Below are 144,179 nucleotides of genomic sequence, written 5' to 3'. Positions count from 1 at the left end.
TAACTCTCAGAAAAAAAATGTTTGAAATTTAATGTGGAAAAAAATAGTTATGTTAGATCCTGTTTACAAAAAGGTGATGTTGAAAGTGTGAAAAGTGGCCTGAAAAGACTACCCTCTAATTACAAGCCCTCAGAATGTATAAATAATATTACCAACATATCACTTTCATTTACTGCCATCTTAACATGGCACCGAATTATAACTCAATGCTATTTTCTTTAGAAACAGAAATCGTGTGTATGTAGATGTGCATATGAAGTGACGTATACATAATGTGCAATGTTTTATTTTTTTATTTCTCAATTGGTCTTAATAAATTGACAAACCAAACTGATTAGGCACATTTTAAATTGAATCAGGGTTGCAAGCCAGGATTTCACACTAGATAAAAATACAAAATTATTATTAATATTTCCACACTGTTAAAAGATCAGCTTGTGCTGTTATTTTCTACCCCTTTCTGACATTAAAGTGCCTGTCAACACAGGCATCACTGTGTTTTCTGTTAATTACATGTAACTTGATGTTCGTACTACTTGGTTCTAGCATTACTAAAGTCCTATACATTTTCACACACACTATTTTTGTTTCACAGTTCGAAAACACATCAGAATCAGAATACATTACATGTTACTGGTTAGACGCTTTTATCCAAAGCGACTTACATACTCAATACTGTGGACAAGGAGCAATTTGGGGTGAAGTGTCTTGCCTAGACACAACGACATGCAGTGGGGTTTGAACCTCTGACCATCTGATCCCCATAACAAGGCTCTATCCACTGCGCCACACGCCTCACCCAATGAATACCTTTATTAGTCCAACAGAGGGGACATTTACATTGTTACAGCAGAAAAGAGCCAAAGACAGCTTAATGTTACCTAAGAAGCATGCATAAAAAAGTATTAAAGATAAAAAAATTATAATTTAAACAAAGTTAGACAATTTACAAAATACACATCCTGTAAAAGTTTATAGGTATATATTGCACAGTTATTAACGGCATATATATATTGCACATGGTTGGTATTTAACAACAGGGGGTGTTATAGTCTGTGTTATTGTGTGTGTGGGGGGGGGGGGGGTCTACTAGGGGCTGTACTGGTTATATAGTCTGACCGCTGCTCCCTCTCTCTGAGACAGCGGGGGTGCAGCAGCCTGTCACTGAAGGAGCTGCACAGTGAGGACAGGGTCATGCCATCACATGTATATAAAAGGGGGGAGTGATGTTGACAAGGCAGTATTTTAGTCATCTTACAGTTCATAACACCTTAACAGGACTGGTGTCTACAGAATCTAAAATATTCAACAGCTTAGACTTTACTGACATATTCTAAATTCTTAGTCAACTTAAAGATAGGATTTCAAATTAATTATATGAGCTATACACACACATGACCTAAGTTCATCAAGCAAATGCAGTGAGTAGCATTACTACTTTGTGAAAGAAACTACAGGCATAAGAGCTATATACTCCCAGAAACAAACAAGCAGTGCGGTGACGGTGAGTTCCAATGTCACGGTATATGATTTAGAGAGATGCACTGATGGCCTCTCTTAGGTGCATATACAAGTTCACAGCCTGATATGGGTCTGTTTGTAGAGTCAGATGGGACTCGCCCATAAAGATGTGGCATAGTTCGTACACATCTGGATCACATGGTATGGCCAGCCGAAAGACACATTCATTTTTGCACAGTTGAACGTGTTCGTCTTCAACAGGGGAAAGGTAGTCTCTTGTCCGGTAAAGGTCAGGCACAGCATACATCACATTTGGCCGACCGCTGGGGACGTTCAGGTTTCTCGACGGCCTGATGGTGTGCGCGTTCCAAACCTGTGCAGTGTCATCCAACTCATCCTGTTAAAAAAAATGTAATACATTTAGTAAGAACTGTACATACGCATCAACTTAAATAGAGAACAACATTATGGCATTCACTAGGGATGTAACGATATACCGAATACCGCGGTATCGCGGTAATGAAACGGCTCAATACCGTCGTGAGACTGAAAAGATCTACCGCGATATTACCGTTCATTCATTTATATCTCGCCCTGTAAATAAAAACTGTAATGTTTTTGTTTGAACAGCAGAGGACGCCATAATACGAATCAAGAATACTCCCATCATCCTTTGCGTGCAAGCCCGCCCTCACACTCAGACCCAACGAGAAAATGGCGAATGGAGTAGACGAACGTGCTGACCAACTAAATAGAAATTGTGAAATTGAGGATGCTCCATCGACTTTTAAAGCTGTTGTGTGGCAGCATTTTGGTTTTCCCGTTTCAAGAAATGACAAAGGTGAAAAGCAAACTAACAAACGCCAAACTATTTGCAAATCCTGCCGGGCGACGGTCGCCTACAATTCGGGAAACACATCGAACATGAGAAGTCATTTGTCACATCACCACCCAGAAAAGCTCCGAACACAACAACCTACTGTGAGGAAAATGCCTAAGCCAGGCCAACTGACTCTGACAGAAATATTTGGAGCGCCACTTCCCCCTAACAGTCCAAGAGCTCAGGAAATAACAAGGTGCATCGGCGAGTACATGGCCAAAGACTTAAGGCCGTTTTCTGTGGTCGACAACAGTGGATTTCGGAGGTTAGTAAACACGCTGGAGCCCAAGTATGCCATTCCATCACGGCCATACTTTAGTCGAACAGTGCTACCCGCTCTGTACCAAGAGACAAAAGCTAAAGTGACACAGAGCCTCAAAGAAGCAGAGTGCATCTCAATAACAACAGATGGGTGGACTTCACGAGCTACGCAGAGCTATATTACAGTCACGGCTCATGTTATGACCAGCGAATGGGAAATTAAAAGTTTTGTTTTACAGACGCGGCCTCTTTTCACATCACACACTGGACTAAACATTGCTAAGGTGTTAAAATCTGCTGTTTTGGAGTGGGGACTCGACAATAATCAAGGCATTGCTGTCGTAACAGACAACGCAAGGAATATGGATGTAGCGGTGAGAGAGGCCGGTCTTTCCCCACACATAAAGCGTTTTGCACACACTTTAAACCTCGCTTCAAAAGCGGGTTTGAACGTAAACCGGGCAAGTCGTCTGCTTGGTAGAGTGAGGCGTGTAGCTGCGTTTTTTCACCGCAGTTCAACTGCCACAGCTGTGCTGGCCACCAAACAGGGAATGTTAAACCTGCCTGCGCATAAACTCATCATGGATGTGGTCACAAGATGGAACAGCTCGCTTGACATGCTCGAGCGCTACCTGGAGCAACAACAAGCTATCGCTGCAACGCTACTCAGTGCTGAAGTCAGGCGCAACGCACGCGAGATAGACACTCTTGAACCAGCTGACATCACGGACGCCGAGGACATGGTTCGGCTTCTCTCACCGCTGAAAAAAGCAACCACCGTGCTGTGCGATGAGTCTCGACCTACAGTCTCTCTCATTGTGCCCCTCAAGCACATGATAGAGCAAAGCATGGCACAGTGCGATGAGGACTCCTCCACCATCGCCCAAATGAAGAGAGCCATACTGAAGGACTTTACAGACAGATACCAAGGGGAGCAAAACAAGTTTCTGCAAGAGAGCACTGCGTTGGACCCCCGGTTCCGGAGCTTGCACCAGCTAAATGACAGTCAGAGGGAGGACGTTTTCGACAGGCTGAAGTTGAAAGCCACACAGATGCAGAACCAGGTACATATTTAAATATTCTTTTTGTGTCTGTGTAACTTTTTCAGATAACGTAAGGTGGGTTTGCCTCTGTTGTTTTTGTGAAAAGAAAGATAAGACGTTTTTTTTCTACCTCTGCTTGCTTGCATAGAACCCTAGTGAAACAGAAGGGGAAAGAGCACATGACGCTGAGGAACAATCTCCTCCTTCCAAAAAGACAGCACTCGAAGATCTCCTTGGGGAGTCTTTCAGTGAAGAAGTGCACGTCGCACAGCACAACACTGGTATCCAGGCTGAAATTGACTTGTACCGCAAAGCGACCTCTATTTTACTCTCTGACTGTCCTCTCAAGTGGTGGAGAGACAATGCAAAGTGTTACCCACTGCTGTCCCCCATGGCCAAAGCATATCTCTCTGTCCCAGCCACATCAGTGCCGAGTGAGAGAGTTTTTTCCACAGCAGGGGATATTGTAAACGCCCAAAGATCCCAGCTTCTACCTGGAAATGTTGACATGCTCATCTTCCTGAAAAGAAACCTGTCTGATGAGTGAGTGAGAGAGAGTTTGAGTTGAGTTACTTCAAATCTATTTTATTGCAGGGTCTGATTATTGAATGTTCTTGTTTATTTGCACAAAGAAAATGCATACTTTTGTTTGGTAGTACTTGTTCTTGTTCCAGTCTGTTACTGTTTTGACAATTTAAATGTACTACTATACTAAATGCTGTACAAATCAGATTTATTATTTAATAAAGAAAACATTTTGGAGTAAAAAAATGTTTTCCTTCAATATATCTCGATAAATATCGTACCGTGGACTTGTTATCGCGGTATTACCGTACCGTGAGTTTTTGGTATCGTTACATCCCTAGCATTCACACATAACCACCAACCCCGCCCTCTGTCTGTGTCCTTCACTCTCTCCTCTCTTTCTTTTTCTCTCCTCTAACTCACACGCACAGCACATACACACAATGTATTAACTCACCTGGATGAGTCCCATGCAACAAAATTGAAGGAGGCTTTTGTCCAGAAATCCACCATCAAAATGCCTGTTGTCTCTGAGGTCTCCAAATAAGCACATCCAAAACTCCGCGCACTCTCTGCGAAGAAAACCCCACCAATACTCGATTCGTTGATTGGCGGTGCTGGCTCCCTCCAAGTAGCTTTCATGGGTGCCGTCTGGGCTAGTAGGTACGAGGAAACGCTGAATGCCTCGAACATAGCCATTTTCTGTTCCAAGATCGCCCCTCACCAGTCTAGGGCAGCCCCCTAAACGCTGCACTGCTTCCATGTAATATCCCCCAATCAACTTTGGGTCACTACTTGTTGTGTAGGCATTAAGCCAGATAATTTTTCTTGAATACCCATCGATACATCCATTTATACAAATGCCATATGGCTTCAGTTTATCATACGAATCCAGGTGCCAGATGAAGTTTGGCCCTTTGGAGAAGTAACGCCTTCGTCTGAGTCGTCCTGCTTGCCTTAATGCCACTCCTCTGGGATCCAGCTCCTTCAGTACCAAGCGCACATCCTCCTTCCTCACACGCAGTCCATGCACTCTGCATTTTGCATACATCCAGCGGTACCCATGAAGCTGCCCAGAGTACTGCAACTGGTTGCGAATGAAATCCACCAGGACCGCAAGCTCAGAGTATACCTGTCGACGTGCATGTCCCCTCGCTCGGAGTTTCCTCTTGAGGTGTCTTTCACTTATGATAAACCTGTGCCTATTGCCAAGCACTGATGTTATGTCTTTATATTTTAAGCCAAGCTCAAAGTAAAAATCGATTAACTGCTCCATTGTTGTGGTTTCTGTGTCGCTGAACTGACCCGGAAGTACATTGAGCGAAATGAAAACCTTTGCGAGATCTCGCAAAAGTATTGCGAGATCTCGCAAAGGGGTTTTGCGAGATCTCGTAAAGGTTTTGCGAGATATCGCAAAACTTTTTTTTTTTTTTTCTTCTCCATGTCCCCTTGGGGGCTCCGTAGCAAACAAATCATTTGTGTAATCATGTAAACTATAAGTATTTTTTCTTTGTTTTAACATAGGTTTTTGTTTGCAGTATTTGTTTCTTCTTTCTCAATAATCGGACTTTGAAAAAAACAATGAAAGACCGCTTTAATTTAACAAATTCTGCAATATAAAAGTGGCAGATTTGCTTTATTAAACAGACCAGACCTAGGCTGCATACCAACACAATTAGGAACATGCTCACATCTTACTATGTTGGTCTGAAGAGCTGAAGCATTCATACACAATGGATAAAAACTGTGTTGTTCCATTCTATATCCTGTGAGAAAATGATATACATTTAGCATTAAAAATTCGACATACTATTCCTAGCCTAAGGAAGATATGAATAATCAACAGATTTTAATGGAATCTCTAACATTTTCATGTAGAATAAAGACAAAAGAGTGATTGTACAAATTACATTTAGTGAAATTTGAACCAGAACATGAAGTCTCAAAGAATGTTTTAAATAAAAGGACATAAAACAAAAAGTTGGATGATAATAAAATCTATTAAATGTATATGTAAAGACATTTGGTCAAATGAAATGACACTGAGCAAGTGCTAACAGTAACGCCAGCGTGGATGAAGCTGTTGCAGTTCTTTCTTCATGCCCCCCTCCTTGCTGTCCCCTCAGAGGAAGTGGGAAAACGGGATAAGACCTCTGGACGCCACGCGGTCTCAATGATCCACACTGTTATTATGAGAGGAAAATAAATGTTTTAGAAAATGAAAAATATGAAGTTAACAAATAAAACACAGCTCAGGGGCAGTCATGGACGGTAGGTTTTCCTACAGATGTAGCACTTCATTTCAGACTCCAGCTTACAGCTTCCTGCCTACGACCTGCCTAAGACCAGTATAGAGGAATGTTAAGCCCTCCCACTATTTTCCAAGAGGGCGTTGCCAGATTTTCAATTTCAGGTTTTAACCAGGAGATGGCGCTTCATTCACAAATACAGAAAGACAAGTTTCATGGACTTTCAGTTGTGTTTTGAAGAGCATTTGAACACATCAATATTTTAGATCAACTAAAGTATATCTAATCTTTTAATTCAATAATATATAGTCTTTATATATTAAATAATCATAATTATAATGTAAATGTTTACATTACACTTCTTTATTTGTTATGCTCATACTTTTACCTTTACAATCGTTTGCTTTAATATGCAGTATATTTTTTGTATATTTTTGTGTTTGCTTCCTCCTGCTCCCTTTCGGACACATACTGTATGATTTATTATTATTATTCATATGAAGATATTATTAAGATAAGATAAGATGTTACTTTATTGATTGAACATTTTAGTTTAGAATGTGCTGTCCCACGGTAATTCAGAAGGCTCACAGGTCACATTCCGACCATTATTTAAAACAATAGGTGCTTTCATACCGTCTACAGTTTGATTTGTATAGAGGGAGCTCCCCCTGGCTCCCCCCCATTTCGAACAGTGTCTGTGGCTGAATGGCCAGCGATTAGGTGTGGCACATTTATCATAGGTGATCAGAGCTAACTGCCTGCCGTCAGATTTCATTTAAAAAACAGATCTGATTTTAAGACTATTTCTCCGCTCATAAAGAATGATAAGAATAAGAATAATGCGTATTGAACTGGTCTCATTAATTAGTGAGTTTATTTAACACTAGAACCGCCAATCGGGTCAATTTGTGTGATGTGTGTTGTGTGTGTGCAATGTAACTTTTTTCAATAAAATATTAAAGTCTCCCAGTCCGTGACTTTTCCTGAAAGTGTGTTATGTAGCACCCTATGTTGTTAAAAATTGCATTCTAATAGCGGGATTTGACGGGTTTAGGTAGGCCCTATACAAAAACCTCTGGCGGTTCTAGTGTTAAGGTAATTAGGTACAGTAGAAGCCCTTTTTTTTCAGTAACGAATTTAGCAGTTGAACATAAAAGTCAACTAACTGAGGGTCACTTGCAATGACAGTGTTGTGTCTAATTGTAAGCTTGACACTCAGAGTAACCTACAGTTAATTTAGCTGCTCGAGAAGAAAGATAAAGGGGGGAGGGGGGGAGAGAGCTGTGGTTGATGGGCCATTAGTTGTGTAAATACACTGAGAGCTGCCGTTTCATTCAGACTGTTTAAAAAACGGGAACAACGGACTATTTTTCTTAGCGGATGCATGTCAATTTAAATCAATACATACAACTATTTTTTAAATCAATACAACTATTTTTTAAATCAATAAAAACATTTTCTAAATCCATAAAAGCATTTAAATTAATATTGGGAGTCATGTCGTTACTTTGTTGAGAATGTGGCCGTGTAATAAGCGGGATAATTTGCAGCGACTTGTTCCTTATGGGGAAAATAACACCCGTCATGTGTGTGTAGAGGTGTGTGTGGTTAAAACACTTTCATGAAGTGAAGGAGGTTTTCCTTCTATAAAACAGCTGTGGGCAGCAGTGAGTGTCACGGACATGAATTCATAGATCAAGGCAGACTGATGCACACACTCTCCTGTCCTGCCAGGCGACACGCCCGTTCTAAGCCGTGTCCCTCACTCCTCACATCCCAAGCATCCCCAAAAAGTGTATTATGTTGTTACATCTCAGATGTTATGTTTCAGTTGTGCTCTGTCTATGTTCAGTGATGCAAACTTGTCACCTTTCTGCGAAATTCGCCGTTTTGAACCCAAAATAAGTCGTTTGTGTGATTCATGTAGATCTGCAATAAAAATATTTTTGGGGTATGGGGGGGTCTGGGACCCGGAGTAATCTGCGGCCGTGAGCTGTTATGCGCCATCATGACACGCATGGTGTTCTTTTTTTATATATTATAATGAAGTGCGAGCTGTGTGCTCGAGTCTTCCTGCCTGTCGGCTCTGCTCATGGATGTATAATAAGGCTCTGCTGCTCCGAGATGATGGTCTAGCTCAGGGGTCGGCAACCTTTATGATATGAAGTGCCATTTTAAAAAACAATTGTTATCAGCGTGCCAATGATCGAGAATCATCAACGGGGGGGGGGGGTTGAGGAGCTTGATGCTCGTCAACTATCAGCAGGAGGGCGGGGGAGCCTCGCTGCGGGGAAGCAGCGGGGAAGCAGCGTGTCAGCGCAACTCACATGATGCCAAATTTAACAAACACATTTAAATAATTGGTTTAAACGGCATAATAATAAGGACGATCGTCCGTTCTGTGATTCTCCAGAGCACACATGCTATGATATTAGGGTCATGCAGAGTGAGATGAGATCGCTGTCCCTTTAAGAGAGAGAAAGAGAGAGGGGTGTGGCTTGTGCATGTGTGTTTGTGGATGGTAGAGCGACAGTGAGAGAACCTATGGAGAGAACGTGTGTATGTTTCTGGAAGTGAAACGAGGAAGCAGAAAAACAGAGGTCTGTGATGTATTTTGTGAAACAGAAGAACAGCTAAATAAATGCAACGGCCTCCCAAGAAGAGCTCGCCTCTCTCTAAAGTGGGTTATTGAACCTGAAGCTTGTTGCTTCTGCCCTCCTCGACTACGGTCTGGGAGCCGACAGGAAATTTCAACACACAGTCCGCCCCTTTGTAGCATGTTATGTCGATGAGAGATGAGCAGATCGCCACTGGGCTTTCAACTAAATACACAGCCACGCAAAAACTGCGGCATTTGTACAGCTCCTTATGAGTACTGCAATTAGTGAAGTGCTTTCCTCCGTGGTGAAACGATCAGCACTACACCACGGAGGAAAGCGGCAGAATGTCACCTGGAGATAAAGAGAGCGGGGCTGCGTTGCGTGCATGCCTTCCTTCTGCAGGTAACGGGGAGACGCGCTCTGTCGGCGGTCTCGTTCAGGATCCGAAAATACAATTTAAATATTTATGCACACTTATTCCACTTATTCCTAGTGTGCCACTGGTTACGGTGCCGCGTGCCAATGCTGGCACGCGTGCCAGGGGTTGCCGACCCCTGGTCTAGCTTCAGCAGCTACATTATGAAAGCAATTCTAGAACCCTGAAGGCAGGAGAGACTGAAAAGAGTCAAGGGAAGCTTATAAAAGTTAACAGCATTTAATTACACAAAAGATGCGGCGGTGTACAAAATGAAATGTTCGAGTGGAGGCGCTCTCCACATCCAACGACCGGTCAGTACAGGTCAGGGGGTAGAAGAGATCAATTCTTGGCTTGCTCTTCCTGTTGTCATCTGAGGTCTTCTCCTATTGGCCGGCGTCGTCGGGGGGTGGGTCCAATGCAATTCCTGCCTTTTTCTGTAGCTAAATTGTATCATTCTGGCGTCTGTGGTTATTTAAACATTCCCTGCTACACATTATTCAGCGTCAATAAATGAGTGTTAATCCCAGTGTGCTCAGTGTACAACATCACATGTCATTTCACCTTGGTTCAAGGTTTGAAATCGTATGATTCCGCCAGATGCTAAATGCTAACCGGAAGTGACGAATTTTCAGAATAAAAGTGTTAAGCTAATAGTGAGAACTTCTGGTTTTTCAGAATAAAACTGATTTAAATCAAATAGTGTATTTAATTCAATTACACCATATCAACATTGATTTTAATTTCTAACAATCCCTCCTTACATACCATTTAAGGTATGTAAATAATATTGAAATCAATGGGTTCTTCATCTGAACATTGCATGGTACATAACTCATAAAAGTAAAAAATACAAATAAGAATAAATATTCATCATAAATATAAAGTTTTTCATTTGTGCATAACTTCTATCTTAAACCTTTAATGTCACTTCGCAAAATAGCAGCAATTAGCCTGGTATGGAAAATGTCTAACGCCCTCCTTTCACATCATAAATCATCTTCATACTGTATCTGGTGTAAAGGCACTTGTTCCTTTACAAAGTATAAGAAGGATTAAACCAACTAAAAATAGCTAAATATTACTCTTTATTTAAACAAGTCTAGCGCCATTCTATCGGTCTGTTTTTATCTAACTGTTTGTGTCATCCTTTTACTGTGTCTCTGGTGCAATTTACGAATCTCTGCTGGCTCCAGTAGATATAGTTCTCTCCATCCACATTCTTGTTGGTTCTGGGACAGAGGAATAATAATTCGGAACCTGCTGATATTTGAATCTTACTACTTGGCATATGTTACAAACAAAAAACATCTTCTTGGTGAACTAAATAAAATCCTTGTAATCTTTCTCAAATCTAATATAACAATTAACTATTCCTGTTTGTGGTAAAAACACACTAACGTTATGTAATACAATTTCATTATGATTCAAAAACAACTAAAGTCATGATGATGTCAGAGTTAATGATTTCCTGAGTGTGTCTGTCCTGTAAGGTACGTCATTCTCTGCTTGGATCGTGTGCAGAAATCCCATCGATTGCACCTGGCAATACTGCTTCTACCTATCTATTATCAAGCTGAAAAATGAATACAGAAATCCAACATACTGTCATCAAATGTCTTTCTATTATGAATTTAAATGAAATGTATATCCCCATAATGATAATAATAACCTAAAAAATAAAGTCTATGGCCTTTACTTCTTTTACCAGGCTAGTTACAAGATGTTGTCAAAATTAAATTCTGTCTCATTACATGAGCTTAACTGTAATATGTTCTTTCTACATTTCAAACCTCAGGTACTTTAATATCTGTTGAAATATTACAAAATTGTTTCATTATCACAGGTCAACTTCTTCGGTATTCCATTCTGGAATTAGATCTCTCACAGTAGCCCCTTGGCTGATTCTGCATCTGTGTTACCGGTTATAACTCAATCAATATTAGAAACATGTCAACATTCACCAAACAGTATATTATCCCTAGATATGGAGCAGGTTAATCCTAAAACTATCTTCAATGCTCAGTTTGAACATGTGGGTTGGGGCGGAAAGTTTCTTTCAATCCTTAAAGAAAACATTTAAATTGTGAATTTTACATTTACATGTTGACATTATACACACTCCCCCCTATTTACACATGAACTCATGTGTAACAAAATCCTGTAATGGGGAGGGGGAAAACACTTTCAGGTAAATATTGGTTAGGGACATAACGAACATTGTTTACAATTTTAGATCCATTATTATTATTTCCACAGTAAACACTTCAGTGAAAATAAGTGTTTCTCTCCATCTTTCAGTCCCAAAAGAAACAGAATCTTCAGATTTTAGTTTGAGTTTTACATTTGCAAACCGCTAACTCCTGTGGGAATAAAATATCATCAAGTAGATCAGAAACGGGTCACATGTCCGGTTTCCCCTTTTTATGGAATTTTTAGGAAACCTCTCGTTTCCCTTGGAGCTCCAAAATAATATGTTAGTCCAAAAACATGCTTGGTTAGTTATTGTTTTAGAATCATGCAGTTACACTGATCACATGCCGGCATTCATTCACACTCACACTGTCTGGTTGTCAAGTCAGGTTTGGTCAGGTACACCCCAGGGTCAGTCATTGACAGTGCTTTTGTCACACTGTCAGTCAGGGTCAACGGTCATTTGGTCTCAGTCTTTTGGCCATGTCGTGCTCTGCAGAGTCTTTTCAGAGGTATTTCAGCATAGGCGGGTTCCCTTTATCTACAAAAATATGTCATATGTGGAGCGCCATTCCTTATTCATTAACGATTTCAACTATGATTTTCAAGATGGTTCTAACTTTCCATTTTGACTTCTGCCTCCCATCTTTCCTGAAACTTGGTACAAAACTCACTTCCTTATAGTACTACTGCAATTCATTTACACCTAATTAGTATTACAATGTCTAATAGATCTAATTGAGAAACTTGTGTACATAACTATTATCTTGAGTCAAACCATTACTAGGATCTGTGTAGCTCTGCTATGTATTTCAAAGCTCATCTATCTTCAATTCTGGTCCACTTAAAAAACAATGTTAAACTCTTTAGCAGTGTGTGGAACCTTGGGTGTCCGAATATGTAACAATTACTCCCTCCTTTATCAAGGATTTTAAAACAGAAGTCATTTCATATTTCCATCTGAAAGCCCTCCTATGGTAATAAGTATGCTACAATGGAGAAATCAACACTTCAGATTGGAATACTATATTTGGCTTGGCACTAGCTCTTCCTTTAACATGATCCATATAAATACAGATGTGTCTTATAGAGTGGTTCCTAAAACTATCCTTTTAATGGTGATCAATATTGTAACAAATGAGATCACACATGAATAAAAATCTCTAAAAGAATAATTTGTTAACATGATGAAAAGATTTAAGCATATGGTTCTACTCTGTACTCCACAACACCCACTGCTTAAAGTGGAGTGAATATTTCCATCATGTCTCCCTCAGTGTGATTTTCTCATTTTACTTTAATGGTTTCCTCTTTACTGCTATTTTTAATTTACAAATTGATTAATTCATGGTTAATAAATCTGTTTGTCTTTACGTATTTATCAAGTCAATTCAAGTTATTTAAATGTGGTCTCTTTTATGTGCGTTTGTGAATAAGTGTGTTTATGTGTAAACTCACTCATTCCCGTTCTCATTTTCTCCTCCTCTGGTTGTCTCAAGCCGTGACCCCGGCCTCCTCACTTCTAATCGACCATGCCAACTCCTCTGATTCTGTCTTCTCTTCAGTCCATCAGCTCTTGAATCCATCCGCTGTAACTCTTTTAGGCAGCCTTTGGCCCAGTTACATCTGCAGCCCACATCATGCCACTGTTCTTGCACTGCTTTTTATATGTCATCTCCTCCTTTACAGTCTCTTCGCTGTTTATATGGAGTGCGGATTCTGCTCTGAAGTTTCACACTTTGCTCTTGCCAAATCTCGTGACTCAGCTTGGAACTTCATGCCCGGTCTGAGGGACTGATGAGAGTATCTCTGTATGTCAGCAAGCCGTTTGGTTCTGGATGCCTCAGGTGGAGATAGTTCTGGCTGCAGTTCTGTTGTTGTTGTTGTTGTTGTTGTTGTTTCAGCTCTGGTTCTCTGTCTGTTTGATGGAGAAGGAGGAGTCTCCTGTTGGGTTAGGTCTTTTGTCTGCTTGGAGGGACGGGGTCGTAGCCTTTCTGACTCAGAGGGGGAGTCCAGGTCTCGGGACACATTATCTATAAGAAATCTAGCACACTGAGGTTAAATAAATCGAACCCTTTCCACTCTGTCCCTTTCTAATCATACTATCTGTCTTAGTTGTTAAATGCCATCTAAACAACACAATGAATGTCTACTAATGATATTACAAATACTCCCTCTAAAAATTGTTTCATCCATTGTTACATATCTACCCAACCTGACTCTTTCAGGAAACCATTTTCTCCTATAAATTGAAACACTTGTTTCAAGCATCACATATTTCACACACTACGAAAGAACATCTCCATATTTTCTCCAATATTTTAAATCCCACTGTTACTTAGAACAATAGTAACCCTGCAGAGCACACTAATCAGATTACAGTAATGAAATTTGACTCAAGTGTAGGCCTATGTCTACTTTCCATTATACTTATTACTTTTAGTGAACATGTATTTATATAGTCTAAATCCCTTGTGTATGAGCAGCTAACAGTTAAGAGTATAAAAATGTGTTTTTCTCAATGTATTTACACTCCACGGATTCTTGAGTTTACTCATCTCCTGGTGCTGTCGTTGTAAAAATGTTCGATTCCTTATTGTTTTGAACCAGTTTTCCAAAATCAGTTCTAACTGCCGTGCCGTTTCTGCAAATGTAGCGATGCGGCTACACACTGTGTAAGTGGGTGCCAACATGTTCCTTTTTTAACTTTGATCCGGAGTGCATCTGCAGTGCGTTCTACAACTTCCCACGGTCCACTCCATACAGGTTGCAACAACTTCATCTTGTGGATTTTTACATTTACCCAACCCCCTGGTCCAACAGAAATATTCGTCATGGCCCTGGCATATGCTTCCGCCTCAATTTTTCTCATATCTAACACTGGTTCCCCTCTGTATTGTGAGGTGATACCTTGTGGTGGATATTGCTGAGTGGGGCAATCTCTGGCCAAACGTCTACAATCACCACATATGAAGCAGCCGCTATCTCTTCTTCCTCTTGAGCGTTGCTTTCCTCTCCATTGTCCCTTTTGTTGATGCTGTATGGGAGTGTATACCTGAGCTGGCGGCTGTACTTGTGTAGGAAGATACACAGGTATTTGCTGTTGCTGGAATTGTGTGGGAAGATACTCCGGTGCTTGTGGCTGTACTTGCGTAGGAAGATACACAGGTGTTTGCTGTTGAAGATACTGCTGTGCTTGTGGCTGTACTTGCGTAGGAAGATACACAGGTATCTGCTGAACTTGGTTTTGTGGACATACACTTCCTCCTCCGCTTTGTTGGTTCTGCATTTGATTCTCTGGTTCTTTCGAGTTTGAACTGTTGGAGGTGTCCACCCTGCCTTCTCTGCTAGTATGGCCATCTGATTAGCTTTAATATCTTTCTCAGCCACCTGCATCTTCAAAAGTATTTTTTCCAGTTTCTTTGTTTCTTCATCATCTTCCTTTGTTATTTCCTGGCATTTGATGTCATGGTGAATGAGATGTAGTCTCCATTCTTCTGGGATTTTAGCTTCTAACCCCACCACAGCTCTAAGGCGTGCCTGCACTGATTGGGGAAGGGCTTTAATGACCGCGTCCTTCCACAGCATTGTGACAGCCGGCGAAACGTCATGTCGTTCTCCAGTACAGTCCTCCCACACTCCTTCGCATCTCTTCAGGAAGGCATGCATGTTTTCCTCCGTGCCTTTCCTCAGGCCGGTGAGGGCATGTAAACTGCGTGTTGTCGGGTAGATGTGACGAATAGCAGCCCAATAATTCGACCTGATGTAGTTGAATGAAGTGTCATCTGGGTCGTGCGTGCAATTGGCCTTGGAATCTACTGCTCTTGCTTCCAATCGTCCTTCAATCCGTCCGAGCAGGGCCCTCATGTCTCCCAAGCACAGGTGGTCTTGAGCTGTGTATCTCTCCAGATCAGTCACCCACTTCTGTCCTCCTTTCGTGAGTGGAGGTAGTTTTGCCACTAATGCTTCCATGTCCCTGTGAGTCCATGATTGGTATTGAAATCCTCCTCTTCCAGCCGCTATCAATGGCATGGAGGTATGTGCACCGGTCTTGGATCTTTTAGTTTTCTTGGTTCTTCTCGTTTTGGGGCATTTCCCAGGGTAATGTTGCTCATTTTCGTCGCTACTATTATTCTCAGGAGGAGATGCAAAACCGCGTTGTTGCTTTGACTGTTCATGGTATGGGGAGTGTCTACTGGTTTCAGACTGTGTACCGCCGTCGTCATCTTCACCTCCCTGTCCTTCGGAATAGTCAGGAGAGTAGTTTGTTCTGCGTTTTCTTTGAGTTCTTCGTTCTTCTTGTTCTCTCCTTTCTCTCTGTTGTCTATCTGCCTTCATGTCCTGAAATCTTACATCTTCTTGTCGTCTTTCCGCCAGAAGTTGTTGGTATTTATCTTCCTCCCTTTGTCTTTCGGCAATAATGTCATTATGGGCTTCAACTGCCTTTCGTCTCTCTTCAATAATGTCATTATGTGCTTCATCTGCTTTTCGTCTCTCTTCCATTCCTCTATTGAGCTGCTCTTCCATTCTTCTGTTGGAATACCAGACTTGCAACCATAGCTTTTCTTTTTTCAGCTCTGTTCATAGCAATGTTTTCAGGTCCATACCAAGAGGGTTGTCCGGCTTTGATCCATGCTTTTTCCTGTTGTAGGTATTCAGCATTCTCATGTTCAACTACAGCTTTTCTATGGGCTTCCGTTGGTCCAGGTTGATCATCTGCTGGAATCAATCCTCTCGTTTGCCACTGTTCTAACAGTTTCTCCATTTGGTTCCATGTCCTCTGTCTTTTACTTGAAACTGTTAAAGCATCTGATCTGATTTTTACCCTTTCCTTGGTATCTGCAGTTGAGGCTGGCTCTGCGACTGGTCTCAACTTGGTGTCTTTTGGCGACATGTTTAAGTACTTGGATAATATTAAGATGAAAAACTAATCCTCTGAATAGTACCTTTGTATTCTTTATAAAGATATCCTATGTCACCTGAACTTAACTTTAAAATCTGGTTGTTGTTTTTTTTATTTTATTTTTTTAAATAAATTAAAATGTTGTAAAACTTTAGTTTAGGCCCAGCCAAAAACTCCAGCAGTGAGTCTGTAGCCTGTCCTCCCCTTTGTGCAGCCTGGTGTGATGCTAGTTAGCTTGCAGCCTTCCCCTCTACTCAGCTCTATCCCGCTTCAGAGTCCACCCAGGGACGACAAATTGAAAGCAATTCTAGAACCCTGAAGGCAGGAGAGACTGAAAAGAGTCAAGGGAAGCTTATAAAAGTTAACAGCACTTAATTACACAAAAGATGCGGCGGTGTACAAAATGAAATGTGCGAGTGGAGGCGCTCTCCACATCCAACGACCGGTCAGTACAGGTCAGGGGGTAGAAGAGATCAATTCTTGGCTTGCTCTTCCTGTTGTCATCTGAGGTCTTCTCCTATTGGCCGGCGTCGTCGGGGGGCGGGTCCAATGCAATTCCTGCCTTTTTCTGTAGCTAAATTGTATCATTCTGGCGTCTGTGGTTATTTAAACATTCCCTGCTACACATTATTCAGCGTCAATAAATGAGTGCTAATCCCAGTGTGCTCAGTGTACAACATCACATGTCATTTCACCTTAAATGCTAACCGGAAGTGACGAATTTTCAGAATAAAAGTGTTAAGCTAATAGTGAGAACTTCCGGTTTTTCAGAATAAAACTGATTTAAATCAAATAGTGTATTTAATTCAAATTACGCCATATCAACATTGATTTTAATTTCTAACAATTACCTTCGGGTGCGTTCGTTAATATTAACTGCGCGTCCGGAGTCACTGTGGCACAGACTGGACCGCTGGTGAACAGCTGTTAGGGGCCGTTCAGGTGTTCAGAGCAGAGCTCCCTATCTGAGCGGCAGAGTGTGATGTGAACTGAAAAGTTTTTCTGTGGCAATATTATTTAAGGAATCGTTGAGCTAGCTAGCTAGCATACATTGTCACTATCTGCTAACGTTAGCTTTAGCCTTCTATTTCTAATAGTTTTTTTCATAGGCTATACACAGAGGTGGTATAAGTTTATATATATATTGTACTTGAGTAAAAGTAGAAGTACTCAGATCTTGTACTTGAGTAAAAGTAGAAGTACTCAGGTCTTGTACTTGAGTAAAAGTAGAAGTACTCAGATCTTGTACTTGAGTACAAGTAGAAGTACACAGATCTTGTACTAGAGTAAAAGTAGAAGTACTCAGGTCTTGTACTTGAGTAAAAGTAGAAGTACTCAGATCTTGTACTTGAGAAAAAGTAATAGTCCCAGAGTGTAGGAATACTCTGTTACAGTAAAAGTCCTGCATTCAAAATGTTCCTCAAGTAAAAGTAGAAAAGTATTATCATCAAAATATAGTGAAAGTAGCGACAGTAAAAGTAGTCATTGCGCAGATTGGTCTATTTCAGAATAATAGATATGATAGGTTTTATAATGATTGATCATGAAAGTGTTCTCAAAGCTGGTAAAGGTGCAGCTAGTTTGAATGACTTTGTATACTGCGGGGTAGCTTGTGGATTTACTCCAGGTGGAACTAAAGTCGGAATTAACACTTGATTATATTTCACATAATGGATCCACATCTGTAAAGTAACTAAAGGTATTACATACATGGAGTGGAGGAAAAGTACAGCATGTACCTCTGAACTGTAGTGGAGTAGAAGAAATAAGTAGCAAAACATTGAAATACTTAAATAAAGTACAAGTATCTCAAAATTGTGCCCAAGTATAGTACTTGTTGAGTTTATGAACTTAGTTACTTTACACCATGTGGCTATAAAGATAGAAAAGACTAAGCCTTGCACAGAGGCATGAAAATACATTTTCAAAATGCTCAACAGTGTTGCCAAAATGATAAACTGACTGCTACACAATTTAAAATAAATGCTTTTATATATTTCTATTAGATGTGACTCTTTGGCGTTTCTGTTATTATTAACACTGCTGCTTTAGTTGTTCTGCTAATATCCTCTGTTATTCCTCATTTTAAAGCCAATATTCTGTGGGGTTGGGGAGCCGGGGGCTCGGATCCTTGTCACCTTTTTCATACCTGATGAGTTTGCATCCCTGTATGTTAAAAAGCCTCAGTCACCTTAATTCATGTAATAAAAACATCTCAGGTCAGTAACACTCAAAGCTAAATGTGCAATACCATGTTCAGCTATGTTACTATTTATAATGTTATTGTTGTTACATCAGAAGATGTACATATTGGAATGATTTCTTAACTTACATTAGGCTATTTTTTACAATGTGTGTTGGAAGGATTTATTAAATTACTATGAATATTGTCATTGTTGAAGGCTTTTAGAGAAGGGTGAACTATAAGCCTGAATTACATAACATTTTATACCTAAAAACATAAAAGCCACAATAAATAAATCACAATTATTCTAGTTATTTTTACCTCCCGTATTGCTTTCAACCCACCAGCTTTTATGGTGTTGTTACGTCACTAACTGTAAGCTTGTCACATACAGTCTATGGTCACTGAGAGTAACCTACTGTTAATTTAGCTGCTGGAGAAGAAAGATCAGGGGGGGGAGGGGGGAGAGAGCTGTGGTTGATGGGCCATTAGTTGTGTAAATACACAGCTGAGAGCTGCCGTTTCATTCAGACTGTTTAAAAAACGGTAACAACGGACTATTTTTCTTAGCGGATGCATGTCAATTTAAATCAATACATACAACTATTTTTTAAATCAATAAAAACATTTTCTAAAACCATAAAAGCATTTAAATTAATATTGGGAGTCATGTCGTTACTTTGTTGAGAATGTAGCCATGTAATAAACGGGATAATTTGCAGCGACTTGTTCCTTATGGGGAAAATAACACCCTTCATGCAGATGAGGATCCCTCCGCTACGCTTTGGGATCCTGATCGACCGACAAAGCTCCATTAAAATATACATATTTTTGGTGAATTACTGAGTTTAGGCACGTTAATAACGTTTTAATGAAGTTGAATACAGTATATTCATATGTGTCAATGATTTCATGTAAATTCGGCGAACATAAAGATAAATGATCGTGGTGAAGATGATGATTAAATTAGGATTAAAAATCGAGAGCCGGGCTGCATTTCCTCCCGTTCGTTTTCGAATAACAAAATTATTTAGTTAAATAACAACATGGTGATGTTTTGTAAATGATTACATGTCTCTTATTTACAGAGTATGATATCCGTGACATATGGATCTTAACAAAGTTCCGCTGTACATCCAGCGTACTGTATCTGACTTTATGTCACATGAGCTTGAGTGTGGAACCCCACTGCAACTACCACCCGCACCCCCAAACGAGGTGCACCTACAGTGTAAGCGCGCCACAGTTTCGCCGCTGCGAGGCTCCACTAGCACTCCCCCCACCCCCCAGCGCGTCACAGTTTCGCCGCTGAGAGAGTGTGTGTGTGTGAGGAGCTCCACGGATTGGTCCATTTTTGTATGGTCACGTCACTGTACCCAGGAAGAAAAAGAAAAATCTCCAACGAGGCATTCTGGGGCAGCATAGACAGGCCGGAAAAGCATGACATGGGACCTTTAAATCAAACATTTAGGTGGTTCTTGGTATTTCAGATAACAGTGTCATTGCTCTAAATCAGGGGTCGGCAACCCCTGGCACGCGTGCCAGCATTGGCACGCGGCACCGTAACCAGTGGCACACTAGGAATAAGTGGAATAAATGTGCAATAATATTTAAATTGTATTTTCGGATCCTGAACGAGACCGCCGCCAGAGCGCGTCTACCTGCAGAAGGAAGCCATGCACGCAACGCAGCCCCGCTGACTTTCTGCCGCTTTCCTCCGTGGTGCAGTGCTGATCGTTTCACCACAGAGGAAAGCACTTCACTAATTGCAGTAGGCCTACCCATAAGGAGCTGTACAAATGCCGCAGTTTTTGCGTGGCTGTGTCTTTAGTTGAAAGCCCAGTGGCGATCTGCTCATCGAAATAATATGCTACAAAGGGGCGGACTGGCCATCTGTGTGTTGAACTTTCCTGTCGGCTCCCAGACCGCAGTCGAGTAGGGCAGCAGCAACAAGGTTCAATAACCCACTTTAGCTTAAATGACTGGAGAGAGGCGAGCTCTTCTTGGGAGGCCGTTGCATTTATTTAGCTGTTCTTCTGTTTCACAAAATACATCACAGACCTCTGTTTTTCTGCTGCCTCGTTTCACTTCCAGAAACATACACACGTTCACCCCTCACTGTCGCTCTGCCATCCACACACACACATGCACAAGCCACACCTCTCTCTCTCTCTCTCTTAAAGGGACAGCGATCTCATCTCACTCTGCATGACCCTAATATCATAACATGTCTGTTCTGGAGAATCACAGAACGGACGATTGTCCTTATTATTATGCCGTTTAAACCAATTATTTAAATGTGGTAAATGTGTAGGTTTCGTTGACATATTTCGTTGATACACTGCTTCCCCGCAGCGAGGCTCCCCCTGCCATCCGGCTGATAGTTCACGAGCGTCAAGCTCCTCAACCCCTCCCCCCCTGCCGTTGATAATTCTCGATTGTCGGCACGCTGATAACATTTTTTTTTTTAAATGGCACTTCATATAAAAAAGGTTGCCGACCCCTGCTCTAAATCATACATTTTGTCAGGAAACATTGGAAGACATTATGTGTGTCGAATAGAGGTCTGTATCGTAGGTCACCAACACGTTCGCACTCCCAACCCGTCACATGTTGACGGACAGTTAGGGCCCATCCCCGTCACTCTATTATGGACAGGGTACCCCTTGAGAGTCAGTTTTCAACGGACAGGGCGTCCCATTGAGTTGCATAGAGCTCCCTGAACGTTGGTAATAGAGGAGTTGGGATCGCAGCGAAATGCTCTCCGCAGATCCATTCTCACAGCGTTTATCAACCTTTTTCTTACTCAATATCAAGCCACACTTATTGTTTTTACTTCTTTATTTTAATTGAATAATGTAGGAATTTTGTTGCCGTCAGTTATGGGGAGAGTAGGGGCTCAGAATACTGAAATCTGTATTGTTTCATCGTTTTTTCCTTCTAATTTTGTATTCTTTTCTCAACCACACACTGTTATTTACTCAACAATAACACATAATTATCCTTGTGTTTATTTATTTGTTTGATTAATAAACAAAAGTTGGAGTCCGTCAGGACCGAGGGTCGGAGCAGCTCATAGTTGCTTTAGAGAATTTTACACCCGGAAGTAAGTATTCTCTCCGCTTCGCTTGACAAACACAGTGATAGTCCTCAAGCTCTGTGATTGGATGTTTCTTCTTTTTTTTTTTTTACAAGTCTTTTTATTTCATTATAGTGTACAATAATCGATGCCATTTCATATATTGTAATATCACAGTACACTCACTACACTCCCCCCTCCCTCCCTCCAGCCGCACATGCCCACACTGACGAAACCAAAAACATTTATAAAAAAATAAAAAATGCTTCTCAATATAACTTAAACAACAGAGCCATGAAAATGAAAATAAACATAAAACGAAAAAATAAAATAAAAATAATAATAATAAGCCCACATCAAAGTAAAACAAACAAATAATTATACAATACAGCGACAATATAGACAATGACAACACAACTAGTATTTCCGGCCGTCAGGAAAAATAGCCACAGAATGCACCATTCCATCACTGGTCATATCTCAGATATATTTTCCAAATAAGAAAACAATGGCAACCACAGAGCTTGAAAGATATGTCCATGATTATATTTTTCCAAAGTCATTTTCTCCAGAGGTAAAAAATGTGTTATCTGATCAATGAAAAGTTTAAATGTTGGAGGACGTTCATTCTTCCAGAGTAAAAGTATACATTTCTTGGCAAAATATGTTATTGTGATTAGTATTCTATAATGTTTGGGGTTCAGTTTAAAGTTTGGCATATCATTTAACAGGAAAAAAACATGGATTTTGGCTCATTTCGATGCCTAAAACGGCTTTTGTGAGCGCATGAATCGAATCCCAGAAATGTTTCAAGAGATCACAGTCCCAAAACAGATGCATAAATGTTCCTTCTTTTACTTTACATCTCGGACATTTGATTGGATGTTTGAGTGTGCGCTGAGGGTTACGCAGAGCGTCGAACAGCACTTTGAAATGGGATGGAACCACGGCAGACTGTCCAAAACTGGATTTGAACGGGTCCACCCCGCCCCGTCCCCAGAACCACACATGCTGGCAATTGTGTTTTTTGCAACATGTTCTATGGCACGTATCTACTGGCAATTGTAGTTTTAAAAGACGTTTTCTTATTTCCCATAATAAGAAGTTGCCAGTATTAAACTGTTTACATCCCTGGAGGATTAGGGGATAGGAAACACTCAAATGTAAAACATATAATTAATAAATGGGTGAAAATAGCTTGTGCCCATAATGGGCAGCATTAATATACCCACATGACAGCTAAGATCAGAAGAGCTTTATTTAACAGCTGTTCTTATGTCTTTGACCCCTCCTGTTGTTAATTGATAACCCTGAAACATGCACTTGTCAAGGTTCAGAGGCAAATTTTGCAAATATGGCAGTAACCATCGATCATTTTAAGATTAGATATACTTTATTGATCCCAAGTTGGGAACATTTGCGTTACTTCAGCGTGATTAACAGTTGTACATATGCAGTGGTGTTTATTTGTAAATCATTTGGTATAATCACACAAATTCTGTGTTTTATATTTAATTATTCTCTATTCTTTATTTATTGAATGTTCAATACCTGACAAGGTCGGAGAGGAAAAACTTGGGTCGCAGGTTCCTCAACAGTGCATTAAAAGACATCTATCAATATGTATGTAATGTGTGTATACCTCCACCATTAAACTGTCGTATTCTGCACATTTCTTATACTATCTATATACATCTTATAAGAGTATAATACATATGTATAATATCAGTTAAAATAAGTGCTTAAACATACAGTAGTTAATATTGCAGGTGTAAGAGTTGGTGAGGGCTGTTAATTTATTCCAGGAAATTACTCAGACCTACTAATTGACCTAACCGAAGTTATTGAGTCTATGTAAGTTTACTGCTTGGCTCAGATCCACCAATGTCAGCAAGATCTCACCTCTATTAACTCCCCGATGAACCAGGTTCAATTAACTGCTGATTCAAATCAGACAACTCTCTTAAATCTGTTTAAGCGATCCCGAAGGATTTTCATATAAGTAAATGAGGTGTGGCCCTGCCTAAGTGTGAGTGTGGGAGGGTGCAATCGTACCTTTGAAGCAGGAGAGGAGAGCGCAGATGTCTTTTAAGTTGTCCCAATCCAAAAGGTGGGATCAGTTTATTTGAAGAAAAATAGGTCCAAACTAATTAAAGGGTTTTTACCTTCTCTCTTTACAACATTTTAATCATACTAAACATATCATGCTGGGGTTATTTTCTAATCTAAAACCTTAATTCATAGTTCACCCATTAAAGTCTTCCGACAAAATCCAAAAGGAATTTCCTCGTGTTGGCGAAGGTTCTCTAATTAGTCCTAAAATCCGCCTTCATTTAAGAATGGTAAGTTTCCCAACACATTTAAGAATGGTAGGTTTGGGACTTCCGGAAATGAAGAGTGAGGAGTAGACGTGCTTTCCTCCGCTCCCTCGCCTCCAACTTTTTTTAGTGTGTAAAAACCTCGTTATTCACTTCACACTTGCACTAGTCGATGCATAACGACTGAGCAACTTTATTCCTCAAGGAGACATGCCATCTAAGCCCGCAAAGCAAGCCAAGAAAGACTCCATGCCGACGGAGGATGTCGCCGCTGGCGACGTTAGCATGGCGGCGCTAACCAGTTTTTTGGAGAGCCATAAAGTGTCTCTCTCAGCGGAATTCAAAACAGTCATCGCCGCACTCGAGTCCAAAGTTGATCTGATTCATGCGACTATCTCCGATCACGGGCAGCGTATTTCCTCTTTGGAGTTGTTGGGGCAGAATCTCTGCTTCGCGCCGTTCCTCTATGAGTTTGTTTTAAAAGAAGGAAAAGTCAAAGCAGCCAGGATAAGGGTTAAACAATAATCTGCTTTAATGGGGGCCCCTGCTCTGGTCCTCTCGCTGGGAGAGGTCTTACAACCTTGGCCAGCATGAAGAAAAGAAGAGAGCGAACCAAAGGAAAACACAGGCTTTTATACTAAAAACACAGGAGGAGGTGTGTGAATACTTCCCCCAGAGGTCATCTCATTGGGAGAGACCAACAAATGGCCTGTCGTACCCAATCAGCCTGACACAGCAGAAGAAACCCGGAAACAAAAAGTCTCTTACAGTTGGACGAAAACCAGATACCTTTTGGTGTCTGGAACGAACCTGCTCTAAACAACAAGTTTCCTTATCTTATTTCAGATCTTGCAGCCAGCACACACACATCCCTTTATGGCTCTTTGTCTCTGTGGCCATCTTCCCCCCCCTCAGGTTACCACACACAAGTTAAAAATATGTTTTAAGATATAGTTGTTATAGTTGGCTACATATACGTAATACATGTAAATTACCTTCATATCAATAATAACGAGGAACACATTACCTATGCTCTTAAGCAGTATTAGAGATGCTTTTCAAATAGTCAAACTTCACACAGGCCCAATATAGAGAACACACTCATTTGTCCTGCAGCCTTTCCAGCCATTTGAGCTATTGTTCACATCCTTACTTCAAATAAAAGGTTTCACATTGCATATTTCCAGCTTCCTTTACACATACTGTTATTATTAATACAAAGTAATTAACCACACACATCTATTTAAAACAAGCAGATTTCCCTGATAATTGACATGCTGAAAATCTTAAGAAGAATGTCCCCTCCCCCAGCTTTCTCGTCCCTGTCATAAAAGCTGCTTCCATTTCATATAGAGTAATAAAACATGTTTAAGCTAATTTCTCCACAATGTTTGTAGCCATTTAGTACCCACACATGAAAGAATAAAAACAGAGGCATAGTTGAACAGTAATCACGCAGCACATATATTTACTGCAATGAAAACACACACATTTGCCCTAAGCATACCTCACCCTCTTCTTTTATGAGGGAAACATTCCAGAGTTTTGGAGCTATCCCCAAATATGGATGTCCCCTGCTCACATCCCTCTCTAAACACAAAGACTTCACCTCAATATATTGGGGAGGAAAAATATACTTTGTCCCTTCAAATTTAACACACATGAATATATATAAAGTGACATTAAAATGAATATACCAGATTTAACTTTCCTGCCATAACACGTTACTTTAATACTTCAAATAATTCAAATAATACTTCAGAGTCGAATGCGGATTTGGTCGACGGGCGCCTGTCGACTTTGGAAGCTACGTGCACGGAGCTAGCCGCTAGCAATGCTAAACAGCGGGCGAAAACGGCAGAACTCGAGGCCCGCAGCCGCCGCAATAATATCCGCATCATTGGTCTCCCTGAGTCGATTGAAGGCCCGAGACCAATGCCTTCTTTTCCGACTTACTACCTCTGCTTCTGGGGGACCAAATCCTGCCTTCTTCTCCTGAACTGGTCCGGGCTCACAGGTCGTTTGCCGCAAAGCCAAAGCCTGGGGAAAGACCGAGGCCGGTCATCATCCGATTCCACAACTTCCAGACCAAGGAAAAAGTCATCCGTGAAAATGAGAGCGGATCTACGGTACGAGGGGAAACCGATTGCCTTCTACGAAGATTATATTCCCGAGGTTGTGATGCAGCGTGCTCTGTACCGGGAGGTAATGGTGCAGCTGTATACACTCAGACTCAGACCTGCTCTCCAGTACCCGGCCAAGCTGATGATTACGGCGGAGAATGGAGACAAAGTTCGGCTGTCATCTGTCGAGGAAGCTAAGAAGTATATTGCCGCTAAAGAGAGGTAGCTTGCACTGCTATAAAACACAATAGCTATGGCCCATTTGCTAGCTTGCTACATTATATACTGAGTGGTCTAACGTAGCTGCTCGTTAGCTTAGCCCGGGCTGCACTATTGCTACACTGAACTGTACAGCAACTAATCATACTACTCTACGAAGGACTCCCTGTAAGCTAATGTTTACGTAGACTGGTCATTGTTTCTAAATATTGCACTTTAAGTTGAATGTCAGTCTCACTGTTTACATACGTTTGTGACTAGCAGGTTGTGCTCAGATAATTTGTGTTATTCTGCCAGGTTGATGTAGGTTGTGCCGGCTAAATCAGTTTTTTTTAATGGAGAATTTGTTCACTGTTCAATGTAGAGGGAATGAAGGTTAAGTAGGGGAAGGATAGGGCGGACCCACGTCAGGAAGGTTTGTATCCTAGGAGATACACATGTTTGATGCTCCCAATGGGATTGGGGTTTGCTGTGTGTGTGTGTCTGTCTGTCTGTTTGTCTCCCCCCCCACCCCCCCTTTTTTTTTTTTTTTTTTTCTCTTTCTTTTTTTTCTTCTTTTTTTTCTTTTTCTTTTTTTTCTCTCTCCCCCTCCCCTTTTATTTTACTCTCTGCTCAGGTTATGCCACGACTTAAAGGACCATGTCAGTGAGTGGTAGAAATATCCGGTTTGTTTCCTGGAACGTTAAAGGGCTGAACAATATCACTAAAGCCAACAAGGTAATTTCACATTTGCAACACCTTAGAGGAGACATCAGCTTCTTACAAGAGACACACCTCCGTACGGCGGAAATGTCTCGTGTCAAAAGGCCATGGATGGGTCACTTGTTTCATTCGAGGTTTTCCGAAAGGGCTAGAGGGGCAGCTATTATTATACACAGGGATATTGCCTTTGACCTAAACACTACTATATCTGATCCGAACGGCCGGTACGTTATAGTATCTGGCAAGTTACAGAATACTCCTGTGGTCCTGGCCTCGCTATATGCTCCGAATTGGGACGACGCAGATTCATATCCAAATTCTTTACTTCTATACCTAATCTCAATGAGCATCAAATTATAATTTGAGGTGACTTTAACCTGGTCCAGGATATAGAGCTTGATAGATCGTCCACTAAGCAGTCTACTCTATCTAAATCGACCAAAGTCCTAACATGCCGACCAGCTGGGATTGAGGGACCCGTGGAGGACTTTTCCCTCCAGTAAAGTTTTCTCTTTCTTTTCACATGTCCACCTAACTTACTCACGGATAGACTTCTTCTTACTTGACGATAAACTATTACATAACGTTCTTTCCTGTGAATACCATAGCATAGTTATCTCCGACGATTCACCCACTTCTGTAGAAATCAATTTTCCCCATGGTAGACCACCCTCTAGATTCTGGAGATTTAGCCCTCAGTTGCTGTCAGAACCCAAATTTAAGGCTTTTCTGGCAACACAAATCACATTTTTCTTTGAGATAAACGACACTCCGAATATTGGTAGTGATATACTCTGGGAGTCCTTTAAGGCTTATCTTCGTGGGCAGATCATTTCTTTTGTCTCACATTTCAGGAAATCGGAACAATCCAAATTGACAGAAATTTCAGTTGATATCCAAAATTTAGACAGCCAATACTCGGTTAATCCCACCTCTATTTTGTATAAAAAACGGCTCCAGCTTCAATCTCAATATGATCTGTTATCAACTGGTAAGATCGAGAGGCAACTTCTGCAAACCAGGCAGCGATTTTTTTAAGCAGGGAGATAAGGCAGGCAAACTGCTTGCATATCAATCGCGAGTGGCCGGTGCCTCCAGGCTGATCCCTAGAGTGAAGTCGCCAACAGGTGATATTACAACAGACCCTGCTGAAATCAGTATTATCTTCTCAGACTACTATTCTGAATTATACACCTCAGAATCTTCTCCACAGGATTGGGACAGTCCTAACCCCTTAGACACTTTAGCTTATTCCCAAGTTGATGGAAGAGGTTTTGGTGATCTGGGAGCTCCGTTAACCTTCTCTGAAGTAACAGAGCAGGGCTCGACATTAAGGACTGCCCGATGGCCCGGGGCCATCTAGTATTTAGCTCGGGCAATGAAGCCTCACCTGCTGGTTGCCCGATCGGGCAATCTATTATGCCAGTATCATGCAGCTCGCGGATCCAGTAATGAGTGACCCGACAGTAAAACTAAACATATCTATAACTAGTTTAGGTAGTTTGAGAGGTAATTAAAATAGCTAGGTGTGATATTCTAACCTGAAGTGTGTGTTTTGTCCGCTCACCGCTGCATGTGATCATGCTGCGCTGCGTGTCGACTCGTCAGCAGCAGCTGATCTTTCTCCCGTCAGATTAGACTTCACTCGCGTTTATGTCCATATTGATCAGATCCAGCTAGTTCTAGCTAATGATATGACTACCTGCTTATTAAAAGACACCTAAACAATAAGTGTCGCTATGCAACTGGGTGAGGCCACAAAGTATAGCGCAGCATTATGCATTTGTTTACATGCCCACCGGAACCCCGAGGCATTACCAACAGATCAACGCACAATCAACCCATACAGGACATCTCTTTCTCCCAATTAAGTGTTAGACATTAGAATTGACTATTCTTGTCTGTCACATAAGTGGCGTAACTGAAGCGGTATTGCGCTAAAGGGAAATGATTTTGACCAAAGAGATTTAGATTTGCCGGATAACGGGAACTCTGACGTCGCCATTTTGTGTGCTTCGCGGATGCGCTCGGCTCCTCTCGACTGCTGCTCGGGTCTGCTCGGTCAGCTTCCGGATGAGGAAGCATTCATTCGACCAAGTTATAGTAGATAACATTATAAACATTTTTAACAGGGGCCATAATAGTGTAAATAATGTTTATTTTGGCAGTTACAACTGAATGTAATGTTTTCTACTTTTTACATCTGGGAAGGCATTTGCCTTTATCAGATGGAAAGTGTCTTGACAAACAACCCAAGTATTTCTTATAGCTATGCAGGGCATGCAAGCGAAAACACAAACAAGAACAAACAAACTTGAAATTTACAATATAATATTGTGGTGGTTCATCTTATAATTCAGTCTAGAGAATGCACCGGACAGCATCTAAGACCTGCAAAAATCTTTTCTTTTCTAGGGGGAGGCCCCCCAAAGCCTTCGTGCCATTTCGTCCGCGCAAATCTTTCAGGGCAATCTCTATTGGGCTCAGGGCCATCTGTAAATTAGCTTAGATGGCCCACAGGGCCATCTCCCAAAATCCTTAATGTCATGCACTGCAGAGGTTATCAGATCTTTACAGAGCGGTACATCGCCTGGTCCTGATGGCTACTCCACAGAGTTTTTAAAAACTTTTTGTTCTGTACTTGCCCTGATCCTGGTGAGAGTATTCAATGATGCCTTTCTGAAAGGCCAGTTACCGCCTACTTTGTCTGAGGCATCAATAACTCTTTTGTTGAAGAAAGATAAGGACCCACTCTTGTGTGGCAGTTACAGGCAGTTACAGAATCTTAAACGTAGACTTTAAGATCATGGCTAAGGTTCTTTCTAGCCGTCTCCAGAGGGTGATGCCGGGCCTGATCGACCCCGACCAGACAGGCTTTATCTCAGGACGACAGTCATTTTTTAATACCAGGAGGTTGTTTAACATTAATTATTCTCCCTCTACTAGTACCCCTGAAGTACTTCTCTCTTTGGATGCGGAAAAAGCATTCGATAGAGTAGTGTGGGGATATTTGTTCTATGTACTTAACACATTTGGTTTCAGCAGGGACTTTGTCTCATGGATTCAACTCCTCTATACATCTCCGGTAGCTTCAGTTAACGTCAACGGTGTTAAGTCTGGTCTGTTCTCGCTCTCTCGCGGAAATAGGCAGGGTTGCCCTCTATCTCCGTCATTATTTGCGCTCGCCGTCGAGCCTTTAGCCTTATGGCTTCGTAGTGAGGAAGGATTTAGGGGCATCACACGCTTCGGTTTTTTGCATAAGCTCTCTCTGTATGCAGATGACCTTTTACTGTACATTTCCAGCCCATCGTCCTCCCTTCCTATAATTCTAAGCATTTTAGAGCAATTTCAGAAGCTATCTGGCTACAAACTCAACCTCCAGAAAAGCGAATATTTCCCTGTTAACACCCTCGCTGAAAAACTTCCCCAAGCTTTTTCTCAGCACTCGACCAGCAGATTAATTCTTTTTTATGGTGCAACAAGAGGGCTCGTATTAGAAGAGTAGTTCTTCAACTCCCCAAGTCTGAAGGTGGCCTGGCGCTGCCTAATCTCCGCCATTATTATTGGGCATGTAATATTAATAAGCTTCTTTTTTGGAACACTAATTTGGCACAGGGCAAACACCCTCGATGGGCTCAGATGGAGGCTTCCTCTTCGGTTCTCCTACTTTGGTCGGTGGTATGTTCTCAATTGCCCTTTCCAGTTAAACAAGTTGCTCACAATCCGATTGTAACTAACACTTTAAAGATCTGGGGTCAGTTTAGGAAGCAGTTTGGCTTACAAGCGTCATCAGGTCTAGCCCCGGTCTATCGCAATCACCTTTTCCTCTCGTCGTGCTCGGATCCTGTCTTCCGGACTTGGTCAGACAAAGGCCTGCGGTCTATTAATGAGCTTTATGCTGGTGGTGTTTTCTCTTCGTTTGCAGATTTAGCCAACAAATTTGACCTTCCAAGTTCTCACTTGTTCCGATTCTTTCAGATCAGGCACTTTGTGGAAAAGAAATACCCCCAATTTCCAGGTCGGCCTCCTGATTCGATAATTGATTCTTTCCTATCACTTAAGACCGATTCAAAGAAGTTCACCTCCATTATATATAATAACATTTTCAAGATAAATCCTACTTGCTTCCATTCCCTTAGAGTTGTATGGGACCAGGACCTTGGGATTAACATGTCAGATGATCAGTGGGGACGTATATTAAACCTGGTACACTCCTCTTCCATATGTGCAAGGCATAGTTTACTGCAGTGCAAGATTCTGCAGAGAGTACACTACACAAACGCTAAACTGGCCAGGATATACCCTGACAGGTCTGACAAATGTAACAGATGTAAACAATCTCCGGCTGACTACATGCACATGTTTTGGTCATGCCCTAAACTATCAGAGTTCTGGTCTGCAATATTTGACTCACTTAGGGAGGTTTTGGGTGAGACAGTGGACCCTAGCCCCCTCACTGCCCTTTTCGGAATTCCTCTGATGCCCAATGCACCATTACCACACAACGAGTTATCGCATTTACCACTCTGCTTGCCAGGAGGCTTATTCTCCTTAAATGGATACATTTCTCCCCTCCCACCCATAATAGATGGATTCACGAAATCCTGAGTTGCGTCAGGCTTGAGAGGATTAGTTTCTCCCTTAGGGGCTCCCTGACGACATTTCATAATACCTGGCAGCCTTTTCTGGACCACATTGACACCCTTACTATTGAAGAAGAACCCAAAACTTAATTCTCAGCAGAGCATCCCCCCCTCCCCCCCTTTTTCTTTGCAATACTAGTTAATATACATCCTTTATTTATTTTTGTTTTTATTTCCTTGTCCCCCCCAAAAATCCCAACACATTTAAGAATGATAGATTTAAGAATCCCAACACATTTAAGAATGGTAGGTTTCCCAACACATTTAAGAATGGTAGGTTTCCCAACACATTTAAGAATTGTAGGTTTAAAAATCCCAACACATCTTTCATCTAAACCATTCCCTCAGCATTCAATACACAGAAATTTAAGCAATAGTTACCAAGTTAGAGAGAACCTTACCGAGAGCAAAAACCCAGCTCTGAGGGACAGAGCTTACTGGGAGAGAGTATACCAGGGGAACCCCTCTCTCTCGCTCTCTCCCAAAAAGCCAGTGTCTTTATGCTCAACAACAGGATATAAAAACCTAAAAACACCTCCTCCATACCCACATTTGTGGAAACTGGGCATGGCCTCTGATGTACAGGACTGGACATGACCAGACATATTCTATTGGCTATGGCATAAGACACACCTGTTTGTGTAAAAAGGACAAGACCCCTACAGGACTTGCAAAATATTATTCTCGGCTATGACATAACCACCTTTTTGGGGCCTCAATGTATTTCTCCTTAAGTCAGGAGCCCCCCTCCCTGTGAACCGCTGTGAGAGGAGAGGGAAGAAACTGCCTTCTCCCTTATTAGTGACACCCATAAATCATTATAGGCCTTACACTCAACTTAACAAACCACTTTGTTTATACTGTAAATATAGAAAAACCTAAAATATGAAGCATTTTCATTGTGGGTTATACAAGAATATAATTGATTATATTTGATTATAACTAACTTTCGTTTTAATTATTCAACCTGATATGGAGATCTCAACACAGGAAAGCAATATATTAGTACTTTGTCAGGCTTAATATTTATACCCCCAAAGCTTGTTTCTTATTCAAAATATGACCTTAACCTAAAGTATTATTTAATGTTTAAATAAAGCCTTATTAGTTTGTCTGTCTGTGTCTCCTATTAATATCTAATAATAAAAATAATACATTTCAATAACTTGCTTTAACCACCAGGTGTCCCTTTCTATCAGCTGTGGCCCGTTATGGTGTAAATATACCAATATACCGATTGGATCAAATATAAAAGTCAGCCAAATTAGTATTGATACTGCAAGGAGACTTATATTGTGAAGAGAAATTGAAGATTTTGTTTAATTGCTGGTATATTTATGATCCACGTCACATATTCAGTTTCAGCGGCAGTTGTTCCTATTTGTCTAGAAGTCTTCTCATCAGGGCTCTATAAATAGAGAACTACGGCAGATATGGAATATTTAATGCAGCCGAACCTTGTATTACTATGTCGTTATGAGATGACCTCCAAAGAGAAAAGCAAGCAAACTCGGAATAAAGTATTATTTTATTTTTAAAAGACGTTTTCAGATTTCACATCAACAGGAAGTCCGGTTAACTAAAATGTCCGTGCGGAACAATACCCCAACCCATAGATCCATGGGTGAATAATGTCAATCACCACATTACACACATACCTTCACATTTACATTTTAATTTACATTAAAGTATTTCGTGAGGCCTTCTAAAATGTTTTTAAATATAATTAGGGATGTAGTTGAAGAGTTTGTAAATTATTGCGTTGCCTGGCAACCACAACCACACACATGGATTAACATCGATTTAATACATTAATGTAGCCTTTGCTTCTGCTAAAAGAGGTGTCAACCAACTAGGGCAACAAGAAAATCGGCGAAATCGAGTGTGACTATTAAAAAATATATATTATTATATTAATATTGACAATAACAACCGACCGTCAGGGAGCGTTCTCATGGCGTCTATTATCAACGCTATGGGAGGTCTATGAAGGTCTATGTGAAGCCCTGCCCGTTGAAAACTGACTCTCAAGGGGTACCCTCTCAGTAATAGAGTTACAGGGAGGGGCCCTGACTGTCCGTCAACATGTGATGGGTTGGGAGTGAGAACGTGTTGAGGTCACACAAGACACAAGAGGAACTTAGGCCCCGTCCACACGGAGACGAAATGGAGACGAAAACTAACCAAAGTCGTTTTCAAAAAAGTCTTCCGTCCACACGGAATCGGCTCAAGAAACGTGTCCGTCCACATGAGAACGCTGGAGACGCTGTCGTACATATGCCGGGCCTGTAAATGGCGCTGTACTTCTGCCACAAAATACACCAAAAGCAGTGAATAAGACCGATGACGATTATTATTATTATTATTATATTATATTATTATTATTGTTGCTGGTGGTTGTGGTAGAGGAGCTGTATATTTTTGCACTAAAATCTGTATCATGGTCAGTAGTATCTGGAGCACGAACGCAACCCTGTGATCCGCCATTTTTGTTGGCAAAACGCATCAGCAATGATGAAGGGTGACGCGGGGGCAGCAGAGGTGGGGAGAGGCGGGGCTATGGCATCATCGTTTTCAGGAAATGATCGTATAGGGCAGGGGTCTGCAACCTTTTTGACCAAAAGAGCCATTTTGCTCCTTTTTCCCAAAAATTTTTTTGTCTGGAGCCGCAAAACATATTTCATAGCTTGATAGCTAATAAAGTTGTATTTATTGTTATATCAGACAAAAACTACAGTTTTTTTGCATTTATTAGGCTATTTATTACATTATATAAAACTGTTAACCTCTAATAAGAAACAAAGAACTCCTATAAGAAGAATTAAAAATAATACACAGGCCTACTTTAAAACAAATTAAACACAGCACTTGGGGAGTCCTCTGCACATTTGAAGGAAAAAAATAAATTAAAATGGGCCCACTTTGAAATAAATAGAACATATAGCTGCACCCTAAAAAGAGTTAACGGTAGGGTAGGTAAGAATGGAGAAACCAGCTTGAGTGCGCTAGAATTTGAAAATACACAACCGGAAAAAATATGCCTCTTCCTTCTGACTTTCTTACAGAGTCCCTCTTCGAATCTAATACACACGAACGCGCATCATCAATGAGGGCACGAGATAAGTTTGTGCACAGATGGAAGGCTGACAGGCAGGTAGGCCATCCAGTTATTTTAGCCGGTCCGGCTCAGATGATTGGTCGTGCTTTTTACAGCGCTACGGCTTCCAGAGATTAATTTTTGTATGTATTTATTGTCAAAGCATTAAATATATTCATTGCTATCGGGAAGTTAAGAGCATTCCATGGAATATAACAAAAAGTGTTTTCTGAAATAAATTACATACCCCATTGAATTATGACTGAAGATCGTCAGCTGTTTTCCTCTCCCTTGTTGTTCCTTGATACGTAAAGGCTGCAGCACCTTTGAAGACTTCTCTCTACATATCAAACATACCGGTAAACCAGCATCGTTTGCTGTGAAAACATATAACTCTGTCCACGCAGAATAAAATCCTGTGTTCCTCCGGTACTTTTCTTTGATTTATCCATAGTTCGCTCCTCGAGCCGGGGGTCAGGTTATTCGCCTCCATGAAAAGGCGCTCGCGCGGGACTGTAGCAAGATGTGACGCATATTTTAGTTGATCTAATTAAAACCGTTTTGTTTTTTGTTTATGTGTCACAGTATCACCTCCAAATACAAGATACGAAACATTTTCAACCATGCAACAAAATATAAATAGTCCTACAAATACTTTTATTTTATTTCCTTCTTATTTTTGTCTAAACTCATGGGAGCCAGAGCAGAGGGCTTAAAGGGCCGCATGCGGCCCGTGGGCCGCGGGTTGCCGACCCCTGGTATAGGGCGTATACACGGAGCCGCAAGCATTTAGTCCTCAGACCTACCCACTTTGGGAGCCGTTATCAAAGTGTATCGTATTCGTGCTCCAAATCCGCTCCGTTTCGGCCTCGTGTGGACGAACCGTCTATACCAGGGATCTGCAACCCGCGGGTTTCGAGCCCCATGCGGCTCTTTAAGCCCTCTGCTCTGGCTCCTTTGAGCTTAGACAAAGATAAGAAGGAAATAAAGTAAAATTATTTGTAGGACTATTTAAATTGTGTTGCATGATTGAAAATGTTTCGTATCTTGTATTTTGAGGTGATACTGTGACACATAAATAAAAAACAAAACGTTTTTTAAAACAAAACAAAACGTTTTTTATTAGGTCAACTAAAATTACATTACATTACATTGCATTAAGCTGACGCTTTTATCCAAAGCGACTTACAATAAGTACATTCGACCAGGAAGATACAACCTTGAAGAAAACAGAATCATATAAGTACATCAGGTTTCATAGAGCTAAACATTTCAAGTGCTACTCAACTGTCTATAGATACGCCAGTCCTTTATTAGTATATAAGTGCTCTGTTAGCAGTTATTTGTTAGTAATTCTATCGCTCGAAGTGGAGTCGAAAGTGATGAGTTTTCAGTCTGCGCCGGAAGATGTGCAAGCTATCTGCTGTCCTGATTTCAATGGGGAGGTCATTCCACTATTTTGGAGCCAGGATAGCAAACCCACGTGTTTTTGCTGATGGGAACTTGGGTCCCCCTCGCAGCGAGGGTGCAGCGAGTCGTTTGGCTGATTCAGAGCGAAGTGCACGCGCTGGGGTGTACAGTTTAACCATGTCCTGGATGTAGGAAGGGCCAGATCCATTTGCAGCATGGTATGCAAGTACCATTGTTTTGAAGTGGATTCCAACAATTACTGGAAGCCAGTGAAGTGAGCGGAGGAGCGGAGTGGTGTGGGAACATTTTGGAAGGTTGAAGACCAGACGAGCCGCTGCATTCTGGATGAGCTGCAGAGGTCGGATGGCACATGCAGGTAGACCAGCCAGGAGGGAGTTGCAGTAGTCTAGTCGTGAGATGACGAGAGCCTGGACCAGAACCTGTGTTGATTTCTGAGTCAGCTGGGGAAGTATCCTCCTGATGTTGTAAAGTGTGTATCTGCAGCAGCGGGTTGTAGCAGCGATGTTTGCAGTGAAGGACAGTTTGTTATCTAGGATCACACCCAGATTCCTTGCAGTCTGAGTCGGGGAAACAACAGAGGTGCCGATGTTGATTGTTAGGTCAAGAGTAGGACAATCTTTTCCCGGAAGGAAAAGCAGTTCAGTCTTGTCAAGGTTGAGCTTGAGGTGATGAGCAGACATCCACTGAGAGATATCAGCTAGACAAGCAGAGATGCGTGCGACGACCTGGGTCTCTGAGCGGGGAAAGGACAGAATTAATTGGGTGTCGTCAGCGTAGCAGTGGTATGAAAAACCATGCGGGCTAATGACTTATCCGAGCGAGTTTGTGTACAAGGAGAAGAGGAGGGGACCAAGAACAGAGCCCTGAGGGACCCCTGTAGTTAATTGACAAGGGTCGGACTCAGATCCTGTCCAAGTTACCCTGTAGGTACGGTCTTTGAGGTATGAGGTGAGGAGGGAAAGTGCAGTGCCTGAAACTCCAAGTTTTTGGAGAGTGCGAAGAAGGATCTGATGGTTCACCGTGTCGAATGCAAAATATGTGTGATATCCTGCGACGGTCCCTTTTTCTTGCAGGCGATATCAATTAAAGTATCGGAGGAACACAGGATTTTATTCTGCGAGGACAGAGTTATATGCTTTCAAGCAAATGATGCTGGTTTACCGGAATGTTTGATATGTAGAGAGAAGTTGTCAAAGGTGCTGCAGCCTTTACGTATAGAGGAGAAAAACGGAAGAGGAAGAAAGCTGACGATCTTCAGTCATAATTCAATCAGTTAACTCTTTTTAGGGGGCAGCTACAGTATATGTTTTAATTATAACACAGTGCAGATCTTCTCTCTACTGTATATGGAATAAATCAGAAATAAAAGATTCCGTCACTCAAAGTTAAAGTGGGATTTGACTCTTTAATGCAGGGGTGTCAAACTCAATTTCATCGTGGGCCACATTCGCACAAAGGTTGCACTCAAAGGGCCGGTTGTAACTATATAAATATGTAATATATATATAAAATATATATATATAAATGTGTTATATTTAGGGCTGTCAGTCGATTAAAATATTTAATCGCGATTAATCGCATGATTGTCCATAGTTAATCGCGATTAATCGCAAATGAATCGCACATTTTTTATCTATTCTAAATGTAGCCTACCTTAGAGGGATATTTTTCAAGTTTTTCATACTCTTATCAACATATGAGTGGACAAATATGCTTTATGCAAATGTTTGTTTATTATCATTTAAACAATGACAGATATTCTCATGAATATTAAACACAACAACATCTGAAAATTACAAATATTTGCCTCAATTCAACCTGGAACCTCTCTCATACAATACAATAATACAATACAGTGTGTGTGTGTGTGTGTGTGTGTGTGTGTGTGTGTGTGTGTGTGTGTGTGTGTGTGTGTGTGTGTGTGTGTGTGTGTGTGTGTGTGTGTGTGTGTGTGTGTGTGTGTGTGTGTGTGTGTGTGTGTGTGTGTGTGTGTGTGTGGAGACTGTGATGGATCGTTGGAGCTATGTGCAACTCAAGGCATATCCTCGAACAGGAGCTGCCTGGACGCTGCAATCATGTTGCGCGCACTATCCGTGCTGATTGTGCTGACTTGTCGTACAATGTCCCACTGTCTGGCTACCTGCATAAAGTCAAGTGCTCGGCGCAGTTTTCGGCGAAATGTCGCTCCTCTGTTTTCATTGAATCAGCTCCTTATATCCGTTAGCGCAGCTAGCTAGCACCAGATGCTAACAACAACAATACACGTAAGGTGTGCCCGTTCTCTCTCTCTTGATCGCTTGTGCCACACATACACACACCCTCTCGGTCCTCCCGATGGCCAGTCGGTGCCTGCCGGTGAGCGTGGAAGTGTGGTCTGCCGCAAGCGGACGGCAGGAGCAGGGCTGTCAGCATCAGCTTGTAGATGGTATTTTAAACTCAATGCGCTCTGAAACTACGGTGCGGCCAAGGACAAAAAATAAACATGCGTTAATCGCGTTAAAGTAATTAGTGCCGTTAATTTTTTTTTTCCGTTAACTTGACAGCCCTAATTATATTACATTATTGCCCCTGAATTGGATTATTATCGGATAGGATTTAGTAATTAATTGCGTCTGAAAGCAGAATTCCAGGGCAAATAATTGCAAGTCTCTTCAGTGCGCATGTCACAAAACGAGATGCAGCCTCAGTGTCTCTCTACAGCCTCAGGATGTCTGTCTGCAGCCTCAGGATGTCTCTCTGCAGCCTCAGAGTGTCTCTCTGCAGCCTCAGGATGTCTCTCTGCAGCCTCAGGATGTCTCTCTGCAGCCTCAGGATGCCTCTCTGCAGCCTCAATGTCTCTCTGCGGCCTCAGGATGTCTCTCTGCAGCCTCAGAGTGTCTCTCTGCAGCCTCAGGATGCCTCTCTGCAGCCTCAATGTCTCTCTGCGGCCTCAGGATGTCTCTCTGCAGCCTCAGGATGTCTCTCTGCAGCCTCAATGTCTCTCTGCGGCCTCAGGATGTCTCTCTGCAGCCTCAGAGTGTCTCTCTGCAGCCTCAGGATGTCTCTCTGCAGCCTCAGAATCTCTCTGCGGCCTCAGGATGTCTCTCTGCAGCCTCAGGATGTCTCGCTGCAGCCTCAGAGTGTCTCTCTGCAGCCTCAGTGTCTCTCTGCGGCCTCAGGATGTCTCTCTGCAGCCTCAGAGTGTCTCTCTGCAGCCTCGGGGTGTCTCTCTGCAGCCTCAGAGTGTCTCTCTGCAGCCTCGTTCTGCTGTCTGAAGCTCCTCAGCTGTCTGAGCTGCAGACATGTTCCCTCCAACAGCTTCTAAAACTGTCCTCTATAATCCTGAGTCACCTGAACATCCCTTTATACTGCTACCACCTGACCCTTTGCTATTGGAGAAACTGTAGGAACTACAAATATTGATGCAAACTTAAATGTCTCCTATTATGCTATTTTTAGGCATATAATTGGTCTCAGATATATAAAAATGTCTATGAAGTGTTACGCTCCAAATACCAAACAGATCACCCATTCTGGACATGACTCATACCCCTCTATTTCAGCCCTGTTAGAGAAGTGCAGATTCTGTGTCTAAAGCTTTAAAAGAAAAGATTATTATGTGCATCCAGACCCGGTGAGGAAACTATCTATACTGACTCAGCAATTACTGTAAGTTATATTCTTGTTTAAATAGACTTATCTGTTTCATTTATTCTACTCTGTATAATTGTTCTGTAGTTATTGTAGCTAAAACGGCGATTTCTGAGAGATTTTAAATCTCAGATCTGCTCAACTCAACCTGTAAGACAGGTCTCAGTGGGTCACGCGCCTCAACCCTGCATTACAATAGGCAGGAACACTCTGCTGATTGCGCGAAGTGCAAAACAGCGTGAGTTAGTAAACCCTCAACTAAAAATCATTTAAATAGCGCATTTAAAATCAGAATAACTCAGTGTGCATCCAGACCCGGTGAGGACACAACAAGTCCTCCAACTAATACGACCAAATAGGTCGATTGTTTTCCTTGTTTTCCGACCCATTAATACGACCCAGAGCAGCGTTTTCAATCAACGGGTGCGTCAGCCTGTATACCTTTACGACCCACGGGCGCGTTTTAAATCAACGGGAGGCGGCGTAATGACGTACAACGTCCTCGACAACTTCTGTTAACAACCATCGTTTTTCAGACACGTACACTCTTCAAAAATCACGGCTGTCGTAGAACAAAACGTGATCCATCTCTTAAATTTGTGTCGACCACAGACCTTATTTCGAGCTATTTTCCCAAATCCTATGGAGAAATCTCATTGGCTCTGAGGCGAGGGAACCGGAAGTGGTAAAATGCTAACTCACCGGGGTTTTGGACTCGTCACTGCATCACTGACAACATCCATTTATTTCCCAGACAAGCTGATAAACCAACCCAGTCTCATGGCATTTCGTGTTCACCAACACGATTTTTAATCTATTGATTCGTGTTCACCAACACGATTTTCCCCTTTTTTTCGTGTTGCACAGCACGATTTTAAAAGCAATGTATTTCTACTGGTAATCTGTTTCGTGCCTGCAGCACGTCTTTTTCTCCGGTCGGGTCGTGGAAGACCGGAAGCTGTGTGGTTCATAAAAGCATGTTCTTACTCAATATCAAGCCACAATTATTGCTTTTATTTTAAATCGTATAATTTCTGACTTTTGTTTCCGTCTGTGAGGAAAATAAATGGGGCTCAGAGCCTCAGAACACTGAAATCTGTATTTTTTAAATCTTTTTTTCCTTTTAATTTGTTATTCTTTTCAAAATAACACACTGTTATTTACTCACCAATAACACACAATTATCCTTGCTTTTATTTATTGGTTTAATTCCATAATCTCGGGCTTTGTTGGCGTCCTTCAGGAACTGAATTTCAAAATAAAAATAACCGGAAACAGATGTAGGCATTTCGAGCGCTTACCCAAGATCCTCAGCTATGATTTAAGCTCGCTGATTGGATGTTTTAGCCGCAATGCATGCTGGGATTTGGTGTTTATATGATATGAAATCTGGAAAACATTTTAAAAGAATAAAATAATACTTAATTCCGAGTGTTCTTGCTTTTCTCTTTGAAAGTCATCACATAACGGCATTGTAATACACGGTCCGGCTGCATTACATATTACAGATCTGCCGTAGTTCTTTATTTATAGAGCCCTGATGAGAAGACCTTTGAAAAAACTGGAAGAAATGCCGCCGAAACTGAATACTTAACGTGGATCATAAATATATCAACAATTAAACAACATCTGCAATTTCTCTTCACACAATACGTCTCCTTGCAGTATCAACCTTAATTCGACTGACTTTTATATTTGATCTAATTCGTAGATAGGTTATATTTACACCATAACGGTGCACAGCTGATATAAAAGGACTTTGATTTTCTTTGAATATAAGAATGTAAATACTGAGTCTGAAATAGTATAGCAATATGCTATACAATTATGTGAAAACATGTATAAAACTACACATCTTCAGATGTTGTACATACATAAGTGTCCTACACTAATAATACAAAGTTATTATAGCTGTGTGTACCTTGTGTGCAACGCCTAGTGGTTAAAGCACGTTATTGAATTATTGTTTTTATGTGTTATATTTGATTAAAAAGATATTAAGAGTACATACTTTCATAGGGGGAAAGTAGAAGGTCTGTGATAGAAATATAGAATATACAAAATCAAGAAGATACTGTAAGTGATCTCTACAATAAAACAGTTTAGTGCCAGATGTACAAAGATATTAATATGAGGATGTGCAAAACAGAAAAACGAATTAACCTTTATTTAAACATTAAATAATACTTTAGATTAAGGTCCTCTTTTAAATAAGAAAAAAACGTTGGGGGTATATACAGATAAATATTAAGCCTGACAAAGTACTTAACGTCTAATATATTGCTTTCCTGCAATGTTAACTATGTTGAAGCACTTATTTTAACTGATATTATACATATGAATTATACTCTTATTTATGTAGATAGTATAAGAAATGTGCAGAATATGACAGTTTAATGGTGGAGGTACAAACCCATGTTGATAGATGTCTTGTAATGTGCTGTTGAGGAACCTGTGACCCAAGATTTTCATTCATTGCATACACCGTAGTTTTGTATATGATATGTCAATAACCTTTGAAAATCTTGAAATCTTGAAAGGGATGTGCAAAATAGCCATTATACAGTCTTTAATTAACTATTAGTAGAGAATAACGAGTAATGAATATACTTTATTACTCGTTTCCATTCATGTCAATTGCAGATAAATGTTTAGTCTTCTCAAGCACCAACTATCAAATATCTCTCCTGATTGTTGGCACTTGGCAATCAGGTTAACCTCTGAATTGTGGAGTAGAATTACAAAGTAACAATGAGCTGTCATGTGGTAATGCTGCGCATTATGGACACACGCGATTTTCACCCATTTATTAATTATATGTTTTACATTTGATAACACCAATGTGTTTAATACTGGCAACTTCTAATTGTGGGAAAAACGAAAACGTTCAATAGAGACGTCCCATGGAACATTTTGCGAAACACAATAGCCAGCATGTGTAGTTCTGGGGGGGGCGTTCGATTCCAGTTTTGGATAGTCTGGCGTGGTTTTGTTCCATTTCAAACAGCTGTTTTAACGCTCGGCGTAACCTTGGCGCACTGCCACTCCAACATCCAATCCCAGCGCTTGAAGATTAATCACGGGGACTGTAGTCCTAAACGATAGCTGGGGATTATGGGTAGTGTAGTGTCTTCGGCCATCCTAAACTCCTAGAGGCCTACGTCTGTTTCCGGTTATCTTTATTTTGAAATTCAGTTCCTGACGGACACCAAAAAAGCCAGAGATTATGGAATTAAACCAATAAATAAAAGCAAGGATAATTGTGTGTTATTGTTGAGTAAATAACAATGTGTTATTTTGAAAAGAATAACAAATTAGAAGGAAAAAAAGATTTAAAAATACAGATTTCAGTATTCTGAGGCTCTGAGCCCCATTTATTTTCCTCACAGACGGCAACAAAAGTCCGAGATTGTACGATTTAAAATAAAAGCAATAATTGTGGCTTGATATTGAGTAAGAACATGTTTTTATGAACCACACAGCTCCGGTTCTTCCACGACCCGACCGGAGAAAAAGACGTGCTGCAGGCACGAAACACATTACCAGTAGAAATACATTGCTTTTAAAATCGTGCTGTGCAACACGAAAAAAAGGAGAAAATCGTGTTGGTGAACACGAATCAATAGATTAAAAATCGTGTTGGTGAACACGAAATGCCATGAGACTGGGTTGAATAAACGTGAGTAGTCAGATATCAAAAGTATATTCATTTTGGGATATGTATTATGTCGTTTTATTTTGTCGTCTAGTACAGTGACTAAGATTACTATGTTTACCTAGGAATAATGATAGCAAAGCTAAATTAGCCAAAAGTAGAATCAGCTAACGTTAATGTGAGCATGGAAGTTATGTGATCCATCGGTTCATGTGGTTGATCCAAATGTTATCACACGTCACATTCTTTAGAACTATATTAAATACATAGGCGGAGTTTGACATTTGCGCTTGGGGGGGCAAACCTTTTTTACTGACGTCACTCAGTACACAGTCCCAACTATTTCGTGCTCACCGCACTGAGTATGACTTTTCCACATACGAACACAACTCGTCCCGTCATGCACGCCTCATGCCCGCCGTACACACACACTCATATGGAAGGGGCGGTCACTCCCCCCAACAACAGTGCATTACATAACTGTAAAAAACGTATCAAAACTGTGCATATCTTATACTTATTTGATAACTACTATATCCCTTGGTGTCCTACCTTAGTTCAGAAGTAGACGCCGTTTTTTACGTTCCGCATGTACGTCCACTATCCCCTCAGGTGACAGCTGTGCGGTTATGTCGTCCTCAATGTGAAGAACCGCAAGTGAGGAAAATCTTGTTCCTCTCATCGTTGACCGCAGCCAGTTCCGAATTCTCCTCATTGCAGAAAAACTTCTCTCAGAGGTGGCAGATCCGATAGGCAGAGTCAGTGCCAACTGGAGCATCTTGTATAGATTTGGATAGCTCTCCTTTTTAACAGTCTTTCGGAGATGCTCAAGTGCAACAGGTGCGACAGCAGAGGCTTTAACAAGGTCCATCTCTGCTCCAAGAAGGAGAGGGTGAATTTTGAGCAGCTGTGCGTATTTTTGTACGAGAGGTTCAATTCCTTTTTTCTGACATTTAAACACTGCTCCACATGCTCGTGCCAGCTCTATGGACTCTCCCGTGAATCGTCTGTCTAGTTCGTTGATGAGGGTGTCCAGCACAGGGAGATAGAGGTGCTGCTGATATCCAGCTGTATCACTCTGTGACATTTGTGCGCCACTTTCATCAGTTTCTCTTCGGCCCAAAGTAGTTGTAACCAGGAAACTGTCGAGGGAGGTCGGGGGTTTTGTAACCCGTTTTCTTTTGGGTGCAAGGGGACCCGGAGTCTGACACTCAACATCTGCATCCCCAGGTACTGGCACGTTGTTGTCCCGGCAGAACTGTTTCACTGATCCCCACATATTGCTCCACGTATCTGCTTGTCTCTGAGATTTGAAGTGCGCCTTCAGGTTGTCGGTAAGCACTGCAGCTTCGGAGAGTGTGCAGCTGGAGGACTGTAGGGCCTTGTGCGTAACATGAATCACACGCAGTATGTCTTCCAATACAATAACACATGTAATGAAAGACATTCTGGTCATGTGGGCATAAAGGCCACTGGCCTCCACAGACCACTTGTCTCCCTCGTCACTCATTTCTCTCAGGCACCCTATAATTGCGGAGTAGTGAGTTTTAACGGAATTCACAGATCGCCACTTGTACGCCCATCTTGTCTCACTTGGCTGTATTATTTCAGTTTGTTTCAGATTCAGTGATTTCTGCATTTCAATTAATCGATGATGGTTTGACGGCTCTGCAAATACAGAGTAGAGTTTCTCAATGACGTTCAGGAATGTTTTCACGCTGCGGTTGACAGCACAACACTCCATAAGCACCAGATTTAGTTTGTGTGCCATGCAGTGCACGTACACTGCGTATGGGTGGGTCTCTTTGATGCGCTGCTGCACACCAGAAACGTGACCAGACATGACGGAGGCACCATCGTAACTCTGGGCAACAATTGGGATATGTTTCAGTCCACACATCTCAAGTCCTTTGTTTATTGCTTCCACAATCCCAGCCGCGTTGCGAGATGCTGAGCAATCAATAAAACACAAAAAACGCTCCTTGATTTCAAGCTGCTCTGCATATCTGATACATACTGATAATTGTTCCGTTTTGCCAGACCTGGCCTCATCTGCAATTATAGAAAAAAATCCAGTATCCTGCACTTTCTCTTCAATTTCTGCACGAACTAAGTTAGCGCATATGTCAATGACTTCGTTCTGGAAATCCGGGCTAGTAGCATTGAAACAGTTGGACTGCATGTTTTTAAAAGCAGAATCATACTTGGAGAAAAATCCACAAACCTCAAGAAAATGTCCACGCGACTCTGACTCGCTTCCCTCCCGATGCCCACGAAAAGGCAATCCGAGTTTGGACAACAGCCTCACAATATCAACAATTTTGCACAAATAAGATCTGTTCTTCTCAACAGAATCTTTGTGGCTTCGGGAAAGTTTCGCTGCAATAGATCCAGAAGATGCAGTCACTTTATAGTTATCCCATTTAACCATGCAGTTCAGATGGGCCTGGGATTGTGCATGTTTCTCCAGTTTGCTGCTTAGTTTTTTCCAGTCACTCAGGCCCTTTCTAAAGGAATCCTCCACACCGCTGTCAGTCTGGAAGTGGCGGCATGAAAAACAGAAGACGGCATCAATTCGTACTGAATATTCCAGCCAGGGATAGTTCTTGTAATAGTAGCCTACGTGGAAAATGATCGTTTCGTTTTCACAAACATTTTTGAGGGGAAATCGGATAAAGTAGGCTGCTTGGGACAGCTGTGCTTTTCCCCAAGATCATCATGACCCACTGACGGCCCCGGTGCCGGTGGTCTCCCTGCTGTGGGGTTAATGTTAGCTGGTCCTGCTAATCCAGAGCTCTCCGCTGTGGGGCTAACGTTAGCTAATCCAGAGCTGCTCGTTTGCGTGTCTGCCACTTGACATTGTGACGGCTGCTGGTTGGTAAAGTTAGGCTCAGTCGGTGGCTCTTCTGTCGTTGAAGCTGAAGACGAAATTGGACGTTTTAAAAATCGCCGAATATCCATTACTGCTAATTCAATAGCTGAATCACTTGGATACAAAAAAAAGCGAGGGAACTTTTGTCCTTAACCTCACACGTCACACACACACACACACACACACACACACACACACACACACGTCACAACCCTTTATATATACAGTCTATGGTCACAACATGCGACTGCTCAAAAATGAAATTATTTCAAACAAAACATGATATTATTCAGATTTGTATTGTAACAATCATTTTATTACATCTATTAAAATATTTATATATACAAAATATTTGTATTGGAACAGTTTTAGATTTAGTAATGATATAACATATTTCAGCCACCAGGGGGGGCAATGCCCCCCCTGCCCCCCCGCAAAATCCGCCTATGATTAAATACTATTTATCTATTAAGTGAAGAGTCACCAGGGGTGTAATACTGCCGGAACACCGCTCCGGTACCTAAAACGGGGATGGTGGTTAGCATCTGGTGCTAGCTAGCTATGATAACGGGTAGGCTAAGAGTCTAATGTACCTAATGTAATGTTTACACAGTTAACTTTAGTCTAAGTTTTCTCAGTGGGTCTGAAACAGTTTGGTCACCATATATGGAAATACATATTTCCAAGGCACACTTTTATATTATTGTAATGTTCCACAATAGGAGTCGGAAATTCAAGTTCTTAGGTTCAATAGCTCCTTTGGTAGCATACAAATACAGGTTCATAGGTCACAGGTTGCAGGTCGCAGGTTCAACGTCACACAGCACCCTAAAAAAAATCGAATGAATCTAAAACATCGATGAAATCATTACAATTCATACTATTGGACATACAACAAATGCATAAAAAAAGAAAACAGTAAATAGTTAAATATGCACAAAGATACATTTAAAAAAAGTATTATTCTTATCATTTTTTTTTATTATTGAAATGTATACAGTTAAGTTTCATATGGGTGTTGACAGATGTATCCATAGATTTAGTTTAATTTTGCCCTCAAAGTGCACAAGATTGATGCATTTAACTTCCCGGGGGCCTCCGGACCCCCCTAGAGGACATGAGGTCCACCCTCACTTAAAACATATTCACATGGATAGGATACTAAATAAATGTTGTTGGAGATTTGGAGGATGTTGAAAACCAACCTCGTCTCCGCGTGTCGTTTGCTAAACTGGGTAAATTCGTTAAAAAGGAGGGATTAAGAAACACCAGAATGCAAGTGAAACAATAATCCGGCTTTAATGATACAAGGTAACAATACAAATACATCACCCAATCTCCTAATCACGAAGCACTCTGCAGAGTACTCCGGGCTCAGGTTCTACCACGTGTGAGACAGGTCTCAGGAACGGCCGGTGAAAAACAAGAGCCCGAACCAAAGGAAAACACAGGCTTTCATACTAAAACACAGGAGGAGGTGTGTACGTGCTTTCCCCCAGAGGTCATCTTATTGGCAGAGACCAACACATTGCCTGTCGCACCCAATCAGTGCGACACAGCAGAAGAAACCCGGAAACAAAAAGTCTCATTCAGTTTGACGAAGACCAGACACCTTTTGGTGTCTGGTACGAACCTGCTCTAAACAACAAGTTTCCTTATCTTATTTCACATCTTGCAGCCAGCACATACACATCCCCTTTATGGCCCTTGGTCCCTGAGTCCATCTTCCCCCCTTCAGGTTACCACACACAAGTTAAAAGTATGTTTTAAGATATAGTTGTTATAGTTGGCTAAATATACGTAATACATGTTAATTACTTTCATATCAATAATAACGAGGAACACATTACCTATGCTCTCAAGCAGTAAAAAGTACCGCACACTCATTTAGCCTGCAGCTCTTTCAGACACTTGAGCTATTGTTCTTTAAGAATATTCCCTGCAGAATCTTTATTTCAAATAAAAGGTTTCACATTGCATATTTCCAGCTTCCTTTACCCATACTGCTATTATTAATACAAAGCAATCAACCACACACATATATTTAAAACAAGTAGATTTCCCTGATCATTTGACATGCTGCTTCCATTTCCCATAGAGTAATAAAACATGTTTAAGCTAATTTCTCCACGATGTTTGTAGCCCTCCAGTACCCACATATGAAAGAATAAAAGCAGAGGAATCAAATAAAACACCAATACAGGAATAGTTGATAAATGATTATACAGGACATCTGATCACAGTAAGAAATACACACACATATTCTCTAGGAAGTGACCCTTGTTATAGGTCCGAATGTCCTCTCCCCTGAAAGTCATGAGTTTTGGTTGATTAACAGAAGTTTAATTGTTCTTGTGGCTTAATGGCTTCCCTGAACTTCCCTTCACCCCAAAGTCAGCTTACTAGGAATGAATACATTTTATTGATAAGCTCAAAAGGACGTTTATCTTGGTTACTGCTGGGTGACCCAAGTCTCCAGGCCTGCAGGATGTGTAGGAGATAAACATTAATTCTACAAGACTTTAACTACATTATCTGAAAATGTATCTGGGACTTCCCCTGTTAATTGCAAGGACTATTGATAATTAACAGAGAGACCCTAGGGGCCTCTTCTTGGTATCTGCTAGGCAGAAGTCACTCAATGCAGAAATCACAAGTTTAACACATAGTCTATATAAGGTGACATTAAAATGAATATACCAGATTGAATTTTCCTGCCATAACACGTTACTTTAATCCTTCAAATAATTCAAATAATCCTTCAATTCCCCCTTTTTGGTCTCGCATTAACGAGACCAACACACATAAGACATTTGAAACAAAACTACTGTCCTTCTTTAATACTGTGTCTGTCCCCCTTCATTAAACCTTTGAGAACAGAAAACAACCTCCAATGACAGTGAAGAAACTATCAGAGTGAGAGCCTGAGTGCCAGAAAGCAGCGTCCTTGCGTGTTGTTGAATCATCAGGCCCCCCCCCCTCAGCAGAATACGCCAACAAGGGCAGCTGATAGGGAGGGGGAGATGTGGCCTTTCCTTCAAAGGTGGAACTGATTAATCTGATCAGAGAGAAGTAGACTCCTCTGCTGCCTCGAGAAGTCCCCCAGCCCGCTGACGCCTCCTTCCAAGTCGTCTACTGTAGGGATGTCCGCGAGGTCCTTCTCCTCCAGTCCGCTGATGCCTGCTTCCAAGTCGTCTGCTGTAGGGATGTCCGCGAGGTCCTTCTCCTCCAGTCCGCCGATGCCTGCTTCCAAGTCGTCTGCTGTAGGGATGTCCGCGTTGATGATAGCCAGGTCCGTCCTGATGTCCTCCAAGGTCCTAGCCGGAGTGTTCCTCGCCGCACACTGGCTCCAGTAGTACCAGATGTCCCCCTTTGCTCCTCGGCGGACGGCATGAGATGTCCTCTGGGTCACTCTGTAGAGGCCGGAGAACCTGGGGTTGAGTCACGTAGGCCTGACGACCTTCAGCCAGACGAACTCCGCTGTGTCGGCCTCCTGCTCCTCGGGTCCCCCTTTTGGCGTCAGCAACCTGTGTGGAGAAATCTGATACCCACCCCTCAAGTCTACGCTCAGTGCTTCTGGGCCCTCAGGTGTTTGACCCACCACTGGTAGGCCGCTTCAGAATTCTAATACTTGGCCTGTGTCAACAAAATAAACCCCAACATCTTCAGGTGAACTAAATATCTCAATAGCTCTGAATTCCTGACAAGCATCTGTGTTATTATAAATGAAATCCTTGAGATCCCATTTAAAATCTAAATATAATATGAACTGCTAATGTTTCTGGTAATGGAACACACTAATGTTATGGATTAAAAACAACTAAAATCATGATACTGACAAAGTGAATAATTTCCAGGCGAGACTGCTTCTACCTGTCACTGCTTGGATATTATCAAGCTGAAAAATGAATACAGAAATTCAACATACTGTCATCAAATGTCTTTCTATTATGACTTTAAATTAAATGTACATCCCCATAATGATCTAAACAGTCTATGGCTTTTACTTCTTTACCAGGCTAGTTACAAGATGTTGTCTAAATTAAATTATATCTCATTACATTACTATGTTTTAACTTAGCTGTAATATGTTCTTTCTACATTTCAAACCTCAGTTACTTTAATACCTGTTGAAATATTACAAAATTGTTTTCATTATCACCGTTCACCTTCTCATTCTCATTCTGGAATTACCTCTCTCAGTAGCCCCTTGGCCACTGATTCTGCATCTGTGTTACCTGTTATAACTCAATCAATATTAGAAACATGTCAACATTAATCAAACATTATCTTATCCCCAGATAGGGAGCAGGTTAAATCTAAAACTGTCAATCAATGGTCAGATTGAACATCTGAGTTGGGGCGGCAGGTTTCTTCCAGTCCCTAAATGAAAATATCCCACACTCCCCCTTTTTACACATGTAAACATGTGTAATAAAATCCTGTATGGGAAGAAAACCTTCAGGTAACCAGTGGTTATAAGAAAATACCAAACATCATTCACAAAAGTATATCCATCATCTTTCACAGTAAACACTCCAGGGGAAATAAGTGTTCATTTCCAGCTGGCAGTCCTAAAAGAAACAGAATCTTTAGATTTTAGTTTGAGTTTTACATTTGCAAACCGCCAACTCCTGTGGGAATTAGAAATGGGTCACATGTGCTTTTTTCAAATGTGTGGAATTGTAGGAAACCTGTGTTTCCCATGGAGCTCCAAAATAATGTATTAGTCCAAAGACATGCTCGGTTAGTTATTGTTTTAGAATCATGCAGTTACACTGATCACATGCAGAAATTCATTCACACCCACACTGTCAGGTTGTAAAGTCAAGTTTGGTCAGCCCCAGAGTCAGTCATTGATAGTGCTTTTCTCAAGTCACACTGTCAGTCAGGGTCAAAGGTCATTCGGTCTCAGTTTCATTGGCCATGTGTCGTGCTCTGCAGAAACTTTGATATTTCAGCAAAGGCCAGTATCCTCTGTCTACAAAAATCAGTCATATATGGAGCGCCATCATTTATCAATTCCCGATTACCACCTTAAGTCAGATATCTCTAACTTGTCATCGGGACGGCTGCTTCCCACATTTCCTGCAACTTGGTACAAAACTCACTTCATAATAGTACTACTACTACTGCAATTTATTTACAACTAAGTAGTATTAAAATGTGTAATAAATCTAATTCAGAAACTTGTGTACATAACTATTATCTTAAGTCAAAACATTACTAGGATCTGTGTAGCTCTGCATTTCATAGCTCATTATACTCATTTATCTTCAATTCCGGTCTACTTAAAAACAATGTTAAACTCTTTAGCAGTGTGTGGAACCTTGGGTGTCCGAACATGCAACCATCACCCTTTACTTTACCAAGGATTAAAAACAGTTTCCATCCTAAAGCCCTCCTATGGTAATAACTATGCCACAATGGTGAAATCAATATTGTAACAAATGAGATCACTACTTTATTCACACATGAATAAAAATCTCTTGAAGAATAATTTATTAATATGATGGAAAGATTGAAGAATATGGTTCTACACTGTGCTACTCCAAAACACCCCCTGCTTAAAGTGTAGTGCATATTTCCCTCATGTCTCCCCCTTTAACCCTCAGTGTGTTTTTAGGATGATTTTCTCATTTTACATTAATAGTTTCCTCTTTACTGCTATTTTGAATTTACCAATCGATTAATTCATGGTTAATACCTCTTTTTATCTTTACTTATTTATCAAGTCAATTCAAGTTCTTTAAATGTGGTGTCTTCTATGTGCGTTTTGTGAATAAGTGTGTTTATGTGTAAACTCACTCATTCCCGTTTTCCTTTTCTCCTCCCCTGGTTGTCTCAAGCCGTGACCCCGACCTCCTCACTTCAAATCGACTATGCCAACTCCTCTGATTCTGTCTTCTCTTCAGTCCATCAGCTCTTGAATCCATCCGCTGTAACTGTTTTAGGCAGCCTTTGGCCCAGTCACATCTGCAGCCCACATCATGCCAATGTTCTTTGCACTGCTTTGCATTTCATCTCCCCTTTACAGTCTCTCTGCTGCTTCATGGAGGGCGGATTCTGCTCTCATGTCCCCCACTCTGCTCCTGTGCCAAATCTCGTGGCTCAGCTTCATGCCCTGTCTGAGGGACTGATGAGAGTATTTCTGTATGTCAGCAAGCGGTTTGGTTCTGGATGCCTCAGGTGGAGACGGTTCAGCTCCGGTTCTCTGTCTGTTTGATGGAGAAGGAGGAGCCTCCTTTTGGGTTGGGTCTTTTGTCTGCTTGGAGGGACGGGGTCGTAGCCTGTCTAACTCAGAGGGGGAGTCCAGGTCCCGGGACGCATTATCCATAAGAAATCTAGCACACTGAGATTGAATCAATCCAACCCTTTCCACTCTGTCTCTTTCTAATCATACTATCTGTCTTAGTTGCTAAATGCCATCTAAACAACACCATTAATGTCTACTAATGATATTACAAAAACTCCCTCTATAAATTGTTTCATCCATTGTTACATATCTACCCAACCTGAGTCTTTCAGGAAACCATTTTCTTCCATAAATTGAAATACCGGTTTCAAGCATCACATATTTCACACACTACGAAAGAACATCTCCATACTTTCTCCAATATTTTAAATCCCACTGTTACTTAGAACAATAGTAAACCTGCAGAGCACACTGATCAGATCACAGTAATATAATTTGACTCAAGTGTAGGCCCATGTCTACTTTCCATTTTACTTATTACTTTTGGTGAATATTTATTTATATTGTCTAAATACCTTGTCTATGATGTGCAAAAAGTTAGAGTATAAAAATGTGTTTTTCTCAATGTATTTACACTCCACGGATTCTTGAGTTTACTCATCCCCTAGTGTTGTCGTTCCTAAAAATGTTAGCAAACACAAAACTCCCACTACAACATTTATTGATAAATTGATCTAGCAAAATGAACTCTTTTCTAATTCAAAATGTGACAAAAGAACAATGGTTTGTCTTTCACAAGATGGTGGTCTAACAGAATGACTCTTGACCTCATGGGGTCAAATAGATTTAGCCATGAGGCGGCTGACTTTAAAATGAACTGGGACAAAGAAACCACATGCATGTGGGTACATTATAGTCTAGAAATATAACACAAAACAACACTACTTAAAAATAATAACAATTCAAATGACTTCTGGTGAAAAGCATGAAGAACAAAACAACTTAATCTACTCTCAATGTTCATGTACACCATCACTGTGTATTTAATCAGTAGTTACCGGTTGTATCCTTAATCAAACTATTTCACCATCTTCACTTATTTTAGGTTACTCATTCAACAATATGACATTCTCCCGAATAGTAGTTAACTTTATATAACTTTTACTCTCTATATTTTAGCAACAACCTTACTTTTCTCTCTCTCTCTGTCTACTCTCCAAAACATCTCATTTCTCCTGACCACAAGTTTCTCATAAATCACCCCTTTGTGTAACCGTGTGAGATGGCTGGAGTAAAACCTCGTGCAGGACCTCTGTCATGCTTAAACATTAACAGATTCCCTCTGACGAACTTACAAAAATCTTCTCTTTACTTTCTACTCTTTTGTTCCTGTATTTAATATAATTTTCCCCTTGGAATATAATTAAGTACAATCCTTAGTTAATGACAAATACCATGAAATTCACAACGCAATGCAACGGTATCAATCAGTTCTCAAAGACTATATTTAAATAGCAGCAAATCATTGTTTCTTATTTATTTCAATATATCTACCACTTCAAATCACACCTTGATCTGTTAATTTTCTATGTATTTCACTCCAACTTCAGATCACTAGAGAAAAAAGCAAGCAGACACACTCCGGGCTGCTGCTGCTGCTCTCGAGAGGAAAAAGGGTGGGGGGAACTCTCACAGACAAATACTGACACCCCCTTCTCTCTCTCCTGCTGTAGCTCTCAGCCTCTCCTTTGGAAAAGGGGGGCTTCTTTCAACAATGAACACTTCTGCTATCCTTTTATTCAATTTTTCTGCTTGAACCCACTGTCCTCGTAAGCTCTTAACTCACGCTCCTCTCGTTAAAATTCTCCTTACATTATGACTTCGTATCTATTCATCTGACTTAGGCTGTTTCTGTTACCAGTAAATATTCACAGACTTCATATCTATTGATCTGACTTACTGTCCTTGTTACCAGTAAATATTCACAACACATCAAAGGATATAGTGAGGCCCGGTCACTTCAGAATGACTTTCTGAAGTTTGCGTTACTCTCCTTTGGATCACTTATAACAAATAACTCATCTCCAGCCCCGTCGAGCTGTGGATTCGTTATTTTGGGTCAGTCTTATATGGAGACTTAATACAACCAACTGACTACTCTTAGACAGTCTAACTGTGGGGACTCAATACCGCCACTTCCAAGCCAGGGACTTTAATACCCTTCTGGCCTGTCGGAACTTGATATCCGATTTTAACTGTGGGGACTCAATACCGCCACTTCCAAGCCAGGGACTTTAATACCCTTCTGGCCTGCCGGAACTTGATATCCGGTTTTAACTACTAAAACACGCATTTGCATTGTTACTATAAAAAAACACTGTAAACCTCGTCTGACAACCCTAAAATTTGGAATATGGTCAAATCACAGGTTTCGAATTAAATCGTGTCTGCTCACCTGGTAGCCTATTGTACAGAGCTCTGTTTGTAGTTGTCAGAAGAGGCCGAGATGTTTAGCCCTGGACTATTCCGTCCGCTTGCCGCTGGTGGTCTCTTCCCCGAAAACACCCCACTCAGAAACGTCGGGTTCACCATTTGTTGGAGATTTGGAGGATGTTGAAAACCAACCTCGTCTCCGCGTGTCGTTTGCTAAACTGGGTAAATTCGTTAAAAAGGAGGGATTAAGAAACACCAGAATGCAAGTGAAACAATAATCCGGCTTTAATGATACAAGGTAACAATACAAATACATCACCCAATCTCCTAATCACGAAGCACTCTGCAGAGTACTCCGGGCTCAGGTTCTACCACGTGTGAGACAGGTCTCAGGAACGGCCGGTGAAAAACAAGAGCCCGAACCAAAGGAAAACACAGGCTTTCATACTAAAACACAGGAGGAGGTGTGTACGTGCTTTCCCCCAGAGGTCATCTTATTGGCAGAGACCAACACATTGCCTGTCGCACCCAATCAGTGCGACACAGCAGAAGAAACCCGGAAACAAAAAGTCTCATTCAGTTTGACGAAGACCAGACACCTTTTGGTGTCTGGTACGAACCTGCTCTAAACAACAAGTTTCCTTATCTTATTTCACATCTTGCAGCCAGCACACACACATCCCCTTTATGGCCCTTGGTCCCTGAGTCCATCTTCCCCCCTTCAGGTTACCACACACAAGTTAAAAGTATGTTTTAAGATATAGTTGTTATAGTTGGCTAAATATACGTAATACATGTTAATTACTTTCATATCAATAATAACGAGGAACACATTACCTATGCTCTCAAGCAGTAAAAAGTACCGCACACTCATTTAGCCTGCAGCTCTTTCAGACACTTGAGCTATTGTTCTTTAAGAATATTCCCTGCAGAATCTTTATTTCAAATAAAAGGTTTCACATTGCATATTTCCAGCTTCCTTTACCCATACTGCTATTATTAATACAAAGCAATCAACCACACACATATATTTAAAACAAGTAGATTTCCCTGATCATTTGACATGCTGCTTCCATTTCCCATAGAGTAATAAAACATGTTTAAGCTAATTTCTCCACGATGTTTGTAGCCCTTCAGTACCCACATATGAAAGAATAAAAGCAGAGGAATCAAATAAAACACCAATACAGGAATAGTTGATAAATGATTATACAGGACATCTGATCACAGTAAGAAATACACACACATATTCTCTAGGAAGTGACCCTTGTTATAGGTCCGAATGTCCTCTCCCCTGAAAGTCATGAGTTTTGGTTGATTAACAGAAGTTTAATTGTTCTTGTGGCTTAATGGCTTCCCTGAACTTCCCTTCACCCCAAAGTCAGCTTACTAGGAATGAATACATTTTATTGATAAGCTCAAAAGGACGTTTATCTTGGTTACTGCTGGGTGACCCAAGTCTCCAGGCCTGCAGGATGTGTAGGAGATAAACATTAATTCTACAAGACTTTAACTACATTATCTGAAAATGTATCTGGGACTTCCCCTGTTAATTGCAAACACTATTGATAATTAACAGAGAGACCCTAGGGGCCTCTTCTTGGTATCTGCTAGGCAGAAGTCACTCAATGCAGAAATCACAAGTTTAACACATAGTCTATATAAGGTGACATTAAAATGAATATACCAGATTGAATTTTCCTGCCATAACACGTTACTTTAATCCTTCAAATAATTCAAATAATCCTTCAATGTGCACACTTTTTATATAGTAACCTTTGTACCTCAGCAGGAGAGAGTTAGTTTATAAAGGTCCTTCACTGATCACTTAACTATCACGCAGCTGTGTCCAGCATTTACTGTAAGAATCACACATTTATTCAATAATGCAGACTTAATAAATGACCATTCTTTGTAGATTCTGGCTGGAGTGTTAATTGACAGTAGTTACATAAGCTTCAAAACGAGCCACAACTGCGCGTGCACACATGCAGAACTTATAGAATTAGCAATACACCCCTGGTAATGATGATTTTAGTATTATTTTCTGTGATGATGGAGCATCAACTTTTGGATCAACCAGATATTGACAGATTAGGGTTGTCCATAACAGTCACTTTAAACATGTGACTGACTCTGTATAACATTGTTTTCCTTAATCTTGTGATTTTTGTTCATCCTATCTAAAACATGAGTTCATTGTTTTAACAAGATTTTTCACGATATAATAAAATACATGAATCCTGTAAACATTTGTAGTATAGTATTCTTATTTTTTGTATTCCCTGACATTATCTGTGTTTCTGTTACAGATGCCTAGTCAAAAAGTGTGCCAGACATACAGGCAAAGCATAGGAGTAGCAAGTAAAAAATGCAAACAATGTGGTGCCATCCAACCCTACAAAGAGAAACTCTCCAAGCAAAAAGAAAAGGTTGCACAGGAGTGGAAGGCCACGCACAAGAAAAACCACAGTGTCAACAAAGTGTATGACTCGACACATTTACTGGTAAGCTTTTTTCTCTTGCAGATGTCAGTTATCATAAAAAAAATTGTAAATAATCCCTGATCTTAATCTTTTTATACAAATTGTTAAATTACTTAATTGATTTATACTTTCCAACAGTCGCCCTCATTTACTTTTTAAAAATAATCCTAATTACTTAATTAAGTTTATGTGAGAAGTACAGACTAGTGCACGATTATTGCACTTCATGTAATGTGTTAAGCAAAATTGTTGTCACCGTTGTATTTAAATCTGTAAAGGCATAACACATTTTTTCAAACTGATGTTAGATAGTGTTTGTACTTGCAGGCACCCAGTTTTAGTAAAACATTATTTCTTAACCAGAAGTAACATAGTTCAGGCCAGTGGTAATTCCTAGAATCAGAGCTTCAATGTACATTTTTTTCTAATTATATCTTACAAATGCATTTTGGTGTTTTATATTTAATTTTGGAACTTCATGGTATGGAAAACACATAATTATGTGACTATGGTTTCCAAAAGTAAAATAAATGAAATATATACATTTTCTAATAAATGGTAAAACCAAGAATGTCACAGAATCAAAACCAGCCCATATTAATATAGTGCTTGAAAGACAATCAAGACCTGGAAAGAGTTAGTATTAATAAAGAGGCCCTTAAAAGCACTTTCATTAAGCTTACCAGAGTCTCTGACTTTGAGCCGTGTTCGACCAGTCATTTCAAAATTCCCCTGTAACACCAGCTTTACATCTGAAGTGCTGTTAATGCAGAACTTTGAACCTGAAATGATATAGGTTATAGCTTGCTGACATGTTTCAAAGCTAAATGTAGCTTATTCAGATATCTGAATGTGAGAGTTAAATGGACCCATATTAGGGATGCCAGAAACTGACCATGATCAAAATCGGACAGCCCTGGCGAATATTAATCGATTATTCGCCGCCGAATTGAAACTAAGCCAGGAAAAAAAAGAAAAACATAAATAATAATAAAAATATATATAAATAAAATCGAATTTTAAAAATAGTTTTCGATTATGGAGACTGTAACGAATATTCAAAAAATAGAATAATCGCTGGCATCCCTAACCCATATAAAAATAACTATGCCCATGTAAAAAAAACTCAAAGTGAACCCGAGCTCGATAAACTTCTTTTTTTTTTTACAGTTCTTTTTTAGGGGCTCCCCTAAAAGGGGTCTAAAATCACACCTGGTTAATTGTGGGGTGCCTTCCTCAATGTGCACACGTATCACATCAGTGCATTTTTCACTTATACAAAATAAATGGAGTTATAATGGCTTGAGGTGTGTGAAAATGTTTAGAGATGTTGTGTACATAATATTTCTTGTTTTTTTGTGTCCATTGTGTTCCAGCTCCACAAATGGAAAATGTTAGATCGGCGTCCCATCCTCCTTCTTGCCAAGAGAGGCACAAATGGTTTTGCGGCCGATTGCATCTGTCCATGGCAAATCGAGACAGAAGATGGTAACAATGCACTTGTTACCATAAAGAGGATTTACGAAAGCCTTATTAATGGTAAAGTATACAAATCTGCATGCTATATTTCAGCAATTTATCTGTTAACATTTTTTGTAAATTAGTTGCTCAGTTATCTGGTTTTAAATGTAAAAAAATGTGAATCACTGTTTACCAAGTAGTACAAATATGTTGTTATGTCTTGTTTTGTCAGTTAAAGGGCCCATGTCATGCTTTTCCGGTTATTACCCATCCCCTTGTGTGTTATGAAGCTTTTCCTGCATGTAAACGGTCTGCAGAGTTACAAACCCTCAAAGTAAACCCTGTAGCGAGTACAACTCTAACACAGAAAATACCTGTCTATGCTGCCCCAAAACGCCTCGTTGGAGATTTCTCTTTTTCCATTTTTTTCTTCCTGAGTATAGTGACGTAACGGGCATAGTGACGCACCGGCTCACACACACACACTCACTCAGCCTTATCTTTTCTCAGCCGAGGCTCCGTGGATCTCCTCACACACACACGCACTCACACTCACAGCCTGGCTGTGAGTGTGTGTGTGTGTGTGTGCTCAGGCTGAGTTCCTCGCTGTCTCGCAGACCCCACGCAGCAACCGGGAAACAACACCAGTAATCCAGCTCACGCTGTCTGCTCCTCGAGCCTCAAAGGGCGGAGCAGCGAGCCCCCCAACGTCCCGCCAACACGGCACCCAGACCCCACGCAGCATTCTCATCTTTTTGTCCTTACTGGTGTCATTTCCTGGTTGCTAACAAACGCCATTGTAACACATAATCACTGATGTTCCGCTGTTTCATCTTTAGCTGTAATTACTCAGATTATAAATGTATATGGCGGATTATACTTGGTCATTTATTCACCATGCGTCTACTTTTTTTTCTTCTCAATAGTGACTTTGGCAGTTGAACCTGAGGGCCCTTCAACCACACAGGCAGAAATGGCCGCAGACCTAGAATCAGACTTGTCTGTACCTCTTACCACCAAGACTGACACTGAGTTCACTCTCTTCCTCACTCCTGTGTCCTCCGGCCTGACTCCTGCTCTCTCCTCCGGGCTGACTCCTGCTCTCTCCTCCGGGCTGACTCCTGCTCTCTCCTCCGGGCTGACTCCTGCTCTCTCCTCCGGGCTGACTCCTGCTCTCTCCTCCGGGCTGACTCCTGCTCTCTCCTCCGGGCTGACTCCTGCTCTCTCCTCCGGCCTGACTCCTGCTCTCTCCTCAGTGTCTTCCTCACAGAAAAGAAGACCAACGAGGAATAAATTGGCAATTAATGGTATGTGCGGGTTAATTAGTAATTATCTTATTTACATAGACTGAAACTGTGTTTGATTTTGCACATTGAATTAGTTAAAGAGAGAGAAAAAAATCATCGGTACAATTAGAATACACCACCTTTTGTTTTGTTTAAGACTTTGCAGTATCAAAAGTCTCAGTGCCATTTTGAACAGTTTAATTGAGCACAATGTGATGTTAGGCAATGTTTAGGAGGTTATTGCTGAACTTCAACTTATTACCATCTTTTAATTCCTTGCAGAATGTCCCATTCATCAAGGGTCAGACACTTTCCCTATAATCAGGGAGGTTTGTTTAGAAAATATTTTAAAATAAATAAACAATGACAATAATGTTTCCGTGGAACCAAGTCTTATCTTATTGGATTTTCGTATACTTTGTTTAAAAGGAGTGTTTCAGTCTTAAGCATGACTGCTGATGTAAATATTGAAATTACAGTAACAATAATTTATTATTAATTTAAGGTTGAGGTACTTGTGTAATGCTTCATGTCGCATTAATGCATCATGTCCAGCCATTTATTTGTATATTACATTTTTCTTGTAATCCTTTGTAGGTGAATTCCTATTCTTGGCAGTAAAAATATATTTTTTTAAAATAATAGTATTCCAAAATCTTAAACTGATGGGGAAAATGCTATTGACTATGTTACAGTCCTTCATATGTTTGAGTTAATCGTACCTACTATTATTTCAAATTATCATTTGATTTCACTGGACTTTTTGTATTTACATGTATGACATTTGAAAAAAATGAAGTTTACCTAAAATCTGTGTTTCTCTACTCAGGGCCATACCGAGGTGTTGGTGCAGTGGCAGTCTTGCTCTGGATGGTATGTATCTAATCTGAAGTTTCCTTCAGTGTAGCTGATGGGTCTGGCAGAACAGGGGCCACAAAGTAGTCTTACCAACCAACTTCATCAACCCTGATATCACTAACTTAAACATTTTGGGTTCCTCAGCAGTAAATTCAATTTAGTTGATCACATGGGGGTGGGGAGCCATGTCATCAATGGCTCTATCAGACGTTTGCGCCATAAAGTAAGACATCCAAGTTCTCTGCCCTTCGTCATTCAGACATCGCGCCCTAGAAATGCTGTCTGATTGTAACACATAAGCAGGGAAGTAGCCTACATTGAAATAGAAATTAAAATAAAATATACAATAGAGTTTATCCTTGATCAATATCACTAAAGGTTAAATGATTGATATGTGAGGCTGGATGGTATTTGATCTCTTTTGTAATTACTGACTTGTTACATTTGTTCTTAACAATTATACTATAAGTATAGTTAGTAGTAGTAAGTAGTATTATTTCTGTGTGCAGTCTTGCAGGCAGTTGTCTAAGTTTAGTGCTGTATGTTTGGGCATTGATAAGACAGCAAATTCAAAGAATTGGTCAAATGAAACATTGACTTTGAAATAAAAAATGTACCTTGTATTATATATGATGTACGTGTTATATATAAATATATACATTATACTGCACTTTCATCATGATATTTTTGAGTGACTTAGTGTATCTTCTCATTTGAAATAGCATTGTCAACATACTGTAGAACTACATATTCCAAACAGTTGAAAAAAAGTAATACTTTTTGCTGTGTTTCTGTTTTACAGTGGGGCGAAGTGGGAAAATTCCTGGGAGCCAAAGGAAAACTTTCCCAGTTAAATATGGCTGACTTTTTTTTCTTTCTACTTTGGAGTAATAAAACACATATAAAAAAAACATCAATGTAAGTGTTGTGCCTATTTGTGTTCTTATGTTATCAGTGAGCTGAAGCCAAGACAAATACAAATATATGTTTTAAGTGTATCCATACAAACTCATTCTCTAAAACTGTCATGATTGGTCTGTTGTGAATGACACCCATGAGGAAAAAGGTCCTATACATTATATCACATTGGCAGGGCTGTGATGTGATGAGGCCCTCGCGAGCGTCGACGGGGGGGTGGTGTGTAAACCCTGAACACACCAAGCCGATTACAGCTAGTGGAGCCTCGCTGCAGAAACTGTGGCGCGCTCAATTGCGCCGCATTTGCGCATCAGATGAGGCTCCCTCCACAAAATGAGGGCGAGAGGCAGACGCAGTCTGTGTGATCGGCGTGTATGGAGGGGCGGGCCTGCACATCGGCATATCACAGACTGGTGCATACATTGTACAGGCGGCAATTTGAAATGGAACGCAGCCCACACACGGCAGACAAACACTTTTGGAACACACCACCTCCAGACACATTAACATGCACTCCCCTAACTTTCCCCTAATCTGACATTGTATTTCATTCCATAACATATAAATATACTGTTCACCCATGTGAAACACACACACTGAAACCAAAATCATTTACAAACATGTAAAAATCTTTCATATGCGATGGAAACTTCTGAAGCAATGGAAACAGGAGTCAGAGAGACACAAGGAGAGCAGGAACTTTGATGGCAAACTGATGGTTTATTCACAAGACATGTTGTGTGCCATGAATTGACACAAAAGATGCCAAACCAATTCTGAAGATCTCTACCCCAGACCCATATTTAGCTGGTTCTGAGAGAAGAATCAACATTGTGCATAACAAGATAAAACCAACACCTCTATCAGCTGACGCCAATAGGCAGGAACAGGGAGACAAAACACTGAGAGCACAGCAGCCAAGGCTACAGGTGCCTGTGCTCAGTCAGGACAAGACCTGGGGGGTATACCACGAAACTGGTTCAACCTAACCTGGATATGTTTGAGTCAGCCGGTTGGCCTAATCCAAAACATACGCCCTCTCGCTAAACGGCACTACGACACGGGTTATCAAGTGGATCGCTCAAGCCAGCCGTGTCCTATGTAGTTAGGTGCGCGTTCACATGAAAGGGGTGATATTTGGAGCATTCAACCAATCACAAACATGGAGAAACGTACTGACAGCGCAGCGCGTCATACTTCCTGAATGAAAAGTCAACTATATAATTAGACAAATATGAAGACGTTAAACTTTAAACATCCATGACTTAAACACTTTATCCAGGATAAAAGCCACATAGCTGCACCTGCAAGGTGAATACAGCTGGTACAAGAAAAAGTGTTTGAATGTGTACATTAACAGGTTTATGATATGCCCCGTCTAAGACACGATCTGACTTGAATTACATTTGACTCGAGTGTTTCGTCAACTTAATGTGTTGCTTAAAATAATACTTCTGCATACAGTATGTGACACTGTAAGTGTTGCACGGCCAGATACGGCTCAGCTGACTCAGATAAGGAAATATATGATACATTATGATGTGATGCCGCGGACTGTACTGTTACTTTGATCCAGTTACTTATGTTGTGGCAGATATTTAATTAAGCTTTCTTAACGCTAATGTTATAATAGTCAGATTGCTCTGAAGATGGGAGGTGATATTCTATTAATGTTCACGTTCATGTTATGCCCCTAATATGGGGAAAATATAAGACAAAGGAAACAGAGACGATGTTAGCTTGCTTCAAGTCTTATGTATTATGCCCGCCAACAACATGGTACACATAGCACGCTGTATAATACAGAACATGGATTCTTGATATAAAACAACCACTAACAATACGCGTACTGCAAACATACATCCAATTTAACACACAAGATGTCACTTTTTAAATGCACAGTACAAACATACATATCCAAATTAACACCCAAACTCCCCTTCTTGGAGCTAAACTACACTATCATAGCTAGCTGCGCTAGCATAGCTAACGGCGCTCGCAAAGCTAGCATACACAGCTACAACAATTACAGAACCTAGAGAAACCCTCCAAAAATACCTCTAACAACTATCACTATTCACATTAATATTATACACAGTCAGTCTACATAACGTTTCTCACGGATGAACTCACCTAATATGGGGAAAATATAAGACAAAGGAAACAGAGACGATGTTAGCTTGCTTCAAGTCTTATGTATTATGCACCCGCGGCAAGCAACACGCGCCCTCTGCTGGACAGACCCGGAAGGTCATCAACCATGACTTATATCTATTACACACTCCCCTTCAAAACAGATGTCGTCCCGACATTCTAATCCACAATATTATGCCTACATGTCAGCAACATCTATAACATTTATTAAACACATACCACGCTCACTGTTCAGTCTGGCAAAAGTGCACACACTCAATTTACACATTTAAGCCCTTGGCTTAGTAGAAAGTCCATCATTGTATGACAAACATATGTTCACAAGCTCTCCGTTTGTTTTTGTTTTTTACAGTCCCTGAATGTATGTTGTGTGTGTGAGTGCTCTACTTCTTGCTGCATATGTGGCCAGAAGAAACGGTCTCGAATATGCATTATTTCAGGCTAAACATGTTTAGTACATTTACCTATAAAGTGCAATGTTACAGTCTGGAACTCTTTTCATACATTTGTTTTTGACCTCCTTTGTCACACATAGTTTCAACATAGTCCGTTGCTACCTTGTTAACAGTTCTGCCTGTGCAGCATGTCCAAGTGAACTACACTCCTTTAAAACAGGTGAGTGAGATATGATTGACTGTAACAGTGTCATGTAATGATATATTGTGTGAAAACACAGCCCATAAATGTATCTCATGTCAACAATCACTTTGAATGTGACCTCTGCCGCCCATTTTCCTTTTTATGTGTTCTTTGCGTGTAATGTATGTGCATTTACTCAGTTCAATGGTGTGCAATGTCACTACCCTCATATCCATAGTACTGCTGAAAGTGGTATGGCGGTACAGTGTGTGTCCATGGCACCTTTAAGTTTGTATGCAGAGGTGGTGCTTTTATGTTGTAGCAGGCTGGTGAGCCAAGCCTATCATATGTGAAGACCTTTGGTCGTCTGCATTGTCGTCGATGCCCTTGAAGCTCCTTACTACTGGGGTCACTTTGAGCAGGTGATGGGACAGCATTCTCCACAGGTAGATCCTCAACGTAGCTGTCATTCTCCACAGGTAGATCCTCAACGCAGCTGTTTTCAACGTAGCTGTCATTCTCCACAGGTAGATCCTCAACATAGCTGTCCTCAACGTAGCTGTCCTCCCCCTCCGGCAAGTACCCAACTTCGTGTGCCATTTCTTGTTCTTTCTCTGGCTCAGCTGACAGGTTTTCCTCAGAGTGTATGCATTCAAGCTCCACAGGTGTACTAGTGCACGCAGGATTCACTGTCTCAGGTGGGCATGGATTTGATTGCTGCTTAAGTGGTGCTAGATAATACTCATCATCCTCTTCCTCCTCCCCTGTTTGCTCCGCTTCCTCATTTCTCTCCACACTCTTTCTCTTTGCACGTGGCTGTACTTGAGTTTCCAGCGGCAGGTTGTCACATGGGAGGAGAAGATTACGATGTAAAACCCTTGATCTCCCTGTCCCTCTCTCAGGTCTGAGTTCATAAACAGGGATATCTTGACTCACTTGACGCACAACTGTGTGAATAGCATCTTCCCAGTGATTTCTCAGTTTGCCAGGACCACCGCGAGGTGTCATGTTCCTGATTAATACACGATCACCAGGCTGTAATACTGAGCTTCTCACCTTACTGCCATAATGTGTCTTGCTTCTCATAGCAGCTTTGTGAGCATTTTCTCTTGTGATCTCGTATGCCTCCTCCATGCCCTGCCTCCACTTTTCCATGTAACGATGATGATTACTGTCCCCTTGCTCCACGGTCAAGTCGAACAGCATATCAACTGGCAACCGTGGAGAGCGTCCGTACAACAGGTTGAAGGGTGAGAAACCTGTTACATCACTACGAGTACAGTTGTAGGAGTAAATCAGTTTATTTAGTGAGTCTTTCCAGTTAGTCTTTTGTCTCTCTGTGAGGGTCTTTAACATCTGGAGTAATGTTCGGTTAAACCGCTCGACCTGTCCGTTTCCTTGTGGGTGGTAGGGAGTGGTTCTCGACCCAGCAACTCCACAGTACTTTTTCAATTGTGTGAACAATTGGTTTTCAAATTCACCCCCCTGATCATGGTGTATTCTTGTCGGAAAGCCGAATCTCAGCACATAGTCGTTAAAGATTTTTTCTGCAACTGTTTTTCCTGATTTGGAAGTCGTGGCGTAGGCCTGGGCAAAACGTGTAAAGTGGTCAACAATTACAAGAATATCTTCATAACCACCCTTGCATTTGTCAAGGTGCAAGAAATCAATTGAGACAAGCTCAAACGGTTGAGTGGTGACAATGTTCGTCAGTGGCGCTCTTGTCTGACGGCTTGGTTTCTTGTGCTTGAGGCACACACATCTCCTCATGACATAATCTTCGATTTCTCGTTGCATGTAGGGCCAGTAAAACCGGTCCCGTACCAAAGATGTAGTCCTGTCTGCACCTTGATGGCCCATTTCATCATGGAGCTCCTTTAATACTGTACTTTTGTGCTTTTCTGGAAGCACAAGCTGTGTTCTGTTTGAAGTTTTCCTGCACAACACTCCACTCTCATTCATCTCCAACTTGTCCCACTCTCTTAGCAGACATAAGATTTGTGAACTGAGTTGTTTGAGTTCTGAGCCTGATGGCTTCTTTTCTGCCAGCTTGTACTGAATCACTGCTCCAACATTGGGATCATTTCTTTGGTCATGTTTGATCTGTCCTATTGTCAATGGAATGATGGATGCGTCTACAGTTAATGCTGCACAACTTAATGAGACACCCATGGACCATGACACACTGGATTCATCCTGGTTCTCCACTGCTTGTGTAGCTGCTCCAATCACATCATATGACATTTCCTCTGTACACTCATCCATGAATACTTCCACGTCCAAAGGCATTCTGGACAGACTGTCAGCATCAATGTTTTCCTTACCAGGACGGTATTTAATTATGAAATGGAAGTCTGCCAGTTCTGCTACCCATCGACAACCTGTTGCATTCAGTTTGGCAGTGGACAGTACATATGTAAGTGGGTTATTGTCACTTTAGACGGTGAAGAATGGTGCATAGTATAGGTAATCACGGAATTTTTCTGTGATTGCCCATTTGAGGGCAAGAAACTCTAATTTGCCTGAGTGTAGATTGTAATTTTTCTCTGCTGTTGTTAAAGTACGTGAACCATAAGCAATCACACGAAGCTTTCCATTTTGCTTTTGGTACAATACTGCCCCCAATCCCTGGTTGGAAGCATCGGTATGGAGGACAAATGGCTGTGAAAACTCTGGGAAACCTAGAACAGGAGGCTGCGAGAGACAGTCTATCAACCGTTCCAATATTAACTGATGCATGTCAGTCCATTTGATGGGTGTGTTGGATGAAACTCCTCTACTGTTTCTTTTTGTTTTCGTTTTTTTCAGCATTTCAGTTTCTGTAGGTGCTTTAAGCAGGTCATACAAGGGACAGGCAATACGTGAAAAATCTTTGATATACTGCCTGTAATAACTTAATAGTCCCATTATTGCTCTTAACTCACCGATAGTTCCTGGGTGTTTGTTTTTCAGGGCCGTTACTGCAGCAGTATCGGCAGGGTCCACTCTATTTCCCTCAGCAGACACAATTCTTCCAAGGTAACGTACTTGTGTTTTAAACAGGTCACACTTTCTGGGCTTTAGTTTTATCCCATGCTCCCTCAGCCGTTGCAGCACCCTTCTGACAGCATTGATATGATCCTCAAATGTCCTGCTAAACACAAGAACATCATCAAGATATGGCACACATATTTCATCCCTTAAGCCCTCCAAGCACTCTTCCATGCAGCGCTGGAATGCTGCAGGGGCATTCATGAGTCCAAACGGGATTCGTACCCACTCATAAAGGCCCCAGGGGGTCACAAAGGCTGTTAGGTGTCTACTGTCTTTGGCCATGAAACCCTGGTGGTATGCCTTACCCTGGTCCAGCAGTGAAAAGAGTGTGTTTCCTCCCAGGTTATCCATAATGTCCTGTACTCTGGGGATGGGATGGCGATCTGAGTGGGTTTTCCTGTTGAGCTCCCTGTAGTCAATACATAAACGTAGAGTTCCGTCCTTTTTTCTTACGCAGACGATTGGAGAGGAGTAGGAAGACATGGACTTTTCAACCCACCCTTGTGCTATCAAGTCCAGTAAGTAATCTTTCATCTCCTTGTATAAGGGTTTTGGAACAGAGCGGTAGGCTCTTGACACTGGCTCAGCATCTTGTAGTGAAATCTTCATTTGCAAGTTTTCCACACAGCCTATGTCGTCATCAGACTTGGAAAATGAGTCTGATTCTTCTCTTAGCATCTGACTGACTATTTGTCTCTGGTGTTCATCAAGGTGAGTCAAATCCACAGGAGGATCCCACTGCTCATGCACAGGGGGGCTTTCACTGGAGATCTGGGCGTTGACATGGTGGATTGATGCAGCAGGTTTTTGGTCTGTTTTAAATATGTTTGCAGGATATACTGATCTGACTGACTGTACAGTTCCAATAATAGTTCTTGCTGCCATCGTAATGTCATGATTTGTTGTGTTTTGCACACTAACAATAATTCTTGGGACTGTATCTGCCTTCACGGACACAAGAGTATCACACAACTCTAATCCTTCAGGCCATTGTGGGTTCTCATTTGGCTCAAAAACCAGAGTTTTATCCTCTTTGAAAAATGGAGCCTGTACTCGACACTCGAGTTGAATGGAGTTACGTTTAGGCACACTAACTCTCTCATTTGCTGTTCTTACGTTATAGTCACATGTCTGTCCTACACTCACAGCATTAATAAAGGCTTTTGCTTTGTTTTTTCGAAGATGAGGAAAGGCAATTTTTACTGCCTGTACAAGCTTCTCTTTATCCCCATGTCTTTTCTGGCCTGGCTGACTGGCTATCACAAGGTGCTCAATGACATTAAAGCCAATAATGGGACACTGCTGTTGGTTACCTTTTAGCACTAGCATGGGTATTAGCAACTCGCAGTAAGTTTAAAGGACACTTCAAGCCAACCAACATATGGCATTTCTGTACCATTGGCCGCTTCAATTTGTAAAGAGTCTATAGGGTCAATTAGCTCTGCTACATCTCTTAGCGGTACATCAGTTAGATGGCTTTCTTTCCATACCTCATCTATAGCACAAATTTGTGAGCCTGTATCCCAGAGGGCCTGAGTTTTCTGTTCGTGTAGGAAACACCTGATGAGGCACTTTTTCCCTACTAACTCTCTCACAGTAGCTGTTTTTTCTTTTGCAATATTTTGTTTGTGCTTGGATTTGTCATGTGACTGTGTCGCTTTCTTAATACCTGAACATGTGTATGTCTTACAATGCCTTTTGTGTGCAGGCCAATGGTTCTCCTGACATTCTTTAGAACAATACAGTGTAATTTTGCAAGTTGAACAGTATTGTAGTTCCCTACTCTTTTTCTCTTCATTGCAATTTGCACAAGATTGGGACTTATCTGTGTGGCCGGTTGCTGCATGTCCCATGGGAGCAACCCCTCTTAGTTTAAAGGGCTCCGCCTAGTGGGTCCCTCTACCCTCTGTACCTTACAACCTGCTCTGAAATGTTCACTGCTTCCACACCTAAAGCAATGCTGACAGTACTCTTCGCCTGCATGAGTACAGGAAACACACCTAGGTCGGGGGCATGGTGCTGGGTAGTATCGCTGCGGTGCATACCCTTGTTGAAACTGAGCCGTTTCTCTTACTCGTGCCGGGTGGAATGCCGGTCGGTACTCCTGCACTGCTGCTGGTGGCTGCTGGTGGTACACGCTGTTGGCATTGAATTCAGCCCTATAGGGAGAGGGTTGTTGGGGTGAAAACACAGGATAAGGGGCGGAAATATTAGCTGGTTCTCTGCTTGGTGAGGGATGCTGTGGGGGTGCAGATGTGGCCGTTTGGATCGTTTCTCTGATTTGGGAGAACTCAGCTCTCAGGGCTTGCAACAGCACCATGTCAGAGCGCATTCCTTTGATTTCTGACAGCAGATCAGTGGGCAGAGTAACTGTGTTTTGCTGGCTGGTGCTTTTAATTTCCACCGGAACTTCAGTGGACTTGACTGTATTCACATTTGTTACTCGTGATGGGGCAGCAAGTTTCTTTTTATCCTGTCTCTCTTTTTCATTGGCGTACGCAATGTTCACTTTCTCCATCAGCAGCTCATCCGAAATACTTATCTGCATGAGGAGAGGCTGCAGGTCACTTTTAATATTGTCATTCTGTAGACCAGTCAGGACAGTATGCATGAAGAGACTCTGGACTAGTGCTGGGTCATATTTTAGGTTTGACTCGGCTTCTTGAGAAGCAAACAGGATTTTCTGTCTCATGTCCATAGTTCTAATCAGGAAGTTTTGAGGCGTTTCTTTACTACTCTGAACCTCAGAGGTGAGTTGTTTGTATAACTCTGTGGCACCTTTCTCCTGGTAATGAGACCTGAGAATTCGGCGAAGGGCAGGCAGTGTAAGGTTTTCCTTCCCTTCAAGGTAACTCCGTAACTGCAGGCCTGGTGTGATGGCACGGATTACAGCATCAATGATCTCTGACTCTGGGTAGCCCTTACTAAAGCCATTTTCAATTTGTCTGGCCAGACTAGAAAATGTGAGCCTATCTTTTTGTCCTGGCTCGCCTATTTGGCCTGCGATCTTAAGATCTTTGCGCCACATAGAACTACTGGGGAGTACTTGGGACAGATTTCTTTCTGGGGGGCTGAACCCGGCAGGGTGGTTCATGCTTGTGTTCATTAGGTCATGCATTGCATTTTCTTTTTCTTGTAATGACAACCTTAGTGCCTCTACCTCCTTCTGGAGATCTTCCCTTTTGACACTGTCATGTACATTTGTTGTAATTTTGGCTTTGTCTATGATATCCTGCACATTAAGAAGTTCGGACATGCCTTCATCCTCTAGCTCGGCCATTTCTTCACGTTCATTATGCTCTGTGACATGAGAAATTAATTGACTGCGAGATTTACCAGTCACATGCACATTATCCGGTCCTGAAATCTCCAGTTCATTGCACACTTTAATCAGTTGTTCTACAGTCAGTGTATACAATGCACCTGTAATGTCCAGCTGCAGCTTCTCCAATTCAGCCTCCATTGTATCAGAGAAGTGGGCAGAAATAGCAAATGAGGGTTTATCTTACTTAATTAGGTTTTTTTGCTGCTCCCTAGTGGTGACTTTTCACACTTCAGGATGCAGGTTACCAACGTTGTCTGAAAACGACCTCGACTGCCTTTCCAAGCTCCTTTCTCCGATGACTGGGTTGTTTAAGGGGATGATTGATCAGAGGATTCCACTAACAACTCAGGGATGGTCCTCAAATCAAATCTCCCAGCAGCGTCTCCAAATGTTATGCCCCTAATATGGGGAAAATATAAGACAAAGGAAACAGAGACGATGTTAGCTTGCTTCAAGTCTTATGTATTATGCCCGCCAACAACATGGTACACATAGCACGCTGTATAATACAGAACATGGATTCTTGATATAAAACAACCACTAACAATGCGCGTACTGCAAACGTACATCCAATTTAACACACAAGATGTCACTTTTTAAATGCACAGTACAAACATACATATCCAAATTAACACCCAAACTCCCCTTCTTGGAGCTAAACTACACTATCATAGCTAGCTGCGCTAGCATAGCTAACGGCGCTCGCAAAGCTAGCATACACAGCTACAACAATTACAGAACCTAGAGAAACCCTCCAAAAATACCTCTAACAACTATCACTATTCACATTAATATTATACACAGTCAGTCTACATATATAACGTTTCTCACGGATGAACTCACCTAATATGGGGAAAATATAAGACAAAGGAAACAGAGACGATGTTAGCTTGCTTCAAGTCTTATGTATTATGCACCCGCGGCAAGCAACACGCGCCCTCTGCTGGACAGACCCGGAAGGTCATCAACCATGACTTATATCTATTACATTCACACGTGAACACGTTTGGTTCTATGCAAACTCAGTAATATCCATTGTGATACAGTTATAAGGCCTTCACAAGAGACTGTCAGTGGAGATTAAAGGGGATCAGGAGCTCACGTCTTCTCAGAGTCCTAGGTAGGGGAGACCGGGGCTGGTTGTCTCACGGGTTGGTTGTCACATTGCTTATTCCAGGCACACTAGGTGGCGCTGTGGTAAAATTTTGATATCAAACTGTTAACCTTTGATAGCTTAATCATTTGCACTAGGAATTTTGCTGAGCAGACACACAACATTGAGGTGAGGAGACAATTTTTAATTTTCATGGGTCAGAGTAAATTTTCATGTTGGTGTTGTTTTTGTATTGAGAGCTTGTAGGATATTAGTCATTCAAAAACAAAACACTCATTAAAAAGCCAAAGGTAGTAGCTTTATTTTGAGTCATATTTTAGCTATCAAGTTAAAGCCATGTGGCAGCTAGGTTAGCATCTTTGTCAAGAGGTCAGTTGGGGATGGTTGTCACATAGTTCGTGGGGTTGGTTGTCACATGTGACAATCAACCCCTCAAGTACTAGAATTAGGTTTTTTTTTCAACTTAGGATGTGCAGACAGTGATATCTTGTGTCTTTGTTGGTAGAATGGTCAGGAACTTCAAGAGAAAGACAGAGAGGGGCAGAACACCAGCAGACATTATGCTTTTGGCTGTGAGGCAGGTGAAGCTAGAAGGCAAAAGCATACGTAGGACAGCTAAAGAATTCAATATTAACTACAGGACATTGACCCGTTACTGCCAGAAAATGTCAGATGAAGACATCCAGGGTGGCGCTACCACTCCCTCAGTGCCAGTTGGATATAGAAAAAATCGCCAGATTTTCAACAGTCACCAAGAACAGCAGCTGAGAGATTACATATTAAAGGCCTCTGAGATCTATTATGGTCTCTCTCCCAAAGAAGTGCGCTGTCTGGCTTACCAGTTTTCTGTGTCACAGCAAATTAAGATTCCACAGTCCTGGAGTGACACTAGAAGTACAAATTTGGGCCTAATGATATTTGGAACATGGACGAGACCGGTGTCACCACTGTACATAAGCCAAATAAAGTTGTGGCTCGGAAGGGCCACAAACAAGTGGGCAGCCTCACATCCGCCGAAAGGGGAACACTTGTCACAATCGCTGCAGCTGTTTCTGCCACTGGGAACAGCATCCCCCCTTTCTTTGTTTTCCCAAGAGTCAATTACCGAGATCACTTCCTTAAAAATGGGCCTGTTGGAAGTAGAGGTGTAGCAAACGTGTCTGGATGGATGAAGGAGGAGCATTTTGTGGATTTTCTGAAGCATTTTGTCAGCCACACGAAATGTTCAAAAGAGAAGCCCTCTCTGCTGCTTTTGGACAACCACGGATCACATCTCTCTGTGGATGGTCTTGACTATGCCAAAGAAAATGGTGTGGTCATCTTGTCCTTTCATCCATACTGCTCACACAAGCTTCAGCCCCTTGACAGGTCAGTGTATGGACCTTTTAAGAAGCATGTCAGCTCTGCCTGTCACGCCTGGATGATGCAAAACCCAGGGAAGACCATGTCAATTTATGACATTCCAGGCATTGTCGCCATTGCCTACCCACTGGCTGCAACCCCTACCAACATCCAGTCAGGCTTCAGGGTTTCGGGCATTTACCCATTTAACAGGGATGTGTTTGAGGACTATGAGTTTGCCCCATCTTTCGTTACAGATCGGCCCCTAGCCCCTCCCACCACTGTGCAACAGCAGGACCTGTCCCCTCCCACCACCAGTCAACAGCAGCCACTGGCCCCTCCCACCACCAGTCAACAGCAGCCACTGGCCCCTCCCACCACCAGTCAACAGCAGCCACTGGCCCCTCCCACCACCAGTCAACAGCAGCTACTGTCCCCTCCCACCACCAGTCAACAGCAGCCACTGTCCCCTCCCACCACCAGTCAACAGCAGCCACTGTCCCCTCTCACCACCAGTCAACAGCAGCCACTGTCCCCTCCCACCGCTACCTGTTCAACTATTTGGTCAAGCCCAGAAGATATCCGTCCATTTCCAAAGGCGGGCCCAAGGAAACTGGTCCAGCATAGGAGAAAACGCACAAGTGCTGTACTAACAGATACTCCCGTGAAAGCCCAAATTGAAAATGAGAAAAGGTCTGCTGCTGCTAGGAAGAAAATTGTTGTGACCAAAGATGCTCCTCAGCTGTCAAAAAGAAAAGCCCCTCTTAAAAAGAAGGCAGCCAAGAAGCTAAAGCTAGAAGAGGAGTCTGAGGAGGAGGAATGCTTCTGCCTGGTCTGCATTGAGCCATACAGCAATAGCAAGTCCAGGGAAGTATGGCTCGGATGTGTTCGCTGCCAAATGTGGGCCCACAAAGGTTGTACCCCTGGCAATCCATCGGCATACATCTGTCACAACTGTGATTCTTGTGACTCTGAATGAAGCACAGCCTGTCCTGCGCAGGGTTTCCTACTTTAGTTCAGTAGATTGTTGAGAATATTGTCTTGTAAACCTTTTAAGACTGTTGGTCTGCTTGTTTTTGTTTACTGTTATAACTTACATAATGAATAGCAAGTCCAGGGAAGTGTGGCTCAGATGTGTTCGCTGCCAAATGTGGGCCCACAAAGACTGTACCCCTGGCAATCCTGGGGCATACATTTGTCACAACTGTGATTCTTGTGACTGAATGAAGCACAGCCTGCTAGTTTAGTTCAGTAGGTTGTTGAGAATATTGTATTGTAAACCTTTTAAGACTGTTGGTCTGTTTGTTTTTGTTTGCTGTTAGGCAACTTACATGCTAATAAAGAGGTTTTAGCACTGAAAATGATTTAATTTTATTTCTCAACACAGTAGACAATTCAAGTAACTGATCACCTCCTTTAATCCCATTGTTTAAACATAAGGGGCATTGATGACAACTATCATAGGGGTGGTATTCATATTAAAACTTATTTGCAGTTTCTAGCTTAAAAAACGAAAAAGTTACAAATTTTTTAACATCCCTTTTTATCACTGAAATCCCGTTGAAACTCTATAGGGACAACCAACCCCATACCCTGTGACAACCAACCCCGTGATGGGGTTGATTGTCACATTGTGTCAGAGTGTCTTTGATGGTTAATTGCTCCCTGTTACAATACATTCTAAAAGTAAAAATGATACACATTTAAAGCCAAGACCCCAAGCTTTCATTTCATGTAGGAGTTACTGCTGAAAGAGTTTTTGAAGATGAGCAATTCATGCATGAGTAAAAATTGTGACAACCAACCCCGGTCTCCCCTATCTGGCTTGATGATTGTCTCACATTTCTAAACTTCATGTCAATAACCTGCTTAAAAAGCTGAGGGTTAGGCTAGGTTTCTTCTACAGGAACAAGTCCTGTTTCTCTGCTTGAGGCCAGGAAAAGGCTAGTCACTGTGACCTTTTTACCTGTGCTGGACTATGGTGATTTGATTTATATGAATGCACCTGCCAATTGCCTGGTCAAGTTAGATGCTGCGTATCACAGTGCACTGAGATTTGTGACAAACTGTAAAGCATTAACCCATCACTGTACTCTGTATGCAAGGGCTGGTTTGCTTTCACTAACTGTACGGAGGCTCAGTCACTGGTACATTTTTATATACAAAGCCATGTTAGGGAAACTTCCATCTTATATCTGCTCCCTGATCTCACGGAAAATTATAAGTGGCTACTGCCTGAGATCGAATGCTGTGGTTTTATTAAATGTGCCAACTGCTAGGACTGTCTTAGGGAAGACAGCTTTTAGATGCGCAGTTCCTCTGTCTTGGAATAGTCTGCAAATTAAATGGAAACTGAACAATCTGGTGCCACTAAATGTTTTTAAAGCTCGGTTGGATGCTACTCAATCGGAAGCTATTGGTACCTGTTTATGTGGATAGTTATGTAAATGATGCTGTATGATGTCCTTTTGTTGTTCTGTTTATGTTTTTATGTTTCATGTGGAACCTACTTGAGCAGGTCTCCCTTGAAAAAGAGATCAATGATCTCAATGGGATACACCTGTATAAATAAAGGTTTGAAATTAAATGAAATAAGAGTCATCATCATCATGTTCTCTCTGCTGCTGCTGCTGGCAGCTGGAAGTGAGTCAACACTTATTATACTGCTGTTTAACAGGATAATCTGTCATATAACTTTTTTTTGTATTTGTACAGGTGTGAAGTGTGAACAGTTGACACAGCCAGCCTCTGTGACTGTGCAGCCAGGTCAACGTCTGACCATCACCTGTCAGGTCTCTTATTCTGTTAGTTAATAATAATAATAAAATTCAATAACGCGCTTTAACCACTAGGTGCCCGTCTATCAGCTGTGCACCGTTATGGTGTAAATACTGCCTATCTACCAATTGGATCAAATATAAAAGTCAGCCAAATTACTGTTGATATTGCAAGGAGACGTATTGTGTGAAAATAAATCTAAGATGTTGTTAAATGGCTGATACATTTATGATCCATGTCACATTTTCAGTTTTGGCGGCAGTTCTTCCTGTTTGTATAGAAGTCTTCTCATCAGGGCTCTATAAATAGAGAACTACGGCAGATATGTAATATTTAATGCAGCCGAACCGTGTATTACAATGCCGTTATGTGATTAGCTCCAAAGAGAACAGCAAGCAAACTCGGAATAAAGTATTTTTTATTTTTTTTTAAATGTTTTCGGATTTCACATCGCATAAACACCATTTCCCAACGTGCATTGCGGCTAAACCATGAATCACCGAGCTGAGGATCTTGCCTACGTCTGTTTCCGGTATTGTTTTTGACGGATGTATTTTGTTATGTACACATTCCTTCACATTTAAATTAAAATGTACATTAAAGTATTTCGTGAGGCTTTCTAAAATGTTTTAAAATATAACTACGGTTCGAGTTGAAGAGTTTATAAATTAACATGAACCGAAGCTGTTGCCTGGTAACGCAATTGCGCAACGTCACGTCCGTTAATTCCACATCCACACACATCGATTTAATAAATGAATGTGCCTTTGTTTCTGCTAAAAGAGGTGCCGACCAGCTGGGGCAACAAGAAAATTGGTGAAATCGAGTGTGACTATTACAAATTAAATCATTATTATATTAATATTGATAATAATAACAACCGACCGTCGGGGTAGCATTTGCTTGGCATCTCCGGGTATATCTCCACTGGTTGGGCCACGTTAACAATACTGTGTAATTGTCACGTTTGAAGGGACGAAATCGTGACATCTTCACGTCTCCCATCATGGTAAATCGTCACATGTTCCGACTTGCCGTGATACCGGGTTGTGCTGACCATGTCCATGCCTTTATGACAACAGTGTACCAATCTTCTGATGGCTACTTCCAGCAGGATAACTCACCGTGTCACAAAGCTCAAATATTCTCCAACTGGTTTCTTGAACATGACAATGAATTTTACTCAAATGTCACAGTCCACAGTCATCAGATCCAAATCCTACAGTGCACCATTGGGATGTGGTGAACCAGAGATTTGCGTCATGGATGTGCAGCCGACAAATCGGCAGCAACTGCGTGATGCGATCAGGTCAATATTGAGCAAAATCTCTGAGGAATGCTTCCAGTACCTTGTTTAATCTATGCCATGAAGACTTAATGCAGTTCTGAAAGCAGATGGGGGTCCAACCCATCCTAGCAAGGTGTACCTAATTAAGTGGCTCGTGAGTGTATTACTTAGCTCAATCTTTATTGTTAGTGTGTGTCTGTAGGAGTAAAGTCTAGACACATTCTTTGGATGTAAGCATTGGCTAATTAAACAGATCATGATTAAATGACATGATGATAATAAGGGTGATCACCAAAACCTTATACCAGGGGTGGGGAACCTCCGGCCCTCGAGGTAACTCGGATCTGAAGGTGACTGATAACTGCTAATGGCATTTAGTTGAATACCAGACATAGTAAATGCAAAGCAGGATCATATAAAAAAAAGGTAATAAACAAGCCATTCAATCGTAATACTCGTTTTAATACATTGACATGCATACAACACAATAGACTTGTTAAGTCCTGTTCGTTGTCCTGTTTTTTGTCCTCATCACCATCCTGTTAGTTGTCCTCATCACCATCCTCATCACCGTCCTGTTCGTTGTCCTCATCACCGTCCTGTTCGTTGTCCTCATCACCGTCCTCATCACCATCCTGTTCGTTGTCCTCATCACCGTCCTGTTCGTTGTCCTCATCACCGTCCTCATCACCGTCCTGTTCGTTGTCCTCATCACCGTCCTGTTCGTTGTCCTCATCACCTTCCTCATCACCGTCCTGTTCGTCGTCCTCATTACCGTCTTCAATGTCTTCCTCCATCATGAGAAAAGACGAGTCCGAGCCAATACAGCTGTAGGTGCTGGTGACTCTGCTCAGTTTCTGCTCCAGAAGATATTGATGGTGTAAAATACAGCAGTGCAGTCCCCTGTATCCCTCTTCTGTTATATCGCTTGGAGAAACTAAAATAAAAAGACAAAATGACAGTCTATGTAAGGCAACTTTTAATTAGCATTGATGTTGGTTCCATATAAGCAATTTTAATGTTTAACTCCGAGGCTGTATATTAGCTAAAAAGATTTGTGATTCAGAAAAAATGTAATCATTACAGATGCTATTCAGTGATAGACATTTGACACTGGGAGGGGGGCAGTGGCAAATGTTATAAATCGGTATTTGTGGAACATACTTTGGTTCCTGATGTCGTCTTTTGTCTGATGAAGGAGGTGGTCTAGTTTGTCCAGTGCCTGCCTCAGATTTTGACAATGCTGGGTCATCTCCTTCACAATGATGACTTTCTCCTCTTCCATACGCCTGACCAGCATAACCTGGTCAAAAAGTCGCCTCTTTGTGCGCAGGTTCACCACTATAATGGAAAAAAGACAAGATATAACAACCACAATGGTAAGGCTAATAAAACAAATAATATCAGTTCGTATTCAATCTTTTTAACTTAAATTGACCAAAACCTTAAAATCTGGTAAATAAAAATTCAACCTTGCCGCTTGCTGAATTTGTTCAATTCTGCCTATGTTGGCAGAATTACATTCAGTATGTCTTGAGATTCAACATTAGTATGCAGTTCAGGGTGGTCAAGAAGGGTTTTACTGTTTCCATAGATGTGCCTGTCCCAGTGAGACTAGACTATTAAGACTTGATAGGGCAACATCATACAGACCTTTCAATATAATTATTTCAAAATGATTTGTTGTGATCATGATGATTTGTGACACCTATGTTGACAGCTCTGTGTTACATTGGTGATTGTATTCTAGTACTACAACTGAATTTATGGAATATCTAGGGCAAACAAAAACAAGTTGTTTCTTACCATCTCCTTGCGCCTCCCAGGGCAGAATGACATCCTCAGACAGACTGCATGCTGCTTCTGTGTCAATTTTCTCTGAACAGGCATCAATGGTGTTGTACTGCAGTATCCTCTCTCTGAGTTTCTTCTTGAGCTCTGTCAGTCTTCTCCGTTTGCGTTGCCTTGTTTGGTTGCTGTCTGTAAAGTAAAACAAAAAACAAATAAACTAATATTAATAATACAAACAACAAGAAACAAATATTGTTTCTAGATAACGTAATAATAAATACCATTTTGTCGATAGAGGTCGTGTTTCTTTCTTCGGAGGGAATAAATGATTTAATCTATTTCTCTCTGGAGCTCCTCTTGGCTACTCTGGGCTCCATGTTTCTCTTGAAAACAGAAACAACAACGTGTAATCATAAAACATGAAGCCAAATGTTTGGAAATATGGAACCAAATCTATACCACAGTGATCATATAACATACCAGTGGCTGCCCATTGCTTGACCTCCAACACCCACTGCTCCGTGTCCTCCAGGGAGATGTTCAGCTCTTGCTTGAGACTCTCAAGATTGTCCACTTCAGTTTGTGCTCTCTGTGTAGTCTGGTTAGAATGTTTAAAAGGAAAAAGTGAATATGCTTTCCAGTTGGTTGAGAAGGTTGTTTTTTTACTGAATTCCTTTATGCACATTAACTGACCAGACAACAACATGAAATGCTAAACACCTTCTCTTCAAGGTTGGCAAGTATCACCTTAGTGTCCCTTTTTTTTCAAGATCAAGCAGGATTAACATTATTATTATTATTATCCAGAAATTCAGATGAATCAACCTATAGTGCTTTATTAAAAACAAACAGAACAGAGACTCTCTTGGCAGAACAGTGTGCCATGGCAGCACCATCATAATGAAATGATTGCAGAATACATTCAATTCAACAACATGTAGCTAAGGATGGTGTTAAATTACTACAACAAGAAACTCAGATATTCTTAATATACATTTTGAAATGCAGCATGGACGTCTTACTTTGACAAATCTCTTTGAGAGTGTCTTGTGGAGATTCTCCACCTTCCTGTGGTTCCATTGCATAGCCAGCACGGTTATCATATCTGCTCTAGCTGTAAACACAAAAACATGAAAATTCATATGAGCTTTACAATGTGGCACTACTTAAAACTATTTGTTTTCCTCTACCAACCTGATTTGGTCATGTATTTTGTTGTCAGAGCTGCCCTTGAGAGGAAGCTGTTAACCTGTTCCACTTCCTTGCCGACAGTATTTCCAGCACCTTCCTGGCTTCTGCCACCCCACTTCACCTGCTCAGAATCATAAACAATGAGATCTAGATATTTAGTTCAATATTATAATTTCTTGTACTGTACATCTTTAGTTAACATCAGTGTCAGGAGCAATTTCAGAAAGTAAAAATGTTCTGAGATTGAATTATGCTTTGAACTACAATGTCACAACTGCAGTTATTTGAAGCTCTGTTCATTCATTATTTCTACAGTGCGGATATATTTACTAAAATAAACATAATGGGTTTTGGAAGCCTATCCTTGTGACAGTCTGTTTTGTAACAATTTTGTCAACATTTGTAACTATTACAATTATTCCACAGGCTTGAATAGAATATACTACATGATATTCTTATGTGCACTACAATTTCTAAAACATTTGAATCTAGTGACACAAATGTTTAACTTGCATACTGTACCTCGCATTTGCCTGTGTGGGCCTTGGCGTGCATTACAGAGAGAAAAGGTTTCATCTCTGTAAGTGGTTGGAGCTCAGGCAACTTTGCTGCCATCTTCTCCAAATAAGGCCAGTACCTGTAATGACAAAATCAATTAGCTTTTCCAGTTGCATGATGGCATAATAGTAAAAAGATAAACCAGGTTCTTAAAATTACCAGTACAATCCTTGTAACCAACATCAACATTTATCCAAATGAATGCTTTTTTTGCTTTACATCTACTGGATGTGCAAGAATTAAATAGATAACACGTTTCCCACAAACACTTCCAATTTTGCAATAGTTATAACTACCTGCAGGCAACATCCATACAAAAGAATGTTGAATTCGCAACTTCAGCCAGCTCCTTCTGCAGGAACATTGGGTATGCATATATTTCACCACGGTAGTGATTTAGGCCTTGTAGCAAGATGCCATGTCTGCACACAGCTATTTGCAGGCCTTCCTCATCCACCTTGGCCCTGGACTTGTGTGAGGTTTCTCTGCAAGCTGTGAATGTTGCCGGTACACAAACATCACGACCACTTTTCTGAAATAGACACAATCTGTTACATTTAACCCTGTGCTAAGAAAAATAAATAAAGGGTTAGGGGATTGAATAGATTCTTACAATCGTCATCTGGCTCCTGATTTTGTCGACAAAGGCAGACACTTTACTGTCCTGGGCAATGAACAGTCCATCAAATAGAGACGGTTCATGTGTCCTGCGAAATTTGAGAAAGAAATTGTAAGCAACATTATCATACATACATAAGTTTGATTGTGTCCTCTATTTAATGTGGCCAATTTGCTTTTGCCATCAATTTTTCATAAATGTGGAAAAGGTCTTTGTGAATTTGATCTGTAATTCTGTGTAAAGTCACCATTATTTAACATTAGTGAAAAGTTTACTGACTTCTTGTAAAAAGGTAAAAATAAAAGTACATCCTTTATATTGATGGGCATGGAATAGGGCAGAGGAAGGCATAGAAAAAGGTTCCTGGGCAATTTAATACATTTTTCATGAAGCGATTATATCCAAAACTGGTTCTTAGCTCCAACATATCCAACTAACGTCAACCATTTAACATTTTAAAGTTGAGTTAACTTTACAGGCGTCATATATAATAATGTTTATGAATTGGATTGATATAATTATGTGTAATTTCAAACCAACTATTGTTTTCTGATGGTCTACAAACTTTGGAAAAATAAATTGCAGAGTTGGGGAAAGTTAAACATTTCAGCAAAGACATTCAGCTTAGTCAATAAAACAACAACTAAAATGAGAATATGATTTCACTGACCCTCTGGACTTCTTGAAGCGATAATGCTTTCTATTGCCATCTACAGCAATAGCCAGCATGTCAGGTGTGCATGCTGGGCATTTAAAGGGCTCCACCAGGCACAGATCTTCTTGTCTGTAATTACAGAAGGCAAACTCCCGAAAGACTCTGTGGAAGGTATCGCTACAGATTCTGCCTGTCTGGAAACAAGAATGGTATTCATTTGGTTAATTAAAAGTTTGGCATTCAAAAATCTTGAAAACCACATTTTATTCCTACCCTTCCTGTGGAAAACGATCGATGTTCAAGCATTTTTATAAATACTTGCTGGGATAATGCTGGGCTGGCCAATTTCATTTGCTAGAATGATGTGAACACATCAAACTTAAAAATAATTTTGCAGCTGTCGGTTGCTGGCCAGTATTTGTATCCCAGCAAGTCACCTATGCTCGGGGACCATTTGGCGGAACAAATTGGACAGCAGACAGAAGGCAGACGAACGTTGTATGGACCTGAGAAAAAATATAAATGTGCAATTTGACAGCTATCTATGCAATGTAGGACAAAAGTTTAATAGTAATCCTGTATTTCTGCTTGATCGTCTTCTGGTGGCAACAAACCATTGATAGTCACCAACACGGTCTGCTTTCCTGGGATGATGGTGAAATCTTGGCTTGGACCACAGAAGCAGATTTGGGATGGTGGAGGAATTGGAAGCAGACACACTGCAGCAAAGACAATTTCAGAGATTCATATGCATGTTAGGACATGCTAGGACATGTAGTCAATACAAATTGAGACATTTTAACAGTTAAAGCAAACTTCCGACATGGTGAAAATGATGCCGCTGTATATGTAGTGCACATTAGGAAACCATGGTAAGGGAATATGTAATACATTACTTGAACCCACCTTGTTCACAGAGTCCATATTGGCCACTTTCATCCACAACCACAAAGGATGTGGGAGGAATAGGTCTGTAAAACCCATCAAACATGGCTTCCCTGTCATGGAAGACATGTTTACCATGGATAATAGGGTCACATGCCGGACAAAGAAAGGGAGTTCCTGGTGGAACACAGTCCAAGCACCGGACCACAGCATCAGCAGTTTTGCATTGGAGACAGGAACGTGTAGTGACAATCTCTGCAGCCAATTTCAAATTAAGGAGCTCCGGCATTGCAGCTCTGAATTTTTGTTCACGTTTCAACTGTCTTTGGGTCCATGTTGATGCAGTGGGTGTTTCTTCTGATGATGCAGGGACAGTGAGAGAACCCAACACGTTTCTCAGTGTCTGAAGATGTTGATCTAAAATAACAAAATATAAAACAAATCATGGAATTGAAAAAAGATATTCCATACATGGCTTTTCACTTTACAATGTATCATGAACAAAGCTATTACATACTACAAACAATTACCTACATTTCAAGTTGAAGGATAATTTAAGAATTCATTGTGCATACCAAGACTTGGGACCTGTAGAGGAATCTCATGTGTCTCCTCGACCTCTGGGGACTCCTGAGAGCTGGAAGGTTTAACTGCATAAACAAAGTACGATGATATAGGAAACATTATTGAGGACCGACCAACGACATTAAAACTTAATGAAACACAAGAACTAGATTATATTTTACAGACCAGATCGATTCTTATTCCAATGTTGGGCTATAATGTTCCCATCCAGGTCCCTCTTCCTCGAGGAAACATTTGATCCTTGCGTTATTTTCTTTGGTATCTTCGGTATCTTCGGTTTCTTTGGTTTCTTTGGTTTCTTTGGTATCTTAATATATAAATATATAAAAGAGATTATATATTTCCCTTAATTGTTGCACACACATCTTTGTAATGTGTGTGTCTTTTATCATTTGAGTAAATGTTATAATACATATTTGGATAATGTTGTACTTGCCTTATTTGCCAACTCATCTGCGAGGGCATTCCCTATCTCTAGCCATTCATTCAGTTGCTTGGATGCCATTTTTAAGTGAGGATAAAAAGGGCAACAACAAACAAAGGATAAACTGACATACAGGGAGGGAGAAAAACAAAACAAAAGACAAGAAAACGAGAGGGGTGAAAGAGAGTAGGAAGAGGAATATGGCTCTGAAAAGAACCGTTGATTTTTTTATGATAATAGGCTACTTCAAATAATTGAATTGATAGATGACCTGAAAAAAACCAAACAGATTAACTCAGATTTATTGTGCTACCATGTAATTTAATTGTTGCTTCATAAATAAGCATTTGCCAAAATAAAACTACAGGCACCAAAATCAATCAAGTCCCAGTTAAATCAGTAATTACAGGGAAATATATTTCTCTTTTTAACTAGATGATGCTTTCACAAAACTTAAGTTGAATTAGCGAATGTTTAAAGTAGTAAAACAACTATGACCTGATGATATTCAAGTGTTGAACTTACCCTAACTATCATTAATGCAACATGTTAGGTGACATTTAGAAGAAAAAAAAGTGTGTGCATTATGAAAAGCCCCATGTAAATGTCAACTATTATTATTATTATTAAAATGCCATTTCCTTTCGCATTGTTTACGGTCATATCATGTCCTGGTCTGGTTAGCTGAATATACATACTTTTGCCATTGATATGTGTTATGTCATGTGCTACCAAGGGTTTTGTTTTTAGGCAAGATGTTAGCTCCTTTTGTGCGAAGGAGAAAACTCTCCCTCCAACTTGTTGTAGACGAACCTTCTTATATTGCAATACGCAGGGCTCTCAAGTTTTGAACAGAGTTCAGAGTGAGATTTTGGCAGCGGTGTTTGGTACTCCAACTTCTGGCTACCCTCATACCGCGAATGTCAATGGGGGGGGGGGGGGGGGGGGGGTGCTAGTGGAGTGCACGCGTCTCAAGCAAGCCTAGTCCAAAATTGATCTGCATATAAGCTAAGCGCTAACCTTTACAGCCATGCTATTGCTAACAACAAGCATTCGCCTATACTGCCTATGCCACAGGCCAGCCCTAAAACGTAAAACTGAAATATCGTGGTTAAACATGATTTGTAGAAAAACGACAGGATTAATTAAAAGCGTAAACAAATCAAATGAAATACAGAAATCAGATTTACCACTTGTACAACTCTGACGCTCTTTAACAATTCTTCTTCTTCTTCATCTTCTTCTTCATCTTCATCTTCTTGGCTCGTAGCACTTTTATTGATGCGCAAGGTTAAAGTTCACGGGATTACGATCGTGACAAAACGTGACAAAAGGTCGTAATAAACTGCTGCTAGAAATGAATAGGGGGAAAGCTACGTGGCTATGGGTCGTAATATCGTGATCAACACTGCTTTAACAATCTACCTATTTGGTCGTTTTTTGTAGGAGGACAGGCTGTGAGGACACTATCTATACTGAGTCAGCAATCACTGTAAGTTATATTCTTGTTTAAATAGACTTCTCTGTTTCATTTATTCTACTCTGTATAATCGTTCTGTAGTTATTCTAGCTAAAACGGCGATTTCTGAGAGATTTTAAGTCTCAGATCTGCTCAACTCAACCTGTAAGACAAGTATCAGTGGGTCACGCGCATCAACCCTGGATTACAATAGGCAGGAACACTCTGCTGTCGCCCACCAGCTGAAGAGAGTTAACTAATTAAAGGGGCTTGCCCCCACAGCTGTGAGAACTCAGCAATCAGGTGTCCATCTTAGGTTGCTCTTTCCTGGAGCGTCAGCCAGAAGAAGTCACGAGGGAGGCAAAGAGGAGGCAAATCCTACTTTGATTGAGCTAAGTATCGCTGATGTTTTCTTTTGTTTTATTCAATTCTCTTTGGTTCTCTAGCCCCTCATGCTATAATCATGTGTATTTTCTCCATTCCTGTTTATGTGTCTTCTCGCAATTATCACTGGCCCCGTGTATCTTCAAATCGATATAACCGGCCTACTCTCGTCTATCCCACATGCTCCACTGAGATCCAACATCTCGTTTCAGGGGGCCTGTGGAACTGCCAGTCAGCTGTTCCTAAGGCTGACTTCATCTCTGGCTACGCTTCCCTGCAGTCTCTGGATTTCCTTGCTCTCACGGAGACCTGGATCACTCCATCCAACACATCCACCCCAGCAGCTCTCTCCACAGCATATTCCTTCTCCCATACACCCAGACCCTCTGGCAGAGGAGGTGGTACTGGCAGGGGCGGACCTAGCACATTTGGTGCCCTAGGCGAGCTTCACCACTGCACCCCCCCCAAAAAAAATATCAAAAAATCTTAACAGTTATACAGTAAAGTACTGCAGCTTTATTTATTACAAGCAAGAACAAGAGCTAAGAATAAATGTAAAGTGCACACTAAAGAATTAAAACAAATAAACAACTTAGCTAACAAACAATAATAATATCAATGACAAACAATAAAAGAATGTGCAAATTTGCTTTCAAAGAAAATTAAGAAGAAATGTAAAGTGCACACTAAAGAATTAAAACAAACAACTTAGCTAACAAACAATAATAATAATAACAATAACAAACAATAAAATAACGTGCACATTTGCTTTAAAAGAAAATTATGTATTGTAAAATATGTTACACATGTCAAATAATCAAAATATAATATGCTAAATAAACAAACAAATACATAAAAATTACAAATTCACTTTGTCTCAAGAACTATTTACATTCCACTCCCTATCATCACACAAGGTTGGCCTACATATTAGCTCCTACTGGTTTCCATTTACAGTGCAATCCTTCTGGCCTTCCTCGCTGCAAAGTCATCAATCACATCATCATATGAAATCTGACCACCAACCTCATGGTTAATACTGATTACAGCCAGACCACTGAGGCGTTCTTGAGCCATGGTGGACCTCAGGTATGTTTTCAAGAGTTTTAATTTGGAAAAACTCCTCTCGGCTGAAGCTACTGTTACTGGTAGCGTTGCACTGATCCGCAGAGCAATACACAAGTTGGGATATATTTCGGTGAGCTGCTTTGTGTGTATGAATTTCAACAACTCAAGAGTTGTCATGCTCTTTGATGGCAAGTCAGGTACATTTTCCAACTCCTGAGCCAGCTCCTTCCCATCCAAATCAGATTGCCCTCCATGGCTTAAGGTGTGTGCAAGTGCCTCTGCTTGCTTCATCAGCTCTTAGTGTGGCAGGTCTGGGAAGTTGTACAGAATGCCAAACTTGTCTTGCACATGTTCAAGAGTGGTAAACCTCTCCTTTTGTGCTGACACTGCAGCATCTACCACCACGTTAAAGAACGTTACCTCCAGATTTTGCAAGGCATTCCTCAATGGCTCATCAGGAGACTCATATGAGAAGTGCCTCTTTGTTGACTTCAGCCGCTTTTGCACAAGGACTGCATCCACATTCATGTCTTCACACATGTCCTTGGCTGATGTTTGTGCAGCCACAAAGCCTGTGGCTCTGTAGGATTTGAGAGCTTTTTCAGTCTTTTTCAGTAGACTTACTGCTACATCCACTTGCATTGTTTGGGACTGCAGGACTTTGCTCACCTGCTGAATTTGACTTAACATGTCATACCAGACCACTGTGCACAGTGAAAAGCGGAATGACCCCACTTCTTCTGCCAGAGACTGGGCTTCAATCCTGATGATTGGGTCTTTGGCCTGGTTTCTCACCTCAAGCAGTGCCTCTCTCACAGCTGCGGCTTCATATCGCAGAGGCTCCACAGCTTTCACTCTGCTCTCCCATCTGGTTTCTGACCACATTTTGAGTGAAAGGTTGACGTGTTTCTTGAGGATGGCCCATCTCTGTGTAGAGGCAGAAAACAGGCAGTATAGCTTCTGCACAATGCCAAAAAATGATATGGCATCTTTGGAGCTTTTGGCAGCATCAGCAATGACCAAATTGAGTGTATGTGCCCCACAAGGCACAAACAAAGCTCTTGGGTTCAACTGCAGTAGCCTGGCCTGTACTCCCTTGTTCTTCCCTCTCATATTTGCGCCGTTGTCATATGACTGTCCTCTGCAGTCATCAAAGGCAATCTGCAACTCCTCCAGCCTCTTCAAAATCAGGGCGGACAAACTTTCACCAGTGGACTCCTCTGCTACTAGGAATCCCATGAAGTGCTCTTTAATCTGGGGGTCTTCTTCCAGTGTCACAATTCTGATGACTACTGACAGCTGTTCAGTGTGGCTAACATCCGGGGTGCAATCTAAAATGAGGGAAAAGTACTTGCATTTCTTTATTTCTTGCACTATTGTTGATAGAATCTTTCCACTGATGCATTCAATCAACTCATTCTGAATGGTTTTGCCCAAGTAGCTGTGGTGGGATGTTTGACTTTTAATCTTGTGGATGTGGTCTTTCATCACTGGGTCAAACTGCGCCAAAAGCTCAACCTCTTTCAAAAAGTTTCCATTTGAAGGAGAGTGGAGTATTTCTGTCTTTCCTCTCAATGCCATATTTCGCCCTGCCAGAGACTGTACAATAGCAACCAGTCGTGTCAGCACTGCTCTCCACCGACTCTTCTCTGCCTCAAGGAGGGCCTGCTCTTGTTTGTCTATTGTTGTACCCTGTTTTAATCGAACTGCCAATTCTTTCCATGACGCCAAATTGTTCAGGTGTTCCGGACTATTTTCATGGCTGGTCAAAGCAGCACTTGCATTTTTCCAATCCGACAGTCCTGCATTTGTTAAATGAATTTGTTTTGGAGATAAAAGTTGACAACAAAAACAAAAAAGACTGTTCTTCTTTTTTGAATATGTCACCCAACTTCTTTTGATCCTTTCTCCATTTACTAAGGTCCTGCTGAAGTACTGGTGGTGGCAACTTCTCCCATCATCTCTCCTTGGGAAAATGAAATCAGGTGTTATCTGATATGGTCCTCTCCGAACAAACTCTGTCCTCATTGTGTCTGTGAGATGTGAAGGGCAGTCAGCAGGATCGGTTGGTAGTGGATCGTCTGTCTTTGCTGCATCTGGAGGGCATGTGAAGCACATTTTCTCACCTCATATTCACAATATCTTCACACACACACACACACACACACACACGCACACGCACACGCACACGCACACGCACACGCACACGCACACGCACACGCACACACACAACCCCAATTCCAAAAAGGTTGGGACAGTGTGTAAAATGTAAATAAAAACAGAAAGCAATTATTTGAAAGCATGAGGACAATTAGGTTTATAGCTAAACATCTTTACATTCATCAGGCACACACCTGAGAAGAGTGTATGGGTGGAATCTGTGGTGCAATCAGGATGAGATGCAGCAGGCTGTTCTGACGTTCCTTGCAGTGGTTCTGGGCCTATACATATATAGAGAACACACAAGAGCAAATATATTGGCTGGATTAGAAATGGCACGACAGTCATTTTTACATTAAATTATTTATCATCACATCAGGAACATCTATTGACATATTGTACTCACCAGAACAAACAGACACAGTGGTCAGTGGCAGGGTGGAATCAGTGGTCATCTCATCAGGATGAGCAGCTTGCTGTTCTGACGTTCCTTCATGTGGTTCTAGGTCTATAAATATAGAAAGAACACACAAGAGCAAATATATTGACTGGATTTCACATTCAATTATTTATCATCAGGAACATATTGACACATTGCACTCACCTGAGGAAGCCGGCACAGCTGAGGTGCATGGCGGTTCCTTGTCAACTGATGCAGCAGATGGTCCCAGATATTTTAAAAGTGAATCTAAAATGATATAACAAAATGTGTATTATCAACATTGAATAATTTCCATTTGTTAAATGTAGCTATTATTTAGTTAGTAAGCATTAGGACAGCCTGACAGGTCTGATTCAACTAATCAAGAGCTATGCCTATCTTATTAGAACAGTTGAATCAGGTGTGTTAGTTCTGGGTTGGAACGAAAACATTCAACAGGACTGGAGTTGAGAACCACTGAGCTAGTTAGCTAACGTTAGCGCACATTATGACAGGGTTGAATTTGGCAAATGTTTGACTCGGATAGTCAATGTGCTTTCTGAGGTAAACTTAACGTTAGCTAACGTTACCAACTAACTAACATTCCACCACACTGGCTAGCTCGCTACACCAAAACTAACATTGTTATTATTACTAATATTTCTATTTCATGACACAAAGAAAATAGCCTTATGACAGTTTCGACTGAATGGCAATAACAAACGCTGGCTAGCTAACGTTGGCTTGGCTAACTAGCAAGATTACATGATCCATTCGCTAATGTTGACAATACAATCAAAATTGCATACCTTTCACCTTGGCACGTTTCTCTTCTTCTTCTTTTCTTCTGTTTTTATACTGCGCCCCAGATGGCTTTTGCCTCTTCATAGTTCTCTAACGTTAGTCTTTCTTTCCTCAACGCTCAATTTTATAAACACTTGACCGATACCCATCAATGCACAGCGCTCTAGCATGTTCTGACTGTGAACACCTAAAGCCGAGGCTCTTAGACCGACCGACCGTTTTAGATTTTTGGCTCATTTCCCCTTATGTTAGAATTTTTTTTTTTATGTAAGAATAATGGTTGCAGATATAGAGGGGGGGCACCAAAACTGCGCCAAGCAACAAAAAAAACAAAAACAAAAAAAAAATTTGTTGCAATTTTTGGCGCCCCCCTCTGGGTGGCGCTCTAGGCAACTGCCTATATTGCCTGTAGGAAGCTCCGCCCCTGGGTACTGGTCTCCTGCTCTCTCCCAACTGGAGCTTTTCCTTCTTCAAGCTACCTAACTTCAATCCTTCCACCTTTGAATTCCATGCCGTCACAGTAACCCATCCTATACAATTAACCATTGTTGTTCTCTACCGTCCACCAGGCGCCTTGGGGGACTTCTTGGAGGAGTTAGATAATCTCCTCTCACACATCCCTGAAACTGGCCCTCCCGCTGTACTTCTCGGAGACTTCAACCTCCAGACAGGGAAGATAGCTGAACTAACATCTCTTTTAACCACCTTTGCTTTCTCACTGTCTCCATCCCCACCAACTCATAATGCTGGCAATGTCCTTGATCTCATATTCTCAAGGAACTGCACTGCTTCTAACCTCTCTGTAAACCCACTTCACACATCCGATCACTTCTTCATTTCATTCTCTCTACCCCTTTCCAAACATAACAACCTAATCTCTTCTAACTCTGCACCTGTCCGCCGCAACCTTCGTTCCCTCTCCCCCTCTACCTTTGCCTCATCGGTGCTCTCAGCCCTCCCTTCCTCTGATTCGTTCCAACTCCTGCCTCCAAACTCTGCTGCAGAAACTCTCTTCTCTACTCTCTCATCCTCTCTGGACTCTCTCTGTCCTCTCACATCTCCCGCAGGCTCGTCAGTCCCCTCCTGCTCCCTGGCTAAATGACGCACTGCGTGCTAAAAGAACCATCCTTCGGGCAGCAGAGCGGAAATGGTGGAAATCCAAACACCATGACGACCTCCTAACCTATCAGGCTCTCCTCTCCTCTTTCTCTGCTTCGATCTCTCAGGCAAAAAGCACTTTTTTTCAAGATAAGATCCAATCTTCCTATTCCAATCCCAAAAAACTATTTTCTATCTTCTCCACCCTCTTGGACCCCCCCAAAGCCCCTCCCCCCTCCTCCCTTCTGTCAAGCGACTTTGTTAACCACTTTGAAAAAAAGGTTGATGATATTCGCTCTTCTTTTTCTGACTCACCTTTACTCACCGCTGGGTCACCAGACCCGCCTTTCACCCACACACTGACCTCCTTCTCCCCTCTCTCTCCAAGTGAGGTTCTTACCCTCATTACCTCTGCCCGTCCTACCACCTATCCTCTGGACCCTATCCCCTCAAACCTCCTTCAGACTATCGCTTCTGATATTCTACCGTTTCTCACCCATTTCATCAACACTTCTCTAACTTCTGGTCACTTTCCAAACAGTCTCAAGGAGGCAAGAGTAAACCCTCTCCTAAAGAAACCCACTCTCAACCCGTCAGATGTTATAAACTACAGGCCTGTCTCTCTCCTCCCGTTCCTGTCTAAAACACTTGAACGCGAAATCTTTAAACAACTCTCCTGTTATCTCCATCAGAATAACCTTCTGGATCCGCACCAGTCTGGTTTCAAGGCAGGTCACTCAACAGAAACTGCTCTCCTTGCTGTCTCTGATGAACTGCACACTGCTAAAGCAGCCTCCCTCTTCTCTGTCATCATCCTTCTGGACCTGTCTGCTGCATTCGACACGGTGAACCATCAGATCCTCCTTCGCACTCTCCAAGAACTTGGAGTTTCAGGCACTGCACTTTCCCTCCTCACCTCATACCTCAAAGACCGCACCTACAGGGTTACTTGGAGAGGGTCCGAGTCCGACCCTTGTCAATTATCTACAGGGGTCCCTCAGGGCTCTGTTCTTGGTCCCCTCCTCTTCTCCTTGTACACAAACTCGCTCGGGTCTGTCATTAGCCCGCATGGTTTTTCATACCACTGCTACGCTGACGACACCCAACTAATTCTGTCCTTTCCCCGCTCAGAGACCCAGGTCGTTGCACGCATCTCTGCTTGCCTAGCAGACATCTCTCGGTGGATGTCTGCTCATCACCTCAAGCTCAACCTTGACAAGACTGAACTGCTTTTCCTTCCGGGAAAAGATTGTCCCACTCTTGACCTAACAATCAACATCGGCACCTCTGTTGTTTCCCCGACTCAGACTGCAAGGAATCTGGGTGTGATCCTAGATAACAAACTGTCCTTCACTGCAAACATTGCTGCTACAACCCGCTGCTGCAGATACACGCTTTACAACATCAGGAGGTTACGTCCCCAGCTGACCCAGAAATCAGTGCAGGTTCTGGTCCAGGCTCTCGTCATCTCACGTCTAGACTACTGCAACTCCCTCCTGGCTGGTCTACCTGCATGTGCCATCCGACCTCTGCAGCTCATCCAGAGTGCAGCGGCTCGTCTGGTCTTCAACCTTCCAAAATTCTCCCACACCACGCCGCTCCTCCGCTCCCTTCACTGGCTTCCAGTAACTGCTAGAATCCACTTCAAGACACTGGTACTTGCGTACCATGCTGCGAATGGATCTGGCCCTTCCTACATCCAGGACATGGTTAAACCGTACACCCCAGCACATGCACTCTGCATCAGCCAAACAGCTCGCTGCACCCACACTGCGAGGGGGACCCAAGTTCCCATCAGCAAAAACTTGTGGGTTTGCTATCCTGGCTCCAAAATGGTGGAATGAGCTCCCCATTGAAATCAGGACAGCAGATAGCTTACACATCTTCCGGCGCAGACTGAAAACTCATCTCTTTAGACTCCACTTCGAGCGATTGAATTACTAACAGAGCACTTATATACTAATAAAGGGCTGGCTTATCTACAGCCGGTTGAGTAGCACTTGAAATGTTTGGCTCTATGAAACCTGATGTACTTATCTGATTCTGTTTTCTTCAAGGTTGTATCTTCCTGGTCGAATGCACTTATTGTAAGTCGCTTTGGATAAAAGCGTCAACTAAATGCAATGTAATGTAATGTAATTATTACAATTATGTTGAGTATCTGATCAGGATAATTCTACCCAGAAATTCAGCTAAACACTGCCGTGATTAAACGCCATATCATGTTCAAAACGACTTCAAGGATTATTTCTGAAACAGTATGGAGCTCAAATGCTTTTTCTCTTGCGTCTTTACCACAAGGTGAGTACCTTTTATATCCTGATTTGTTTACACACACTCTCTCCAGTACAGTGTTGGCGATGCTTGCTAATGTGATCAAAGACCATATTACCTCCAAAACACGTTGCACATTGTTTCTGATAGCAACGTTTCTGATAGGACCGTGGGCGTAAAGCCAGCACACATTTTAGTAATGACGTCATGACCGCAGCAAATGAATCAGCTCCATTGTTCCCCCCGTTTTTAGACATGTGGTTACAGAGGAAAAGAGAGAGGGTTTTATTTTCTGACACTGCGTGAGTTCCCTGACACACCGGGGACACATATTTATGTATAAAAAACATCAAAAAGTGCATTTCGCATGATAGGAGACCTTTAATATAATAAACAACAAATGATTGGCACGACAATGCTCATTTTGACAAAACTGCTAATATCAGCAACACGTTCTCACTCCCAACCCGTCACATGTTGACGGACGGTCAGGGCCCCTCCCCGTCACTGTATCACGGACAGGGTACCCCTTGAGAGTCAGTTTTCAACGGGCAGGGCGTCCCATAGACCTTCATAGACCTCCCATAGCGTTGATAATAGACGCCATGAGAACGCTCCCTGACGGTCGGTTGTTATTGTCAATATTAATATAATAATTATTTATTTTTTAATAGTCACACTCGATTTCGCCGATTTTCTTGTTGCTCCAGCTGGTTGACACCTCTTTTAGCAGAAACAAAGGCTACATTAATGTATTAAATCAATGTTAATCCATGTGTGTGGTTGTAGAATAAATGGACGTGTCGTTGTGCAATTGCGTTGCCAGGCAACCCTACAACCCTAATTATATTTAAAAACATTTTAGAAGGCCTCACGAAATACTTTGATGTAAATTTAAATGTGAAGGGATGTGTGTGATGTGGTGATTGACATTATTCACCCACGGATCTATGGGTTGGGGTATTGTTCCGCACGGACATTTTAGTTAACCGGACTTCCTGTTGAAGTGAAATCCGAAAACATTTTTAAAAAATAAAATAATACTTTATTCCGAGTTTGCTTGCTTTTCTCTTTGGAGGTCATCACATAACGGCATTGTAATACACGGTTCGGCTGCATTAAATATTACATACTCTATCTGCCGTAGTTCGCTATTTATAGAGCCCTGGTGAGAAGACTTCTAGACAAACAGGAAGAACTGCGGCCGAAACTGAATATGTGACGTGGATCATAAATATATCAGCAATCAAACAAAATCTTCAATTTCTCTTCACAATATAAGTCTCCTCGCCGTATCAACACTAATTTGGCTGACTTTTATATTTGATCCAATCAGTATATTGGTATATTTACACCATAACGGTGCAAAGCTGATAGAGAGGGACACCTGGTGGTTAAAGCACGTTATTGAAATTTGTTATTTTTATTATTAAATATTAATAGGAGACACAGACAGAAAAACTAATAAGGCTTTATTTAAACATTAAAGAATACTTTAGGTTAAGGTCTTATTTTGAATAAGAAAAAAGCTTTGGGGGTATAAATATTAAGCCTGACAAAGTATACTTTAGCAATATATTAGTATACTAATATATTGCTTTCCTGCAATGTTAACTACTGTATGTTTAAGCACTTATTTTAACTGATATATACATTATACTCTTATAAGATGTATGTAGATAGTATAAGAAATGTGCAGAACATGACAGTTTAATGGTGGAGGTATACACACATATTGATAGATGTTTTGTAATGCACTGTTGAGGAACCTGCGACCCAAGTTTTTCATCTCCAACCTTGTCAGGTGTTGAACATTCAATAAATAAAGAACAGACAATTATTAACACAGAATGTGTGTGATTATACTAAATGATTTACAAATAAACACCACTGCATATTTACAACTGTTACACATGCTGATGTAATACAAATGTTTCCACCTTGAGATCAATAAAGTATATCTTATCTTAAGATGATCGATGGCTACCATATTTACGAAATTTGACTCTGAACCTTGACAATTGCATGTTTCAGGCTTATCAATTTACAACAGGAGGGGTCACAGACATAAGACCAGCTATAAAGCTCTTCTGACCTTAGCTGTCATGTGGGTATATGTAACCGGCTGTGTCTGACTCTGCGTTGTGTTGTGTAGAAAGACGACGACCCAGACGTGTAGCTTCATTCAGGATGTACATTTATTTTCACTCCTGACGAAACAGCGACAGAAAGAAAACATTTCTCCAGTCAGTACTCTCTTTAACGTGCCCCTCTCCCACAGAGATCAGTATCAAAAGGGCATAACGTAAAAAGTAACACAACATACCTGACGAAACAGCGACAGAAAGAAAACATTTCTCCAGTCAGTACTCTCTTTAACGTGCCCCTATACAAATTAAACAACACAGAAATACATTGTGAACACCCGTGAGACACTACAACAAAAATAAGTAATAAAAAGTAACTTAAAGTGCATAAAGTCGACACTAAAACACGGAAATTGCTTCTGGCTGAAGAGCCGCCTACCTCTCCCACAGAGATCAGTATCAAAAGGGGAGAACGATGCATGAACCCCGCGAAAAAAAGGGGAACAGTGTCACATACATAAGGAACGTAGGGGTACACGCTAAAATTATAGTTCCACATACTGATGTGAGTCCTACTGCATCAGGTATTAACACAAGATGAAACAAGAATAAACACAGATTTTGTGTAATTATATAGACATATTTACATAATATATTATATACAAATGAGACATAACTGTCCCTGTTACACTCACCCCGCTAGAATTATGCAAAATTCTGGGTCGCAAAACAATCCACATATAAACACACTGGCCATTACAACAAGCAACAAAACCATATGAAACAGCAATAAGAGCTTCCTACCTAAAGGATAAGAGAATGAGGGACTCGCTTGGGCCCAGCAAGAACCCACAGTACTCTACAGACAAGGTGAGGTGCAGTTTACACCCCACACCCTGGCCAAACGATGTGGATGAGCGAAAAATAAAATAAAAAAAGGCTCAATACAGCAGTATATCACCAGAGCACAAATAATGGCTAACACGCCACATTTCACACATTAATAACAGCACGCGGCCTTATCTCAACCCTCAAGAAGGGACTCAAGTTGTGCCATGGACTCAATGAAGCGGCGCACAGGTCTAATGACTCTGCCGAATCGTGAGGTAACCTGGCCATCTACATGTGATGCTTGACGCTTATTGGCAGGGGGCCGTTGTGGCAGAGGAGCTGGGAAAGCCATTGGGGTCTCTACAGCAGTTGCAGGGTCACTAGAAACGGGGGTGACCAACACAGAAGGAGGTGGTGGGTGGTCTGGATGAACAGAGTCATCAAAAGGGGACTGCTCAAGGACCCATGAGGCGGTGCGGCCATCCTCCCCGTCAACATCCGAGAGGGAACCAGCTAGGGATGGCCCAGCTGTTGCAGCTGCTGTGTCTAACTCGGACACCTCTGTCCCATGCCAATCAGATGCCGGAGCGGTATCGGTCATGCTAGGGGTAGGTGCGGGCACAGGAGCATCATCTTCACCATCCGAGGCCTCCTCCAGCGGAAGGAAGTTGACTTGCAGCAGCAGGTTTCGGTGAACAACACGCTCATGTCCCTCTGGATCCCTGATCCGGTAGATATGGAGGGCTGGTTTTGAGGCCACCACAGTGTGCACAACAGGCATCCACTTGTCAGAAAGCTTGCATTTTCCCTTGGCGCCTTTGTTCGCCAGCAGCACCTGGTCACCGACAGACAGAGGTTGGCCCCTGACCCGTTTGTTATACTGGTCACTCTGATGTCTCTGCTCCGCTGTGCAGTTTTTCTGGGCCAGTGCCATGGCACAGTGCAGGTCTTCCAAGAGGGATTTCACGTAGGCATTGTAGTCACACACAGTCACATCATGAAGTACATTCCTGAACAGAAGGTCCACTGGCAGCCTTGGGATTCTCCCGAACATCAAATAGAAGGGCGCGAACCCAGTGGTCTCATGGACAGTGCAATTGTACACGAAAGTCATTGTCTGTATTATCTGCGGCCACTTCTGTTTGGAGCGAAGTGGTAGAGACCTCAACATGTTGCCCAGGGTGCGGTTGAACCTCTCTGTGCCGCCGTTCCCCATAGGGTGGTAAGGTGTGGTGTGGGACTTGTCAACCCCTGACAACTGCAAGAGCTCAGCAATCAGCTCACTTTCAAAGTTTGCTCCCTGGTCAGAATGAAGGCGCTGAGGGAAGCCATAAACACAGAAAAAGTTGTCCCACAGCTTCTTGGCTACTCTCTTAGCTGTCTGATCCTGGCAGGGGAAAGCATGTGCCAACTTTGTATAGTGATCGGTGATCACAAGAACATCCACAGACTTGTTGTGACGGTCTTCAGCTGACCAGAAGTCGATGCACACAAGCTCCAGAGGGGCAGAGGTCTTAATGCTCTCCAGTGGGGCTCTTGCGGAAGGTTCAGGAGTCTTGCTGAGAACACATCTGTGGCAGTGCTTCACATGATTGCGGACATCCTTCTCCATGTCGTACCAGAAGAAACGCTGGCGGGCCAGAGACAGTGTGCGGGGCTGACCTTGATGGCCAGCATGGTCGTGAACACCAGATAATGCATCTGCCTTTAGCGACTCCGGCACCACGAACTGGGACCTCTTCTGTCTAGTCAAGGGATCTTTCGTGACCCTGTAGAGGACGCCATTCAGAAGAGTCAGTTTTTCCCACTGCTTCAAGACTCTCAGAGTCGGCTGACTCTCATTGTAGCGTTCCCGTCTGGAAGGCCTGCGCTTCCTGTCGACATAGAGAGCGACCCTGGAAATTACTGGGTCCTGTTGCTGGTGTGACTGCAGCTCAGAAAGAGATAGGGAATGCAACGTGTCCTGGCCAGGTGGTTCAAAGGTGGTGAGGTGATCAACCAGGGAGGCTGCACGCTGCCTAGGAGCAGAGTCCCACTCGTCCAAGGAGGAAAGAAGAGAAGAGACCTCATCCTCAGACATTGAACCTTCAATGGCGTCAGAGTGAGATGGACCCTCCAGTGACTGTGGTTGGCAGGTGAGGCGGAAGGCATCTTGCACAGACCCATCACTGACGTCACAGACCTGGTCCAGTAGCTCCAAGTAGGGTTCACGCAGCAACCGTTCCCTCAAAGGTTTCACGAAAGGGTCTCTGCTGAGGGCATCCGCCACCACGTTCAACCTGCCGGGAATATGTTTGATTTCGAAGGAATACGGAGCCAACTTAGCAACCCACCGCTGCTCACAGGCGTCAAGTTTCGGCTTGGTCATGATATATGTGAGAGGATTGTTATCTGACCAGACGGTGAATCTGTGACCCTTGAGCCAGTGGCTAAACTTCTCACAAACCGCCCACTTTAGAGCCAAGAACTCCAGTCTGTGTGCAGGATAATTGAGCTGGCTGCGACTGAGAGTTTTGCTTGCAAAGGCGATGGGTCTTGCCTTCTCCTCACCAGCAGAAATTTGGGACAGTACAGCACCCAGACCATCAAGGGAAGCATCGGTGGAGAGGATGAAAGGCCTATCAAAGTCTGGGTGTGCCAGCACCACGCTGTTGAGGAGTGCGTGTCTCAGATCATCAAATGCCTTCTCACAGGCAGGGGTCCAATCCTGAGGAGTCAGTTCTCGAAAGGTGCCAGCTCTTCTCCGACCGAAAGAGCCCTTGGCTTTCCTCTTCTGCCCTGCAGTTAAGGCGTAGAGTGGCTTTGCGATGGAAGAACAGCCAGGAATGAAGTGTTGATAATACAGCACCATCCCGAGGAAAGACCTGACCTTCCGCTGAGATGGGGTGCAACCGTCGTCGTTCATGAGATCCTCCTTCCCGAAAGCTGAGATGACCCTCACCTTCTCTTGGTCGACTGAGACGCCACTGCTGTCTAACACGTGACCCAGAAACCCCACAGTCCTGCGAAGGAAGTAGCACTTCTTCTGAGACAGCTTCAGGTTGTTGGCTCTGAGCCGCGAGAAGACAGTCTCCAGCCGTTTCAGGGCTTCCTCCTCGGATGGAGCAAAGACAAGCAGGTCGTCCAAATAACAGAGGAGGCTGGAGAAGTTCAAATCACCAAACACACTCATCATCATCCGCATAAAGGACGCGGGACTGTTGCAAAGACCTTGGGGAAGTCTGTTGTACTCATACAGGCCTAAGGGTGTTGTGAATGCCGAGTACTTCCTGTCAGACTCATGGAGGGGGATGTTGTAGAACCCCGATGTGAGATCCATGGTGCTGAAAAAGGCGTTTCCACCAAGGGCAGCAAGACAGTCGGCCTGGTGAGGCAGCGGGTGGGCGTCCTTGACGGTCTTGGCATTAAGCCAGCGAAGGTCAGTGCAGATCCTTAACTCTCCTGACTTCTTCCAGACAAGGACCAGCGGCGATGCATACTCACTGACTGATTTACTGATGATGCCTTTCAACTCCATCTCAGACAGCACCTTTCTCAGTTTGTGATAGTGTGCTGGAGGGACACGGCGATAGGGTAGCCTGAAGGGGTGATCATCAGTGAGATGAATCCGGTGGACGAACTCTTTCGCTTCCCCACAGTCCAGCTTGTCTTTGGAGAAGACATCCTGGTAAGTGAGCAACAGTTCAGAGAGTCTCTTTTTCCATTCATCTGACACCGCACAGCCTTCGAGGTCGATGTCTGCCAATCCACAGTCTTTAAGCTGCTGAGCGTGGGTAGAGCTGGCATCTGAGTTGGGAGGAGGGTCAGCTGCCTGACTGGTCTGTGGCCTATTCACACCCTGAGAGAGGGGAAGGTCTTCCATCGCGACACAAGTAAACACATCGGCCACTTTAGCATTGCGGCGTAGTGTCACGGGACTCTTGGTTGGGTTAAGGACCTTCATAGGGACCCAACGATCTCCCCACATGGGTGCCACAACCCGTCCCACAATAATGTCTTTGGGGGCTGAACGGGAGGAGGTGGGCTCCACAATGACAGTGCTCCCAGGGGACACAGGAACACTGCCAGGTAGCTTTCCCCACACCAGATACTCCTTCTGTGGTGCTAGAGTGATAGCTTGCCGTAGCTTGACCGTGCCAACCTTGTCAGGCAGTTCAGGACCAGACCAACGAGTGATGCAGCTGAGCAACTGAAGAAACTGCTCACAGTCGGGGTCTGAGGTGTTGGACTGGATGAGCTCCCAGTACTTCTCATCAGACTTCATCCTCTGTAATATGGGCCTGATGACGTTGCTACCAATAATGAGTTCGTCTCTCTGCCCTGGGACAAGGAAAGTTGGCACAATGAATTTAGAACCGTAAACCTCAATCTCCAGGTCATAGATACATCTGGGTTGTGTCATAAGGCCACCACAGCCAACTAGGACCACCTTCTCTGGCACAGGCTGAGGACAAGGGAGGACACCAGCAGCTCTAAGATTGGACTCTGCCTCTTCGCTGAGTGTGCATGACATGCTCCCTGAATCAAGCATCCCCCTTAAAGTTGACTGACCCCCTACTAACACTGGGGTATAAAACAAGTCATTGGCTCCTTCAACTCTATGTGAACCCACAGCAATCACAGTTTTGTCATCAGGAAGATTACTACAGCAGTTCACATATGTTGATCTTAAGTCATTTTCCTCACTGAGGGTGTCACTAGTGCCGCCCATGCTATCCCTCTCACTGCACGGGCGGGCTAGTTTAAACCAGCATTGGAGGGAGAAGGTGGCATGGCTGAGGAAGGAGAGGCCTGTGGGCACTGATTTCTTATGTGACCAGGACTGAAGCAGTTAAGGCATAATCTGTAAAGCCTGCAGTGTGCATGGGTTGAATGGTCCCTGGAGCCACAAACCTTGCATGGAAAGGACTCAGATGCCTGCTGGTAACGGGGTCGACCATTCTGACGGTGGACTTGTTGGTGGTTGCCTGGCTGACCATTCTGACGGTGGGCTTGTTGGTGGTTACCTGGCTGATGGTAGTCTGGCCTTTGACTGGTTGTAAAGGAAGCATTGCACATAGCCAGAACTCTGTCAAACATTGCAACTACCTGTTGAACACCAGCGTCGGTAGTAGGTGGGTTGACGGTGGTAGGGGCTGGGTCAGAGACAGCAGAGAGAGGCAGGGATAAGGGGGACACTTGGGGACTCACCCTAGCATGGTCTGGCTGAGGCTGACTGTAAGCAAGGGCAGTGGCCGGTAGAGAGTTGGGAGGGGGGTCTGGTTGGTGCGCTAATGAGGCCTGAGACATCCCCAGATTGACAGGGCGAAAAGAATCAGTCACAGGGCTCTGACTATAAACTGACAGACCCACCACATTATGAGACTGCGCTGCTGTTTTTCTCACATTTCTCATATGGGCGTCCAGACGCTCCTGAACCTCAGCCGTGGTCCACCGCTCAGGTGCCTTCAGTTGGAATGATATGGCGAGACTGGGGTCAGGACAGTGATTAATGAACATCAAGACCACTTCTGCACTGGGGTCATCTACACATTTACCTCGCCTCCGGAGGCACTCGTCCGCAGCATCTATTGACTTGTTAAGGCGTATCCAATAGTCCATAGCACTTTCACCAGCACGTGGAACAGTGCCGTAAAAATCTTTCATGGGCAAGTTAGAGTATGACAGCTCACTAAAGTTACCCTTTAATATGTCAAACACAGCTGTGGGCAGGTCGGTCGCACTCAAGTCAGGTCGGCTGCGGATTGACACTTTCACCACATCCCTGGCTTTACCTGTTAGTCTTGACATAATCAGATCAAACCTTTCTACGTGAGTGTCACATTTCACTCTATTCAGGTAACATCTCATCATGTCCTCCCATTCATGAATAGAAAATACATCAGCACGATCACCCCTGAAGTAAGGCGGAGCCTTGGTGTCTGACTGCACCACAACCTTCAATTGAGACAAATCAGCCTGGTGGGACGGGTGTGGATTGGTGGGAGACTGAGGCTGGGCAGCACTGGGCTGGTGCATGGTGCTTGATATGTTCTCACCTATCTGTTTAGCCAAACTTGTTATCATTTCCCCAAAAGCTTCAACAGATACTACTTGTGTAAGTTTACGGTCTGGCTGCATAATAGGTGTGGAGCTTGCAGCAGGTGTTAATGTCGGGTTGAAATCACTAGCGAACCCAAATCTTTCACTACCTTTAAGTCGCTGGCCCCTCCCCAACCCAAATGTGACATCATGCCCACTAACATCCATATTGTTAATGACAACAACAAAAAAATCCCACAAAGCAATCAAAACACAGTTTAAAGCCACCCACAAGAGATAAAACACTAAAATAAAATAAAATGATAAAACACAGATAGACAGATATACTCAGTGGTAAGTGTCCTCTCAGACTCAGTGCATCTCTCAATTTGAATATGTACACTGTCCCTTTAACGCACCTGCCGTCGCAGCAAGAGAGGGGGGAAAAAAAAAAAAAAAGAGGAAAAAAAAAACACACACTCCAGTCTTTCCTTCTTCCCGCCGGTGGGCAGCAGCTTTACCCCGGGGACCAGACGGCGCTGGTCGCGGATACAACGGGTCGTCACGGCACCAAGTGTAACCGGCTGTGTCTGACTCTGCGTTGTGTTGTGTAGAAAGACGACGACCCAGACGTGTAGCTTCATTCAGGATGTACATTTATTTTCACTCCTGACGAAACAGCGACAGAAAGAAAACATTTCTCCAGTCAGTACTCTCTTTAACGTGCCCCTCTCCCACAGAGATCAGTATCAAAAGGGCATAACGTAAAAAGTAACACAACATACCTGACGAAACAGCGACAGAAAGAAAACATTTCTCCAGTCAGTACTCTCTTTAACGTGCCCCTATACAAATTAAACAACACAGAAATACATTGTGAACACCCGTGAGACACTACAACAAAAATAAGTAATAAAAAGTAACTTAAAGTGCATAAAGTCGACACTAAAACACGGAAATTGCTTCTGGCTGAAGAGCCGCCTACCTCTCCCACAGAGATCAGTATCAAAAGGGGAGAACGATGCATGAACCCCGCGAAAAAAAGGGGAACAGTGTCACATACATAAGGAACGTAGGGGTACACGCTAAAATTATAGTTCCACATACTGATGTGAGTCCTACTGCGTCAGGTATTAACACAAGATGAAACAAGAATAAACACAGATTTTGTGTAATTATATAGACATATTTACATAATATATTATATACAAATGAGACATAACTGTCCCTGTTACATATATATTAATGCTGCCCATTATGGGCACAAGCAATTTTCACCCATTTATTAATTATATGTTTTACATTTGAGTGTTTCCTATCCCCTAAACCTCCAGGGATGTACACAGTTTAATACTGGCAACTTCTTATTATGGGAAATATGAAAACGTCTTTTAAAACTACAATTCCCAGCAGAGAGGTGCCATAGAACATGTTGCGAAACACACAATAGCCAGCATGTGTAGTTCTGGGGACGGGGTGGGGGAGGCGGGGACGGGGTGGACCCGTTCAAATCCAGTTTTGGACAGTCTGCCGTGGTTCCAGTGGTGTAGTCTACGTGATACGCTGGTATACGCCGTATACCCACTAGAAAATGCCAGTGATTTCCGTATACCCTCTTAAAAATGAGCGATGATACGTAACAACATCATTTTGTGACTGCGCTTTCACGCTTTCACCCCTTCTGTGTTAATACTTTTGGACGTCTGGGGCTTCCGTCGCCTGTGGCCTGTTGCTAGGCAACAGCAACACACTCTGTTCGGCTGTGACAAACCCCACATTTCTCTAACGTTATCAGAATTTGATCCATCCACCATTCAAGTTCGCGGAGCGCTAAACAGGAAGCAAACATGAAACGAAAACAGACGACAATATTTCAATGTTTTCCGAAGTTTTCCCCTATTACCACTACAGAAGAAGAGCCAGGTCAGGCGGCTGTCCTAAAGGTGACAGAGAACGAGCCCGGTGCTACCGCAAATTTACCCGGTAAGTGAAATTAGCATGGTTATCATTAGCTAACTAGCTAACTTGCTAGCTGACTTGATCAACGTTAGTGTGGTGGATCAATGGAAGAGAAAGAGAGCGAGATACTGTGTGTGTGTGTGTGTGTGTGTGTGTGTGTGTGTGTGTGTGTGTGTGTGTGTGTGTGTGTGTGTGTGTGTGTGTGTGTGTGTGTGTGTGTGTGTGTGTGTGTGTGTGTGTGTGTGTGTGTGTGTGTGTGTGTGTGTGTGTGTGTGTGTGTGTGTGTGTGTGTGTGTGTGTGTAGCTTTGTGTGTGTATGTGCAGTCATAAACAGAACACAATGTTTATATTATCTCCTTGTTTCGGACACAGATGAGAGCTCCTGGCTAGCCTTGTGGACTGAAAGTCAGGCTATGGAATTTAAGAACAGGCATCCTTGGTTAGAGTGGAGGGACAGAAAGTTAGTTAATGTCAGCACACATGCAAAGGAAAGCTGATCTAAACAACAGAAATTCATAAAGTCAATGACTATGCAAATGAGAGTTAATTCATGGTCATGTTAAAAGTGCATTTAAAACATTTGCACCATTACATTACTATATGTTAGTTATCAGTAGTTGTCAAATAATTAGCTATTGAAAAAGTGGAACATTTTTCTCCTTTTATCTGCTTTTCATGCATTTGTTAGCCATGATGTAAATATTGTGAGCAGTTTATTAAATACTTTTGAGTAAATCTTGGATCTTTTCTGCAGATGTTATTGGTACAAACTTGTATCATGGTTTTGTTTATTTCCAGGTTGTGCTCTTTGCAGCGCTACAAAATCAACAGGTGTCCTCACAGAACAACGAGTGTCTATGTCTGAGGAGTGGGTGCACTTTAAGATCCAGTCCTCAGATTCAAGCAGATCAACATCTCTGGCCTCTTTGAGAAACAAGATTAGACGACATGAGACGTCCAGAGCACACAAAATAGCCCAGGAGCTCACGGAGAAGGGTGGACAGGATTTAGTGGGAAATTTGGTGAGAGCTGTGTCAGAGACTGTGTTTGCAGAGACAGATTCTGTATTCAGAACAGCATACTATCTTGCGAAGATGAACCAACCTTTTACTGACCATGATAGTCTCATTGAGCTTCAGGAGAAAAATGGTGCCAACATGGGCACTAGTCTGCACTCAAGGTACAGTTCCACAAAAATTGTAGAACACATAGCAAAAGAGATGCAGAAAAAAATAGTTCACAGTATTGTGAGGTCTTCAAGCAAGTTGTCTGTTCTCATTGACGAGGCTACATCTATCAGCCAGAAATCTGCAATGATTGTCAACTTGAAAGCCTCAGTGGATGGAGCTACTCCTGAATTTTTGTTCCTGGAGCTGGTTGAGCTGGAGAGCCAAAGGGCAAAGGATATAGAAGAAGCTCTGCTGAACTGTTTGGACACTGCAGGCTTCACTGAAGAGTGGCTTCAAAATAACTGGGTCTCATTTGTTTCTGATGGAGCCAGTGTCATGTTAGGCAAAAACTCTGGTGTGGCAACCAGGCTGACAGCAAGGTACCCTAACCTCTTCACATGGCACTGCATGAACCACCGTTTGGAACTGGCTGTATCTGATGCTGTGGATGAGGTTCAGGCAGTCAACCACTTCAAAGTGTTCCTAGAGAAGATCCACAATCTCTACAGTCAGTCCAATAAAAATTCACGAGAGCTTCTGGTAGCAGCACAAGAAGTGGGCTCGCAAGTCCTGAAAATTGGCAGAGTTTTAAGTACGCGATGGGTGGCCAGCAGTTTCCGTTCTGTAAAGGCTGTGTGGACATCATATGAAGCACTCAATAGGCACTTTTTCAATGCTGCAGGCGACCAAACAAGAAGCAGCAAAGAGAGACAAACGTATAGAGGCCTGGCACGTCGAATGCAAAGCAAGGAATTCCTGTGTGACCTCGGACTCATGTTTGATGCACTGTCTGAACTTGCAAACCTGTCTCAGCAACTCCAGGCCCATTCTGTCACACTCTTGAGAGCAGACCATCTTTTAAAGCGCACCATCAGAGTGCTGGCATCATTCAAAGATACCCAAGGAGAGAAATTAGAGGAGGCACTGAATGCACAAGCGTTGGGACATTTAGGAGCTGTTCCCTTGGAGTCAAATGCAAAGCTCACACCAATCAATGCAAAACAATTCCTACAAAGTCTGATCAACAACTTGGAGAAGCGCCTCTCATTTGATGGTGAAATGCTTCATGATCTCAGTGTTCTGGATACAGGCAAGTGGCCATCAACCCCTGGCATACGGCATGGTGAGGCACAAGTGAAACGACTCTGTAGGCGGTTCAATCTTGGTGAAGAGCAAGCAGTTAATGGTATGAGAGATTTCCTTGAGCACCCAGACAGTGAGCCTGAAAGCTTAAAGCCACTCATACAATGCATGAAGACCATCCCTTGCAGCACTGCTGAGTGTGAAAGGGGCTTCAGTCTCATGAACAATATATGCACAGACAAGAGATCGACACTGTTGTTGTCAAATGTAAGTCATTTGATGATGATCAGCATCAATGGGCCCCCTGTAACACTTTTTGAGCCAAGGAAGTACATCACAACATGGCTGAGAAGCCATCGCTCTGCCACGCAAGCAAGTAGGCAATGCACACCTCAGATGCCTGAGTACAAATATATCTGGAAAGCTCTGTAGACTACCAGACTATGTCTAGAAGTGTTCCATCCTTTTTTCAGGGCTTGTGGACTAACACAGTGAACCCAGTATGGACATGTTGAGTGCTTTTTCAACCCTCATTTATTGAGGTGAAGCATATTTGTTAATTGGTTTCTTGTTTGAAGCTAATTTGTCTTGTAGCACTTCAAGGATGTTTGCTTGTTCCTTTAAGCTGATACAGTACATAGTTTGACAATGATTTATGGAAGATAATAGGGCTGAACAAGTTTGAATAAATATCTAATGCATTGAAAAATATGTTGAAAATGATTATTGTGTGATATTTGTGCAGATCTATGCGAAACAAAGATGTTTTTTTAAGTGTAGAATATGATGTGATGGTCAGGACATCTGTAGCATGACCATATTTATTGTATATTACTTGAAAATTGCAGTAGGCCATATTGAGATTTTGATGAATATGTCGATTAATTGTTCAACCCTAGAAGATAAGTGGGCTTTTTCCATCATTGTTCATTCTGTTATTTTTGTATTGTTAATGTCACTGGTAGTTCAAAGACACACACACACACACACACACACACACACACACACACACACACACACACACACACACACACACACACACACACACACACACACACACACACACACACACACACACACACACACACACACACACACACACACACACACACACACACACACACACACACACACACACACACACACCTGAACGTGTGTCATGTAGCACCCTTTGTTGTTGTTACCTATTTCCGCCAGCGGGTCATATTGACCCCACCCCTTTTCACATAAACATGACGTGTTGCTATTGCAACGCCTTTTGTCTACTGCGGTTCCCACTACTGACTGTAGTGAATGAGTGCGCTCCCGCTCACCGGAGACTGCTCGCGCTGCGCTCCGCAGCAAACAGCTGTGGGGCGATTTGAAAGTACGTTATGCTGGCCGGGGTGTCTAAATAATGCTTCCGGGCCAGCGGGCCATTTATAATGTCGAGCCCTGTTCATATGAACAGCTGAGACTCCACAGATCGGGTCAGAGGTCCTGGCGATCCACTAGCAAAACAAACATCCAGTAGGCTATTAACCTTACTGTTTTTACTAACAGTAACCAACTAATAATTTTCATAAAGTGCATATTTATTCCAAACTCACAATATATATATCCTTCCAGTAATAAAACGTAATGCACAATGCAATGGTACACAGTATCCAAAGTCTTTAGGCACTGGTTGGAGGCATTCATGTAAAGCAGATCGCCAGAATCCAATCCTGGTAAAAACGTTACAGAGATCAAATGTTTCCTTGTCTGAAAGGAGAAACCTAATTTTAAAACAACATTTTCAGTGTGTGACTTGAAAGATAAGTTCTAATAATAAAACCTAGATATTTGTATGTAGTGACCCTTTCAATGTCAATGTCAGTCCCTTGAACAGTACAAATGTTGGGGAGAAAATAAGTTAACTTTTTGCCATTTGAAAATATAATGAGTTTGGATTTGTCTGCTTAATACTAACTTGAGTTGAGATAAATTAGATGGAATGACATCATGAACAATAAATAACAGTATCATCTGCATAAAAATGGAAAGCAGCCTTTGATAAATTATTACAGAGATTATTTACATATAGCCTATGGTGAAATTATTGGTCGGGTTCCATCTACTTTCAGTGTGTAAAAGGAGTCTCCTATTTCCTCCACGATAGCCTCAGTCACCACATTGCTGAGTGTACTTATGAGTTCATTTTGCATTTCGTGACAAGTGTAAGTGGCGTTTCGAAGGATTGATTTCACTACATCAGCCAATTTGGGGTCTTTTTTTATCGTACTGTATAGTCCAGCAGGGAGAGGAAAAGGCCACTGCCCACCTCTGACATGTTATCAAAAGCCTCTATCTTCCCTCGTAAAGGCAGCTGGTTTTCCACCAGAAATCAATAAGAGAGGAGATATAATACCTGTTTTTTCGTAGTTGGTCTGCGTTAACAAGTGTAGAAATCTCTTTTCCAATGCTGGCACGCCTCTCTCGCTCCTTCCACATTGCATAGCAAGAGAGATGCTCCTTTGAATTTGCATGTTTCTGAAATCCCTTGTCTCTCTCCACCGCATTTTTCCAGTTACGGAAGCCAACAGACATAAATGCATCCATTCTCCGGGTTTTGCTAGACTGCCGACAGCAGAAACAAAATGCAGCATCGGCCTTTACACAATGACACTGTATTCAAGCCAGTCTCGGTTGTGATACCAAGCAGAGACAAACGAACGCCTCCTACCAGTGAGGATGCTGTAAGGGTACTGTTTTAAGAAGATTTGTTTGGGCTGATCAGTTCCAATATCGTCTATGGGTTGTTGAATTCCAGCGCTAACGTTAGCTGCAGCAGGTGGATGGGCTTGGCTAGCAGGTTGGCTGGTCGAAGAGCACGGCTCCAGCTCTTCAGAGGTGGTGCCGCCGGCGATGCTGGAGATGGGTGCATTATTCCCTTCGTTTTCAGGAGGTGGAGGAGTTGGAGGAGGCCGTGTAGCAGCTGCACCTTGCAGCCATTTATGTATATCCATTACTTTATTACTGTCCGACAGTCCGAGCATTAGCTTCGTCTCATTGACTTGCTAATTATGCGCGCATTTTTTGAATGAATAACAAATCAAAGGCCGGGGTCATTGGTCAAGAAACACACCAATCACCAGTGAGAATACCTCAGGCTGTGTTTTTTATTTATATTCTTTATTTCTGATTTATTTCACACAAAAAAGATTTAGTGGAAACGTTTTCACTTATAATATGATACAACATTTTTTTTTTAAAACGGCAAAGTGGCAGGGCTTGCCTGGCCTGGCAGGGGGGGCACAGTGACTCATTTGGGGGGGCATGGCCCGCGAATGCCCACCCATGACGCCGACCCTGACACAGTCTCAAGACTAGTCTATGCATTAGTGATTGTGATGGTGTTCATGAGGTGTCGCTCCGCGATGCGTCGCTCTAGGATGGATGAATACAATTATTACAGTATACCCACTACAAAAAAGTAGACTACACCACTGCGTGGTTCCATCCCATTTCATAGTGCTGTTCGACGCTCGGCGTAACCCTCTGCGCACTGCCACTCAAACATCCAATCACAGAGCTTGAGCACTATCACGGGGTTTGTGAAGCGAAGCGGAGAATTACTTCCGGGTGTAAAATTCTCTAAAGCAACTACTATGAGCTGCTCCGACCCTCGGTCCTGACGGACTCCAACTTGTGTTTATTAATCAAACAAATAAATACACACAAGGATACTTATGTGTTGTTGAGTAAATAACAGTCTGTGGTTTAGAAAAGAATACAAAATTAGAAGGAAAAAACAATGAAACAATACAGATTTCAGTATTCTGAGCCCCTACTCTCCTCATAACTGACGGCAACAAAAGTCCTACATTATTCAATTAAAATAAAGAAGTAAAAACAATAAGTGTGGCTTGATATTGAGTTAGAAAAAGGTTGATCAACGCTGTGAGAATGGATCTGCCCAGAGCATTTCGCCGCGATTACCAACGTTCAGGGAGCTCTCTGCAAGTCAATGGGACGCCCTGCCCACTGAAAACTGACTCTCAAGGGGTACCCTGACCGTAATATTGTGACGGGGAGGGGCCCTGACCGACCGTCAAAATGTGACGGGTTGGGAGTGAGAATGTGTTGATATCAGGGGATTATTGATCAATCAAAGTGGAAATAAGAGCTAATTTATAAGTTACAGGTTTACCAAAATGTTTTCATAGTTTGAAATCATCATCTTTGGATAATTTCTTCAGTTGTAATTGAGAAATCTGATAATTAATTTCATTATTTGGGGCTCATATGAATGGTGGTTAGGATTGTCAGGTGGCTCCCGAATGCAGGCAAATAAACAAAACCAACAAAGCAATCTTAAATTATTTTTATTGTTGCACCAACATAAATATGAGCACAAGTCAAAGTGGGAGATCTCTTAAAAGGATAATAGTGAAAAGATAATAGTGAAAAAAAGAACAGGGTTCTGCTTAACATGCTCACAAATCACTGAAATACATGTCACACTCATTGTGTACATACTGTACGTACTGTATAGTAGATAAGGTCCCACTCCACTGACAGAGCAGTGATGCATGTCTCTGCCAGGAGATGGGGCCAGAGTTCCAGGAATGAGGATTATTAGCTGGATCCACATGGTCCCACTTTACCATACACCCTTCAAAGGAAGGGGTGAATTCCAACTGTTTCTAAAACGAATTCATGTTTATAAAAATAGGGGTCAATCTACATTTCTGCATCATACTGTAGAAGTTCCCCTTAGCTCTCATAATAAATGTATCGTAAAATGCGTAGCCAAAATACAGACACTGAGATCCTTGAGGACAAAACATTAAAACCATCACATTAAATATTTTTACACCAGATTAAGCATTGTCTCATGTCTGCTTTATGAGGAAAATACATTTTTTTTCCCTTGTAATGTACACACACAGAAAAATGCAGTTAGAATAGAATTGGGAGGGATGAAACCCTCTTTAATGGTCACACATGCAGAGCACACAGCACACACAGAGAAATGTGTTCTCTGCTTTTAACCCATCCTAGTACCAGGAGTCTAGTACTAGGAGCAGTGGGCAGCTATTGTACAGCGCCCAGGGAGCAATGGGAGTGAGGGGGGAAGTGGGGTGTCCGGTGCCTTGCTCAAGGGCACCACGGCAGGGCAGTAGGTGAACTGGGACCTCTCCAAGTAGCAGTCCACACTCCATACTTTAGGTCTGGTCGGGGACTTGAACCAGCAACCCTATAGCTCACAGTCCAAGCCCCTACTGACTGAGCCACTGCCTGTTGTTACAAGTTATTTAGATACTAAAGACTGTGGGGGGGAAAAAACCCTATCATAAAAAACCAACAGTGGCATCATGAATGAAAATCCTGAAAAGAAAATACATGTGGTCTAAATCAAGACTATAATTCCCTTAAAGTGAAAACTAATATTGAAGCTGTTATTATCTAAACACAATGTGTGACATAAGTGTCACATAAACATAAAATGCATTTCCTTACAAAGAAGTTTAGATTCAAGAAATATAACACATGCATAGATTGAAGAGATTCAAACGGATCAAACCCTCCTGTTGGGTGAATGTAAGACTGGACTTTATGAGGACTATTTTCTATTGATCCATCAAAGTGGAACACTCAATGTCCATCATACTGCAGGTAATCTTTGTATCAGATCTGTCATTATGTGCAGTGCGTTAGAGAAAGTGCTCCTCAATCATTTCCAGTCGGCCTCACCTATCTCTCAGTCCATGAGCCCGACTGGAGACATGAGAGTTCCCTGCAGGCATGGAGGAAAGGAGCTTAAACAAAGGTTTGTCACATTGTCTTAATGCAGAGCCATTACTTTGCTACACTTTAATTAGAACAATGAATGACTCACTCTAAGTGTGATTAAATGTTACCACCTACTTAATACTTTCATTAATTGCATTATCAAGAAATGTGATTTCATGCAAATCATCTAAACCATTTTCTGCCCGTTCCCTGGGAAATAAAGACATCCTAGTGGAGTCGCAGTGCTGCCTGGGTATTAAAGAGCGGGCCTCATACAGTATACAGCGCCTGCATCAAACCGTGTTTATTAGAGGAGAGACATTTACTTTATTCAATTACCCTCAAAACAGTGACAATTATTTGATTCATCATATGGTGCTGCAGGCCTGCAGATAACAGGTAAGTAGCATGAATAAACTGATGACCTGTGCATTTTCTATTGATAACACTAATAGGATAAATAACAACACAATAACCAATATTTGTTCAGATTTTGATGCTCTTTCATGACTTTTATAATGAGTAGTGGATGTCATTTTATGTTCTCCTAAATTATTTTGTGTGTGAAAGAAAGGTTTTCCTCCAATTTCAAATCTGCGTTATATCGTTTCTGTTGAAATTATTTAATTGCATACTGAAACAGTTATTGTATATACATATGTTATCACATCATTAACTCATCTTTATTTGAGGAAAAAGTTTGTGTGGTGTGACTTTTTAAAATGTTGTGATGCATATTCTCCACTTAGCTAACAGTATAGGCTAAGTAGCAAACCGCTGTTCCACCTGGCTCCAGGTTTCCTTTAAAGGGGCCCTATTCTAGTGATGTTCAGGTGTATATCAGTATGTAGTGTCTCTACTTTAAAGAGTTCTCTCCTGCTGATGTTCAGGTGTATATCAGTATTGTCTCTACTTTAAAGAGTTCTCTCCTGCTGATATTCAGGTGTATATCAGTATGTAGTGCCTCTACTTTAAAGAGTCCTCTCCTGCTGATGTTCAGGTGTATATCAGTATTTAGTGTCTCTACTTTAAAGAGTCCTCTCCTGCTGATGTTCAGGTGTATATCAGTATGTTGTTGTGTCTACTTTAAAGAGTCCTCTCCTGCTGATGTTCAGGTGTATATCAGTATGTAGTGTCTCTACTTTAAAGAGTCCTCTCCTGCTGATGTTCGGGTGTATATCAGTATTGTCTCTACTTTAAAGAGTTCTCTCCTGCTGATGTTCAGGTGTATATCAGTATGTAGTGTCTCTACTTTAAATAGTCCTCTCCTGCTGATGGTCAGGTTTATATCAGTATGTAGTATCTCTACTTTAAAAAGTCCTCTCCTGCTGATGTTCAGGTGTATATCAGTATGTAGTGTCTCTCCTGGGACATGTCTCCATGCTTTAATGTTCAAAAAGCTCTTTATTTTTCTCATACTGCCTGTGCTGCAGAACCTCTTTTCACCCTCTGTCTGAAACCAGAGCCCAGTCTGCTCTGATTGGTTAGCTGGCCGGCTCTGTTGTGATTGATCAACTGCTTAGAGATGTCCCCCCCCTTAGCATATCATGCACAATGTGTTGGAGCGCTGGCCAATAAAAGCGATAGTGTTACATAGTGATGTCACTATGAGAGAAACTACCTCTGGACGGAACACAGGGATTTCAGCCATTGTAGACCATTTAAAAAATCCTATTGAATACACTACAGGAAAAAACCCAAAAGCATTACAGGGCCCCTTTAGTTATTTTATTTTTATGTATTACATTTTTTTTTTAAATATGTTTTTATTTATTTATTTTCTTATCATCTTTTGATATTTTATGTAACATGATATGGTGGAGCATTTTTTATTACACAAATAAAGAATCAGATTCATTTTTTATTTGACAAAAATATCCAAATACAAATCCCAAACCAGTATTAGATTTATAAGACACTGTTAAAAAAAACACAATAAAAAACACATCTCAAATGTTCAGCCAGATTAAAGTAGAGAAAAGCACAAAACAGAAACAGCATGACAGAGCAGCAGAGTGTATGAGAGAGAATGAGTTTACACATAGTCAAATCTCTGGTTGGACCTCCCGTCCACGCTGGGAGCCTTGTACGAGGGTCTGGTGTCAGACCTGTAGATCGTGGGGTGAGAGGGCGCTTTATAGGCCATCCCATCATACCTGAAGAATATCAGAAAAACAAGCAACTTTAAATAAAGACAAACAGGAAGTGGAGCTGCTGCAGTGAATTCTGACATCATCTAACATCAGTCTCTATCCCACGTATAGATAATACAATTGAAATAAATAGGATTAAAAACCTTTTGACAAGGGAAAGTGTGACCAGGAGAAGAATATATTGACGTGTATTGTTTTGGAAGCGGCCTCCTCGTAAACACTTGCAACTCTGCATTAAATATGCAGAGAAAAAATGGCATGGGAAAGGGATTCCCCATATTTTTTCTTTCTTTGTCTTTTCTTTTTCTTTTTGTATTGTCTATATTGTCTATATAATTTGTATCTGTATAAATCCCTTTTGTGAGGGCAAAAAAAAAAACAACAATAAAAAGTTGGTCACAAAAAAGAAAAGAAAAAAAGATGAACTTATCCAGGGGTGCTTTACATTGTTGTTCAGCTTTGTCAGGAGCCAGGGCTTCCTTTAACAGGAGTGAACATTCAATCTGCACTAGTTCTGCTTACTGGACACTTCTGTAGGAGCACCCTACCCCATCCAGAGCACAGAACATCTGACACCACTGGTGGTGTTAATCATTAGAAAAGGTCAGAGATGACGGAACGTACCGCTGGGTCGTCTCTGAAGTCATTCCACGGCAGGCCAGACACAGCATGATGCCCCCGATGAAGAGGACAGCCGCCCCGATCCAGCCCACAAACAGAGCGGGGCCAAAAGTGTACCTCAAGAAGACATTGTTAGTAAAACCTGACAAAGCAGCCTGGTTTCACCAAATGCCATAAAAATAACACACTAATTCCAGAAGTGATTTTGCCAGTTTTGCCGCCAGGTGGACAAAGTAAATTTACTGCAATTTAGTCATCCAGAGTGTAGAAAAACTGCGTTACAACAAGACCTGCACTTAGAATGTACATTAAATACAAAAAGTAGTTAATCTGCATGACCACCCATATCAGATTTCTTTTTTATAATATTAAACTGTCTATTTAAAGGTACCCTATTATACTCCTTTTCATCAATATTTTAAAGCTCTCAGATATATACAAAACATGTCTCTGAAGTGTTTGGCTGAAACACCAAACAGATCATTGCAGCATTACCCATAATACCCTCTGTTACAGCCCTGTTTCAAAAGTGCAAATTCTCTGTCTGTTACTTTAGATGAAAATAAGGAGCCCCTCCCCACGCCCCTCTGAGAGAGATTTGGTTACGAATAACTCAATGGTGCTCTAGGAGGAGATTCAGGTGATGCGGGGGGGGGGGGGGGGTTACCTTGGCTGGTGATTGGCTAATGGTTACACAAGCCAAAAAAACATTATGACATCACAAAGTGACCAAAATCTGTTTTTTATATAAATGGATCAGGACAAAAAGAGAGGGGTCTTTGTTCCTGAGACTTTCAGAATCTCTTTACACAGAGGGGACACATGTCTATGTATAAAATACATGAAAAAGTGGATTTTGCATAATAGGTGACCTTTAAAGTAACCAAAGTTAATAAATAGATATTATTCAAAAAAAGAATACCTGTCTCTGACTTGTAGTGGAGTAGAAGTATAGAGTATCAGAATTGGAAAATACTCATACATTAAAATGCTATTTTAGTACAGCATTTGAATAAATAATATCAGTGTCGACCAATGGTTATCACTTAGGTTTGTTTGGCTTTTTTGTAAGTAATTTCACGGTGCAACAATATTAAGTACTTAAGTTAAGTTGCAAGACAAACAGGTTAATTGAACCTAGAACATGATATTTCCCTAAGCTTAGCTAATTAGACATGTTTGGATTCACAATGTAAACCACATCTTTAAAACTGCAACACATGTCCGTATGTGGCGCTTCACGATAACTACCTTACATACGAAAGTCACCAAATGTATGCAACAAAAAAGTGGCATGGTAGTTAGAATCCTATCCATGAAGTTGAACAAAGTGTTGTAGCAGATAAAAAAGCATTTTAATTTGTGCTTACCTCGGAGTCAGATTTCCTGAGAGTCCACCAAGACCCCCCCCGCCACCGCCACCATAGCCGCCACCGCCACCATAGCCGCCATCGGCATATGTGGTGAACCGGAAGCTTTGCACAATCAAGTTAGCGAAGGCAGACACCCCAGCAATGCCACACACTCCTGAAAATGAAGAGCAAACGATGGGTGAGTGCAGAACAGTTCTGCTGTAATAACAGAACTACACGTTGTGAACATCACTGCACCTGCCAGAATGATCATGACCCCAGACGTCAGAGTCATCGTGGCCTTGATGCTGTCCTCCATGTTCCCAATCTTCAAGCACTTCAGGGCAAATATGGCGATGAGGACGCCGATGGCTCCGAGAATGATTCCAACAATCATCAGAGCCCGCACGGCCTGGAGCAGAGCTGCAGCCAGAGGATACCACTCAGAACAATCTCAACACAGTATTTACTCATAAAATAAATATGCAAGCGGTCAATGGAGAGCTGTAGTTCCTTAATATGGATCTACTTCTGCTCTTCTTTATTTCAGAGGAAAATATGTTTACTTCATTAAATCTATTTGGCAGTTATAATTAGTTTGCAGGTTAAGATTTTGCATGCAAAAGCATAGGATCAATAAATAAATAAATAAAGATGCATTTTTACCCCAAAAAGATTCCCAACAGGATATAGAGTTAAAATAGCTAAATATTGACCAGCTTCAACACAAAATGCTTCTTATACATTAGTGTATCAATATCGATAAACATTTAAATAAAATATAGAACACTTTTCATCCTTTTTAAGCACTGACAAATCAAATATTTTCTTGATGCATAAGTTGTCAAAACTTTACTTTAAAAGACACTCAAAACGCATGGCATGTTTTGAAAAAAGCAAAAAATAATACAAATAATGTTGTTGTTTTTTTCCAGGCATAGCAATATTAAAGTTACAACTCTATATATAAATCAAGACGCCATGTATTAAAACGATTTGACCCAAAATGCCATCTTTCAATCCCCTGAGATATTGTACCTGTATTATTCCAGCCTTAAGCCTTTAAGACCTTATGTACAATATGCTCTACACTACATTCAGCTGTTAAGCACAGAGTGTGGAAATTTACTTTACATTGTGTGACACTCCTCTAAAGCTTGTGCTTGCTCAGCTAAGCTTTGGATGTCTCATAAAATTTCCATTTGATTCCGTAGAGACACCATCTTTTCTGCAGTCCGCTGCATTTTCATGCAGCAGGTAAACGTGGAAAATCTGCCCTAAAACCTGCCGAATATTCCAAAGTACTTTCCTAGGGTCCTTTGAAAATGTCCTCCTTAATCCAACATGTGGAGCAATGTTTGATAAATGTATTTTTCTCTCTGGGTGTAATTCTCTTACCTGGCAGTCCTAGTATGGTAAAATAAGGCCTGCACTGCGTTGTACCGTACGACGTCCCCACGCATAAGTTCCACAAACCAGAGTATGTGTAAATGTTGGTCACAACTGTAAAAGATCGATCCTGCAGACTCCACATGTCCATTGCTGTTGCAGCTGATATTAAGAACTGCCCCAGCCCAGACAACATGAATCCTATTAACTGAATCATCGAGACCGCCATTTTAGATGTCCCGCTCAAACAAGTAGCCAGCGATGTCACAGAGTCATGAAATGGCAGCGCCTGAGCGGCTGCTTATCTTTATGTATGATTCAACAAGGAACCGTTCTTATCAGATGTTTACCCAATTTTCAGTCTTTGTCCCAGTTTCGGTAACAGTAGCAACGAGAATTTCCTCCCCTTCGTAACAAAGGGTGTGGTTTGACTTTTGAAAAATAAACTGATAATGTTACATCTGCCAATATGTCATGTTTGTTTGTCTGTTGTAACAGGATGACTGTTAAACTGCTAGCCTGATTTTGGCTTGGTGGGGTGATGTAGCATGGACCAGGGAAGAACACAATGAGTACTGTACTTTTGGGGTACTTGTACCTGACCTGAGTTTTTCATGCATTGCTAATTTATCATTCACATGTAGTACTTTACTTATAGGCCTATTCATTTACAATTGGGAAACCATTTTCGTACATTGTACTCTGTTACGTTTATCTGACAGCATTGGTTACTTTATAGATACATTTTATTAGCTAATACAAAATATGTATACATTTATGAACAAGTCATTTTTGACTCAGATATGTATACATGTTCATTTAATTTATTTATTGTTTTAACAGCTACTTACCTGTATATCATTTTATTTTTTATCTCTAATTGTAGGTGTGACTATAGTTACATTTTGGCATTATCAAAAACCATCAACCTTTATTTTTTTGGTGACTTAATGAAGTACTCTCCTTCATCATTTGTGTTGCTTTTGACAAAATAAAAGTGTACCTGGCAGTCCCAGAATGGTGAAATACGGCCGGCACTCAGTGAAGCCGGAGCTCTGCCGGACGCAGGAATTCCACAGGCCCGAGTAGGAGAAGATGGCCGTCACCACGTTGTCGTAGAGGTCCTCAGTCGCCCACTGATCCATCCCTGTCGCTGCGATCATCCCCCCCAACCCTAACAGACTCAGGAGGAAGCCCATCACCTGACAGAGAGTCGCTGCCATGGTTCTTCTGCTGGTGGAGGGAAAATATAAAACTCCAAATTCTAAAGCTAAAGGTCTGTCCTCAGCACTGCGGCTGTGAGTTGGAATATGATATCTGCAGGTGTGAAGTCAAGAAGGACTTCACCATTGACCCTGCTTGTTTGCACACAGCCCAGTCATGTACAGAAGGAGTTGGGTGGAGCGTATTAGTGAAATATGATTACTGTTGGCTCCTTAATTTGGTTGGTATAGAGTAAACATGAAGTGGTTTGGTATACAGTCATTTTAATGTTTTTTAATGAAAATAGTGTTGGAGAAAAATCTCAAATTCAGTTACTCGCTTCAGATTTAATGAGTGCTGCTGCTGGTTTGTACTGTCGGCAGATTTATATGAACCTGTCCCACAGTTGTTGGGTGAAGCTGTTTTGAATTCAAGACATCAAGTTCAACAGTCCTGAAAACGTTGTTTTAGCTTCCCACTATGAACGGTGGGGTTCTACATGAACACCAAACCACTCCCACACAGTGTGAAGAAGCAATGCAACGTTTTGAGGAAACTATAAATATCTATGTTTTCATGAGTGTATAATCAGTTTAAAATGAGCCCTTCATATCCCAAGTCTACTATGTTGAACCGCCATGTTTCTACAACAGACAAATCAAACTCCAAATGGCTCTAGAACTAGAGTTATTACTCTCATATACGTCTGCTGTAGGCTTAGAAATGTAAAGTTACACCCAGCAGCCGGTTAGCTTTACGTAGCATCACCACTGAAAAGCAAAAATAGCTGGCTTGGTTCTGCATAAATGAACTGTACAAAAAAACCTCCTCTAGCATCTCAACGGTTTGGGCTGCAAAAAAAAATTAAGTTTACAAACAGCCATCACATTTTATTGGCGGGGAGCGTACGCAATTATTTCTTGATTGTGACCAGCGTGTTGGTTGTCTGGCATGCTATGCTAAGCTTACCACCTGCTAGCTGTAGCCCTATGGGACATATCTCTCAGACATGATCTCAACACATTTCCCAAAATGTAAAAATATACCTAAATTCCTATGATAAATAAATTATAAATAACTATGTCTCTGATTGATAATTATTTAGTCATAGATATTTATGTTTGAGAGAAACAATACATAAGGGCTTTAAAAGAGCCAATCTGGATGGATTTCCTAACTTTAGCTGCTATTCATGTTTAATTTTCTTGACATTAAGATTTAAGTCTTCTATTTTAATGGTTGACAAAGATGTGGAGCACAGCCAGCATCCTGTTTATAGCTCCTGGGCTGAGTCATGTCCTCATGATGGGAAACCTGAATGTGATGGGCTGCCATGTGGCAATAACAGGCAAGAGAAACATTATCTCTTATTTAAATTCGTTTTTTGCTGTCTACTTTGCAAAATCCCATGGTAACACTGAGCATTACACAGTTTTGATACAGGATTAGACGATGTTGGAAACAACTTGAAATAAGGCATTCATATGGGCTTGGAACCACACAAAATGCATCATAGTATTGCCTCAGTGGTTTGTTCATACCTCTTTAGATCTTGATACATTCAACATTATTTAAAGTGGTTATTAAAGTGTCTTTTGAATACTGAGGACTTCAAAGTTAGTTTACTGTTATTATATGTTGCTTTAACCAAATGTACAGTTTGAATATTGTTGGGCAGTGTGTCTGGACGGGCTGTGTTGTGTGATACTGGACGTCCCTTTTGTCGGGGGGGGGGGGGGGGGGGTGCTGTGTATCGTGTGGCACCAGCAGCCAGTCAGGCTAAAGCAAATACTGATATGATTGTAGTGAACTGAAACTAATTTGCCTGTGGCTGATATGCAGAGGAGAAATTGAGACCAGGGCTGAATCGAAACTGGGTGGGGCTTTATTCAGAATAGAATGTATCATTATTGTATTTACACAACTAATACACATAGAGTTGAACCTTTGCTATAAACTTGAGGTCATGTCAGGTGTCTCAGGATGAATATAAAAGTTGTGTTATAGGTTAGGATTTATTATCTCATTTTGTTTAGTTCCCTTGTTTTTTATGGACAGTAACACAAAAGTACAATGTAATATTTGATAGTTGATTATAATTGACTTTTTTCATGGTAATAACTGAAGTCAGAGAATATTGCTGACTGCTTGGAATAAAATAAGTATTGCCAGACACAAAAGATTGACTTTTTAACTCATTACATAATATATCAAATATCAAGTATTTATCGATAATAGCTAGAAATGATATCATGGGAAATACTTTAAATATATACATTTACAAGTAACCTAAGTGTATTTATTTTAAGAAATGCTTTGGCCTTAAAAGGGTCAAACTAAAGTTATAAAAGAGGGAATAATCCATTTAGACATCCATATATTACACAGAGATATTGACATAATAATGTATATAGGGAAGGAAATACATTTGTTTTAAAAACCTAAGCTAAATCAAGTATTAAATAAGGTTAAGAAAATTTGTTTAAAGGCAGACTTGACCTCTCTGTTAACTCATTACACGCAGTAAATCACTCATGAAGGTGTTGTGAACATAGTTCAAGTGTGGTTTATACTACCCTTTCTCTCTCCCACACACTCACACAGACGCCTGATTTAATCACTATCAATAGAAATAACTGCATGCTGCTGCACTAATGATTTTTGCTGTCTGCTGTGCAAAGCCATTTGCACCCCAGCAGGCTGAACCTTAAGCAAACAACTGTCCAGCCTCTGAGTGCTTATCCTGATCTGCCCTTACTAATATACATGAAAAGAGAAGCCACTTCACACATGTTAGCCGTGTAGCTTCGATCATATGAATTATCTGTGTTGTTCCTTCCTTGTATCAAATGCCACCTTACTGGAAGAAGCTCTAGGTCAGTGCTGTGATGTGTGATGCCCCTTAATCAGAGCCAGCATGCATTGGCCGGCCAATCAACAATGCTCTTCACCCAAATGTTGCTTTTACCCGCAGATTTCTTTTTAGCAAATCAAATGTTTTCAAAGCTCCAGAAAAAAGTCCTGCTAAATTGAGGGGGAATCGTCAGACTTTTTTTATGAAATGAATTGCAAGACTTTTAAAATATTTCCTTTGATAGACTGGTGCAGCCATAAAAAAAACGTGATTATTATGTCTTATATTTTTATATTTTATTCTATAATGTATATAGAGTAATCAAATCAAATCAAATCAAGTTTTATTTATATAGCACATTTTTAGACTCTATTATCTACTCTATAGCCTATACATTGTAGTGCTAACAAGCTGATACATAATGATACAGTAAGACAACGGTGACATAGTTTTTTCAAAATGATATTGTTAATGTGTTTGAAGTTGTCTATTTAAATGTACAGACCATTTGGAGTTGTGTCCACTCAACCCAGTCTCATGGCATTTCGTGTTCACCAACACGATTTTTAATCTATTGATTCGTGTTCACCAACACAATTTTCTCCATTTTTTCGTGTTGCACAGCACGATTTTAAAAGCAATGTATTTCTACTGGTAATGTGTTTCGTGCCTGCAGCACGTCTTTTTCTCCGGTCGGGTCGTGGAAGACCGGAAACTGTGTGGTTCATAAAAACATGTTCTTACTCAATATCAAGCCACAATTATTGCTTTTATTTTAAATCGTATACTTTCGGACTTTTGTTGCCGTCTGTGAGGAAAATAAATGGGGCTCAGAGCCTCATAATACTGAAATCTGTATTTTTAAATCTTTTTTTTCTTCTAATTTGTTATTCTTTTCAAAATAACACACTGTTATTTACTCACCAATAACACACAATTACCCTTGCTTTTATTTATTGGTTTAATTCCATAATCTCTGGCTTTTTTGGTGTCCGTCAGGAACTGAATTTCAAAATAAAGATAACCGGAAACAGACATAGGCCCCTAGGAGTTTAGGATGGCCGAAGACACTACACTACCCATAATCCCCAGCTATCATTTAGGACTACAGTCCCCGTGATTAATCTTCAAGCGCTGGGATTGGATGTTGGAGTGGCAGCTCGCCAAGGTTACGCTGAGCGTCAAACAGCTGTTTGAAATGGAACAAAACCACGCCAGACTATCCAAAACTGGAATCGAACGCCCCCCCCCAGAACTACACATGCAGGCTATTATGTTTCGCAAAATGTTCCATGGGACGTCTCTACTGAACGTTTTCGTTTTTCCCACAATTAGAAGTTGCCAGTATTAAACACATTGGTGTTATCAAATGTAAAACATATAATTAATAAATGGGTGAAAATCACTTGTGTCCATAATGCGCAGCATTAATATATACCCACATGACAGCTCATTGTTACTTTGTAATTCTACTCCACAATTCAGAGGTTAACCTGATTGCCAAGTCCCAACAATCAGGAGAGATATTTGATAGTTGGTGCTTGTGAAGACTAAACATTTATCTGCAATTGACATGAATGGAAACAAGTAATAAAGTATATTCATTACTCGTTATTCGCTACTAATAGTTAATTTAAGACTGTATAATGGCTATTTTGCACATCCCTTTCAAGATTTCAAGATTTTCAAAGGTTATTGACATATCATATACAAAACTACGGTGTATGCAATGAATGAAAATCTTGGGTCACAGGTTCCTCAACAGCACATTACAAGACATCTATCAACATGGGTTTGTACCTCCACCATTAAACTGTCATATTCTGCACATTTCTTATACTATCTAAATACATAAGATTATAATTCATATGTATAATATCAGTTAAAATAAGTGCTTCAACATAGTTAACATTGCAGGAAAGCAATATATTAGACGTTAAGTACTTTGTCAGGCTTAATATTTATCTTTAGATACCCCCAACGTTTTTTTCTTATTTAAAAGAGGACCTTAATCTAAAGTATTATTTAATGTGTAAATGTTTAATGTTTTGCACATCCTCCTATTAATATCTTTGTACATCTGGCACTAAACTGTTTTATTGTAGAGATCACTTACAGTATCTTCTTGATTTTTTATATTCTATATTTCTATCACAGACCTTCTACTTTCCCCCTATGAAAGTATGTACTCTTAATATTTATTTAATCAAATATAACACATAAAAACAATAATTCAATAACGTGCTTTAACCACTAGGCGGTGCACACAAGGTACACACAGCTATAATAACTTTGTATTATTAGTGTAGGACACTTATGTATGTACAACATCTGAAGATGTGTAGTTTTATTCATGCTTTCACATAATTTTATAGCATATTGCTATACTATTTCAGACTCAGTATTTACATTCTTATATTCAAAGAAAATCAAAGTCCTTTTATATCAGCTGTGCACCGTTATGGTGTAAATATAACCTATCTACGAATTAGATCAAATATAAAAGTCAGCCGAATTAAGGTTGATACTGCAAGGAGACGTATTGTGTGAAGAGAAATTGAAGATGTTGTTTAATTGTTGATATATTTATGATCCACGTTAAGTATTCAGTTTCGGCGGCATTTCTTCCAGTTTTTCCAAAGGTCTTCTCATCAGGGCTCTATAAATAAAGAACTACGGCAGATCTGTAATATGTAATGCAGCCGGACCGTGTATTACAATGCCGTTATGTGATGACTTTCAAAGAGAAAAGCAAGAACACTCGGAATTAAGTATTATTTTATTCTTTTAAAATGTTTTCCGGATTTCATATCATATAAACACCAAATCCCAGCATGCATTGCGGCTAAAACATCCAATCAGCGAGCTTAAACCATAGCTGAGGATCTTGGGTAAGCGCTCGAAATGCCTACGTCTGTTTCCGGTTATTTTTATTTTGAAATTCAGTTCCTGAAGGACGCCAACAAAGCCAGAGATTATGGAATTAAACCAATAAATAAAAGCAAGGATAATTGTGTGTTATTGCTGAGTAAATAACAGTGTGTTATTTTGAAAAGAATAACAAATTAGAAGGAAAAAAGATTTAAAAAATACAGATTTCAGTATTCTGAGGCTCTGAGCCCCATTTATTTTCCTCACAGACGGAAACAAAAGTCCGAAATTATACGATTTAAAATAAAAGCAATAATTGTGGCTTGATATTGAGTAAGAACATGTTTTTATGAACCACACAGCTTCCGGTCTTCCACGACCCGACCGGAGAAAAAGACGTGCTGCAGGCACGAAACACATTACCAGTAGAAATACATTGCTTTTAAAATCGTGCTGTGCAACACGAAAAAAAGGGGAAAATCGTGTTGGTGAACACGAATCAATAGATTAAAAATCGTGTTGGTGAACACGAAATGCCATGAGACTGGGTTGGTCCACTTGATGAATGTGAGTCTTACATACACTGTCCTTTTAACTATGTTTTGGTCAACACATCCTCACTCCCAGGTCGGCCTACGTTGACGTTATGTCAAGGTCCCCTGTGTCGGCTTTTTCCAACGCAAGGGGGCGGCCCTTAGCGTACATTTTCAACTTTCCGGGATGTCCATAGACTTCTATATAGCTCCCTAAACGTATGTTGTAGACGACTTGAGATCGCGAGCGAATGCTACCCACAGATCCATTCTCACAGCGTTTATCAATCTTTTTCTTACTCAATATCAAGCCACACTTATTGTTTTTACTTCTTTATTTTAATTGAATAATGTAGGACTTTTGTTGCCGTCAGTTATGGGGAGAGTAGGGGCTCAGAATACTGAAATCTTTATTGTTTCATCGTTTTTTCCTTCTAATTTTGTATTCTTTTCTAAACCACACACTGTTATTTACTTAACAATAACACATAATTATCCTTGTGTTTATTTATTTATTTGATTAATAAACACAAGTTGGAGTCCGTCAGGACCGAGGGTGGGAGCAGCTAGTAGTTGCTTTAGAGAATTTTACACCCGGAAGTAAGTATTCTCTCCGCTTCGCTTGACAAATGAGGGTTACGCCGAGCGTCCTACAGCACTTGAAATGTATGGAATGCCATTTAAGCCAAAATTAAATAAATAAATACATAAATAATTAAATAAATACATATATATATAAATATGCCTATGAAATAAATTCTGAAATAAATAAATGAGGCAATAAATATGTATACATGTACATTTAAATACACATTTATTTATTTCATGGGACTTTTATTTCATAATGACAAATGTATTTATTTATTTCAAGAGACTTTTATTTCATAATGACACATTTATTTATTTCAAGAGACTTGTATTTCAGAATGACACATTTATTTATTTCAAGAGAATCGTATTTCATAATGACATATTTATTTATTTCAGATTACTTGTATTTCATAATGACGCATTTATTTATTTCAGGTGACTTGTATTTCATGATGAGACATTTCCATTCCTTATATGCAAATGAACGGGGCGTGGTTAGCTCACAGATCCAGAGACCCAGACCAAAGCATCAACACCACACTGACTCCTCGATAAGAAGAAGAAAATGGAGAAGGACTATAAGGCAAACCACTAAATTCTCAGAGTCAGACATCGCATGTGATCTGATACTCTAAATTTCACCCGCCAGAAATGTTCGCTTCTTCTTCTTCGGTGTAAATTGTCCGTTGGAAAACCAGTTGACTTCTTCTTCTCTCGGTTTTTTGGCGGATTGCAAACAACTTTAAGGTGCATACCGCCACCTACTGTACATGAGTGTGAATCATCATATCATTCCATCTCTTAACTCATGGACGTATCTATGATCTAATCCAAAAATAAATAAATAAAAAACATAATAAATAAAACAAAACAAAACAACAATCTATGATCTTTCCTGACCTAATGTTAGATAATTTTACCTACCCGAGTTTCACTAGAGGTAAACAGTGCCTTTCTGGTAGCTTTTTCTCCCTCTCCTTTTGTTCCCAAAATACCAACCACACTCCATTCCCTCTCTGCCTCTAAAACGTTATCCTTTAGTTTTTCTCTTTCAGCTTTATAGATGTTCCACATTTTCTTTAACTCCACAGTTCCTACACTTGTCACTGTTACTTTTCCCCATGACATGCATCGTACCATTCAAAGCTATTAAATATACAATGTATTCTGGTAACTATCAAAATAAAGACATTGTATAGTATTCATAACAGTATTTTTATTTAATAAATTATACTTAATACAATAATATTACAAAAAAAACCTACATCTAAATAAATATATCATCTAAAATAGATGCATTTGATTTAAAAATAACAAATATAATTCAAAATGTAAAAAGCAACAAAGAAATTATAAACATTCTTTTTCTTGTTAATATCTATTATCTTCTCTGTTATGTATCTTCCGGTCTTTTAGGGCGACTGTGGCTGTGAGGGAGTGTGGTCGTCTTTCAACCAGAAGGTTGTGGGTTCGATCCCAGCCCATGCAGTCAACATGTCGATGTATCCTTGGGCAAGATACTTAACCCTGAGTTGCTCCCGATGGCATGGCCAACGGTGTGTGAATGTGTGTGAATGTTAGGTCCTAGAGTAAGGTACACTGCTCTGTATGAATGGGTGTGAATGGGTGAATGACATGTAGTATGTAAAGCGCTTTGAGGGGTCTTAAAGACTGGATAAAGCGCTATATAAGTACAGTCCATTTGCCAATCTGGCCAGCATTTTTTGGTCCTCCACGTCTTTCTTGTACAGCCACTGCTTGAAGCAAACTGAAAATAAGAAACAACAATGTTTTAACAAATCGTATAAAATTATGTGATGATAGAACTGCAAACAGAATAGCTGTAACTTTAACAAAATAAATAACTCAGTTACCTCTAATCATTAACCCATGTTTGTATCATTGAGTTAACCCTGTGTGTTGCTGCTAGCATACATAACACCTGACAAGGAAACGTTACTCACGGATGGGGATACAGAGCTACTAGAAAGAAAGTCGAACCCGGTGCATTTCTCCCTCTGAATGTGGTGCACTTTTGCTAAATGTTTAGACAAATAGCTCGTGCTACCGCCCTTACATGCTAAATTCTTATTGCACTTTTGGCAACGAGCATTTTCCACCTCAAGACCAAGCCCCCAGGAAGTGCGCCGGACTCTGAGGAAAATATTCGTTGTGTCCAAATGGCGGTACTACAATTTCCTTATCAGTCTGTGACGTCGACCGGCCCAGAAATACTTTTTCCCCTTGACTAACATTGGGAAAGAGACTTCTTTAAATCGGTGGATAATTTTTTTGAAACTAAATAAACTACCCAGTATGAACTATTGTATAGCCCTAGAATCATTAAGTCCTTAAAGTTGTAAAATGCACTAAAAGCCGAATCTAGATTTATTCTCTCTCTCCATTCTTTCTAGTGAGCCGAGAGTGTGTGCTCGGGGGGCGGGGCTTAAGGGGCGCATGCTCTGTGAGCGCACAAACGGGTTCTTCTGCTCTGACAGCCAGGCATGCTGGGTAATCTGTGACGTTTCGCTCTCTAAAAAATTGGGCCATTTTGACTTCATGCGCCAATGAGCAGCTCTCATAGGAAATAACGAGACCCCGCCTCCCACGCTGTATCCAGTTCTTATTATACATCCATGCTCAAGACGGGTAACATAACTACCCTCGGGGCGCTTAGTTCTCTCCGCCATGTGTTTGTGTGCGCACGTGTGTGTGTGTGTGTGTGTGTGTGTGTGTGTGTGTGTGTGTGTGTGTGTGTGTGTGTGTGTGTGTGTGTGTGTGTGTGTGTGTGTGTGTGTGTGTGTTGCATGCATGTAGCAGGTTCTGTGTGTAAACTGCCCCACCCCCTCGCACACCAACCGGGGAGAGAGATCTCTCGTCTGGATTGGAAAGATCGAAAATAAATCATAGACGCACTTTGTAATCTTAATGCATATTAGAAACGGAGTTGGCGACAGTAAGACTGCGATATAATGTTTATGTAGATATAATACATATGACATCTATTTTTTAAATGTCTCCAGTACCGATAAAAATATTGATAACGTTGGACCTTAACGGTACCACGGTCTTTAATCATTCAGCCCCGGGGCCCGTTAATACTGGGGCTCGGTACCCATCCCTAGTTTTAATTATGACATCATCAATATTACATTTCAAATAACCAAGTACTTGGTATCTCACAAAGAGCAAGTTGCTAGTGCTGCTAAGAACATACCTGGTGATGTTGATGATGGTGGCTCTTCGCTGCAGGATCTGGTCGATGTCCTCCTAGCAGAAGCGATTGCCTTCGTCGTTCTCGTCCATGATGGCGGCGTAGGCTCCTTTCCTCAGGAGGTCCTCGATCTCCTTCTTGGAGAACTGCTGGACCGGCTAAAGGCGACGCAGAGAGACATTTACACAAGTGGATTTAGAAAACTCTTTTCAAATATAAACTAAGCGTACTGCAACAGCGACTGACACAAAAATGACTTGGCATCTAGAAATATGTTGCCTTCTTTGTTCCCACTCATGCTCTGCAGGACGGCACGGTCCAGCCCGAGCTTCAGACTAGCTTTATCCAGCATTTCCCTCTCATAGTTTCTAGTGATCAGACGGTACACCTCCACCGCCTTAGACTGGCCAAAACGATGACACCGAGCTTGAGCCTAAAAAATTAAAAGAGGGGTCAAAAGAGCATCATGTGCAGCTGCTGTTCAACGTTTTTAAGCATTAAATGGGAAAATATACACTTAAAGAACCGAGGGAGTAAACGGAAAGACTGTTGTTGTTGTAGCCCTATTGAACTATCTTTAGGACAGACAGAGCATATCGTACCTGCAGGTCATTTTGAGGGTTCCAGTCAGAGTCAAATATCACACAGGTGTCCGCAGCAGTGAGGTTAACAAGCTCTTGATCAGGTGTTTCATGTGGGCTGGCATGATCCTTTCTGCAGCGATAAATAAAGAAAACAAAGAAGACATTATTAATAATAGTAATGATGGTAATAACAATAATATTAGTATAACTATTTATATAGCACTTACACAAAAAATGCCACTGTATCAAAAATAAATAGGTCCTGATTTCTTCTATTTAGTGTTGGATGATTTGTTGTATTGATTGCTGATGGATGTTAAGATATGTTTTACGATTAAAACAAAAAGATTATTGTATTTGGAATCAAAAAGTTTACAAATCGTAGTTTTAATAAAATGACTAGCAATATAGGGTTTATTCAACAGCGGTAAAGCATTAAGTTGCTAAATTAACGTACACTGAACTGTAAAACGTACCACTATTTAGGAAATGACTTGATCAGAAGGATTGACTAGCAAGACAGCAAAGAGGTGGAGAAGGTCTCTGTCATGTACAACCATTGGTAGATGTTACACCTGAAAGAAAGATAAGGAAATAAGAGCACACATGAGGAGAAACACCTTCTTAAGTAAAAGACCAAATCATGTTGGAAATGACATTCCAAAAGCTAAATTCAAACTCAATACCATAAATAACTGGGTACCAAAGTGTTTTACCTGATAGAACACGTTCCGCACGGAGCAGTAACCATCCGGCTCGGCCTTTTGCTGCATATCATCTCCTCCCTCTCCACTGTTTCCAGTAGATCTCTACTGCCTCTGTCCAATAAAACAGAAATGCCCCAAAACAATCATATTTAAAAAGTTAAAAACAATAACTTGCTTTTGGAGTTCAAATGTATTAGAATCTCACCTTTTTCCTGGATGTCAGGAAGGCGTTCCCTTCAAGTCCGCAACCAGTCATAGCAAAGGAGTTCAAATGCAAAGCCTGAACGATGACAAGAGCGAGACTTACATTTTACAAGATAAATAATACCAGAGCAGTGTGTATGACATGCAGAGAGCAGATCAAATCCCTGACAGACTGACACACTTTGCTGATGTCCTCATCTGATAATGATGTTTCATTTTTAGCAGCAAAGTAACATTACTCAAGGTATATGTTGGACCCAACTTATGTACAGTATGTTTTGCATCTCCTCAACAATGGTCTGTATAGTTGAGTAGAAACAAACAGTCCCTACAGTTTCAGGTAGATTAACAAAGAAAAGTTTGCAATGAACCACAAAACCCCTCTTTGTATTAAAGTCCATGTAATGTCCAAAATAAAAGTTATTCTGTGTTAATAAATCGCTTCATCACTTTCCACTGTTTCATTTGACATATCAACATCAATGATTCTTTCCATAAATACCCCCCAAATAACATGAAATGTGTGCCACTTTCCCGTGTTATTCCGCTCCGGTAGCGAAAAGCTTGCCAGCCATTAACCCAGCTGTGTGACGTCACACGTGGCAAACACCAGCCTCGTCTGGATTGTTTGTTTGGTATCCTTCCGCTATTTTCGCTCAACATATGTGTAACCGGACCTCGCTAAACTTTTTTTATCTAACAATTCATGATGGGGAAGCGATGTGTAGTTGTGAGCTGTGAATGTTTCCTGATTGCTATAAACATTGATCATGGGTTCTGGAAGATTGTGCACAAAACTCGGGTCAGAATTAAGTTACTACAGGTGTTATGCCAGCTTGAGCTAAATGTCACCAGAGTACAGTGAACTTGCCTAGTGACTGAAATATATAAAAGTTGAAGTGAAATAAGTAAGGCCAAAAATGAATTACGTCTGAATATCTTTATTATTTTTACCACTTTTAATTATTTGTGGGCTCGCACATATACCAAAATAGACTAATGTACACTGCAATAAAGATCAAATGTTACAAGTGAAAAATTAACAAAAGAACCCTTTTTTATTTATCAAACAGTAAATTAATACAATCTTACAAATTTGTGATTTGGAAAATGTTGTTATATTTACATGTTTCTTTGGAAAAATAATATTGTAAATGATGTACTTTGTAAATTATTTACATCATGCGAAACCATTTTAACCAGTTCAGCTGCATGATTTATGTCAAATTACAGATTTGGCCATTGAAATCCCTGATAGCGGCCTCCCGGCTCAGGGTAAGTCTTCCGTATCTCGGTTACAGCACATGCAGCGGGACTCTGATTTTTGGGCCGAGTAGGCCTACACCCCAGCACCAACGTACAAACTGTCGATAAGCTGTATATCGATACTTCCTAATGAAACAAAAGTATACAATTTATAAATATATTTGGAGAAAAATAAAATGTTATGTAGTACTATTATGTAGCAATGGTTACAAATTGGCTTATAACATGATATTTGTATTTTACTTATACAAAATAAATATGAGGTTATACATGACTGCTTGACAGAATCATAGACCTCTTATATATTTCCTCACATGTGTAGTTGTTTCTTTTCTCAAGCATACATTGAACTTGCATACACAGAAAAAATAAAAGCCAAGCTGTTTTTGACTGAAAGAGTTTAATGGTATCTTTAAAAGTGTACCATATCTGTAGCGACTAAAAGTATTATATGAAAGCAAAGCTGCAATAGGCAGTTGGGTCAATCAATATTTACTTACTGGTGTAGTGGGCCATCAACTGCTCTGTGTTGTTGTTTGTATTGAAGATACGCTATTTTCAGTGTCCAAACACTGAGACAGCCTTCTCTAAAGCCTGGGTGGCTAATAATGCACCTTGGTTTCTCGTCGGTGTCTTCTATCTGGCAGAGTCCTGCACGGGTCTGATTTTCAAGACCCGCTCCCGCCCCGCACCCGTGACGTGCAGTAGGCCTACCGAACCCGCCCCGCTACCCGCACATATTGCCAATTAGTCCCGCAACCCGACCCGACCCGCCGGCACATGATCCGCAACCCGACCCGAACCCGCATATATATAAGCAGTGACAACGTGCAATTATTAACACACGCAGTTGCATATTTGGCTCAAAAAGCCTGGGATGTTGTTTATTTTCTCCATCTAGGATGACACCAAAAGCCTCCCAGACGTTGGATTTTGCTCTTGAGGAAGAGTTATTGAAAATGCTGTATTCTCCGCTATAGAGAGCTTCACCTCAGCCATTCAGAATGTGGTGCGCTCAGCAGCAGATAGATGCACTGCAGAGGTTATGATTATGCTCGGTACCGCGGAGGAGAGGTCTGAGGATTTAAACATTAAACTAAATTATTATTGTTTAAATATATTTATTATGCAACACCCGCAACCGGACCCGCATCATCTTTGTTTTACCCAGAAGTGAACCCGGAAAAAAGCGTTTGAAAAAATACCACCCGCAAATCACCTTTTTTGCGGGTCACCCGTCGGGTACCCGCGGATACCCGACCCGATGCAGGACTCTGCTATCTAGTCAGTAGGTTGCAAACTGTCTATTTGTTCCATCACCTGCCAGATCTCTCTGCAGCATACACATTCATCTGCAGTGGGCATGCTTTCACAGCATTGACATGTACACCTGAATATTGTACATAACATTAAAAAACAAAACAATATCTGCCGGACGTGTGAGGAACAGATGACAAATTAAGATCGACATTTAGTGCAGGTCAAACTAAATAAAACAGAATTTACCATTCAGTATTGCCGACTCGAGTCTCGCCGGCTGCGGAATCCGCTTCTCTTTCACAAGTTTCTGCCTCGTTGTTCGATTGCTGGGCAGGAGGCTCGTACTTATAAGGCAAAATGCCTTGAAGTGAAAGGCTAGCTGGTTCACTCTCTACTTCTGTAACTGAATCCAGATAACCCACTGAATCTGAGCTTGAATGATCGCTGTCGCTGTCGCTGTCTGAAGTTATCGCGTTGCTTGCCATTTGGACTGATTTGATCAAATGGCAATGTTTGCCACGTGTGACGTCACCGCTCGTTCGGGAGTGATCGGGGGCGTACTCGGAGAACTTCGGAACCAACATCGGTTTTTAACGTATATGTCATTTAATTATGACGAAACTTTAAACATTTTTATTTATTTTTATTCTGGTGATATCTAAACTACATGTTAAAAAACACCTGTGTTAGATGCATTACATGGCCTTTAAGTTAGCTGCCACAGAAAGTACAGCTTAACATGCTAACCTGGTAGAGTTAGCTAACGTTAGCTAACTTCATGTCCAACTAAAAACCTCTAACGTACATTACATTGACGATTTTAAACACAACTTAACTCTCTCAACTTGTAAAATAACGTTAATTTAACATATCCTTAAATAACTACATCACGTTTTTCAGGGGCAACACAAACTGCAGAAAACGTTAGATGCTAACTGTTGTTAGCTAAGACAGCTAGCTCATAACAATAGCCTCCTAGCAAACTTAAGGTTACGTTAACATTAACTTAACGTTGTAAGAAAGCAAAACGAACCTTCGAGAAATATTTTACTCTCAGACTGGGTGTAATTGTGTAGAGTTGCTTACCTCCAGAAGGACTTTTAGCTGTTTCCCAGTGGAGACTAGAGAGAACTTTCAGAGCGGTTGCTCTCAGAAGAGCAGCATTGGGCGGACCAGATAAGACCAGAGAAGAACCAGTTAAGCACCAGAAAAGCACAAGAATGGTTCTTGAACCGGTTTGGTTTATTGGCAGTTTGCAAACCACTTAAGAGTACTGGAGTGTGAAACAAAAGCTATTGAGTCAGTGTTGTGGTGCTGTTGCTTTGGTCTGGGTCTCTGGATATGTGAGCTAAATGTCTCATCATGAAATGTCTCCTCATGAAATACAAGTCACCTGAAATAAATAAATAAGTCATTATGAAATACAAGTCATCTGAAATAAATAAATAAATATGTCATTATGAAATACGATTCTCTGGAAATAAATAAATGTGTCATTATGAAATACAAGTCTCTTGAAATAAATAAATGTGTCATTATGAAATAAAAGTCTCTTGAAATAAATAAATAAATAAATGTGTCATTATGAAATAAAAGTCCCACGAAATAAATAAATGTGTATTTAAATGTACATGTATACATATTTATTGCCTCATTTATTTATTTCAGAATGTATTTCATAGGCATATTTATATATGTATTTATTTAATTATTTATGTATTTATTTATTTAATTTTGGCTTAAATGGCATTCCATATAAATGGGATGGAACCACGGCAGACTGTCCAAAACTGGATTTGAACGGGTCCACCCCGTCCCCTCATCCCCCACCTCGTCCCCAGAACTACACATGCTGGCTATTGTGTGTTTCGTAACATGTTCTATGGCACATCAATGCTGCGAATTGGATTTCGTTTTCGTATTTCCCAAAATAAGAAGTTGCCAGTATTAAACTGTGTACATCCCTGGAGGTTTAGGGGATAGGAAACACTCACATTTAAAACATATAATTAATAAATGGTTTGAAATTGCTTGTGCCCATAATGGACAGCATTAATACCCACATGACAGCTAAGGTCAGAAGAGCTTTATTTAACAGCTGGTCTTATGCAGTGTTGGGACTAACACGTTGCTGTAACACCAATATATTTTGCGTTACTAGTTACCTATTCCCATTAAGTAACGCCGTCATAGTTACTGTGATTTAAATGGGTGCGTTACTGCGTTACACTATGTGATGGAACTGAACCGAATCTCCCTGCGGATGTAATTTACAGGCGAATACAGCGATGTCCTCTCACAGCACCATTGAAAAGTGAAAGTAACCAGAGAGGAGTGATGATTGGTTAACGCGGGGTAACATTTCAGGGTAAGCCAATCAGAGACAGATTTGGGCGGGTCTTGCCTTATGGGGAACATACACAGACACACAAACACTTGCTAATGCTAACACACACACACACACACACACACACACACACACACACACACACACACACACACACACACACACACACACACACACACACACACACACACACACACACACACACACACACACACACACACACACACACACACACACACACACACACACACACACACACACACACACAATGGCAGATGCAAGTATCAGCGAGAGCAGCAGCGCATTTACAACTTGGAGATATAACCACTATTTTCAATTTGTGGGGATAAAGGACGCAACAAATATTACGGTCAAATGTAAACTGTGTGCAGGACAGAAAGCATGTAAACTGTGTGCAGGACAGAAAGCATTGTCCACATCGAATAACAGCAATGCCAATCTCCTGAAGCACCTAACTAATGTGCATGGGGGGCTATAAAACTAGTCGCCAAAGACCCCACCGTCGCAAACACCGGCAGTGACCCAGATGGAGCAACACCATCTAAACAGCCAAAATGTCACCCAGAGTCAACTAAATAGATTGCCAGGTATGTTGTTGAGGACATGCTGCCCATCGCAACGGTGGAGTCTGTTGCCTTCAGAGAACTAGTCAGCATAAAACAACACAAAGACTATTATTTTTAAAGTAAAGTAAAGGAAATGTGTTACTAGTTACTTTTATAATTTAGTAACTAATTAAGTAACTAGTTACTTTTTTGAGAGCAGTAACTATAACTATTACTAGTTACTTTTTAAAAGTAACTTGCCCAACACTGGTCTTATGTCTCACCTCCTGTTGTTCATTGATAAGCCTGAAACATTGACATGAGGCACATTTTGCAAATATGGCAATAGCCATCGATCATCTTAAGATAAGATATACTTTATTGATCCCAAGTTGAAAACATTTGCGTTACATCAGCATGTGTAACAGTTGTAAATATGCAGTGGTGTTTATTTGTAAATCATTTAGTATAATCACACAAATTCTATGTTTCATATTTAATAATTCTGTGTTCTTTAGTTATTGAATGTACAATACCTGACAAGGTCGGAGATGAAAAACTTGGGTCGCAGGTTCAACAGTGCATTACAAGACATCTATCAATATGCCTGTATACCTCCACCATTAAACTGTCATATTCTGCACATTTATTATACTATCTACATACATCTTATAAGAGCATAATACATATGTATAATATTAGTTAAAATAAGGGCTTAAACATACAGTAGTTAACATTACAGGAAAGCAATATATTAGTACTTTGTCAGGCTTAATATTTATACCCCCAAAGCTTTTTTCTTATTCAAAAGAAGACCTTAAGCTAAAGTATTCTTTAATGTTTAAATAAAGCCTTATTAGTTTTTCTGTCTGTGTCTCCTATTAATATCTAATAATAAAAATAATACATTTCAATAACGTGCTTTAACCACCAGGTGTCCCTTTCTATCAGCTTTGCACCGTTATGGTGTAAATATACCAATATACCGATTGGATCAAATATAAAAGTCAGCCGAATTAGTATTGATACTGCGAGGAGAAGTATTGTGTGAAGAGAAATTGAAGATTTTGTTTGATTGCTGATATATTTATGATTCACGTCACATATTCAGTTTAGGCGGCAGTTCTTCCTGTTTGTCTAGAAGTCTTCTCATCAGGGCTCTATGAATAGCGAACTATGGCAGATATGTAATATTTAATGCAGCCGAACCGTGTATTACAATGCCGTTATGTGATGACCACCAAAGAGAAAAGCAAGCAAACTCGGAATAAAGTATTATTTTATTTTTTTTAAATGTTTTCGTATTTCACATGAACAGGAAGTCCGGTTTGCTAAAATTTCCGTTCTGAACAATACCCCAACCCACAGATCCGTGGGTGAATAATAATCACCACATTACACACATCCCTTCACATTTAAATTTAATTTACATTAAAAGTTGTAGTTGAAGAGTTTGTAAATTATTGCGTTGCCCGTAAACGCAATCGCACAACGGCACGATTGCCCCTACTCTCCCCATAACTGACGGCAACAAAAGTACTACATTATTCAATTAAAATGAAGAACTAAAAACAATAAGTGTGGCTTGATATTGAGTAAGAAAAAGGTTGATAAACGCTGTGAGAATGCGGGTAGCATTCGCTTGCGATCTCAAGTCGTCTACAACATACGTTTAGGGAGCTATATAGTAGCCTATGGACATCCCGGAAAGTTGGAAATGTAAGCTAACGGCCGCTCCCTTGCGTTGGAAAAAGCCGACACAGGCGACCTTGACATTTCCTTCCAGGAAAAGATTGTCCCACTCTTGACCTAACAATCAACATCGGCACCTCTATTGTTTCTCATACTGCAAGGAATCTGGGTGTGACCCTAGATAACAAACTGTCCTTCACTGCAAACATCACTGCTACAACCCGCTGCTACAACCCGCTGCTACAACCCGTGGCTGCAGATACACTCTTTACAACATCAGGAGGATACGTCCCCACCTGACCCAGAAAAAGACGCAGGTTCTGGCCCAGGCTCTCCTCATCTCACGCCTAGACTACTGCAGATCCCTCCTGGCTGGTCTACCTGCATGTGCCATCCGACCTCTGCAGCTCATCCAGAATGCAGCGGCTCGTCTGGTCTTCAACCTTCCTAAATTCTCCCACACCACGCCGCTCCTCCGCTCCCTTCACTGGCTTCCGGTAACTGCTAGAATCCACTTCAAGACACTGGTACTTTCGTACCATGCTGCGAATGGATCTGGCCCTTCCTACATCCAGGACATGGTTAAACCATACACCCCAGCACGTGCACTCCGCTCTGCATCAGCCAAACGGCTCGCTGCACCCTCGCTGCGAGGGGGACCCAAGTTCCCATCAGAAAAAACACGTGGGTTTGCTATCCTGGCTCCAAAATGGTGGAATGAGCTCCCCATTGAAATCAGGACAGCAGATAGCTTACACATCTTCCGGCGCAGACTGAAAATTCATCTCTTTCGACTCCACTTCGAGCGATAGAATTACTAACAAAGAACTGCTAACAGAGCACTTATATACTAATAAAGGACTGGCTTATCTATAGCCAGTTGAGTAGCACTTGAAATGTTTTGGCTCTATGAAACCTATATGATTCTGTTTTCTTCAAGTTTGTATCTTGTTGGTCGAACGCACTTATTGTAAGTCGCTTTGGATAAAAGCGTCAGCTAAATGCAATGTAATGTAATGTCAACTGACCTGACCTGACCTGACATGGAAGTGAGGATGTGTTGTTTTGGTCTCCACCAACTATTAAGCCTGCATGCAAGGGTCAAATTAGTGATGGGGGGTTAGCTGGCATCGCATGACTGCTAGCCAAATAAACTGCTAGCTTGTTTCCTGTCGACTGAGAAGCTCTAAACGGAAATCTTTTGGCAATTTGTTGAATAATTATGTGTGGGTTTGTCCCTACAACCAGCCCCTTTCATGGGTTTTATTTCATCAATCTTTTTACTTTAGCAAGAGTTGGAGTCTATGCTCATACTAGTGACTCTGTGAAGCTAGCTACAAGTCGAATGATTACAATTAATCTTGAGGAAAGCACAAACATTTAGAGAATATTAATAGAAATCCATTTAAGACTATTAAGACTATTCTAAATTAAAATCACGTTACCCTGATGTTGGCCCGAGAAGAAAAGTCAGGTGATCACGCGATAGGGTTACAGCTGTCATTCTTTTCACTTAGTAAGAAAAAAAAAAGGTTGGTTGACAGACCTTGAAGATCAGAATTCCACACCTTCTTATATTTTGAACTCCAGTCAAGAGCTCCATTAGCTCTGCAGGCTACAATAAGAAAACACTAGAGAGAGAGGAGCTGAGATGATGAAAGGCTGTCTTTGGCAAAAATTGTTGAAAAATTGCCCATTTACTTTCTTCCACCTTTTGGGTGTCTAAATGGACTTTGATTCAGTAATCAGTGCACTGTTGCCTGGCGGACACTAGAGGGCAGAGTGAGCGCAGGGAACAGGCCGGGCGTCTCAGCGGGGAGCAGCCTGGCTGGAGGAGTGATAAGAAGTCCTTTCACGTAGCATGGGCTGCAGTGAATGTGTGTTATTTCTCTGAGGGCATCAGGAACTTCTACAAAGTGTGAGCAGGTCAGCAGGAGGGCAGGGTCTCACTGCATGTTTCCTCCTGTCCATAAGGTGCAGAAACCACGAAGAAATAACACTGTTATAGCATAAAACAGGTTTAATGTGAGCATCAAGGCTGTCCAAGCTGTGCTAAATGAGTCACATGAGCTCAACTCTCACTAGCCTCAGACAATGAACGCTACCTGGGCAGCCGGGGAGGAGAACAACCCCCCCACAAATGTGTAACATTTGAAGAATGAGAGAAAACTTCAAAAATCCCTGAGCAATTAACCAATCACAGTCCAGCAGGACAGTGTGACAGAGTGCACACATCATTGGTGGACAGGCGCGCATCCGTTATGCTTTCAGTGGGGCGAGATCTAAATTAGAGAGCCAATTAACTCTGCTAATAGCCCTCTCCTATTTAATCTGTAAAACAATGGGGATTGAAGAAGAAGCTTTTACAATATCCTCTTTCTGCCACGATTCTGAGGGTCTGCGTTTGCCTCCTTGTTTTCACTTCAATTAGCCCAGTGCTTTCTATGATTAAGTACCTATAATTATTTTTCAATTAAGGCTTTGATCTGGTGTGTACTGTATACAGCTCCTCGGCGTGCCGGGAAGAATAAGGATGAAACAGTACATTTGTTCCCTTCTGTGTTGTGTTGATGAGGGTGCAAGTGAGATTAAGCTGCAGGAGAGCTGCACACACACAAACTTCAACAACAATTGTCATTCCAGAAGCAAACTTTATTTGTTCTCCTCAGCTCGTCTGAGTTACTCATGGTCAATGAATCAGTGATGGTGAGAGAAAAAAGCTCTTGTGTCCTGGCTTGCCATGTAACTACATTTTCATTACTATTCTCTCCTGTTTAATATGTATTTTCTAAGATGAACAGCCATGATCATATGTCACAATGTGCAGCCTGAAAAGGGGGAGAGTCCCATCAGTAAACTCTATGCAAGGTTTGTCAAGTTGGTGGAGATGTTTCTTCATTTGCAAGTGTTGGTGTTTTTATATTTCCATCGTTTTTTAATTGCAGTGTTTCTCCTAATGGAAATGCTTTGGGCCGCTGTAACGTGTGTGCAGCTGTCAGCCGCTGTATGAAGCTAAGAAGGCAGCAGCACAAAGAAAAACAGATAGTTACAGAAATTAAGTATATGGAATTTATAATTCAAAATAAAAATAAATCAAATTAAGCTTCGTAAACAGTTACATCTCAAAACATTTACATTTTAAGGAATCCTCTATTCCTTTCATTTTGTATTTTAAAGCTTCATCAAGAATAGTTCACTGTTCAGTTTCAAGTCATTCCGCAACATATTCCATGTCGCATTGTGTAAATCCTCTTTCTAGATGTTCTATAGGTATTTGTGACAGAAAGCATAAAGAAGCCCAGAAAAGACAAATTGTGTCTGGCCATTTTCTTTATGATGAAGATACACACATAGTTTTAAATAAATGTATATTAAAGGAACACATTTTATCTACTTGAAGTGATTTAAATGTTGAATCATTTGTAAAAAACATTGATATGTTAACTACTTACTATACAACTGTACTAATAGTATACAATGACAGTTACCACATTGCACATTTTAGAAAGTGTTTTCAGGATGCCAAGTAACTCGCCTACAGCTGTCAGATCAAATGAAAGTTAAGTGAAAGCTTCCCTACTGTATTTAGTAGGTATTAGTGTGGTAGAGTTCAAGCTTATGTTGCATGACATGCATTGAGACTGTAATGTTTGTAAAGTGTTCAGCTTGTACTTTGTCAATACACATAGTTTCTTTTATTTTGCATATTAACTGGCTAATGTGCCATTTTATCTGTGTTTTACAGCTGTATTTGTCTGCCTGTATTGTCTGTGTTTTATCTGTTATAAACTTGATTCATGCTGCCCTTCTTGGCCAGGTCACTCTTGTAAAAGAGATTTGAATCTCAATGAGTTCTTTACCTGGTTAAATAAAGGATATATATCTAATAATACTTACAGGTTATTATAATTCCTCTGTTTACATACCTGACCTGGAGGGTAGATCAGACGCGCCGTAAAATTACAGTCTGGGTTAATTATCTGTAAAGCTGTGAGGATTAGAGGAATTCACAATAACAGTGGTGGAGAGGTACAACATGCTTTATAGTGGGGAGGCCTGGGATCTCATTTGTACTTAGTGGTACGGCTTTACTTGACTTAACACGTTTTTTTGGTTCAAGGGTCCATAAAATCAACTGAAGTGTTTTTTATCTCCATTTCCAATTATATTTAGTTTCCTGAATTCGGACCAAACACACACACACCAAAAGAAACAAACTGTCCAAACCCTTGTTGTATTATTCAGTTGGCTCTGGTCTCCCTTTGTATTTTGTCATTTGACTCGGTCTTGCTTTGTTTAATAGTTTTTTGTCTGTATATGTGACAATGTTCTTGTAATTACTTAATCGCTCTATAAAAATAAATAAGAAATGTGTTTTAACTTCCCTATATGGCAAAAAAAACAAAAATTCCTTGACAAAGGACGGTGCTGGAAAGTTTACTTCCAAATATTATTCATAAAAGAAAAGAATACCAATTAAGATTCAGACCGTCCCTCCTGCAAATCCTATTAAAAGTTTTCATCCAAAAAAGATCATTCCTTACATTTGTGAGTGTGTCCCGTCCACTTCCTGTATTTGAAACGTGCACTGTCCTACAGCTGGCTGCCGGTGAGAAGCAGAAATCCATTGAGAGGCTAGTAATTAACTCCTTTACTGTAATTAAAACACTGGAGTCTCTTAAGGGTGTCAGGCTCCTAATGAGTTGTGACATTTTAGAATTTCCACGTACCCTAAACTGTACTGTCCCTGCACAGGAAGTGTTCACAGTGGGGCGAGGAAGAAGAGAAAGAAAGCGGAAGAAAGAGGAAGATGGGACGCTTTCACTGCCCTATCAGGGTAGAGAGAGGAGGAAATAATGAAATATCAGGTCTTTGTGAAAAATATAAAAATACAAATGGGGAGTGCAGGTAGCAGTGTGGTTGGGAGAAGGAGGGGGGGTAGGAATTGTGTCTGAAACATTTTGTATGACCTCCTCCCTTGCCCATCCATCAGGCAGGCTGGCTCATTATTCTAACTAGCCACTTCTTTTATTCTGTTGCGGGACGCCATCAGCTGCAATCTGCATGCCAATTATCGGCCAGACCCCCTGATACCCCTGCACGGAAAATGATCTGTCAAGAAAAAAAAAAAGGAGAACGAAAAGCGAGAAGGCTCGTGCACTGTAGCCCCAATCTCTTCAACCCCCCCGTCTCCCCCCTTTTTACACTCTATTCCTCTCTCTCCGCTTCCCTGTACAGCAGTGACAGGGCTTCCTAGAAAATTAATCTATGGAAAGAGAAGAAAAAAATTATAAATGTAGCTATTCTCCCACTCCGGCCGCTCAGTTCTCTGGGCTCCGGAGGGCAGGGGAAGTGGAGTTTGTGATAATTGCCAGGGAGAGGTGGGCGATAACAAAGGGACACTCTTCCCATGAATGTTACACTGAGGGCAAGAGGAGCGGTCATGAAGCAACCATCATGCTGTTCACGCTCCCAGGTATGCTCCCTTTTTTCCCTTTCATTCCCATCTATTCCATCATCAAATTACAGATGAGATGAGCTGCCACTCCTGATCACGCTCCTGATCTCTTAACTGTGCTGATGGCAGCGCCAGGAATAAAGAAATCTGATGTCAGCGGGCCATCTGGTAATCGCTGTAACCTCATGAACTGTGCCTGATGATCATAAACAAAGCCTGAATACATTTTAAAGTCACAGTCCACCATTGGATAAGTCTCACCTCACTTGGTTACGGTTGCTAAGCCTGTCATCC

General features: G+C 41.3%; 9 protein-coding genes across 13 annotated transcripts in view; 4 read left to right on the top strand and 5 right to left on the bottom strand.

Annotated features, from left to right (window-relative positions):
* LOC307013072 (uncharacterized protein) overlaps positions 1–28 on the top strand; it is a 4,735-nt gene extending 4,707 nt beyond the window's left edge. For both annotated transcript variants that reach the window (XM_079640309.1, XM_079640308.1), the window contains exon 4: positions 1–28. This exon is cut by the window's left edge and continues 1,403 nt beyond it. The gene's annotated coding sequence lies outside the window, so the exon portion shown is untranslated.
* A 1,917-nt stretch (positions 29–1,945) lies between these two features.
* On the top strand, positions 1,946–4,400 carry LOC307018504 (E3 SUMO-protein ligase ZBED1-like). The gene is made up of 2 exons (XM_079648757.1): positions 1,946–3,666; positions 3,794–4,400. Exons 1-2 carry the CDS (start codon positions 2,176–2,178, stop codon positions 4,190–4,192), a joined length of 1,890 nt encoding a protein of 629 aa, XP_079504883.1. The 5' UTR covers positions 1,946–2,175; the 3' UTR covers positions 4,193–4,400.
* Positions 4,401–47,503: 43,103 nt separating this feature from the next.
* On the top strand, positions 47,504–64,937 carry LOC307014594 (uncharacterized protein). The gene is made up of 4 exons (XM_079642596.1): positions 47,504–57,623; positions 58,979–59,141; positions 59,990–60,370; positions 61,179–64,937. The coding sequence occupies exons 1-4, from the start codon at positions 57,429–57,431 to the stop codon at positions 61,232–61,234; spliced, it is 795 nt and encodes a 264-aa protein (XP_079498722.1). The 5' UTR covers positions 47,504–57,428; the 3' UTR covers positions 61,235–64,937.
* Positions 64,938–78,184: 13,247 nt separating this feature from the next.
* Positions 78,185–79,712, bottom strand: LOC307035266 (uncharacterized protein). The gene is made up of 3 exons (XM_079674376.1): positions 79,544–79,712; positions 78,902–79,078; positions 78,185–78,674 (listed from the first exon to the last, which is right to left on the bottom strand). Exons 2-3 carry the CDS (start codon positions 79,035–79,037, stop codon positions 78,280–78,282), a joined length of 531 nt encoding a protein of 176 aa, XP_079530502.1. The 5' UTR covers positions 79,038–79,078; positions 79,544–79,712; the 3' UTR covers positions 78,185–78,279.
* On the bottom strand, positions 79,578–86,626 carry LOC307035252 (uncharacterized protein). Of its 3 annotated transcripts, XM_079674351.1 has the most exons (14): positions 84,458–86,626; positions 84,187–84,328; positions 84,012–84,086; positions 83,458–83,853; positions 82,825–83,270; positions 82,567–82,745; positions 81,891–81,984; positions 81,574–81,809; positions 81,242–81,356; positions 80,723–80,840; positions 80,551–80,642; positions 80,009–80,126; positions 79,810–79,911; positions 79,578–79,717 (listed from the first exon to the last, which is right to left on the bottom strand). In XM_079674351.1, exons 5-13 carry the CDS (start codon positions 82,900–82,902, stop codon positions 79,859–79,861), a joined length of 1,083 nt encoding a protein of 360 aa, XP_079530477.1. In that variant the 5' UTR covers positions 82,903–83,270; positions 83,458–83,853; positions 84,012–84,086; positions 84,187–84,328; positions 84,458–86,626; the 3' UTR covers positions 79,578–79,717; positions 79,810–79,858. The 3 variants fall into 3 exon arrangements, 2 of the variants coding, with proteins under 2 accessions (XP_079530477.1, XP_079530478.1); XR_013807058.1 differs by lacking the exons at positions 79,578–79,717; positions 79,810–79,911; positions 80,009–80,126; ... (3 more) ...; positions 81,574–81,809; positions 81,891–81,984 and having other exon boundaries at positions 81,994–82,745; positions 82,825–83,057; positions 83,166–83,270; XM_079674352.1 differs by lacking the exons at positions 79,578–79,717; positions 79,810–79,911; positions 80,009–80,126; ... (3 more) ...; positions 81,574–81,809; positions 81,891–81,984 and having other exon boundaries at positions 81,994–83,057; positions 83,166–83,270.
* Positions 86,627–86,774: 148 nt separating this feature from the next.
* On the bottom strand, positions 86,775–91,618 carry LOC307035240 (zinc finger MYM-type protein 1-like). Of its 2 annotated transcripts, XM_079674337.1 has the most exons (4): positions 90,121–91,618; positions 89,923–90,024; positions 89,711–89,797; positions 86,775–89,452 (listed from the first exon to the last, which is right to left on the bottom strand). In XM_079674337.1, exons 2-4 carry the CDS (start codon positions 89,969–89,971, stop codon positions 87,654–87,656), a joined length of 1,935 nt encoding a protein of 644 aa, XP_079530463.1. In that variant the 5' UTR covers positions 89,972–90,024; positions 90,121–91,618; the 3' UTR covers positions 86,775–87,653. The 2 variants fall into 2 exon arrangements, with proteins under 2 accessions (XP_079530463.1, XP_079530462.1); XM_079674336.1 differs by lacking the exons at positions 89,923–90,024; positions 90,121–91,618 and having other exon boundaries at positions 89,711–89,889.
* Positions 91,619–104,868: 13,250 nt separating this feature from the next.
* On the top strand, positions 104,869–108,037 carry LOC307015970 (E3 SUMO-protein ligase KIAA1586-like). The gene is made up of 2 exons (XM_079644987.1): positions 104,869–105,035; positions 105,810–108,037. The coding sequence occupies exons 1-2, from the start codon at positions 104,900–104,902 to the stop codon at positions 107,693–107,695; spliced, it is 2,022 nt and encodes a 673-aa protein (XP_079501113.1). The 5' UTR covers positions 104,869–104,899; the 3' UTR covers positions 107,696–108,037.
* A 6,983-nt stretch (positions 108,038–115,020) lies between these two features.
* LOC307020368 (claudin-18-like) lies at positions 115,021–119,758 on the bottom strand (the record flags this gene model as incomplete). Its single annotated transcript, XM_079651677.1, has 5 exons — positions 115,021–115,176; positions 115,798–115,911; positions 117,165–117,321; positions 117,405–117,569; positions 119,539–119,758. The coding sequence occupies 5 exons, from the start codon at positions 119,756–119,758 to the stop codon at positions 115,056–115,058; spliced, it is 777 nt and encodes a 258-aa protein (XP_079507803.1). The 3' UTR covers positions 115,021–115,055.
* A 7,250-nt stretch (positions 119,759–127,008) lies between these two features.
* Positions 127,009–131,136, bottom strand: LOC307019257 (uncharacterized protein; the record flags this gene model as incomplete). Its single annotated transcript, XM_079649990.1, has 5 exons — positions 127,009–128,355; positions 129,805–129,959; positions 130,048–130,234; positions 130,404–130,515; positions 131,102–131,136. 5 exons carry the CDS (start codon positions 131,134–131,136, stop codon positions 128,077–128,079), a joined length of 768 nt encoding a protein of 255 aa, XP_079506116.1. The 3' UTR covers positions 127,009–128,076.
* Positions 131,137–144,179: the final 13,043 nt, after the last annotated feature.

The sequence above is a fragment of the Notothenia rossii genome, assembly GCF_949606895.1.
Source record: "Notothenia rossii genome assembly, chromosome: 1".
NCBI lineage: Eukaryota > Metazoa > Chordata > Actinopteri > Perciformes > Nototheniidae > Notothenia > Notothenia rossii.
Note: the sequence above shows the minus strand (reverse complement) of the source record. Positions and strands in the feature narration are given on the sequence as shown.

Bases quoted from the DNA above. Each gene is read 5' to 3' on its own strand.
- LOC307018504 (XM_079648757.1), top strand. From the start codon at position 2,176: ATGGCGAATGGAGTAGACGAACGTGCTGACCAACTAAATAGAAATTGT. The intron at 3,667-3,793 runs GTACATATTTAA...TTGCTTGCATAG, and splicing joins CCACACAGATGCAGAACCAG to AACCCTAGTGAAACAGAAGG.
- LOC307035266 (XM_079674376.1), bottom strand. From the start codon at position 79,037: ATGCTGGTCAGGCGTATGGAAGAGGAGAAAGTCATCATTGTGAAGGAG. The intron at 78,675-78,901 runs GTATGTTCCACA...TTTTTATTTTAG, and splicing joins AGACGACATCAGGAACCAAA to TTTCTCCAAGCGATATAACA.
- LOC307014594 (XM_079642596.1), top strand. From the start codon at position 57,429: ATGCCTAGTCAAAAAGTGTGCCAGACATACAGGCAAAGCATAGGAGTA. The intron at 57,624-58,978 runs GTAAGCTTTTTT...ATTGTGTTCCAG, and splicing joins ATGACTCGACACATTTACTG to CTCCACAAATGGAAAATGTT. The intron at 60,371-61,178 runs GTATGTGCGGGT...TTCTCTACTCAG, and splicing joins GAATAAATTGGCAATTAATG to GGCCATACCGAGGTGTTGGT.
- LOC307035252 (XM_079674351.1), bottom strand. From the start codon at position 82,902: ATGAAATTGGCCAGCCCAGCATTATCCCAGCAAGTATTTATAAAAATG. The intron at 80,841-81,241 runs GTACAGTATGCA...GATTCTGAGCAG, and splicing joins CCCACACAGGCAAATGCGAG to GTGAAGTGGGGTGGCAGAAG. The intron at 79,912-80,008 runs GTATGTTATATG...TCTGTTTTCAAG, and splicing joins CAAGCAATGGGCAGCCACTG to AGAAACATGGAGCCCAGAGT.
- LOC307015970 (XM_079644987.1), top strand. From the start codon at position 104,900: ATGAAACGAAAACAGACGACAATATTTCAATGTTTTCCGAAGTTTTCC. The intron at 105,036-105,809 runs GTAAGTGAAATT...GTTTATTTCCAG, and splicing joins TGCTACCGCAAATTTACCCG to GTTGTGCTCTTTGCAGCGCT.
- LOC307035240 (XM_079674336.1), bottom strand. From the start codon at position 89,864: ATGACTGTCGTGCCATTTCTAATCCAGCCAATATATTTGCTCTTGTGT. The intron at 89,453-89,710 runs GTGTGTGCCTGA...CATGCCCTCCAG, and splicing joins CACCCATACACTCTTCTCAG to ATGCAGCAAAGACAGACGAT.